We start from the raw sequence: 118,562 nt of genomic DNA on the forward strand, positions 1-118,562 counted from the left end.
CCACCGTGTACCGTGTTTGCTCTTCACGCTGATTTCATTACCCTTTTCAATCATATTGATCTTGTTTATAATACAAAAGAATATATAATGTAAAACAGAGAAGGCAGCGATAACCGCTAGACTGTTGGATAAGTGAACGTGATATCACGCAGCAGACAGTCTCCAATCCCTGGGGGCTGGCTGCACAGCTAAAGAACACACACGTCACAGTCACTGTGGGGCTGGTTGAAAACCCCTGGGATAAGGCCCAAGAAAGTGTGTTGCAGATGAAAATTCCAAGGAGATTTTCATGCAAGGAAGAGGCCCACCCATTAAGCAAACGTCCTAGAAAGGACATTCCAAATACCTGTTGACAACTGAAAGGACTCACCGGGATCAAATCAAGTCCCTTGTTCAACTACCCCCTCTGGACAAATATCTGCTTTTCCACACAGGGTGCTCAGCTCTGCCCAGGCCCATTCTCCTCTGAGGGGCACGACAGAACTAAGCAGTCTTAAGAGGGAAGTTCATTGAGATACAGGCCATCCTCCAAAAACAAGAACAATCTCAAGTAAAGAAGCTAACCTATCACCTCAAAGTATTAGGGAAAGAAGATCACAACCTAAAGTCAGCAGAGAGAAGGAAACAATAAAGACCAGGGAGGAAACAAATAAAAGAGAGAGAAAAAACAGGAAAAGAATCAAGCAAACCAAGAGCTGACGTTTTGAAAGGGTAAACAAAATTGAGAAACTTCTGGCCAGGTTCACCAAGAAGAAAAGAGAACACAAGTAAACAAAATAAGAGAAAGGATAGTGGAGAAATTACAACCAATACTACAGAGATACAAACAAAACAAAAATTAAAAAAAAGAGAGAGAGAGAATACTATCAACAACTATATGGATGCAAACTGGATAGCCACGAGGAAATGGACAAGTTTTCCGGAAACATACGGTTCACCAAGAGTGAATCAAGAAGAAACAGACCACTTGAACAGACTGTTCACTGGAAAGGAGACAGAATTAGCAATAAAAACAACCTCCCTACAAACAAAAACAAAAGTCCAGAAGCAGATGGCTTCACTGGGGAATTTAACCTAACATACAAAGAATTACTCATACCGATCATCTCAAACTCTACTAAAAGACTGAACAGGAGGGAACACTCCCAAACCCATTCTATGAAGGCACCATCACGCTGATACCAAAATCAGATAAAGACACTACCAAAAACTAAAATCAGAGGCCAATATCACTGATGAACATAGATGTATAAATCTTCAACAAAATATTAGCAAACAGAATCCAACAACACATAAAAACACCATACACCATGATCAAGTTGGATTCATCCCAAAGACATAAGAATGGTTCAACATATGCATATCAATCAATGTGATACACGGCATCAACAAAAGAAAGGACAAAAATCACATGATAATCTCAATAGATGCAGAAAAAAGCATTTGATAAAATTCAACACCCATTTATGAGAAAAAAAATACCCTCTCAGCAAAGTAGCTACAGAGGGAACATATTTCAACATAATAAAAGCTATTTATGGCAAAGCCACAGCCAGCGTAAAACCTAATGATGAAACTCAGAAAGCCTTTCCACTAAAATCTGGAACAAGACAAGGATACCCACTCTCACCACTTCTATTCAACACAGTTACGGGAGTCCTAGCCACAGAAATCAGGCAAGAAAAAGCAACTTAAAAATTCAAATTGGTAAAGAAGAGGTAAAACAAATAATCCTAAAATGTATATGGAATCACAAAAGACCCAGAATTGCAATACTAAGGAAGAAGAATGAAGTGGAAGGAATAACCCTCCCAAACTTCAGATACTACTACAGAGCTACAGCAATCAAAACAGCATGGTAGTGGCATAAAAACAGACATACGGATCAACGGAACAGAATAGAGAGACCAGAAATAAACCCACAGACCTACAGCCACTTCATCTTCAACGAAGGACGCAAAATATACAACGGAGAAAAGACAGTCTCTTCAGCAAGCGGTGTTGGGAAAACTGCACAGCTCATGTAAATCAATGAAGTTAGAGCACTCCCTCACACCATACACAAAAATAAACTCCAAAAGGCTTAAAGACATAAATATAAGACAAGACACTATGAACCTCCTGGAAGAAAACATAGGCAAAATCATTCTCTGACATAAATCTTACCAATGTTCTCCTATGGCAGTCTACCCAGGCAACACAAATAAAAGCAAAAATTAACAAATGGGACCTAATTAAACTTACAAGCTTTTGCACAGCCAAGGAAGCCATCAGCAAAGTAAAGCGACAACCTATGGAATGGGAGAAAATACTTGCAAATGATGTGATTGACAAAGGTTTAATTTCCATAATATTTAAATAGCTCATACAACTTAACAAGCAAAGACACAAACAACCCAATCCAAGCACGGGCAGAAGACCAAAACAAGACGTTCTCCAATGAAGACATGCAAGTGGCCAACAGGCACATGAAAAAATGCTCAGTATCACTAATTATCACAGAAACGCAAGTCAAGACTACCATGAGGTATCACCTCATAGCAGTCAGAATGGTCATCATTAAAAGTTCCACAGGTGATAAATTGCTGGAGAGGGTGTGGAGAAAAGGGAACCCGCCTACACTATTGGTGGGCATGTAGTTTGGTGCAGCCATTATGGAAAACAGTACAGGGATTCCTCAAAAAACTGAAAACAGACTTACCATATGATCCAGCAGTCCCACTCCTGGCATATAAACAGAGGGAACTCTAATTTGAAAAGCTATATGGACCCCAACGTTCAAAGCAGCACTATATACAACAGCAAAGACACGGAAGCAACCTACATGTCCATCGACAAATGACTGGATAAAGAAGTCCTGGTACATTTATACAATGGACTACTACTCAGCCATAGAAAAGAATAAAATAGTGCCATTTGCAGAACATGGACGGACCTGGAGATTATCATTCTAAGTGAAGTAAACCAGAAAGAGAAAGAAAAATGCCATATGATGTCACTCATATGTGGAACCTGAAAAAAAGAAGAACAGGAGGACACTAATGAGCTCATCTACAAAACAGAAATAGAGCCACAGACATAGTCAACAGGCTTATGGTTACTGGGGGAAAGGAGGTAGGAAAGGATCAATGTGGGAGTTTGAGATTTGCAAATGTTAGCCACTACATATAAAAATAGATTAAAAGAACAAATTTCTTCTACATAGCACCGGGAAATATGTTCAGTATCTTATAATAACCTTTGATGAAAAAGAATATGAAAACAAATACATGGATGGATATACATATATGGCTGGGACCCTGTGCTGTACACCAGAAACTGATACATTGTAACTGAGTATACTTCAATTTTTAAAAAAAAAAACGAAACTGTAGCAAAGTAAACAAAACAAAACAAAACACCATAGTTCTTACTGATACTCCATCATCTCTTTCAGCGAGAGTGACTTTAAGCTGACTCCTTCGTCCCTTTGATAAGATCACAGCAGTCTTTGAGACCTTTCCTGGTATCACTAGGACAAGGTGTTTCTTTTTCAGCTTGAGTATTCACTACCCCGACCTGGATTCAGTAATTTGTTTAAGAATCTCTGGTTTGTTTCTGTGCAAAACAGTATTCACAGAACAACTTGAATATCCTAGGCATACTTATTGGAACTGGTTTATTTCTAGGCCTTTCCAGTGGACAAATCTAGGAAACACATATTCATAGTTTTGTGTATTTATGTACTCACATACACCCACAAAAACCACAATTCAAATTCAGAACTACAGGCTTTATATTGACTGTCTCTCTTTTATCTCAAGCTTTCTCTGCAAATAAGCATTTTTGTTTTCAAGGACTCTTGGAGTAGTAGAAACAGTGTCTCAGAAAGTCTCCTTGGTTTTTCCCCTATTATATGGACAAAAGAACAAAGATAACAGCAAAAGTACCACTAACCACACAATTGAGCAAAGCCGTTTTTGGTTTTGTTACTGTCGTGGAGTACACATAAATTACTGTTTTTGTTTCTTGGGATAGTTCTTATCCATATGGTGCTTCAACAAAAGGATACACTGGTTCCCTTTTTACTTACATTGTGTTTTCAATACCTAGAGGTGACGTTTAAAAAATTTAATTTAATAATGGTAAAAAAAAAAAAAAAAAAAAAAGACGTGTGGTTTCCAACTTAACTCTAACCAAACAAGGTATGTTCTAGTGTGGTCTAGGCTTGAGTGTAAGACCTGCGAGTGTCTCAAATGCCTGGGGAGAGAAGGATCAGAGAAACGCTGGACCCCATGGTCTGTTCCCTTTCTGGCTGGGCTTTGGATGAAACGACAAGGTTTCAGGAGCGGATTTTCAAATTTTAGCCTAACAGCAGCTTTGTATCCAATGAGGACGTAGGACTAAGAAATTCTGAATAAAATCGGAAGAAGCTGGGATAGAATCAATTAAACTTCGGAATAAAATAGGGCATCTGAATAAAACCCAGGACTTCCAATTCAGGCCTGCAACCATCAAGCCGAAAACTGAGACACAGCCTTCCTCCTGGCTGGTCAGCGACATCACAAACCCCTCACACGGACTATTTACTCACAGGGACAGACGATCGCGCGGTTGCAAGACGTGCGATGTGAAGCCCCTTGCGGTGGACGGTTCAGGGGGGCGCTGCGTCTGCCCTTTACTCTCCCCCCACCCCCGCCCGGAGACCCAGGGTGACCCGACTAGGGGGTGGCACTGGCGCTGCCTCTGCGCCCTCGGCGGCCGGGCCGGGGCCGCCGATGTCCGGCGACGGGCACAGTCGCCCTGGTCCAGCGGGGACGCCCCGGGCTGGGTGCCCCCACCTGCTCGCTGCCTGAACCCCGCAGCCCAGAGAAGCCCGATTCCGGGACTCCGACTCCTGAGGAGGAGCCGGCAAAACGCGGGGGATGCGGCTTTGAGGCGGCGGCGGGAGCCAGAGGGACTGTGGCTCGGGGAGCTCGTAGGCCGCGCAGCTTCCTTCCTGGGACCCAGACCGTAGGTCCGAGAGCAGCAGAAAGCCGGAGACGGGAGCCGGAGAGCACGTCCACTCAGCGCGTATCTGAGGCGCGAGTTCGCTTTCAGGCAGCCGCGGAGTTGGGGCTGCGGGATAAGAGTCGGTTGAGCGCGGCCTAAAGGGAAGGTCCCACCAAGACTCGACCTCGGATGTCTGGATTCAGAGTCCAGAGTGCTCACCAAGACGCCCTGGAACCGCAGGACGGCCCGACGCCCCCCGCGGAGCCAGGCGGCGCGCAGCCCCGCGGGCCCAGGACCCGCCTCCTGCCGGGCGCTCGCTCACGCCGCCCCGAGCCCGCTTCCTCCGCGACGCCAGGGGGCGCCTCGCTCGCCTTCCCTCGGCGCGTCTCTGCGGGTTTGTACGTCGTGAGGGACACGAAGTCCTCTCGGGGATGAGCCACAGGCACGGCGTTTAGACCTGCCCCAAATCCAGCTGCTCTGCCGGGATTGCTAGAGTTTTCTGCCCTGAGGTAAAAATTCTCGCCAGGAGAAACACAATAAACAAAAAGTGTTCCTTTCCTCTTGTATCCTCCTCCCGCCGCCCTGGGAGCTCAGAGGACCATCAGAACAGCCCTCGGGGCTTCCTGGGATTGCCCTGCCCTGGCACCCGACGTGCAAAGGGTGCAAGCCCTGCCGGCTTCCCCTGGGGACAGACTCCTCTCTCTGTTGGGAGTCGTGTTCGAACCCCAGAGGCCCCTACGCGGCGCCCCGCCAGCAGCCTGGCCGCGCCCGCCCCGCGGGGGGACGTCGGGGAAAAGCAGGTGACAGCGTTTCTTCTGGGCTCTTTCCTCCCTGGCTTCTTTCTCCTCTTCAGGTTTCTGGGTCCCCCCTTCACGGCCTCCCGCATCCCCAAGACTCAAGGCCTCGCTCGGTCCCGGGTGGGGAGTTCCGTGCGGTGCCCGACGGGCCTCTGGACGTTTCCACCCTCGGGACGTTTAAGGGACTCAGCTGCCGGTTGGAAAGCTCCCAAGAGCGGCCCGTTTGGAAAGCCTTTCACAGCCTCCCTTTCTGCGGAGGGTGCAGCGCGCCGGCGGAGCGCAGGGGAGGTGGCACATGGGGGACTTCAGCCCGAGAGGCGGGGTCGGCACCTGCGGGGGCTCCGGGGCGGCGGGGAGCAGGCGGCCAGGGCCGTGGGCCCCGGGCCCCGCCATGGGGCGTCCAGTGCCGCTCGCTCGTGTCAGGGCCCCAGTGTGCCCCTGAATGAACTTCCAGCCGAGGAGGCAGGGACGCTGGAGCAGGTTCCCTCCGCAGGCTCTGAGCACAACAGGAGCCTATGAGCCTAGGACTCCTAATTGGAAGACCTGTGCTTGAAGCCCAGCAGGGAACGTTCTGGTCTTACTTCCACTCATTTCCTGCTTCTGAGTCTCCCCCAATTCACCAAGCCTCCCTCCTGAGCTGCTTTTATGCTTCAGGCAGCGACCTCCCCCTGTGGCTCTTAGTTCTTGTCCTCATTTGCTCTTCTCTGTGGGCGCAGGTGGGGCGGCTGTGGCAGCTCCGTTGTCCTGGATCTAGACGGAGTTGGGCCTGGCGCGATGGATTCTGGGGTCTCACCAGATGCCACGGGTCCCTCTGGACCTTCTGGAGCACCGAGGCCACCTTGACCTTCATGGTTGGATATATGGATTCTACAGGACCTGCCATGCTGATGGAGGCTGAAGGAAGGGCGTGGAAATCCCCAGCTGCTCAGACTCCAGGTTGGTGCACCTCCACAGTCAGTAATAACTCGCCGTTACAGGGTGCCACCAACACTTTGATTTGAGGGGGTTGCATCCTTACCTTTCTAAAAAAAATTAACAACCTTGCTCTTTAAGTGTTTTGACTTTTAAGTTGATGTCTAGTCAGTTTACAATGCTGTGTCGATTTCTGGTATACAGCATAATTTTTCAGTTATACATACATATATTCTTTTTCCTTATAGGTTACCACAAGATATTGAATATAGTTCCCTGTGCTATGCAGACTAAACTTGTTGCTTATCTATTTTATATATAGTAATGAGCATCTGCACATCCCCAAATCCCAATTAATCCTTTCCCATCCCCTTTCCCCCTCTGCTGACCAATAGCTGGTTTTCTATGTCTGTGAGACGATTTCTGATTTATAAATAAGTCCTTTTGTGTCTTTCTTTCTTTTAGATTCCACATGTAAGTGATAGCATATGCTACTTTTCTTTCTCTCTCTGGCTTACTCCACTTCGAATGACAGTCTGCTGCTCCATCCACGTTGCTCCAAACGACATTATTTTATTCTTTCTTATGGCCGAGTTGTATGCCATTATATACGTACACCACAATTTCTTTATCCAGGCATCTGTCAATGGACATTTAGGTTTCTCCCATGACATCACGTTCTGCACAGGTTTAGGTTTACGCATCAATTGAGCAGATATTACACAGTCCTCCGTTATGCTCTGTTCTCCCTCACACAACTTCTTCAATTTTAGTATCTTGCATTAGCGTGGTGCGAGGGCGGGTGGACACCATGATCACGAAGGAAGGTAGTTTTCCCAAAGTGAGGCTTATCCATTGCACCCCGAATGTGCTGAAACCTATCATTTCCCTGAATCTGGGATCTCGAGCACACAAATTCTACTATTGGGGAACTGTGTTTGAACTCTTTACTGCCATTTATGGTTAATAAGAGACCATTTTAATATATTTAGTAGTAGGGGTAAACTCTTGGAAGGCATTTCTGGGACACATTTTTCCCAGAGGGCAAAACTTCCTGCTCCCCTTCTAAGTTGCTCTGGGGAAAAACGTGCTGCATTTCTTTCAAGTGCCAGACTGTGTGCATCGACAACCCTCCAGGTGAATGAGGATTAAGGCCCTAATCCGTGAAACAGGAACACTTTATTTGAGACTAGTTCCACTTCCCATTTTCTGTTGGAAAGAGAGTTGGCCAGCTTACCCCTTTACTGCAGAAACACCAGCAGAGATCTTGAACTCAGGGAGCCCTGTGTGGCCAGGTGACGGCCTCTCCCAGCCCAGGGAAGACAGATGTTTCTGATAGCTTAACTGGCTTTCCTCAGTTGTATTTTTGTCTTTTATAACGGACAGGCAATACCCCCAACTCACAAGCAGTAGTATCTAGCACCGTGTCCGGTGCGTAGCAAGTCAGGCACAGGAACGTTTTGTACCCACAAGAGGAGAAGATCTTGTGGGTGGAGTGCTTTCCGGGGTCTCTATTGGAACAACACAGTGAGGTTCCCGAGAGAGAGTCTGGGAACCTTTGCCCCTCCTTGAGTGACTGGTTGCAGCCCAGGGACTTTAAACATCTCGTGTCTCTTCCTGGCTCCCTCGGGAACGTAAGTCAGCCTTGGACCAGTGTTTCCTTAGAGACACCTCATGAAAGTCAACACGTTCCCTTTGGGCAATTTGTAGTCATGTTCATCCTTCGCTGAGGGACCTTTTGGGGAATTAAAGTAACCAAGGCTGACATGCTTCTCAAGGGGCATGTCCACTCACGGAGAACTGGTTTTTAGCACAGACCTCAAAGGAACATCCCCTCAGTCCTTGGGCAGGGGCCTATGGGACTTCTGCATCCTCTAATACAGACGCAGACACTTCTGTCCTTGGATCTGGTAGGGTGCTTTTAAAATGCAAGCTTTAAGAGGTTTCCTAGGTTCACAGTTTCACCCTGGTCATGGCTGTGCTCTTTATTGTGTAAAAGTCACTTCAGAATCTTGAGAGACATTTTCCAGCTTGGATTTGTTAAAAGGGTGCCACGTGAATACAGAGTAACGGAAGCTGGATTTACTCTCCTGAGAGAAACAAACAAAGAAAATGATAACAACAAACTGGATGGGATACAGGAAACAAATATTTTCAAGAGACTGAGCTTCAGGCAATAAAGGTTAGTGAGTGATCCCTGAGAAACGAAAGACAAACAAGTGGGCCCCACAATCGCTCCGGTTTCCCACCTGGAGAGAGTTTCCAGCAAAGTAGAGAGAGGAAACCGAAAAGAAGCCCCATGGATTTTACTGTGCCGAGGACAATGAGCTGAGAGTCATTGTTCCTTCTCATCATCTCCCTCTCACCACGTGGAGCCATTCGGAGTTTGATGTTCTCACCTACGGATAACCCACTGTCCTGGGAAGAGTCACGTTTAAGCTCCGTTCAGAAAGGAATGTGTCCCCTCAGTCTGAATCTCCCAGTAGAATTAACACCATGCTTTACCCACAGGGACCCCATAAATGCTCATAAATAATTAGGTACATGAATTGATGCCTGAATTGAGCTGACGCTACCAGCCAAACTGATTTGTTCTCATGTTAGAAATAAACAATCTCAGGTAAAGAATATTAAACTCAGACAAGATTACTCTGAGACCTTAATAATCAAGCAAAATAAGGCTACCTCCTAATTTTGTCCAGGCACAGACAAACCGATGTCACTGTGCAACCTACAAAACCCCAAACTTCCTCTTTTTTTTAAGGGAATATTTTTTACTTTTTTACTTCAGTCACAGACCTGCCCATGCTGACTCACAGTATTGAGTATGGAACAAACCCTGCTTCCTCCCATCCTCCTTCATATCATCCAAGCAAAGCCCAAATCTGATAGGAGACTCTTTCTGACACCCTTTGGCTCAGACCATAATGTGTCTTTCCAGCTGCAAAGTACTAAAACCCAAGTTGTTTAATCAGAAGGGTGTTCCTGGTGTTTGGCTTAAGTGAATCGACACCAGCTTTCCAAGAACGAGCAGCTGCAAAAACTCCGCTTCAGAAAGAAACGTGGTATTATCCGTGAGATAGCAAGACTACAAAATCCAGAACTTGTTTTTATCCTTAAAAGAAAAGGGAGAGAAAAATTTTCTTTCTAAGAAGTCTTTTCATAACTAATGTGAACCTCAGGAGTTCAGACAGGATTTTCCCATGTCTTATTGAATAGAGAGATTGAGGATAAGGGTCAGAGAGAAGGTTACTAAGGAAGAATATGCAGTACAAACTGAGCTTTAATAGACCTGGGATCTGTCCAAACAAACAAACAAACAACCCTGTTGCACTTGAACCAGCAACCATTGCAGTAACAGGTGAATGAGCTCAAAGATCACTCAGGGAAGGAGAGAGTCACCTTGTAACTCGCATCCTTCCCATGGTTTTGTAGCCTGAAAAGGGGGATGTTCCCATGAGATGGGTCACTGGGACATAGCTGGGATTGGCTGGGCTGGTGGTTTCACAAGGGTGACAATGGCCACAACCTCCACGTGTTCCACTGAGCGTTCATGACTCAGTGATGGAAGGAGAGAGCAGATTACTTTTCAACTCTCGAGACCCACCTCCATCACAACCCAGTTCACACTGAGGGCTGATAGTACTGTGTGAGGAAACTCACAAGTACATTCTGTCCAGTCAAAAATAGTTGTCCAAATTCTTCCTACACAGAGGTGATTGAAAACGAATTCATTACTTCACTGACATGCATAGCGTCCTAGTGCAATATTTGAAGTGCTATGAAAAAGTCATTATCTATATCATTTGTTAAGTAAGTACCAGCTCATTGAAAACCTTCAAAGTCCCAGGAGAGTTTGCTCAGGAAGGAAAGCCCGGATTCAGACTGATGATTTATTTTATAGTTCTTACTGCAATGGGAAGCATTTTCTCACTAAGACTCAATCCAGAAAGCATATGTTCTTTAGAGAAATGTTACCATGGATAGAAAAATCAGGATTCTCTTAATACAATCTGAGATGACTTATGTAGGAGAAAGAGTGCTGCTCAACTCCATTGGTCCACAGAGACACAGGAGTCTCTTCATGCACTTAAACAAGCTGTAGGCCCATCTGTGCCTCTAACGTCTTGTAATAATACAGAGACCTTCAGTTTACAGGTTAAAGTGAATGAAGGTGATGACAATGACCACAGCTTATCAGGAAAATATGACTTTGGGCTTTTGCAGTTGCAAATGGGTATGTATAAAAGGACAGTATGCGATTTTGGAAGATACTTTGGCAATATATTTGATTAAAATGGCTGTTGAATATTTAGTCCATGTGCTGCCAATCGCTTTATAGAGTGACCAGCCTAGTTTGACTCTAGCCAACAGTGACTATTTTGAGAAAAGTCAGGGCCTGAGAGAAGAGCACATCGTACCAGGAGTTGAGCTACTTGTGGCTTCAAGGAAGCCGGGTACCTTTTGTGAGCCTTTGGGTTCATCAGGGTAAAGTGAATGAATTTGACACATTTTTTTTCCCACAGAGAATTTCCGGCCCCACAGACACCACAAAATAGATTTCTGTAAAGCCTCTGCTGGATCTCACACACCAACGGCATTAAGCAGTGTGGTGGGAGGATGGCATGGGGTGGGGAGAAGACAAGCTTTCCTAAGTGGCTGAGGTAGTCCTCCATCTTTAACCTTGACACAAATGCTCAGGGGTACTTGGGAACACCCACTGCACTCTCAATTCAGGTTAGTCCAGCATCTAAAGTGAAGAGAGCGATGCTGCAGAGTGTCTCCTAAGTCTCAGTGTCACCAGACCCAGAAAGGGACAGATGCTGAGCAAGTGAGGACTTCCTTTAGAACCTCACTTTCCCCCGCCTGCCTGCCCCTCTCCTCTCAAGCTAATCTTCTATGTCCCTGAGCACAAGGACACACGAACACTAAGGATCATCAACCCTCCCTGATCCACGACCTTGAACTTACCATGTTTTATTTGTGGAGTGGAGCCCAGGGCAATGGCGTGAGGAAAACTCAAAGAGAGCTATCAAGCAGAGTTCCATGAACACGGCTCTGCATCCCTGTCTGTTCAGTATGTGGGTGAACTGGATGAATATAGAACAACAGCATCATGCTGACAAGTCTTTCCCAAAGACATGGTCTCTATACAACGACATGTGCAGAATTTGTTTTCATCAATTTGACAGCTTGGAAAACGATTACGTGGGACTAGAATGCAATTCATACGTGACAATTATAAAATACACTGTTTAGAGACATTAAGAAAAACAAAACTAGAGTAATCCACACCTGGAGGAGGAGTTTATAACACTGGCATGTCAAACGTGACAGAAATTTATGGAGCCAGCAAGCTGCCCCAGTGAGATAAGGATCTGAAATAACACAGGGATGCAGTGAACAGAATATTGAGTCAGGACTGAGGAGACTTTTATAAATTAATTATTCGTTCACTTAACATTATATTCTGCTCTTTGTCCTACAGTTTTTATGAGTTACACAAAACTGGCAAAGACCCAGAGAACGACGCCATGACATTCTACAAGTCTGACATCTTTCACTTGCGAAAAAGCCATAAGGCCTGTTACCACTTAAAGAGAAGGTGGTGTGACTTCATGACAGCCCTTAAGAAAATAAGACTTTTGAGAAAACAATTTGTCTCTTGGTATTTTTATAGACACAGGAGAAGGAAAATGACAGCAATGCTTGGATAACTTTTGGGAAGAGAGAGGTTGGTGCTATCAGCACAAGTATAGAAAGCCATTAAGAGTGGCTGGAGAGGGGGTGTCCCCATTGTGGCAACCTTCACGAGACCCCAAGCAGTGTGGCCTAGGCAACTAGAACACAGGGGCCCCCAGGATTCCATGGCCACCCCCCACCGTCCAGTTCTGTTATTGCAACTGCAGACGGTTACCTGGCACTCCGGGCCCCGCTCCATCACTCCTGTTAGAGTCTGCGCAGCAGGCAGTGCCTGTGGCCCTGAGCTCTGTGCTCTCGAACGTTGTTTTTGTGGTTCCACATCCTCAAGTGTTGTGAGCTGGTGATCAAGTTGTTCCCAACAGTAAGTTGAATACTCCTGCTTTTCCTCATGCCTCAATCCTGATTAAACTTATGTGGTTTCAATTGTTTTTAATCCATCATATGCTGGGTTTCTTCTCCCCAGTCCCCCGCTCTACCTGTTCTGCCACACGTCATCATGGCAGGATCTCTTGGCGCTTCGTGTGGTCCGAGGGCAGAACTTACAGTGCTGGAGATCAACCAGGAGCTGCACTTAGAGCTGACCAAACAGAAGCAGGACTTCCGAGATCTCACCCAGAAATTCCTTGTATGCCAAGCTACTACATACTGCCTGGCCAACCAGCTGCAGAAATACAGTAAGTCCTGAGGGTCGTGGTCACCACCTGGTGAATGATCACTTTCTTCCCTCTCAGAAACTGAAACTCTCCAGACTTTATCTTGCACCCCTTTGTCAGTATAAGTGTCATGCTGACCACAAACAAGGCAGGAAAGGCAGAAGTAGCTATCTGACCCTCAAGTCACTGAGGATGGCAAACTGAGGCATAAAGCGTTGAGCAAATTGTCCAGGCGTGTGGTGAGCTGTAGTGTGAGACTAGAGTTAACATTCCACTTATTGATGCCTATTGATATCTCTCTAGAACAAGCTAAACCCTGTCAATTGGAATCTTTTCTGAATTGTATTTGGTCCTGCATCACTGTTGGCTAAACATCTGGCACTAATGACTTCCTTCAGTACAAGCATCCCTGAGGTCGCAGTGGCAAAGTACTGTGCCAGTTACACTGGGGTCACGTGGTGACAGCACACTCTGGGGGAAGCAGGTGATAGTACCTGCTTTGAAAGAACTAAAGATGAGTCAGCTCCTCATGGAAACCATGGTCTCCATGAGTGATGCCATCAAGACAGGGGCTCCCTGGTGAGCGGGAGGCTGTGTTTCCTGGGTGCAGGGTCTCCTTCCTGAGTCCCAGGAAGTCATGCGACACCCTGTGGGGAGACTCCGGATGTCCTCTGGGGAAATTAGATAATCTGCATCACCCAATCTGTCTCTTCCTGTGCTGGTGAAACTTCAGTGATGTGTGTCAGCAGGAAATCCAGGTGACCCTGAAAGTTGGATCATGAGACATGTGGCAAAAATGAGAATGAGGGTAAGTGGGAGTGAATACCATTGCTAGGAAAACCCACGCCGGTATGTGGGGCAGGCCATTCGCTCCCACAGTCATCCTGGTATTTCGAAGCACAGTTGCCTGTTCAGTAGGAGGGGTGTGTAGTGACAAAAGGAATCCTGAGGACTCGGGGGAAATACACAACAAGATGATTGGAGGAATCTGGACAACTCTGGGTTTGTGTCATTTGCTTACAATTGATTTTCAGTAAACCAATGGTTAGGGTATACTTAATGAAAAATGACTGAAACAGAGAAACTAAATGTGAAGCCTGCTATTTAAGAAAGTGAAGAGGTGCACTTTGGGGAAAAGATAAACTATGTTTTCTTTACATCTTTCCTTATCATCCTATCATAATTTAAGAACCATGTTGTGAAGGTGAAGAAGGAAAAGGGTATCCCCCAGGACCTTGGTGTCAAGGTCACACAGTGCAGAGATGAAGAACACAGACTCTGGGCCAGGCTCCCTCGGCGCACATCCACGCTGCATGTCTTTCTGTGCCTCGGTTTTCCTCTCTGTCCACCCAGTGCTGCTGCATGTTTGAGATGGAATAAATAGTCAGTAAATTGTTCTAGAACTCTTACAACACTGCCTGGTACATTGTAAACGCAGGTCCTAGTACTACTGCTTCTACTAACACACATCATCCTAGTATTTCGGCTCATGTCTTTCAGGTCCTCACAGTTTAAAGCAACATATTTCACACAAGTGTATCCAGATGAATTTTTTTTTTTTAACCTCTGAGGTACTTCCTCAGTACTGAAATCCCTGCACAAGGGAACCATCAGTCCCTTAGTCCTAGGGTCCACCCCAACCACACAAGAAGCCACCGCCTCATGCCCCTGCTCAGTGTTTCACCTCCGAGGTTGCAAGTCTTGTTAGACTGGCCCATGATTCACGGTCAGTCTCAGGGACTGTGACTTCTGACCTTTCCTAATGGCAGTTAGTCTGTCTAGTTCCCTTCTGTGCCTTGCAGCTTCTCTTTCCCCAGCTCTAAAATGGGGAGTAACTGAATGCCACGCAGTGGGGAGGCTGAGGAATCAGATGTGGAAATCCCTGCCTACAGCCTGCTACCGCAGTTACCTCTGCCCTTGGGATGGACCCTAGCTCCTCCCTTGAAGGCAGTGACCACAGCAGGGGGTGCAGCTTTCCCCTGAGGCAGCATCTCTGTTTCCTCAGAGTGTGAAGAGTACAAGGACATCATTGAATCCGTGCTGGGGGAGAAGCTGCAGTTCCGGGTGGTGAAGTTGGCAGAGCAGCTGGCAGAGAAGCTGGCAGAGAAGCCAGTGCTAGCTGACGAGAGGTTCAGGTAAGGAGGGCTCTGTGCAGGGAGGCTGGTGGAAGGTGTAGGCCTCTCTGAAGTGGGGCCACGAGCAACTTTGGGCCAGGAGAGTGCAGAAATGTTCATCACATTACGTGAAACTCAGCAGATTCAAATCCAGTGAACAACTCAGTGGCCTTTGGAACCTTCACCATGTTGTGCAACCAGTACCTCATTTACCTCTGAATCACAGTCCCTTCCTGGATGACTACACCTTGTCATCCTCCCTTGACCCTCTTATTCTCCTGTTCTTTCCACTTCTCACCAGCTGGGCCTGTCCACCCCATGTATGACTTTGTGACATTCACTGCCCAGTATGCCCCATGTGGATCTTTATATGGAAATGGGCATGGCTCAGTGAGACCCTCAACGGACATCTTGATGAAGGAGGCTTAGGAAAACATTAGATTTAGTTTCCAGAAGAAGATGAATGGGATGTGACGGAATCCTAGAGGAGCATCTCTGATACGGAGGATGCCTCAGTTATACCATTTTTCTCCTCTTTGCCACAGGAAGGTCCCCCATATGTGCCAGAATTCTGCTCTGAGGGCTCGCGCCTCGGGGATGTTCTCACAGAATTGCCTTCGAAACCTCTAATCGTCTATCGTCCAACTATGCATTTTAACATCATTTCTTCTCTCTCATGTTAGGGAATACGATACCCTAATTTGCTCTCAGGCACGAGAGCTGACCCAGTTACGGCAGAAATTATGGGACGGGAGAGAAGACTCTATCCTGCTCATCCAACAACTCAGGGACGTCCTCACCCACAATGACCTTGACAACAACCCGGGCCAGGGCTTCCGAGAGCAGCTGACCGAGGGATGCAGGCTGGCAGAGCGCCTTGCCCGCAAGCTCAGCCCAGGTAAAGTGGCCCCAGGCTCTGATAGCCCTGAGCCTCTCATGCAAAGTTTCTTGGCTCATAAGAGACTCCTCACCTCCACTAGGAATGATTTTAACAAGTGTCTTGTGTCCATGTTTCATTTTGGGGACTCTGACAGGACCAGGACTGGCTGAGTGGGAGGACAGAGGAGAAATGCGCAGGCTGGAGGTCACAGTGTTTCAACTGTCTGCTTCCCCTCTGATGGATGGTAGCCTTCGGGACGAGACAGCATCCCCCAGGGTTAAAGCACAGAAAGGAAGATGTGACTGGGCATAGCTTGTGGGAGCAGAAAGAGCCCTGGGCTTTGCATCAAAGTGGCCTGACCCCAGCCTGAGTGTTGTCTTTCCTGACTGTGAGCGAGTGATTGGATTTTCCTATTTCACTGTCTGTTTCCTCTTCTGTAAAATGGGTCAAATAATCTGTTGATGGTACTGCAGTGACTAATCTGGGAATGTTCATGAATCAGCTCAGAAAAAGGGAAGCCCTGCACTTTGTAGGGTTGGATTGGGCACTTAATGTTGTCGAACTTGTGTTGGGAAATTTGTTTCACTATACCTTTTCCATGGAGAGAATTTCCCTTGGTAACACTCAGAGGCCTTAGGAATGTCCCATGATGTTGTCAGATGGAGGCATGTGGGACACGGTTGTTTCTCTCTTCTTAGACAAAGCAGGGGATGTATGGGAGAGCCGTAAGGGGTGCAGAGCCTGTGTCTAGGGAGAAATTAGTGGCCGGATGGATGAAAGAGTTGTAGACGTTGAGATGGCAGGTGGACACTTGTACAGTGATATAGGGAACAGAAGACCATTTGAATGTTTGCCCCTTGTCAGGCAGAGGGGTCATGATGACCATCCAGCAGTTTGGGGTCACACTGAATGATGGATCAGACATGTGGACCAGGCCAATCATTTAAAGACAGTGCACTAGAACTTTAGCACCGCACTGACACATACATAGTGATTTATGTCCCCGTGGCCATACAACCATTAGGATTGTAGTTGGTGAAGTGGGGAAAAGCTGACTGGATATTTCTGAATTTGTTTGCAGAAATTCATGAAGATGAGGAAGATGAACTAGAAGAAGAAACACTCACCCCCAGGTAATCATGAAGTCTTAGGAGCCGGTAATGGGTAGGTAAAGTATGGAGAGGGTAGAAGAAAGATGAACCCATGAGGGCGAGAGAGTCTCATGTACCAGATGTGAGAAAAGAAAACCTGCAGATTGCATCGATTGACTTCAACCCAACCAACAGGGAAGTGGCCCTTTAACTTGGCTGTCTGTTGTCTCTGTGGCACTTGTAGGTATGGCCCAAGGTAATGTACCACCTTTAGGGTTCCCTGCACACACAGAGAATATGCATACTCTCCTAAATGAACACCAAGATGAGATAAAGAACTGTTTGTACACAGTTCTTAGGTGCTTGTTAGGAAGGAAGATAGCAACGGAATCAGTAAAGAAGTAACTCAAAGAATTAAACACCAGTTGAAGTGTCTAGAAAAACCTGTAGTTGCCACGTGACACTAGTATGAGAAAGGCTTTAGAGGAATTTTATTCGTAAATTGAAGGCAGAATATCTCTGAGGCTCTACAATAACTTAACGCTCATACTCACTTGGCTACATTAACTTAAAGTGCATATGACAGAGGCACATGGCAGTAGCACATGCTGTGGCAGTTCACTTGTGCTTCATGATCACGAAAGGACCACACTGGGATGTTTGGGTGTCATTTCTCATCACATGTCATGTGGGCAGCGCACCGAACAACTACTGCTCTCTCCCTCTCCCACCCCGTGACAGCCAGACTCTGCTTCACATACAGAAGGATAGTTACTTCCCTCTTTATGAGGAATGATAAGTTTGCATTTCATGAATGGTTCCTATGCCCTGCAGCAAAATCAGTAATGACAACAAGGTGACGGATGCTCATGGTTGAATTTTCTGTCATTCCTTTCCCACCTGGAACAGCATTGAGCAAGAGGAGTTGGAGGAGGAGTTGCTCCAAGAGTCCCAGGATGAATGTGTTTTGAATCCCTCAGTTCTCCAAGAAGGATCTGACTGCAACCGGCTAGACAGTGAAGGCAACTTGCCATTTGATGAAGAGAAAGTCAGCCGTGCTCCGGATGTAGCTGGTGCTTGCTCCCATGTTGCAGAAGATCCAATTCCAGCTGACCTCCCAGGTATCCTTTCTAGTTTTGTTCCCCACACACTGTCTAGACTGAAGAAGGTCTTCACTGAAGGTCGACCTTAGTGACACATATTGGTTTAACCCAGAGAAAAGGATGGATTGTGAAACACAGATATCGTATGTACCAGGGAGCCTTGATCCCTTTCTAGGCCCACTTCATGTATCTGTCACCCTGGACGCAAAGTCAGGCCACGTGACCGAAATCAGGGTTGAGAACCTGTCACCCACCTTGGGTGGACATCCACAGGAAGTGTCTGTCAGAGATAGTTTGTGTCAAATTTGTCTTCCAAGCTACAGTGGTCTGATTCTTCTTTTTGAACAATGTCCCTGGCCTTTCTTTGTCTGTCCAAACAGACTGGTAGCCTTGCCTCTGTGTTAGGTGAGGTGGTGTCTCTGGTTTCACTGAACTCAGCCCGAGACTTCATCTTTGTGATGTTGGCTTATCTTACCTAAGTAGCCATCTGAAAACCAGGAAAGAACCAAGTGTCCCTTTGCCTTGCTTGGATGTTTCCATGAAGTATGGGTGAGCTCTGGCAGTCCCTCCAGCCTTGAATGCCCATTGTTTCTGTGTAGCCCCAAATTGTCTCTTTGATATGAATGTCAGTAGCATTCATCTAGTCCCAAGCAGAAATTCCTCCGTAGCATCAGCAACCACATTATCTGATGGGACAAACCAATATTGTAGAGAGAATTCTAGAAGCACCTCAGCTGATTTTTAGGACCTTTTGGGAAAATATACTATTAATTCAACAGACTCAGCAGATGGGATATTAGGAGAGAGCTCAACCAGATCAGCCAGAGAATTTCCCCCAAGCATTCGGAAGCAGTCCTGCCTAATTCTCCTAAGACTTCAGCTTCCTGAAATACCTTTCATAGCATATTCTATTGTTGCCCTGAGAAGATTAACATTTCTATGTTACCTGTGTTCACTGAGTTGGCCTGTGGGAGGGTGAATTGTTTATTGTGACCTGCTGTCTCAAATTTCTTACCAGAAAATCAGAATGAGTGTGACGAAGCAACTGGACAAGAGCCAGTGTCTGCCAGGTAATTCTGAAGATTTCTGGGCTGTTAATGTCAGTGGTGACCCCAGAAGAACTCAGATCCAGGGAAAAGACAACGTGCTGAATATGACTCTTGCATCCATTCACTCAAAAGCCAACTAGGCACTTGAAAAATGTTGTTTCTTTCCATTGTGTCAGTTGTGTGTGTCTGAATTTCTGAATGTCTCAAGTTGAGTCATGGACAGTGATTTGACCGAGGTGAACTAGCAAACTTGGGGGTCCCTTTAGTCAGCTGCTGTCCCCTCTGTGCATAAAAGCAGGGTGAGATGCACATCTGCTTTGTGCCTGTTTGGTGTCAGTATGGTTATGAATATTTGACTGCAAGTGAAGAAAGCAGGAAAAAAATCAAAATTGTATCAAAATATTGAGATAATACTCCTTGAAGTTAGAAGTTATGTGTCTGTAATTTCTCCAAAAGCTCTTTTTGCTTAGACACTGCCTGTATAGTTCAATGCAATGTATGCAAATAGTGGGAGCCAAGATTTTAGTCGAGTGTGATTGCTGGGCATCATACCTGGAGCACACAGAGAGAGTCCAATTGCTTCTTCAACAGCTGCTTGCATGGCCAGTGCTCGGAGCACCTGCCGCTCTCTCCCTGTTCGACCCCGTGGTGGCCACACTCTGCTTGACACATAGGAGGATAGTTATTTCCCTCTTTAAGGGGACTGCCCCTGGATTTCTGTGTCCATTCCCTATGGCCCCCCTATCAGAACCAGCTAGGACAGCTTGGTGTCTGATCCTCTTAGTTAAATTTTCTGTCATCAATTTCCCACCTGGCACAGCATGGAGCTCGAGGCATTTGAGAAGGAGGAACTGCTCCAGGAGTCCCAGGACGAATGTGTTTTGAATGCTTCAGTTCTCCAAGAAGGACCTGACTACAACTGGCTAGACAGTGAAGGCCACTTGGCATTTGATGAAGAGAAAGTCGGCCATGCTCCAGATGTAGCTGGTGCTTGCTCCCATGTTGCAGAAGATGAAATTCCAGCTGACCTACCAGGTAGCCTTTCTATTTTTCTTCCCCACACACTGTCTACAATGAAGAAAGTCTCCCCTGAAGGTCGACCCTAGTGACACATAATGGTTTAACCCAGAGAAAAGGATGGATATGAAAGACAGTCATCATTTTGGCCAGGGAGCCTTGGTCCTTTTCGAGGCTCAGTCCTTGTATCTGACTCGCTGGACCCCAACTTAGGCCATGGGACCCAAATCAGCTGTGAGTACCTGTTCACCCACATTCGCTGATCATCCACAGGAAGTGTCTGTCAGACGTTTGGGTCAAATGTTTCTTGCAAGCTACAACGATCGAATTGTTCTTTTTGGACAATGTCCCTGGCCTTCCTTGGCCTGTCCAAACAGACTGGTAGCCTTGCCTATATGTTAGGTGTAGTGGTGTCTCTGGTGTCAGTGATCTCAGCCCGAGTCTTCGTCTTCTTCATGTTGGCTTCTCTTAGCTAAGTTGGAATCTGAAAACCAGGAAAGAACCAAGTGTCCCTTTACCTTGCTTGGATGTTCCCATGAAGTACGGCTGGGCTCTGGCAGTTCCTCCAGCCTTGATTGCCCATTGTTTCTGTGTAGCCCCAAATTTTCTCTTTAATTTGAAGGTCGGTAGAATTCATCCTCCCTCAGATAGAAATGTCTCCGTAATATCAGCAAGCACATTATCTGATGGGATGAACCATTATTGTAGAAAGAATTGTAGACAGAAACTCAGCTGATTCCTAGGACTTTGAGGGAAAATAAAGTATGAAATCTACAGACTCAGCCGATGGGGTATTGGGAGAAAGCTTAACCAGATCAGCCAGAGAATTTCCCCCAAGCACTTGGAAGCAGTCCTATCTAATTCTCAGAAGACTTCAGTGTCCTGAAATACCATTCGTAAAATATTCTGTTGTTGCCCTGAGAATATTAATGTCCTCGTGGTACCTGTGTTCAGCGAGTTGGTGTGTGTGAGGTATGACTTGTTTATTCTGACCTGCTGTCTCTGAATTTCTTACCAGAAAATCAGAATGAGTGTGACGAAGCAGCTGGACAAGAGGCAGTGTCCCCCAGGTAATTCTGAAGATTTCCGGGCTGTTAATGTCCATGGTGACACCAGAAGACCTCAGATGTGGGAAAAGAGAACGTGCTGAACATGAGTCTTTCATCCATTCACTCAACAGCCAACTAGGCACCTGAGAAATGTTGTTTCTTTCCATTGTGTCAGTTGTGTGTGTCTGAATTTCACAATCTCTCAAGTTGAGTGATGGACAGTGAGTTGACCAAGGAGCAAGGAGCACTAGCCAGACTTGGGGGTCCCTGTAGTCAGCTGTTCTGCCCTCCGTGCATAAAAGCAGGGTGAGATGCACATCTGCTTTTGCCTGTTTGCTGTCAGTATGGTGATGAGTATTTGACGGCAAGTGTAGAAAACAAACAAACAAAAAACATCAAAATCAAAATTATATCAAAATATTGAGATAATACTCCTTGAAGTTAGAAGTTGCATGTCTGTAATTCCTCCAAAAGCTGTATTTGCTTGGGCACTGCCTGTATTGTTTAACGCAAAGTATGCATAAAGTGGGAGCCAAGATTTTAGTCGTCTGTGTTTGCTGGGTGTCATGCCTGGAGCACACAGGGAGAGTGCAAGTGCCCCTTGAACTGCTGGTTGCATGGTCAGTGCTCGGAGCACCTGCTGCTCTCTGCCTCTCCCACCCCATGGTGGCCACACTCTGCATGACCCATAGGAGAATAGTTATTTCCCTCTTTAAGGGGACTGCCCCCTGGCTTTTTGTGAACCGTATCTCCGCTTTACATCAATATACTGACTCTGTGTCTAATCGTCTGAGTTTAATTTTCTGTCATCCCTTTCCCACCTGGCACAGCATGGATCTACTGGAGGTTCAGAATGACGACGTGCTCCAGGAGTCCCGGGATGAATGTGTTTTGGCGCCTTCCATTCACCAGGAAGGTTCTGACTGCTATGAGAAGTGCAGTGATGGAAAATTTGCATTTCCTGAACAGAAAGTGCTATGTGCTCTGGAGGTAGCCTGTGGTTCCTCGCATGTTAAAGCAGATGCAATTGGAACTGACTTCCCAGGTAGTCTGCATGATCTTTGCTCCGCACAATCTGTCTTGTCTCGGAGAATTCGTTGTCATGTGTAGACTATATGCGTACATATTGTTTTGTATCAGGCCCAAAAATTGCCTTTATTTAATTACTTATTTACTTATTTATTTGCAGCATAGTCAGTTTACAATGTGTCAATTTTTGGGTTACAGCATAATATTTCAGTCATACATCTATATACGTTTATTCCTTTTTATATTCTTTTCCATTGTCGGTTACTACAAGATAGTGAATGTAGTTCCTACTCCTATATAGAAGAAATTTGTTGTTTTTCTTTTATATACATAATAGTTAATATTTGCACATCTCAAATTCCCAATTTATCCCTTCCCAACCCCTTTCTCTCCAATAACCATAATTTCTTTCCTATGTCTGTGAGTTTCTCTCTGTTTTGTAGATAACTTCATTAGCGTCTTCTTTCTTTTTTAGATTCCACACATGCGTGATATCATGTGTTCCTTTTCTCTCTCTTTCTGGCTTACTTCACTTAGAATGACCATGTCCAGATTCATCCTTGTTGCTGCAAATGGCACTATTTTATTCTTTTCTATGGCTGAGTAGTATTCCATTGTATAAATACACCAGTTTCTTTATCCAGTCATCTGTGGATGGACATTAAGGTTGTTTCCATGTCTTGGCTATTGTATACAGTGCTGCTATTAACATCGGGGTGCGTGTGTCTTTTCAAATTAGACTTCCCTCTGGATGTATGCCCAGGAGTGAGATTCCTGGATCATATGGTAAGTCTCTTTTTCGTTTTTTGAGGAATATCCATACTGTTGTCTGTAATGTCTGCACCAAACTACATGCCCAGCAAGAGTGTAGGAGGGTTCCCTTTTCTCCACACCCTTTCCAGCATTTAGGGTTTATGAACTTTTAATAAAGCCCGTTCTGACTGATGTGAGTTGATACCTCACTGTACTTTTGATTTGCATTTCTCTGGTAATTAGCAGTATTCAGCAATTTTTCATGTACCTATTGGCCATTTGTATGCCTTCCGTGAAGAGTTTCTTTTTAGTTCGTGTGCCCATGTTTGGTTTTTTGTTGTTTCTGTTATCAAGCTATATGTGCTGTTTCTATAGTGTGGAAATGAAACCTTTGTCAGCTGCATCATTTGCAAATACTTTCTCCCATTCTGTAGGTTGTTGTTTTTTTTCCGCTTATGGTTCCCTTTGCTGTGTAAAAGCTTATAAGTTTAATTACATCCCATTTGTTAATTTTTGCTTTTATTTCTATTGCCTGAGTAGACTGCCCCAGGAGAACATTGCTAAGATTTATGTCAAAAATGTTTCACCTATGTTTTCTTCTCGAAGGTTTATCGTGTCTTGTCATATATCTAAGTGATTAAGCCATTGTGAGTTTATTTTTGTTTATAGTGTGATGGAGTGTCCTCACTTCATTGATGTCTGTGTGGCTGTCCAGGTTCCCCAACACCACTTGCTGAAGAGACTGTCTTTTCTCCATTGTGTGTTCTTGCCTTCTTTGTTGAAGATGAAGTGACTGTAATTCTACGGGTTTACTTCTGGGCTCTCTATTCTGTTCCATACAATTTCCTTTAAAGTAACACATTCCCTGAGTTCGTGAACTTGGCTCAACTCCTAGTCATGTTTGTCGCACTGGCAAATCACTGGATCCGCCACAGTCCTGCCAGACTCCCATATAGCTCTCCAATTTTGTCATAGGAAGTAACTTTCCGGTCTCCTAATTTTGAATGAATCTCTTATCTTGCATTTAATGCTCTAATTTTCATTCCTAAGCAATGTCCCTGAGATTCTATACTTGTCTGAGGCTGTTGGCAGTTTACTTTATGTCTTTGGAGATATTACTCCTTTGGTTGTTTCTGTCAACCCAAGTCTGTCTCCTTCCATTTGTCTTATCTTATGCAGAGGCTTCTGAAACCAGAACAGAAGCACCACTGCCATCGTTGGTGTGTTCTCTGAAGCAAGGCAGGGTCTTGGAACACCCAGCCTTATGAATGCCCACTCTTTCTTGGTGGCACGGAAGAGTGTTTAGACTATGTTTAGATTCTGCTCATCAGTCTAATGTCAATGGAGAATGCATCTACCCCAATAAGAGACAGCATTTCAGACTGAAAAATCCTGAATATTACAGCAGCCTTCTAGGAGGTAGCTCGGCAGTCCCTCAGGATCTGTGGGTAAAAGGATGAGGTTACTGTTTGCCTAGACTCAGGACATAGTGTGGGGACATCCTGTCATATTAAGGAGACATATCTAGGGGCTCAAGAAGCAAATCCAGTGCCTTCTTATGAGGTTCTATCTAGGGCCTCCTGGAAGATTTCTCCCACAGTACCCTGTTACCACATTGCACACATTGCCAAAGTGCTAATTTTGGCATGGTTTTGATCATACGTAAATGAGTTTTGCCCAGTGTAACTGTCCTGTTAATTCATTTACAGAAAACCAAAATGATCAAGATGGGGTGAAAGGAGTAGAGCCAACTATCTGCAGGTAATTTTGAATATTTGTGCGCTGTTGATGAAATGTGACTTCTGCAGTCCCCTAATCCAGGAAACAGCAGGAATACAAGCGTATGATCCACTTTGATAACCAGGAATATTTTTTTTGTAATGTATTCTGCTTTCATTTGGATACATATATTGTTTCCTATTTCTCGTTAACTTCTCAAGTGTATACCCAATTCAGTTGAACAAGTGATCTATGATACAGTGATTTTTGTGCACTCATTTGCTCTCTCTGGTGTCATTTACAGAGTGAGATGCAAATCTGGTTTCGGCCTGTTTTGTGTTAGCTTGTTGGCATGTGTTTCATAGCAAGAAGTGGACACAAACAGTGATATAATTATATCATGCCACAATAAAGAGAGAAAGAGGCCTTAGCGGCATGAGATTTCTGGGGCACTAGGGTGCCCCCAATAGTATACACTTAATCTCCATGTAGCAGTCAGTGGAACTTAAATGAAAGGGTGAAAACCACTCTTACATGAGTCTATGTTATGGGTCATGACTCTATAGAGATAATCATTCTGTTTCTTAATCAGCTTGTTATTTGGCCAGAGCACTGAGCATCACTCTTCTTTCTATCTCCTGCTCCTCAAAAACGCACACTCTGTTGCACGAAAAAAGTCAGTTTTTTCTGCTTAAAGGATCACCCTTTGGCTTCCTTCACCACTCCCTTAAACGGTTCATCTAAACCAGATAGGACTCTAGATTTTTGATTGCTATTATGTTAATCTTCGTTCTCCCTACCCGCCAGGCTCAGCACGGAGCTGCCGCAGATGGTAGAGGATGACATCCCACGGCACTCAGTGGAGGAGTCCTATTTGACTTACTCAGCTCTTCCTGACCTGTCAGACTCCTTCTGGCCTTATAGGAGCACCGCCATCTACTCATTTGAGGGATTGGAACTCTCTTATGCTCGGGATGTCACCCGTGAGTACTCTTATCGATGTGATAAACCTCCAACTGCACTGCCAGGTAGAGCTGGTGTCTTTTGCGCTTCACACCTCTGGCGGTGCTGAGATATGACAGCCATGTGGGCAGACTCTGTATATTTATATCGAGAAGGTTTAGGTCCTAGAATTGAGTTTTAAGCACAGACATCATGCGGGTTAGGGAACGGTGCTCTCTTCCTCATCCCAGGTGAAGCCTATGTCTTGGGTCCCAAGATAGGTCACTGAACCGAAGACAAGTGTGACAATGTCACTCACCTCTGTGCAGTTGTACAGAGGTGTCTTTTTTTTATGATTCCCATCAAATGTCGTTTTTACTTATAAGGTTCTCATGTTCATACCCCTAAAATATCCCTGGAATTTCTTTCCTTCAAAAGATGTTGACAGTGTTAACTACACCTCTGGATTTGTTGTTTCCCTGGGGTCACTGCTGTCATCCCCAGTGTCCGTCTCCTCTAAGTGGAGGAGCCACCTGAACACCAGGACACAAACATCCCTACTATCACCTTGCATGTATCTTTCCATGAAGTGCGGCTGACCCCAGCATTTCCCCACTCCATGAAGGGCTGATGTTTCTGTTTAGCACAAAGCTCATTTTCATGCTAGGGTTTGTAGATTCCAACCATTATGTTGTTTTCAGTGTACAAATTCTGCTAAAGCAGCCAGCATACGGTGAGGGAAGGCTGAATATTACAGTATTCTTTTTAGAATGCAGATGGGCTATTCCACAGACTATGTGGGGAAAAGATACATTTCATTTCTGACTCAGACCTGGAAAAGGTGATTGTGGTGAGGAGATACTGCCCAGGGGTCAAGAAAGCGAACCCAGGCAGGTCCAGAAGGCGCAGCCTGAGGCCTCCTGGAATATTCTTACGTTATCCTCCTGTGCCACTGGTGATATTTTTTTCCCCATGTTAGTATTGGATACCTAACTATTGACATATGTAGGGGGATCTGCTTAATGTTTCTTGCCCTGTCTGAATTAATCCATAGAAAATCATACTGTTCTTGAGGAAGAAGAGGAACAAGACCAAATATGTTCCAGGTAATTCTGAAGCCTCAGGGGTCTTTTGTTTTCTTTCTGCTATCTGTCTGTCTGTCTATCTATCTATCTGTCTGTCTATCTATCATCTCTTTATTTATTTATTTCAAAGTATAGTCAGTTTACAATGTTCTGTCAATTTCTGCTCTACAGCATAATGAAGAATCATGGCTCTTAATTTAATGTTGATGTATGGTGAGGTCAGATCCAGGGAAATGAGAAACTGCTGAATATGCCTAACTCTTCCATTCAGACAACCGCAATGTGTCCCTTTAACAATGCTGTCTATGTTAACTGTACGTTTATAAGCCCCTTTGATAATCTCTCTCAAATGGAGTAAGTGCATTCAGTTGATGCAGGGGTGCTAATCAGTCCAGGATTTCTCGGACTCTCCTTCTCTGTTTTTATTAAAAGCAGCATAAGATGCATTTCTGCCTTTCACTCTTTGTTCTTACCACTGACAAGTATTTCATAACAAGAAAAGTACTTAGAAAACCAAAATTCATATCACATCTCAGTGGTAGAGAAAAGGCATTGGAGACACAGGATTATGCTGCCAGAGTCTTGTTCCCTCAGCTGTTGCATGTAAATTTCAACAAAACTCATGCAAGAGTTGAAGCCTCCCTTGTAGTTTCTGAGTGTGTGTCTTCTGACTACTGTGTACTGAGGTAGTTCAGTCTCCTTCGTCCTGAGCTCTTTTTCTGGTCAGTGCTGGGACCACCTCCTGCTCTGTCTGTCTCCTGTTCCCATTGTAAGCACACTCTGGCCCCAGATGGAGGAGGATTGTTATATCTCGCTTTGTGGAGAATTTCCATTTCTTTTCTGCGACCAGTCCCTTAACACTCCCATCAAACCCAGCTAGGACCCTGTGTTCTCTCATCCGTTTTGTTTAATCCTCAGCGCACCTGACCCCAGAAGCCTCAGTAGTGAGCAGCCGGTGGTAGAAGAGAATGAAGGCCCACAGGACTCACTGGATGAATGTTATTTGACCAGTTCTGTTGGCCATGACCTGTCAGACTCCTGTAGGCCTGACAGAGGTGCCTCATTCCCTTGGGACCAACAGGGAGTCTTCTCAGCGCTTGCTGTACATGGTGAGTACTCCCTCGAATAGAGCACACGGCTCCTAGTGGGTCCCCAGTTATCCTCACAGACTTTGTAGCCAATGACCTGTATACACTACGAGAGTGATTTCTGTAAACAGGCCCTGAGACTTGTGTTCTTTTGAATCAGGCTGTGGGATTTACTTTGCGAAAGGCATCATGTGGGTAAGACAACTTTCCTTTCTCCTCGTCCCAGGACGCCCTACGTCACCTGGACCGCCCGCACCAGTGGAGGCTGTTGGTATTAAGTCAGGCTAGAGAGGGGAAGTGAGATGTGTGGGATGTGGCCCGGCCCTGCCAGGCCATCATTCAGCATGGGCAGGAGAGGCCAACCTCCCCCACACGGATGGGCTGAGGTGAATGAATGGGACACATCAATGATGCTCGGGTCCATCCTATTTGTGGGCTCTGATCATGGCCTGTGAACAGTGTGGACGGCTGTGACTCCGGCAGTGGGGCCGCAGGAGACCTGCTCTTTCGCCCCATCTGCCCTGACCAAGGAGATGTGCTGTAGGCACAGCACAAGCACTTGATCTTTAAGGACAACTTCAGATTTCATTGGAGGCTTTTCCCTACTTTCCTAAGTAATGCTATTGGGCATTCCTTGTGATGTTTGATAAACTATTTTGCCTTTTCCCATGCAAATGCAGAGAATATTGAGCATAGTTTAATAAAAGCCATTAGTTGGGAAAAGAGAGATGAAACTAAATGATGAAATTAAGATGTGATATTTTAAAATAATTTAAGTCTGTCATTCAAAATAGCATTTGAGGGTGGGTTTACTGGTTTTGAGCATTGTTTCACACATTAAAGTTTTTAATTTAAGAGGTGTTACCCTTCAGACCATGTGAATTATCAATAAATCTTATTAGGAATCCTAATGCAGTGAGTAATGATGAAGAAACTCTGCCTGGAGGAAGTGGGAAGGGCACACGAGGCAGAGAGCAGTGCTTAGGGAAAAAGCCCGGGAAGCTCTACAAGGCGCAGGTGCAGGGCTGGTGTCAGGAGGGGCAGCCTGCGTCCAGGGAGGATTTGTTCAAGGGGGTTGTGGGAAGTGATGTGCTGAAGAAAGAGGGGCCGGAGGGAGCAGGAGTGTCAAGGCAAGGTGAGGATTTGAGTTCATGTAGGGAGGTTGAGGAGGACAAGTTTCCCCAAGCTGAGTAAGACTGGTGAGACCGCTGATAGTGTGGAGAGACAGGATCAGAGGAAGCCGTTAGAAGGAGGTCGGATGAATCACTGATGAGACTCAGACAGAGTGCTCTCTGTGGAAGACAACGTGGTAACAGACACAGGAGAGACACGTTTAAGAAACAGTTCAACAAAGCTTGTTGAGCAGGAGGGTCTTCAGGGGTAGTGAGGGGGCAGCCGCACAGCAATGTGCAGCAGGCCCCGTAGGCCGTGACCCCACCTGAGCCTGCCCTGGACTGGATGAGCTACTTGAGCTCTTTGGTTAGCCCACTCTCTGAGAATATGAACTCACTTCACAGTAGAATTGTAAACATGTGTGATTAGGAGCAGTGCCTGGTGCCCCTGGAGGGGGGTGTAATACAAGGAATGTGCACTGTGTCATCTCCCTGAAGAACCAGACGTCCTGATTCTGTAGCACTTCTGGACACTGAGCTTCCAGTAAGGCCCTGAGACCTCAGCTACACTACTTACAGGTGCCAGTACCCACCAGCCCACCCAGGACACATGTAGCCATGGGACGTATCCCTGTGTGGTGGGTGGACGGGTCATCAAAACACACGGGGAATGGAGTTGAAAAGGCTCCAGAAGTGGGAAGAGTTCTCATTACTTGGTCCATGTGCTATAGGCCCCAAGTCCCATTTCTAGTGGAATTTGCAGCCTTTGGGCCCCACTTCTCTTGTTATTTCTTTATTCTAATTAGACATCAACAATTCCTCGTCCTCCCTTCCCTGAGGCCTGGCCAGAATCATGTCTCTAGGCTACAAGGAAGGGTCGCTAATAACTGAGTCATGGTCGTGACCTCAGCTGCCATCCAGTACCCTCTGGACCCAAGTGGGTGATTTTTGATCTCAGCGACGTTCCTGCCAGGCACCTGCCATCTCAGCGTCCCCAGGCACAGCCTTCAAAATGACATCTCCGTCATGTCCATGATGTCTGCCTCTGTTGTCTGGCTGATTGGGTGGTTTCCCTGATAGGCAGGAACAGCAGAAATGGGTGTTGTGTGAGGGGCTGACAAACGGAAAGTTGGATTGGTCCTGCTGAACTGTCCTCTGCTTTCAGGTGACTCCTGGGAGGACCGTCGCCAAGGGCCTTTGAGTTTCCAAGGGTCAGAGATGGAAGCTTCACAAGCACAACTGCAGACAAGCACCCAGGTGACCCATCACCTGCAGCTGCAGCGGGACCAGCAGTTTGACTGTGGTGACGGCAACGCCAGGCTCGGCCTTCCCTCCACCGTGTGGGGCTTCACAGCCAACACTGACCAAGGGCTGCCCCTGCAAGGTAAGTAAGAAAAGGGGTGTAGGGAGCTCTAGTCCATGAGCTGCTCGTGCCAGAGCTGGGGGTGGAGGAGACAGTGAGGCCTCTGCCATGCTCCTTTCAGGTCCACGGAAAATCCCCAACGCTCTAACAGAGGGAAGTGAGCAGGAGCCGCAGATTTAGGGCCAGCTCTGCCCCAGGTCCTGGGTTTGCAAATTCCTGGTTCTTTAACGGGACCAAGTTATTTATCTTGTGAGGTATTCCCTTGTCATTTCCCTTATCTGACCACCGGGAAGTTAAATCTACCTTCCGTGGTCGTTGGGAGTGTTAAGAAACATAGCTCCCAGGGTCCGTGATTCGGTAAAACCTGCGTCAGCACACCTGTGACTGTGTGATGTCTACCCGTGTATCCTGCTGGTGATGTAACACTTACACAATGATTGCACGTGCATTGTCTCAGCTGAAGTGCAGGACTTTTGATGGTCTCCACTTTCTCTAGACTCCGTCTCCCCTTGCTTTCTCAGAATGGCACGTTTGCCAGAGTTCTCTTCTCATCGCCCATCCTCAAGCCAGTTTTCCCCTGTCACGTGCTCTCAGTAACAGTGCATTAGTAATGTTTAGTAGCAATGTGAAAACTGCCCACACACTTCAATCGTCTGTTGACTTTTCACACGGAGGTAATTTTTCTGTTTTTAGCCCTTTATTTAAAATAAAGAACCACCTTCATAGATAAGGTGAGCCACTCAGTTTCTTCTATGATGCTCCATTTAATTTGTCCTCTCCACTCATCTCCATGGCCATGTCCTCGGTTTTCTTATCATGATCCGACTCTTCTCTGATTTTCTTCAATGAGCTTTCATACCCTCACATGCATTTCATCTGGGACGTATTCATCCTTACCCTCTACTCCTCTTAGTATCTCCACCCGGAGACTGGGGCCGCCTGGTGCTCATCTGTCAGGCGGTGGCCTCATCTGAGAAATAGGGAGAGTGGAGGTGAGAGAAGAAGGGGCACCACTGGCCACCGTGCAGAGAGCTCATGGGAAGTGCTCAGCGGGTGTTAGGGATGCGTGGCCCTGACAAGTGCCATTAGCCCTTGTGGGATTTCATTGTCTTGCCTTCCCTCTAGTCTCTTTTTCTTGACCTTGGCTTCCCACATTCTCGGCCAGGACTCAGCCCCACTGGCTCAGTCACTCTCTCTCCTGCACGCTTACCCCAGAGGCCTGAGTTTGAATCCAGGCATCACGACAGATTTTGCTGCAAACGCTACTTTTAATGCCCTTTATTCTCATAATCCCCCGGATCTAATCGTTCATGTTACCACCAGAGATTCCCTCGCTTATTCCTCTGATGTCTATTTTTCCTTTTTCAATTTCAACTCATCGGAGGCTGTTAGAATGATCCATTCAATATCTCAACGCCATCATCCATTGCTTCCCCTGTACACACACACACGTGAGTGTTGTATTTTTATCACAGCTTCCAGGTCTTATTTAGCTTGAGTATGATAAACATTATATATAGTGTATGTACAAATATATGGGAAGCATATACTGATACACATCTGTAAACATTTCCAGTTTCAGACTTCCCCAGTTCTTTCTTTCCTGAAGTTTACTTTCAACATTGACTTTGCTTACTTTCTGCAGTCACTTCTGTCCCAATAGTACAACCTCTGACTGCCCTGATTGCGTTGCCTTGTCTTTTCTACCTAGGAACTTTCCGTTTTCGTCAATTCTATTTTTCTTAAAAAACAGTTTTTTGGCAGTGAGAACATGTTTGCCTCCTGGCAGTCTTACCAGCACTGCACAGTTTGGGGACGGTCAACAAAAGAGAAAAATACCAAGGTGTCTCCACTGGCTTCACCTGGCAGGGACGTTCAGATGGCCTCTCTTGTTCCTGGACACGTTCCTTACTTGATGTTCCTCTTGGCTGGAGGAGGAAGTCATTGTAATATCCTGAATAACAATGCATCCTGTTTTCTGTGGTTTTATCTTCAGAGCTGGGTTTGGATGCTTCCATCGGAATGAAGATCCCTCCCAAGGTGGAGGGCGAGGGCTCAGCTGCCAGCCAGCATGAACGTCAAGTCTCTAGCAACAGTAATGCCTCCAGTGTCCTGAAGCAGAAGATTCTGCGAAGAAAACTGCTGCGCAGCAAGTGGAGAATAGCATGCAGGTTCCCTGGCCTTCAAGCGTAGGGGACAGAGGTAATCACATCTAGGCCTTCCATGCACGTCTTCCCTGTTGCTCCTCATCTAAGATTATACCTCAAACTCCACTAGTTTGTCCTCTTTGTTGTTCGTTCACTTAACAGTTGATCCTCCCTCTGTCTGCTCTTTCCTCTGTTTTCCGTGGGAGTTGCCACCCTGCCAGGCCCTTCCTTCCCCATTTGCTGTTTCTACTGTGAACTCTGCTGTGTTCCTGCCACTGCTGCCCTGGTATTCCTTCTCACCTCTACTCCTAGCTACAGGGAAGCCCGGCCCCGAGGTCCTCCTCATCAGAAGAGCATCATTTAGGCCCCTGAACACGGGGTTCTTTGCCTGAAATCACACACTGTCTTGGTTTCATTGCCTTTCTTTCCCGGCCCTCCCTCCCTCCACTCCACTGCCTCTTCCAGAATCATTGTCTTAACGATTCACATGCACATGGGTTGGCTTCTGCAGAACACACCTAGGACAACATTGACTCCTCGACGTCTCCACGTGAATAAAAAGTGATGTAACTGAGGAATGAGAACCCTGATTACAAAAACTAAATAAGAACCTCAGGCCTAGGTGGGAATGCTGCACTGGCCTGGGGTCAGGTTTCTCACCTCTGGTGCTCAGCTCTGGGTTAATGTCCATGGGGCTTCCAGGGCCTCAGTGGAGCCGGCATTAGGTGGAGGACAATAGATGGCAACCTAAAGGGACATTGACCTAAAGCAGAGACAGAGGCCAAGTGATTGCAGAATGCAAAGACAATGACATGCCTAGGGTTTCAGACCTCTCTTCCTTTTACTCACATGACTCCGTCTACATGTTCAGTAAAGTGCAGAAAAAAATGAACTGAGTTGGAGTCTTAGGCCAAGGAGTCTAGGAAAGCATCATAGTGAATTAACTTGGGGCAGATTTATGAAGACGGAGATATACAGGATACAAGAAGATCAGTGGCTCAGGCAAGGGAATTTCAGAAGGCAAGTGATTAACTCTAGACTATCCGAAGGAAGGTGAGAAAATGTTTATGGCCAGTGGGAAAGGGGTTCATGGTGGAGGTAATGAAGCGACGGAAAGAGAATGGTGTGAGGCAGTGCAGGGCTAGTGGGTGGCTGTAAATTCTGCCGTCACGAATAACCTGGGTGAGCTTGGATCTATGTAACACGAATGGCTTGACCCAACCCCTCGACACTGTGATTCTGAAGTTCTGGGGTGAGGTTTCGGCATCAGTATTTTTCAAAGCTCTGCTGACATGCATGTAGGGGTTAAATGGACTATGGATTTGGTGGGATATCAGGAACCAGGATAGGGGTGTCCCAAGGATCCTTGCTCCAGACAGCAGTCTGTTTCTGAATGTATATGAGGGATGCTCAGCACATCCCTCCTGGGACATGTAAGAAAGGTATCACTTCGGTCCAGATGAAGGGGAATCAAAAGTCAGTTGGCTGCTGGGGAACCAGTGGGGGGATCTGGCTAAGACTCTGCAGCAGCTTTGAGCTGGCGTATCCCCAAGCACAGGTGGGGTGAGGACAGGGGTCCGTAGATTCTGCACCACAGTCTGCACGTTTGCTTCAGGAGGTATTTCTTCTAACTCGTGGATCTCCCTTTTCCCTTCAGCACCAGCCTCGGGCTCCCCCTTCAGCCCCTCCTCTCAAGAGGATCCCAGCCTGCTCCTGACTCTTGTCACCATGTGGTCATCCCTCCAGGCTCAGCCGTCAGCAGAACCCAACGAAGACCCACATTTGATCCCTCTGTCTCTCTCTCTGTCCCTCTCTCTATCTCTCCTATGTCTCTCCATCTCTCCCCTGTCTCTCTTTCACAGTTAACGCATTATTTTCGGTACTCTGAAAAGATTTTGCCAATTTGAAGAAACCACATCATCAAATTTACCTTTCCCACTAGATGTAAACTATCTGCAACAGAAAATCCGGTTAAAGTCCAAACTGAACACTGCAGGGATGCTTTGCTGAGAATCAACATCACAATCACCAGCCACAATCCATGATTTTTACTCCAAAGGACTGATTTGATGGGAGAAATCCCAGGCATCAGTCCCCAAATGTGACCCAGTGCTAAGTAGACCAGTGCTTTGCTGGATGCACAGCTGTGAGAGACTTTAACGCTTGCTTCTGTGAATTGCCATCCTGCACACACTGGCATCTGGAGCAGCTGGAAGAAGGCAACATGTCAGCCTGGACAATCTTTGCCACCAGATGGGCTGTGCTCGGTGCAGGTGGCATTAACCATGCAGTGTCCATGCTGAAAAGGTTTCGCTTGAGTTTCGTCATGAGGTAGTTATCAGACAACTGCAGAATCTAGACCACTGAACAGGACAAGTGGCCTGTGTTTTTCAAACAGGCGATGCCTCCACAAATTAGATGACAGAAAGGAGAAGAGATGTTTTGGGTTCCAAAGAACTAAAGAGATTGTGCTGCTATATTTCTTTAGTCCTTTTGAACCCAAACCCTCTCCTCACCTTTCTGTGGTTGTCTTTAATGGTGGTGACATTGACTTGTGTGCAGAACACAGGTCAGTTGTCTGGCTCAAAGGTCAACATTCTGCAGTTGTCTGACCCCTTCCTCATCATTAAACTCAGGCCAACCCGTTTTCCAATGATGCCACTTACTGAACGCTGTTTGCTTCCTGGCACAGCCCCTCTGGAGAGTAAGCACGTCCACTTTGCGTGTCACCACTCTTGTCCTCTTACCATTGAACACTTCGTCATGGAGGCAGGAGCCAGTGAGATCCGTTCATTGGAACACACGTTTCTCTGTGTAGAATCAGTGATTTGATGAGTAGTTCTCTGAGAGTGAATAAATATCTTATTCTATGATTGTCGTTCTCTAAACTGTTGCCATCCCTGATCGATCCCCGAAGTGTGTCAATTACCATATTTGTGTTTGTGAAGGAGAAATTTTCCAGTGCAGTCATTCTGTTCATTTGTACTGCTGGCGTTGTGCTGTGGAAAAGACAATCCCTACCCCTTCCATTTAATTAAAAGTTCTTTGGAGTTTTACTGTGATGGTGTGTATTTTTTAAATTCAGTGTTAATTTAATTCAGCGACTGATTTAGTAGACACGGATATAAGTTAATAGAAACATTCGTTTTTCTCCTCTTCATTTTTAAATCTTAAACTCTCCCACATCTTTTAAGTTGTATGTACCATTTGTAGTAGAGTGCATTTAATGTGTTTGTTTTCTCTCTGTTATTTGTGCGTGCATGTGTGTGTGTGTGTGTATGTGTCTGTGTTTTGTTTGGTATGTAGGAAGGACTGGATAGCTAGTGTTTAACACTGCACTAAAATATTTGTCATCTTAGTCCCTTAGTATGTTGTCACATAAGTTTAATTTGAAGTATAAATTTTGAATGATACCTCTCAACCTCAACTTTTTACCACTGTCACCATCAAGGACATTATTCTAGTTTTCTCCTTCCTTCTGTCTTTACCTGCCACTTCTGATAGTATTCTAGTAGTATTTCAACCTAGTCAAATGTATACCCTTTACGTACTATTTTTCCCACCTTGTCCCCGCCCCCTCCCCATTTGGTTTTAACTTCAGAAAAAAGGAGGGTATGTGCAAGAGCTGGAGGGGGCGCCCATGGGGCCCTTTAGGGACCCATAGGTTCACAGGAGGGCTGCCCCACCCCAGGAGTGTCAGCGGCCTCCTCGCAGAGGTCCCAGGGCCCAACCAGGCTGCCCTGAAAGCAGGGCCCATGACACACCGGCTTAAATCTTTATAACATATATTCAGTGGTGACCAGGTCTTCATATCTCAGGGTTTCGTTGGTGACTTCTTGACGTGTAAAGTTCATCCGTCAAGTTTCCTAATGGTGGAAATGAGGACTCTTCAACGTTGACATATTTAGTTTTCATTTTCTCTTGCTTTGATACATGGACAGCTTGGCTGAATGTGAAGGACATGCCCACAGTGACTTCTATTTAGATTTAAAGAAACATTTTCCTCCTTGGGATGTTTTGTTGAGACATGGAATATAATTTGATTTTCTCTTTCACTGGGGTAAAGGGAGTTTGAGCGCTTCACAGGAATTTTTTTCTTTAAAAAAATTCTTTCAGCTCTAATACAATGGGACTTAGAATTGAACATTCCAGTCCTATTTCTCCCAGATATCTATGACTTTCTCTCTGACCCTTTCTCATTATCTTTTATCCATTTCCTTTCTGTTCAATGCTTTCATTTTTCAATTCAATGTGTCCTATGATTGTAGACAAATAAGTTCCTTTATACGTTTTCATTTAGACTATTTTCCAAGGAATGTTCTTTTTCTTCAGTGTTTTCCTAGTTTGTATAAATTCTCATTTGGTCTTTGTGTCTAATTTTGTGCTCTGAGTTCGTTTTCTTGTGTACGTGAGCCAGAGTGTTTGTGTGTGTTTGTGTGTGTGTGTGTGTGTGTGTGTGTATGTGTATCTAAAAAGGTTCTGTTTAGAATATTTAAGATATAGATACTATTTTATATGTTTCCTACGTTTTTGATTGATTCTGAGGAGAATCTTTTCATCAGCTGAAATCTCTAAGTCTGTTTTTGTTTTTCTCTAATGTCACCTTAGAATAAATAAATGTCTGCTGTATGATTTTCCTTTCCAGCAGAGTAGGATTTATCTCTGAGAGAAATAGCAGATCTAGGTGGGAAGTGCTGAATCTTTAAGGAGCTTGGTCAATTTCTTTTGTCTAGATCTTTGTCTTGTGCAATTACTGTAGCAGATGTAAGGTTTTGGGGAAAGGCATGGTGTGTCTCCTGGTTCTGAGATTCTATTTCCTTCCAGTAGGACCTTTGACTTCTACCGGTTGCTTCATTCTTTCTCTGCACCACAAACATCCAAAGAACACTACCTTCATCTAGGTCTCACCGTGGCCCCGACAATTGTGCCTCACGAAGTTTGTCATCCTCTGGTCGTCTGCACTGCCGAACCCCTTCCTGGCCATTCCCCAGTCATCAGAGCTGTAGTCCACCAGGTCTCAGGCATGCTCTGAGTTTGTCCACATGCTCTTTTGTAGGGAATTTTACCTGGATTCCCTCCCTGCTGGCCTCTCCTCTTTGTGTGCAGTCTTGTCTGATCCCTCTACTGTTGTGTGGCTCCCAGGCCTGGCTAAATACAAACTACCTGGAGTCCACAGTGTTCTGTGGCCCCTGGTTGTTCGGGGGAGCTGTCCTGTGTGGAGTCATTGACTCTCTAGCTTAATCCCTAGCCCTCTGAAATAGGTGTTGAGAGATTCAGCTGCCGTCATCCAGGTGGGCCTGTAATCTCTCGTCACTCATTTTCAAATGCAGAATTTCAATAGGACTCCAAAATGGACAGAAGTATATAACAGAACATCCCCATCCTTGTAAGTCATCTTCCACAATTATCAGCTTATGGCTGAACTTGTTTTCCTACAGTCCCACCCACTTACCTTTTCCTGCATTATTTAAGTAAATGCCAGACAACTCACTTCATCTGGAATTGTATCACTGTGTTCCCCTCAGTGAGGACTCTTACTGAGTGGTGCGTCATAGTATTACTGTTGTTGGTAAATGGACTTAAAATTTTTAATATCATAAAATAGGCAGTGTTCAAACCTCCCATGGTTGTTTTTAAGTTAGTTTCTTTTATTGGGATCCATAAAAAATCCACAAACTGTAATCAGTAGGATATGTGTTAAGTACCTGTATATATGTTTCTCCTCAGTTCCTTCCTTCCGCCTCCTTCCTTTCTTCTTTCCTTCTCTCTCTCTTGCTGCTCCTGCTCTCACTATGTTGCTTGGTCTCTCGCTCTCCTATGTTAGTTATTCATTTACTGAAGATACAGTCTTGTTTTTCTCTAGTAGCCCTCAACCTGAATTTGGTTCCTAGGTGTACATCAACACAATCTCCTGTCCTCCATATTTCCTCCTTTTTGGTGGTGGAATTCAGAGCAGTGTTATCCTAATAGAGAGAAGGTACAAGCCACATATGTAATTAAAATTTTTCTAGTAACTACACTGAAAACTAATAAGTACAGCATAATTCAGAAATAATCTTATACATAAGACACTTAAGTGTGTATTGCAACATATTAAAGGAACTTTAATTCTAAAGTATTAAAGTTGCATTCAATAGAAAAATCTTTTATACCTTTGGTTTTTAAATTTACATTTAAATGAATTATAACTAAGTACAGTTAAAATCCAGTTCCTCAGTCCTGCCAGCCACATTCTATATATGCAGTAGCCACATGTGTCTTGTGGCCACAGTTTTGGACCTGGCAGATGTAGAAGCTTATCAGTTTCATGTTTCACCTGTTGGCAAGACCACCTGAAAAGTGATGTGTGCTCTCTGATCAGGAGGCACATCAAGTCCTGTGTGTTTCTTCAAGAATATTAGCAGCCCTTTGATTTCAAGGCCTAGATCCATTAACTGATTGTGTGGAGCAAAATGGTGCCATTCCATCATCGTGAATTATTTACCTGGACACTTGTATAAAGAGAACTTTCCCCTAAGTAGTAAATATTGTACACTTAGTGGTACAGCCTGTAGTTTAATGAGCTAATCCCTCAGCATTCTCTGTCATCACCAATTAGTTTCTTTGCTTTTTCTTTCTTTTTTTCCTGTGCTCATATGAAATCAAGGTTTCAATCACACTGAAGTATTTCAATGCATTGCTACAGAGTCCTTCCTGATACTCCAATTGTCCTCTCTTTCAGCAGTGAAAGTGAATTTAAGCTGACCCCTTTCTCCCTTTGGTAAGATCCTCACAGGCTTTAAGACCTTTCCTGATGTTAGTAGGACAAGGTGTTTCTTTTGCATCTTTAATATTTACTGCTCCTGACCTGGACTCAGTCCTTTCTTTAAGACTCTCCGATTTCTTTATGTCCAACACAGTATTCACAGAGCAAATTGAATATCCTTGACATACTCATTGGATTTGGTTTATTTAGGCCTTTCCAGTGAACAGAGCTAGGAAATACATATTCATAGTGTGTGTATTCATGTATTCACCTACAGTCACAAACATTACAAATCAAATTCAGAACTACAGGCTTTATATTGAACCTTCTTTGTCTGAAACCAAGCAATTTAGTTTTAAGGACTCTTTGAATAGTAGAAATAGAATATCCTAGAGAGTCTCATTGCATTTCCCCATATTATATGGACAAAAGATTAAAGATATAGCAAAAATTCTGCTAACACCACAATTGAGGAAAGCAGTTTCTGGTTTGGTTACTGCCATCGGGACACAAATTATTGTGTTTTAGTGTCTTGGCATAGTTCTTATCCATGTTGTAGTTCCACAAAAGGGGTGCACCAGCTCATTTTCAAAGGCTGGAGGTGACATTTACCAATTTAATTTACTGGGGGTGGGAAGGGATAAATTGGGAGTTTCAGATTGCAAATATTAAGTACTATATATAAAATAAACAAGTTACACGGAACTATATTCAATATCTTGTAGTAACCTATAATGAAAAAGAATATGAAAACGAATATACCTATGTATATGTATGACTGAAACATTAGGCTGTACACCAGAAATTGACACAACATTGTAAACTGACTATATGTCAATTAAAACCACAAAACAAAATTTAATTTACTTTTGTAATGATAAAGAAAAGAAATGTGGTTTCCAACTCAAATCTAACCAAACAAGGTATATTCGAGTATGGTCTAGCCGTCACTACAAGATCTGCAAGTGTCTCAAATGCCTGGGGGGGGAGATGGATGAGGAAACCCTGATCTCTACAGACGCTGAAACCCATGGTCTATTCTCTTTCTGGCTGGGCTTTGGATGAAACGACAAGGTTTCAGCAGTGGATTTTCAAATTTTAGCCTAACAGCAGCTTTGTATGCAATGAGGACGCAAGACTAAGAAATTCTGAATAAAATCGGAAGAAGCTGGAATAGAATCAATTAAAATGCGGAATAAAACAGGGCATTTGAATGAAACCCAGGACTTCCAATTCAGGTCTGCAACCATCAAGCCGAAAACTGAGACACAGGCTTCTTCCTGCCTGATCAGGGACATCACAGCCCCTCACACAGACCGTTTACTCACAGGGACGGACAATCGGGCGGTTACAGGACGTGCGGTGTGAAGTCCCTTGCGGTGTAAGGCTCAGGGGGCGCAGCCTCTGCCCTTTACCCCCGAGACCCAGGGTGACCCGACGAGGGGGTGGCACTGGCGCTGTCTCTGCGCCCTCGGCGGCCGGGCCGGGGCCGCCGATGTCCGGCGACGGGCACAGTCGCCCTGGTCCAGCGGGGACACTCCAGGCTGGGTGCCCCCCATCTGCTCGCTGCCGGGACGCCGCAGCCCAGAGAAGCCCGATTCCGGGACCCCGACTCCTGAGGAGGAGCCGGCAAACCGCGGGGGACGCGGCTTTGAGGCGGCGGCGGGAGCCAGAGGGACTCTGGCCGCGCAGCTTCCTTCCTGGGACCGAAACCGTCGCGTCTGAGAGCTGCAGAAAGCGGGAGGCGGGAGCCGGAGAGCACGTCCACTCAGCACGTATCTGAGGCGCGGGTTCGCTTTCCAGCAGCGGCGGAGTTGGGGCTGCGGGATAAAAGACAGTTGGGCGCGGCCTAAAGGGAAGGTTCCACCGAGACTCGAACTCGGATCGCTGGATTCAGAGTCCAGAGTGCTCACCATTACACCATGGAACCGCTGGACGGCCCGACGACCCCCGCGGAGCCAGGCAGCGCGCAGCCCCGCGGGCCCAGGACCCGCCTCCTGCCGGGCGCTCGCTCACGCCGCCCCGAGCTCGCTTCCTCCGCGACGCTAGGGGGCGCCTCGCTCGCCTTCCCTCGGCGCGTCTCTGCGGGTTTGTACGTCGTGGAGGAGACGAAGCCCTCTCGGGGATGAGCCACAGGCACGGCTTTTAGACCTGCCCCAAATCCAGCTGCTCTGCCGGGATTGCTAGAGTTTTCTGCCCTGAGGTAAAATTCTCACCCGGAAAAAAAAAACATAACTAAATACAAAAAGTGTCTCTTTCCTCTTGTTTTCAACTGTCCTCTTCCCGCTGCGCTGAGAGCTCTGACTACCCTCAGAACAGCCCTCGGGGCCTCCTGGGATTGCCCTGCCCTGGCACCCGACGTGCAAAGGGTGCAAGCCCTGCCGGCTTCCCCTGGGGACAGATTCCTCTCTCTGTTGGGAGTCGTGTTCGAACCCCAGAGGCCCCTACGCGGCGCCCCGCCAGCAGCCTGGCCGCGCCCGCCCCGCGGGGGGACGTCGGGGAAAATCAGGTGACAGCGTTTCTTCTGGGCTCTTTCCTCCCTGGATTCTTTCTCCTCTTCAGCTTTCCAGGTCTCCCCTCTCCGGCCTCCCGCGTTCCCAAGACTGAAGGCCTGGCTCGGTACCGGGTGTGGAGCTCCGTGCGGTGCCGGACGGGCCTCTAGACGTTTCCACCCTCGGGACGTTTAAAGGCTTGAGTTGCCAGTTTGAATGTTTCCAAGAGCTGCCCGTTTGGAAAGCCTTTCACAGCCTCCCTTTCTGCGGAGGGTGCAGCGCGCCGGCGGAGCGCAGGGGAGGTGGCACATGGGGGACTTCAGCCCGAGAGGCGGGGTCGGCACCTGCGGGGGCTCCGGCGCGGCGGGGAGCAGGCGGCCAGGGCCGTGGGCCCCGGGCCCCGCCATGGGGCGTCCTGTGCCGCTCGCTCGTGTCAGGGCCCCAATGTGCCCCGTCAAGACCCGGTGTGTTCATGGCCTGCGGGTCCGAAGGAGCTTCCAGCCGAGGAGGCAGGGTTTGGGGAGCAGGTTCCCTCCGCTGGCTCTGAGCGCAACAGGAGCCTATGAGCCTAGGACTGCTGATTGGAAGACTTGTGCTTCAAGCCCAGCAGGGAACGTTCTGGTCTTACTTCCACTCATTTCCTGCTTCTGAGTCTCCCCCAATTCACCAAGCCTCCCTCCTGAGGTGCTTTTTTGCTTCAGGCAGCGACCTCCTCCTGTGGCTCATAGTTCTTGTCCTCACTTGCTTTGCTCCTGTGGTGGTGTGTTTGGTGGCTGTGGAAGCTCAGTTGCCCAGGGTATTGACGGAGTTCGGCCCGGCTCGATGGATTCTCGGGGTCTCACCAGATGCCACTGGTCCCTCTGCACCTTCTGGAGCGAAGAGGGCACCTTGACCTACTTGATCAGACATCTGGATTGTAGGGGAACTGCCAGGCTAGTGGAGGCTGAGAATCACCAACTGGTCAGACTCCCAGGTTGGTGCACCCAAAAACTCAGCATTAACTAGCAATTACAGGATGCCACTGACACCAAGATTTTAGGGTGCTGCATCCTTACTTAAAAAATTAATAAACACGATTTCTTAGAACAGTTTTAGGTTTACAGATAAATTGAGCAGATAGTGCACAGTTTCACATATGCTCTCTTCTCCCTAACAGAATTTCCCCTATTATCAGTGTTTTGTGCTAGTGGGGTACTAATACATGATCAGGACGGCAGTTTTCCCAGCATGAAGCTTATCTGTTGCACTCCAGGTGTGCTGACCCCTGTCACTTCCTCAAATGTGGGAAACACTGCGTAATTTGTGGTAGTTGGGGACGGCGTTCTCAGCCTCCTCTGACAATTAATGGTTAATAACACACTAGGTTAGTATAATCAGGAGTTTAGGTAAGTTCTTGGAGGGCGTTTCTGGGGCATTTTCCTGGAAGATAAACCTCCCTGCTCCCCTTCTAAGTCACTTTGGAAAAAACTGTTGCATTCCTTTCAAGTGCCAGACTGTGAGTTGAGGACCAGCAAGGTTTAATGAGGATTAAGGCCCTAGTCAACCAACTGGGAACATTTTCTTTGAAAACGGTCCCATTCCCTGATTTCCACTTGGACGGGAGTGGACTATGTTAGTCCTTCACTGCAGAAACACCACAGAGATTTTGAATTCAGAGAGACCTGTGTGGCCAGGTGACTGCCTCTCCCAGCCCAGGGATGACAGATGTTTCTGTTATATCACCTGGCTTCCTCTTTTTCTTCTTTCTTTCTTTCTTTTCCTTTCCTTTTCTTTTTTTCTAAATAATGCACCACTAGAGGCTGAAATCTGTCTGAGAAACCAGGGTTTCTGGCCCAGGACAGGTCACCCAGCTTTTGGGAAAAAAAGAAGGGGGACCGGCACCACGAGTGTGATCATCCCTAGGCAGCATCAGCCACTTTCTCCAGTGAAGCCATCACCACTACACTTCTCACCACTTCTGATTACTGGGCTGAGAGCTCTGTGAAAGTTGAGATATTTTGTTCATCCCTGCATTCATGACTCCTGGCACTGAGTCAAGCGCTAAGGAGGTTCTCAGCAATGATAATTCACTGTTTGAATAAAACTGGTTGCAACTTCCCAATTATCTTTACTATATTCCTGTTCCAGTGTCTTGTCAGGGATGCTCCTCTGCTTTTTCCCAGGATGTAGCAATCCCCTTCCTTGGAGGCGAGGCTGCCCTACACTATCCTTGCCCTATGACACTCATCGTGGTGTCTCAGAAGACAGGATTGTCCTCAGGGATTCTTCTCGATGGTTCACTCTGTCACCAGGAAGAAGTGTCCTCAGCCTACCCTCCCATCCTCTTGGCTGCCACAACACCCAACTGCAAAGAGCCACCACATTTTGTTGAAAGTATCCACTTGTGTTCTTCTCACTGCTTTTATTTCCTCAGAGAAATCTTATCGATATTTGAACTCCCAAGTTCAACATAAGAAATTTAACACAGCTTAAGAAAAAAGAAGCACTCAACAAATATTTAAGACATATTGTGTACAAAGCCTTTCAGACTGTAAATGCAGAAGATACCATTACTATCTCTGCTTCAGATCTAAGGTCTTCCTACCCTGGCCCCTTCTGGCCGTAGTGCAGAACTGTTTAAGGCAAAAATGGACATCTCCAACCCTTCTCGAAACATCATTTATCCCTCTAAGCCCACACTTACTTGGAAGGCATCCACTGTGAGGGCAGCTCCAAGCTCGAGGTTGGGGGTCCAGGGCAGAGCCTCATGGCACCTCCTCCTTCTCTTGGAATTGGTGCTTCCCAGCAGTATAAACCATCCCTGGCCCAGCCTGTGGCTTTCCCTGGCAGGTGCACAAGTCACTGTGGAGTACGTTACCCTCCCAGTCCTCCCTGCTCCACTCAGGCTGCTCCTTCAGAGTTGGATGATGCTCTGTGCATCCCTCACTTTCCCTTGACTTTTATGAGCTTAGGTTGTCATTATTCTCACCTCCTCTGGCAACCACCTTCCTCCACCAGTACCTTGCCCTTCTTTGAATTATTCTGTCTCCAAACCTGCTGATTTTCTTCCTTTCATCTCCTCCCCTCAAGTTCTGTGTTTTCAGCGTGTAGGCTCAGCTCAGGCTCCTGTAGGAGATACACAGACAAGGGACCAAGGTCAGGTCTTGCCTGCATTTCTCAGGACACATTTAACATGAATCTCAGTCCCTCATGCACTCTGGAAAAACTGAGCAGGAAGGGACCTTGGAGAATCTGGATAACAACCTTATCTTACTGATGAGAAAACCCATCAGAAGATTTTCCCAAGCTCCTAAACCACTTACTGGCAGCAAAACCACCACAAAAGCCTTGATCAAAGCTTCCCTATCCAAAGCACCCGACATACCCCTTAGAAACTCGCAGCTGAATTTCGGGGGACATTGGATCAAACATCAGTATTTCTACTTTTCAAACAAAAATATCTGAAAGACCTTTTCTGGGGCAATTCTTTTATCACAGTTCCTTAGTCCTATTATTTATACTCCGTCAGTTTTCTATCCTGGCTGACACAATGGGACAAAGGAATATATGAATACAAACAAAGTTTATCACAGATACAGTTAAATAGTATTTATGCCATTCCTTGTCAAATGTCTGGCTCCTGTGCTAGAAGATAGTCCTCCTGAGAGAAGGCACTTGTCTGCCTTGTTCATCCAGTCTCCTTGGTGCCTCCTCAAAAGCGTGCCAGGTTAAAAAAAAAAAAAAAAGATCCTGCCAGATAAAATATTACTAAATGTCAGCTGGATAAATAACAGTTTCCAGGAATAACTAATGTTTTACCAGTCTTCTAGTCCCAACCAGTCTAGTTCCAGTCAGATCCTATCCTGGGTCTGTGCTGAGACAATTAAAGCACAGACAGAGGAAAAGCAGTCCAAGATGCAAATACCAACTCCACCAGGTACCCTTTGCTTTACATGGTGATTTCATTACAGTCGAGCATATTGATCTCATGTGTAACAGAGAAAGACGTATAATGTAATAGAGAAAGTAGCATTAACCTTGGCTGAGTAAATGCAGTATGACGCAGCAGACAGGGTTCCCATCCCTGGGCACTAGCTACCCACCTACATCACAGTCACTGTGGTGCCTGTTAAAAATCTCTGGGGGTAAGGTCCAAGAAACTACTTTTAGGCAAAAATTCCAAGGAGATTCTCATGCAAGGGAAAGGCCTATACATTAAAGAAACAGCCTGGAACAGCAGCATTTGCCGAGCATGAGTGGTAAGTCTGCACTGCGCTTGGCTCAGATGATCTGAAAGAACAAAAGTCCTAGTGGCAATAAGAATGATTCAGTTGAACAGAGCAAGTCCCTTGCCCAAGGTGACCTGTCAGTAGGAAAGGTCCCTTTTTCCAGGAGGAGTGCCTTCCTGAGGTGGGACACAAAGGGACCTGGATCCCCCCATCTGGGCTTTTAGTGCCTCTATTGTCCTTTAGGTTTCCCCCTCTAGGGGATCTCAGCCCTCAGGGGGATCATTTCTCTGTGAAGACCTGTTATTTTTTTTTTTTTCTCCTCTTGGAAAAAGAGGTGGCAGAGATCATTTCTGGGGACCAGAGTTCTGGGCTTTCTCTAAGCTACCTTTCTTTCAGGTGAGCTGAAAGAAATCATGACTGATAGAAGTCAGGATAACAAAGAGGATCCCAGAGGAGCATGAGACCAGCAGGGCAGCACCCCATGAGAGATGATCAGAACCAGGACATGGTCAACATCAGCCCTATTCAGTGGGGAGGACAATCCTGTGAGCAGGGAACCCAGCCACATCCTTCTAGACTTCTATCTACAGAATTGTGAGATATATCCACATTGTTTTAAACCACTGTTCTTGTAATCTGTTAATATGCAGCAGTAAGTAACTACTTCAGAGGCTTATCTCTACTCTCCTAATTTTTAATTACCAGAAACCTGTATGCTAATCGCTGCAAAGCAAAAAACAAATCAAAGAATCACAGTAAAAATCTTATGCTCACCTTTATATGACTGTTTCCAAGCTCTTGTGATGTGAAGGACATCGTAAAGGGCATTTCAGGTATCAGAGGAATGTTTCTTTAATGTCATGAACCTAGCTGCTAAAGAATAAAGAGTGCAATACTTAACTCCACATAACATTATCCAAGAATCCATCATCTATCTCTGTTATCTGTGGCAGATTTTTTTAATGCTCCTTGTTCTCCTGAGCTGACCAGGCAAGGTTTTATGCTGAGCACCAGTTACCAGCATAGATGAAGGAACTCAAGGAGATCAATGGCTCCAGATTCCCCCAAACAAAGTACTCTGAATGCAATTTTTCCTCTTATTTTGGCTAAAATTAAAGATCTATCTTTAAAGTCCTATTCTAATGAAAATTTAAACTTGTATGTCTCTGTTTTCCAATTTTTCTTCTGCTCAAGCCGAGTCTTGGAGACCTCACTCGTCATGGTGAGTGATCTCTCATTTTACTGAAGCCTGGGCTCCCTGTCAAAGGAAGTCAAGTAAATCCAACCTCAAATCTCTTCTGTCAATCAGTCCCTCACCCTCAAAATTCAGAACAATGATCAAACCCAGCAGCCAGCAGCATTTCCCAGCATGAGTGATAGGTCTGCACTGCACTTGGCTCAGATGATCTGAAAGAACAGAGCAGTCATGAACTAGAATAGAGAAAAAGCATATGATTTCACCTTTTCCAGGATGTCAGTTAAGCCAATGATTGTGAACTCACTTGAAGAAATCTCTCAATAAGGAGTTAATTGTTGACAAAAATAAATGGTAGGCGCAGAGGCTATTCAGTGTTGGCAAGAGGGTGGAGAAGATATGCTCATAATTGATTGGGAATATGAATTGGTAAAGCATCTTTTCAAGGAAATAGGACAGGGATTAGCAAAGTTAGATATGTATGTACAAATATATTTCTAAACTGAGCAATTTCCTCTACAGGAATATATACTAGGGAAATACTTACATAAGTGATGATGGAGAAACAGTTGGCCCTCTCTGTGGGTTGCATATCCAAAAATTCAATGAATCATGGATTAAAAATATTCAGATAAAAGTTACCAGAACGTTCCAAAAGCAAAACTTAAATTTGTCGGGTGTATTTGCATAGAATTTACATTGTGTTAGGTATTTGAATAACCTAGAGATGATCTGAAGTATGCAGGAGGACGTGCATAGGTTACATGCAAATACTACATCACTTTATATAAGGGACTTGAGCATCTGCAGATTTTAGTATCAATGTGGTTCCTAGAGCCGATCACCATAGTCTACAGAGATACGATTGCATAAGATACAGAAATATATAGATGTCCCCTGCAGTATTATGTGTATAAATAAATATTGGAGCCAATTTCATGTCCATCGATTGGAGAACATTTATAACAATCCATTCATACCTCTAAAGGGTCTGCAGTTGTTTAAAAGAACAAAGCAGATGATAGAAATGCTGACAGTGATGGACTGATAAAAGCTAATGTGTATTGAGTATTTACTGTGAGCTAAGGACTGGGCTCAATGCCTTATCTGCATATCTCATTTAAAACCTAGGACAACCCATGGAGGAAGAACTAATTGACCCAATTTTAAGTGAGAAATTGAGCTGCAGAAAATTCCAGAAACTTAGTCAAGTCACACTGTTAACCAGTCAGGTTTGCACCTACAGCCTGAGAGACCACAGTGCTCTCTTTTCCCTTCCTCTCTTTAAGGGATTTCCAGTGAGAAAGAAAAATACCAGCCTGCGATGCCCTACAATGACTGACCTGACACTCACACCCTGACTTGTTCTCATGTTGTAAATAAACAATCTCAGATACAGGATATCAACCTCAGAGAAGATTTTTCTGAGGTCTTGATAAAATCAGGTAAAACAGGGCTACCTCATAATTTTGTCAGATCACAGACAAAAGCAAGGTCACTGTGCAACCTACAAAATCTCAAACATCCTCATCTTTTCATAAGGAAATGACCGTTACTTCTTAACTCCAATCACAAAGTTGCCCATGCTAACAGTATTCAACATACAGCAAACCCGGCTTCCTCCCACCTTCCACCAAATCACCCAACCAAAGCCCAAATCCTATAATAGGATTATCATAGGATTACACCCAACCACACCCTGAAACTGAGTTCCCCCTAAAACCGAGTTAATCTGCCGGGTTTATGAGTAACCTCTCTATCTGAAACGTTACTCCCCTTATTGTCCAACACCTGTTCCCTTTAAGATGCGAGAGTATCAAAGAAAAGTGGGGAAGTGAAACCGGGCAGGACCCTGTGGGGCCCTCCCATGTACAAAAGCCTTTTCTGTGTCCCCCATTACTTGTCTGTAGGGGAAAGGTTTCAGCCTCGTAGGCCTTCCCTGAGTTACAAAAGGCAGATTTAAATACTAGTTAGAGGAGTGAGGAAATGCAGAAACACAGAAAAGGCGGTCGGGAATCAATAGTGCCGCAATGAGGCAGGGTCCTGATTCCTCCTCAAGGAATATACTTGACTCTCTGATACAAATTTCTGAGTTCTAGAGGAACTAAGGCCCCCATCCAGCTGGAGGATGGAACTTCAGGCCAAGTAGAAACACGTGGATCCCAGCCTGGCTGGAACAAGAAGGCTAATGACTGAGATCCCTGTTGCCTCACCACCAACCACTAGAGGAGGATTACACATTTCTGAAGACCTCCCCACAAATTTTGCCTATGAAAACTTTGCCCTGAATACCATCAGGGAACACCGGCCTTTTAAGCACCAGCTTCATTTATCCTTGCTGGGTCCCGCAATAAACTTTTCTCTCCTCCAAACGCCAATGATTTGGTTTATCTGGTCTCACTGTGCGTTGAGCAGGCAAACTCCTGTTAGGCAACTACCCACAGGGCGTGAGTGGCCTGGGTTCCAGCGACTTAGGGGCCCCTGCCGCTGCGGTTCGAACCCGATTCCCAACAAGAGGCATCTGTTCCCGACGGAAGCCGGCGGGATTTGTACGCTTTGCACCTCGGGTCCCAGGGCAGGGCAGTCCCAGGAAGTCCCGAGCTCCGAGGCGGGAGCAATGGGCCGGCCTGCGGTTCCGTGGTGTAATGGTGAGCACTCTGGACTCTGAATCCAGCGATCCGAGTTCGAGTCTCGGTGGGACCTTTCTTTTAAGCCGCGCCCAACGGTCTTTTATCCCGCAGCCCGAACTTTTCCCGCTGCTGCGGGAAAGCGAACTCGCGCTGAGTGGACGCGCTGAGGGGACGCGCTCTCCCGCTCCCGCCTCCCTCTCCGTCCTGCTCCTGGACCCGGACCTTCGCCGTCCTCGGAAGGAGGCTGTAAGCGCCAGGTGCTGACCCCGGGCCCGCGTACCCCGTACTCTGCTGTCTCCTCAAGAGTCGGGGTCCTGGAAACTGGCTTCTCAGGAAGGCGGGGTCCACACAGGCGTGGACAGGCGGGGGAGCCCTGTCCGGGGTTTCTCTGCTGGACCCCAGCGGCTCTGCACGTCGCGGGACATCGGAGGGCCTCGCTCGGCCGCCGAGGGCACAGAGACAGCGCCAGTGCCACCCCCTCGTCGGGTCACCCTGCGTCTCGGGGGTAAAGGGCAGAGGCTGCGCCCCCTGAACCCTGCATCACGAGGGGCTTCACACCGCACGTCTTGCAACCGCGCGATCGTCCCTGTAAGTAAATGGTCGGTGTGAGGGGCTGTGATGTCGCTCATCAGCCAGGGGGAAGCCTGTGTCTTGGTTTTCGGCTAGATGGTTGCAGACCTGAGTTGGAAGTCCTGGGTTTTATTCAGATATCCTATTTTATTCCGAATTTTAACTGATTCTATTCCAGCTCATTCCCATTTTATTCAGAATTTTTGGCTCCTAAATCCCCACTGGACACAAAAAGCTGCGGTTAGACTGATTTGAAACCTGACTCCTAGAACTTGTCCTTTCATCCCAAGCTCAGCCAGGAAGAGGCGACCAGGCCATGGGTTTCAGTGTCTGTGGAGACAAGGGGTCCCTGAACCATTACCGCCCAGGCCTCTGAGACATTTGCAGGTCTTATAGTCAAGGCTAGACCATCCTTGAATATACCTTCTTTGGTTGGATTTGAGTTGGAAACCACATTCATTTTTTTTATCATCATAAAAGTAAATTGAATTTTTAAAATGTTGCCTCTAGCCATTGAAAACACATGTGACAAATGAACCTGCGTATCCCTTTTGTGGAACCGCCGTATGGATAAGAACTACCCCAAGAGACTAAAACACAATAATGTATGTGTACCCCATGACTATAACAAAACCAAAAACTGCTTTCCTCAATGGTGTTGTTAGTGGCATTGCTTGTATTTCTTTATTCTTTTGTCCATATGATGTGGGAGTGAAGGGGATACTGTATTTCTATCACTTCTATTGTTCCTAAGAACATAAATGCCATTATTAAAGACATTCAGATGAAAGACATTCAATAAAAAGCCTGAGTTTTGAATTTGAATTGTGAATGTATGAATACATAGAAATCTGAATGTGTTTTTCATAGTTCTGTCCACTGGATAGGCCTAGAAATAAACCAATTCCAATCAATATCGCTGGAATACATAATTTAATCTGGCAATAACATTTTGCACAACCCCTCACCCCCCGAAATTCGTAGAGAAATGACTGAGTCCAGGTCAGAGGCAGTAAATATTCGAGATGAGAACATAAGCACCTTATCATACTGGTATCAGATCAGGCAAGGCCTCAAAGATTATTAGGATCTCATCAAAAGGATGAAAGAGCCATCTTAAAGTCACTTTCACTGCTGAAGGAGAATAACTGGAGTATCAGTAAAGACTACATTGCAATGGATTGAAATACTTCAGTGTGGTTGAAACCTTGATTTCATATTAGCACAGGGGAGAGAAAAGGAATAAACTAATCGGTGACCACAGAGGATGCTACGGGATCTGCTCATTAAGCTAAAGTTTTCTCTACAGACTATACCACTAAGTAACTAAATAGTTTTTAGTTTTTAGGGGAAGTTTCTCTTTCTAAAAGTTTTCCAGGTAAATAATACATGATGATGGAATAGCAGCATTTTTCTCCAATTAGTGGCTCTAGGCCTTGAAGTTAAAGGGCTGCTAATATTATTAGAAGAAACACACAGGACTTGATGTGCCTCCTGGTCAGACAGCACACACCACTTTTGAGGTGGTCTCTCCAAAATCTCAAACATAAATCTGATAAGTGTCTATAGTTGCCAGGTTCAAAGTAGTGGCCACTAGACACACGTGGCTATTGAATACGTAGGATATGGCTAGTAGGACTGAGGAATTTTAATTATAATTATTTAAATTCTTTTTTGTATTTATAATTCATTTAAATGTAACTTTAAAAACTGAAGATACAGAATATTTTCCTATTGAATACAACTTTAAAACTTTGCTGGAATTATGTTTCCTTTAATGTGTAGCATTAGGTAGCCGTGTAGAAGATGGTGTTTGTTTTCTTGTGTGCTTATATTTCTTAGTTTTCAGTGTAGCTACTAGAAAAATTTAAATTGCGTATGTGCCTTGCATTTTCTTTCTGTAAGAGCACTGCTCTAATTTCTACCAACAAAGAGAAAGTATGGAGCTCAGAAGAGTTTGTTAAAGTACAGCCAATTGTACACGTTAGACGGCGGGAATGCTACAGAGCAAGCTATTCAATTCTTCAAATTAATGATTTAGAAAAAAAAAAAAGAGGATGGCAAGAGACCAGGAGAGAGCTACCTTGAGTGTGAGAGAGAGAGAGCGCGCGCGCGCGAGAGAGAGCGGGAGTGAGAGAGAAAGGAAGGAAGCCAGAAACTGAGGGGAAACATATTTGCAAGAGATACAAACGCATATCCTACTGATTAAGTTTGTGGTTTTATTTGGATCCCAAGAAAAGAAACTAACTTAAAAATAGCACGGAGACACTGTTGAGAGATGTTGAGGGTAGGGGATTATATATGTGTGGGTGGAAGGGCATGTGGGAACTCTGTAGTTTCTGCTCAATTCTGCTGTAAACCTGAAAGTGCTCTTAAAAAACTAAAATCGATTAAAAAATAACAATGAGAAATTTGAACACTATTTTATGACATTAAAGATTTTACATTAATTTATGACTAACTGTAATGTTATAATGATAACACTTTCAATAACAGTCCTCATTTAGGGGAACATAAAATTACAGATGAAGAATGATGTCTGAGATTGACTTTAAATAATAGCGGAAAAGATAAGTGGGTAGGATTGTAGAGAAACAAGTTCAGCCACAAGGTGATAATTGTGGAACGTGACTGACAAAGAGGGGGGAATGTTCTGTTATATAATTCTGTCAATTTCTGTGTATTATTAAACTCTGTATTTGAAAAAGGATGATGAGAGAGTACAGGTCCACCTGGATGACAGCAGCTGAATCTCTCAACACCTATTTCAGAGGGCTAGGGATTAAGCTAGAGAGTCAATGACTCCACACAGGACAGCTCCCCCGAACAACCAGGGGCCACAGAACACTGTGGACTCCAGGTAGTTTGTATTTAGCCAGGCCTGGGAGCCACACAACAGTAGAGGGATCAGACAAGACTGCACACAAAGAGGAGAGGCCAGCAGGGAGGGAATCCAGGTAAAATTCCCTACAAAAGAGCATGTGGACAAATTCAGAGCGTGCCTGGGACCTGGTGGACTACAGCTCTGATGACTGGGGAATGGCCAGGAAGGGGTTCGGCAGTGCAGACGACCAGAGGATGACAAACTTCGTGAGGCACAATTGTCGGGGCCACGGTGAGACCTAGATGAAGGTAGTGTTCTTTGGATGTTTGTGGTGCAGAGAAAGAATGAAGCAACCGGTAGAAGTCAAAGGTCCTACTGGAAGGAAATAGAATCTCAGAACCAGGAGACACACCATGCCTTTCCCCAAAACCTTACATCTGCTACAGTAATTGCACAAGACAAAGATCTAGACAAAAGAAATTGACCAAGCTCCTTAAAGATTCAGCACTTCCCACCTAGATCTGCTATTTCTCTCAGAGATAAATCCTACTCTGCTGGAAAGGAAAATCATACAGCAGACATTTATTTATTCTAAGGTGACATTAGGGAAAAACAAAAACAGAGTTAGAGATTTCAGCTGATGAAAAGATTCTCCTCAGAATCAATCAAAAACGTAGGAAACATATAAAATAGTATCTGTATCTTAAATATTCTAAACAGAACCTTTTTAGATACACATACACACACACACACACAAACACACACACACACACACACACACACACACACACACACACAAACACTCTGGCTCACATACACAAGAAAAGGAACTCAGACCACAAAATAAGACACAAAGACCAAATGAGAATTGGTAGAAACTAGGAAAACACTGAAGAAAAAGAACATTCCTTGGAAAATAGTCTAAATGAAAACGTATAAAGGATCTTATTTGTCTACAATCATAGGACACATTGAATTGAAAAATGAAAGCATTGAACAGAAAGGAAATGGATAAAAGATAATGAGAAAGGGTCAGAGAGAAAGTCATAGATATCTGGGAGAAATAGGACTGGAATGTTCAATTCTAAGTCCCATTGTATTAGAGCTAAAAGAATTTTTTTAAAGAAAAAAATTCCTGTGAAGCGCTCAAACTCCCTTTACCCCAGTGAAAGAGAAAATCAAATTATATTCCATGTCTCAACAAAACATCCCAAGGAGGAAAATGTTTCTTTAAATCTCAATAGAAGTCACTGTGGGCATGTCCTTCACATTCAGCCAAGCTGTCCATGTATCAAAGCAAGAGAAAATGAAAACTAAATATGCCAACGTTGAAGAGTCCTCATTTCCACCATTAGGAAACTTGACGGATGAACTTTACACGTCAAGAAGTCACCAACGAAACCCTGAGATATGAAGACCTGGTCACCACTGAATATATGTTATATAGATTTAAGCCGGTGTGTCATGGGCCCTGCTTTCAGGGCAGCCTGGTTGGGCCCTGGGACCTCTGCGAGGAGGCCGCTGACACTCCTGGGGTGGGGCAGCCCTCCTGTGAACCTATGGGTCCCTAAAGGGCCCCATGGGCGCCCCCTCCAGCTCTTGCACATACCCTCCTTTTTTCTGAAGTTAAAACCAAATGGGGAGGGGGCGGGGACAAGGTGGGAAAAATAGTACGTAAAGGGTATACATTTGACTAGGTTGAAATACTACTAGAATACTATCAGAAGTGGCAGGTAAAGACAGAAGGAAAGAGAAAACTAGAATAATGTCCTTGATGGTGACAGTGGTAAAAAGTTGAAGTTGAGAGGTATCATTCAAAATTTATACTTCAAATTAAACTTATGTGACAACATACTAAGGGACTAAGATGACAAATATTTTAGTGCAGTGTTAAACACTAGCTATCCAGTCCTTCCTACATACCAAACAAAACACAGACACATACACACACACACACACATGCACGCACAAATAACAGAGAGAAAACAAACACATTAAATGCACTCTACTACAAATGGTACATACAACTTAAAAGATGTGGGAGAGTTTAAGATATAAAAATGAAGAGGAGAAAAAAGAATGTTTCTATTAACTTATATCCGTGTCTACTAAATCAGTCGCTGAATTAAATTAACACTGAATTTAAAAAATACACACCGTCACAGTAAAACTCCAAAGAACTTTTAATTAAATGGAAGGGGTAGGGATTGTCTTTTCCACAGCACAACGCCAGCAGTATAAATGAACAGAATGACTGCACTGGAAAATTTCTGCTTCACAAACATAAATATGGTAATTGACACACATCGGGGATCGATCAGGGATGGCAACAGTTTAGAGAATGACAATCATAGAATAAGATATTTATTCACTCTCAGAGAACTACTCATCAAATCACTGATTCTACACAGAGAAACGTGTGTTCCAATGAACGGATGTCACTGGCTCCTGCCTCCATGACGAAGTGTTCAATGCTAAGAGGACAAGAGTGGTGACACGCAAAGTGGACGTGCTTACTCTCCAGAGGGGCTGTGCCAGGAAGCAAACAGTGTTCAGTAAGTGGCATCATTGGCAGACGGGTTGGCCTGAGTTTAATGATGAGGAAGGGGTCAGACAACTGCAGAATGTAGACCTTTGAGCCAGACAACTGACCTGTGTTCTGCACACAAGTCAATGTCACCACCATTAAAGACAACCACAGAAAGGTGAGGAGAGGGTTTGGGTTCAAAAGGACTAAAGAAATACAGCAGCACAATCTCTTTAGTTCTTTGGAACCCAAAACATCTCTTCTCCTTTCTGTCATCTAATTTGTGGAGGCATTGCCTGTTTGAAAAACACAGGCCACTTGTCCTGTTCAGTGGTCTAGATTCTGCAGTTGTCTGATAACTACCTCATGACGAAACTCAAGCGAAACCTTTTCAGCACGGACACTGCATGGTTAATGCCACCTGCACCGAGCACAGCCCATCTGGTGGCAAAGATTGTCCAGGCTGACATGTTGCCTTCTTCCAGCTGCTCCAGATGCCAGTGTGTGCAGGATGGCAATTCACAGAAGCAAGCGTTAAAGTCTCTCACAGCTGTGCATCCATCTAAGCACTGGTCTCCTTAGCACTGGGTCACATTTGGGGACTGATGCCTGGGATTTCTCCCATCAAATCAGTCCTTTGGAGTAAAAATCATGGATTGTGGCTGGTGATTGTGATGTTGATTCTCAGCAAAGCATCCCTGCAGTGTTCAGTTTGGACTTTAACCGGATTTTCTGTTGCAGATAGTTTACATCTAGTGGGAAAGGTAAATTTGATGATGTGGTTTCTTCAAATTGGCAAAATCTTTTCAGAGTACCGAAAATAATGCGTTAACTGTGAAAGAGAGACAGGGGAGAGATGGAGAGACATAGGAGAGATAGAGAGAGGGACAGAGAGAGAGACAGAGGGATCAAATGTGGGTCTTCGTTGGGTTCTGCTGACGGCTGAGCCTGGAGGGATGACCACATGGTGACAAGAGTCAGGAGCAGGCTGGGATCCTCTTGAGAGGAGGGGCTGAAGGGGGAGCCCGAGGCTGGTGCTGAAGGGAAAAGGGAGATCCACGAGTTAGAAGAAATACCTCCTGAAGCAAACGTGCAGACTGTGGTGCAGAATCTAGGGACCCCTGTCCTCACCCCACCTGTGCTTGGGGATACGCCAGCTCAAAGCTGCTGCAGAGTCTTAGCCAGATCCCCCCACTGGTTCCCCAGCAGCCAACTGACTTTTGATTCCCCTTCATCTGGACCGAAGTGATACCTTTCTTACATGTCCCAGGAGGGATGTGCTGAGCATCCCTCATATACATTCAGAAACAGACTGCTGTCTGGAGCAAGGATCCTTGGGACACCCCTATCCTGGTTCCTGATATCCCACCAAATCCATAGTCCATTTAACCCCTACATGCATGTCAGCAGAGCTTTGAAAAATACTGATGCCGAAACCTCACCCCAGAACTTCAGAATCACAGTGTCGAGGGGTTGGGTCAAGCCATTCGTGTTACATAGATCCAAGCTCACCCAGGTTATTCGTGACGGCAGAATTTACAGCCACCCACTAGCCCTGCACTGCCTCACACCATTCTCTTTCCGTCGCTTCATTACCTCCACCATGAACCCCTTTCCCACTGGCCATAAACATTTTCTCACCTTCCTTCGGATAGTCTAGAGTTAATCACTTGCCTTCTGAAATTCCCTTGCCTGAGCCACTGATCTTCTTGTATCCTGTATATCTCCGTCTTCATAAATCTGCCCCAAGTTAATTCACTATGATGCTTTCCTAGACTCCTTGGCCTAAGACTCCAACTCAGTTCATTTTTTTCTGCACTTTACTGAACATGTAGACGGAGTCATGTGAGTAAAAGGAAGAGAGGTCTGAAACCCTAGGCATGTCATTGTCTTTGCATTCTGCAATCACTTGGCCTCTGTCTCTGCTTTAGGTCAATGTCCCTTTAGGTTGCCATCTATTGTCCTCCACCTAATGCCGGCTCCACTGAGGCCCTGGAAGCCCCATGGACATTAACCCAGAGCTGAGCACCAGAGGTGAGAAACCTGACCCCAGGCCAGTGCAGCATTCCCACCTAGGCCTGAGGTTCTTATTTAGTTTTTGTAATCAGGGTTCTCATTCCTCAGTTACATCACTTTTTATTCACGTGGAGACGTCGAGGAGTCAATGTTGTCCTAGGTGTGTTCTGCAGAAGCCAACCCATGTGCATGTGAATCGTTAAGACAATGATTCTGGAAGAGGCAGTGGAGTGGAGGGAGGGAGGGCCGGGAAAGAAAGGCAATGAAACCAAGACAGTGTGTGATTTCAGGCAAAGAACCCCGTGTTCAGGGGCCTAAATGATGCTCTTCTGATGAGGAGGACCTCGGGGCCGGGCTTCCCTGTAGCTAGGAGTAGAGGTGAGAAGGAATACCAGGGCAGCAGTGGCAGGAACACAGCAGAGTTCACAGTAGAAACAGCAAATGGGGAAGGAAGGGCCTGGCAGGGTGGCAACTCCCACGGAAAACAGAGGAAAGAGCAGACAGAGGGAGGATCAACTGTTAAGTGAACGAACAACAAAGAGGACAAACTAGTGGAGTTTGAGGTATAATCTTAGATGAGGAGCAACAGGGAAGACGTGCATGGAAGGCCTAGATGTGATTACCTCTGTCCCCTACGCTTGAAGGCCAGGGAACCTGCATGCTATTCTCCACTTGCTGCGCAGCAGTTTTCTTCGCAGAATCTTCTGCTTCAGGACACTGGAGGCATTACTGTTGCTAGAGACTTGACGTTCATGCTGGCTGGCAGCTGAGCCCTCGCCCTCCACCTTGGGAGGGATCTTCATTCCGATGGAAGCATCCAAACCCAGCTCTGAAGATAAAACCACAGAAAACAGGATGCATTGTTATTCAGGATATTACAATGACTTCCTCCTCCAGCCAAGAGGAACATCAAGTAAGGAACGTGTCCAGGAACAAGAGAGGCCATCTGAACGTCCCTGCCAGGTGAAGCCAGTGGAGACACCTTGGTATTTTTCTCTTTTGTTGACCGTCCCCAAACTGTGCAGTGCTGGTAAGACTGCCAGGAGGCAAACATGTTCTCACTGCCAAAAAACTGTTTTTTAAGAAAAATAGAATTGACGAAAACGGAAAGTTCCTAGGTAGAAAAGAGAAGGCAACGCAATCAGGGCAGTCAGAGGTTGTACTATTGGGACAGAAGTGACTGCAGAAAGTAAGCAAAGTCAATGTTGAAAGTAAACTTCAGGAAAGAAAGAACTGGGGAAGCCTGAAACTGGAAATGTTTACAGATGTGTATCAGTATATGCTTCCCATATATTTGTACATACACTATATATAATGTTTATCATACTCAAGCTAAATAAGACCTGGAAGCTGTGATAAAAATACAACACTCACGTGTGTGTGTGTACAGGGGAAGCAATGGATGATGGCGTTGAGATATTGAATGGATCATTCTAACAGCCTCCGATGAGTTGAAATTGAAAAAGGAAAAATAGACATCAGAGGAATAAGCGAGGGAATCTCTGGTGGTAACATGAACGATTAGATCCGGGGGATTATGAGAATAAAGGGCATTAAAAGTAGCGTTTGCAGCAAAATCTGTCGTGATGCCTGGATTCAAACTCAGGCCTCTGGGGTAAGTGTGCAGGAGAGAGAGTGACTGAGCCAGTGGGGCTGAGTCCTGGCCGAGAATGTGGGAAGCCAAGGTCAAGAAAAAGAGACTAGAGGGAAGGCAAGACAATGAAATCCCACAAGGGCTAATGGCACTTGTCAGGGCCACGCATCCCTAACACCCGCTGAGCACTTCCCATGAGCTCTCTGCACGGTGGCCAGTGGTGCCCCTTCTTCTCTCACCTCCACTCTCCCTATTTCTCAGATGAGGTCACCGCCTGACAGATGAGCACCAGGCGGCCCCAGTCTCCGGGTGGAGATACTAAGAGGAGTAGAGGGTAAGGATGAATACGTCCCAGATGAAATGCATGTGAGGGTATGAAAGCTCATTGAAGAAAATCAGAGAAGAGTCGGATCATGATAAGAAAACCGAGGACATGGCCATGGAGATGAGTGGAGAGGACAAATTAAATGGAGCATCATAGAAGAAACTGAGTGGCTCACCTTATCTATGAAGGTGGTTCTTTATTTTAAATAAAGGGCTAAAAACAGAAAAATTACCTCCGTGTGAAAAGTCAACAGACGATTGAAGTGTGTGGGCAGTTTTCACATTGCTACTAAACATTACTAATGCACTGTTACTGAGAGCACGTGACAGGGGAAAACTGGCTTGAGGATGGGCGATGAGAAGAGAACTCTGGCAAACGTGCCATTCTGAGAAAGCAAGGGGAGACGGAGTCTAGAGAAAGTGGAGACCATCAAAAGTCCTGCACTTCAGCTGAGACAATGCACGTGCAATCATTGTGTAAGTGTTACATCACCAGCAGGATACACGGGTAGACATCACACAGTCACAGGTGTGCTGACGCAGGTTTTACCGAATCACGGACCCTGGGAGCTATGTTTCTTAACACTCCCAACGACCACGGAAGGTAGATTTAACTTCCCGGTGGTCAGATAAGGGAAATGACAAGGGAATACCTCACAAGATAAATAACTTGGTCCCGTTAAAGAACCAGGAATTTGCAAACCCAGGACCTGGGGCAGAGCTGGCCCTAAATCTGCGGCTCCTGCTCACTTCCCTCTGTTAGAGCGTTGGGGATTTTCCGTGGACCTGAAAGGAGCATGGCAGAGGCCTCACTGTCTCCTCCACCCCCAGCTCTGGCACGAGCAGCTCATGGACTAGAGCTCCCTACACCCCTTTTCTTACTTACCTTGCAGGGGCAGCCCTTGGTCAGTGTTGGCTGTGAAGCCCCACACGGTGGAGGGAAGGCCGAGCCTGGCGTTGCCGTCACCACAGTCAAACTGCTGGTCCCGCTGCAGCTGCAGGTGATGGGTCACCTGGGTGCTTGTCTGCAGTTGTGCTTGTGAAGCTTCCATCTCTGACCCTTGGAAACTCAAAGGCCCTTGGCGACGGTCCTCCCAGGAGTCACCTGAAAGCAGAGGACAGTTCAGCAGGACCAATCCAACTTTCCGTTTGTCAGCCCCTCACACAACACCCATTTCTGCTGTTCCTGCCTATCAGGGAAACCACCCAATCAGCCAGACAACAGAGGCAGACATCATGGACATGACGGAGATGTCATTTTGAAGGCTGTGCCTGGGGACGCTGAGATGGCAGGTGCCTGGCAGGAACGTCGCTGAGATCAAAAATCACCCACTTGGGTCCAGAGGGTACTGGATGGCAGCTGAGGTCACGACCATGACTCAGTTATTAGCGACCTTTCCTTGTAGCCTAGAGACAAGATTCTGGCCAGGCCTCAGGGAAGGGAGGACGAGGAATTGTTGATGTCTAATTAGAATAAAGAAACAACAGGAGAAGTAGGGCCCAAAGGCTGCAAATTCCACTAGAAATGGGACTTGGGGACTATAGCACATGGACCAAGTAATGAGAACTCTTCCCACTTCTGGAGCCTTTTCAACTCCATTCCCTGTGTGTTTTGACGACTCGTCCACCCACCACACAGGGATACGTCCCATGGCTACATGTGTCCTGGGTGGGCTGGTGGGTACTGGCACCTGTAAGTAGTGTAGCTGAGGTCTGAGGGCCTTACTGGAAGCTCAGTGTCCAGAAGTGCTACAGAATCAGGACGTCTGGTTCTTCAGGGAGATGACACAGTGCACATTCCTTGTATTACACCCCCCTCCAGGGGCACCAGGCACTGCTCCTAATCACACATGTTTACAATTCTACTGTGAAGTGAGTTCATATTCTCAGAGAGTGGGCTAACCAAAGAGCTCAAGTAGCTCATCCAGTCCAGGGCAGGCTCAGGTGGGGTCACGGCCCACGGGGCCTGCTGCACATTGCTGTGGGGCTCCCCTCTCACTACCCCCTGTAGACCCTCCGGCTGAACAAACTTTGTTGAACTGTTTCTTAAACGTGTCTCTCCTGTGTCTTTTACCACGTTGTCTTCCACAGAGAGCACTCTGTCTGAATCTCATCAGTGATTCACCCGACCTCCTTCTAACGGCTTCCTCTGATCCTGTCTCTCCACACTATCAGCGGTCTCACCAGTCTTACTCAGCTTGGGGAAACTTGTCCTCCTCAACCTCCCTACATGAACTCAAATCCTCACCTTGCCTTGACACTCCTGCTTCCTCTGGCCCCTCTTTCTTCAGCACATCACTTCCCACAACCCCCTTGAACAAATCCTCCCTGGACGCAGGCTGCCCTCCTGACACCAGCCCTGCACCTGCGCCTTGTAGAGCTTGCCGGGCTTTTTCCCTAAGCACTGCTCTCTGCCTCGTGTGCCCTTCCCACTTCCTCCAGGCAGAGTTTCTTCATCATTACTCACTGCATTAGGATTCCTAATAAGATTTATTGATAATTCACATGGTCTGAAGGGTAACACCTCTTAAATTAAAAACTTTAATGTGTGAAACAATGCTCAAAACCAGTAAACCCACCCTCAAATGCTATTTTGAATGACAGACTTAAATTATTTTAAAATATCACATCTTAATTTCATCATTTAGTTTCATCTCTCTTTTCCCAACTAATGGCTTTTATTAAACTATGCTCAATATTCTCTGCATTTGCATGGGAAAAGGCAAAATAGTTTATCAAACATCACAAGGAATGCCCAATAGCATTACTTAGGAAAGTAGGGAAAAGCCTCCAATGAAATCTGAATTTGTCCTTAAAGATCAAGTGCTTGTGCTGTGCCTACAGCACTTCTCCCCGGTCAGGGCGGATGGGGCGAAAGAGCAGGTCTCCTGCGGCCCCACTGCCAGAGTCACAGCCGTCCACACTGTTCACAGGCCATGATCAGAGCCCACAAATAGGATGGACCCGAGCATCATTGATGTGTCCCATTCATTCACCTCAGCCCATCCGTGTGGGGGAGGTTGGCCTCTCCTGCCCATGCTGAATGATGGCCTGGCAGGGCCGGGCCACATACCACACATCTCACTTCCCCTCTCTAGCCTGGCTTAATACCAACAGCCTGCACTGGTGCGGGCGGTCCAGGTGACGTAGGGCGTCCTGGGACGAGGAGAAAGGAAAGTTGTCTTACCCACATGATGCCTTTTGCAAAGTAAAGCCCACAGCCTGATTCAAAAGAACACAAGTCTCAGGGCCTGTTTACAGAAATCACTCTCGTAGTGTATACAGGTCATTGGCTACAAAGTCTGTGAGGATAACTGGGGACCCACTAGGAGCCGTGTGCTCTATTCGAGGGAGTACTCACCATGTACAGCAAGCGCTGAGAAGACTCCCTGTTGGTCCCAAGGGAATGAGGCACCTCTGTCAGGCCTACAGGAGTCTGACAGGTCATGGCCAACAGAACTGGTCAAATAACATTCATCCAGTGAGTCCTGTGGGCCTTCATTCTCTTCTACCACCGGCTGCTCACTACTGAGGCTTCTGGGGTCAGGTGCGCTGAGGATTAAACAAAACGGATGAGAGAACACAGGGTCCTAGCTGGGTTTGATGGGAGTGTTAAGGGACTGGTCGCAGAAAACAAATGGAAATTCTCCACAAAGCGAGATATAACAATCCTCCTCCATCTGGGGCCAGAGTGTGCTTACAATGGGAACAGGAGACAGACAGAGCAGGAGGTGGTCCCAGCACTGACCAGAAAAAGAGCTCAGGACGAAGGAGACTGAACTACCTCAGTACACAGTAGTCAGAAGACACACACTCAGAAACTACAAGGGAGGCTTCAACTCTTGCATGAGTTTTGTTGAAATTTACATGCAACAGCTGAGGGAACAAGACTCTGGCAGCATAATCCTGTGTCTCCAATGCCTTTTCTCTACCACTGAGATGTGATATGAATTTTGGTTTTCTAAGTACTTTTCTTGTTATGAAATACTTGTCAGTGGTAAGAACAAAGAGTGAAAGGCAGAAATGCATCTTATGCTGCTTTTAATAAAAACAGAGAAGGAGAGTCCGAGAAATCCTGGACTGATTAGCACCCCTGCATCAACTGAATGCACTTACTCCATTTGAGAGAGATTATCAAAGGGGCTTATAAACGTACAGTTAACATAGACAGCATTGTTAAAGGGACACATTGCGGTTGTCTGAATGGAAGAGTTAGGCATATTCAGCAGTTTCTCATTTCCCTGGATCTGACCTCACCATACATCAACATTAAATTAAGAGCCATGATTCTTCATTATGCTGTAGAGCAGAAATTGACAGAACATTGTAAACTGACTATACTTTGAAATAAATAAATAAAGAGATGATAGATAGATAGACAGACAAATAGATAGATAGATAGATAGACAGACAGATAGATAGCAGAAAGAAAACAATAGACCCCTGAGGCTTCAGAATTACCTGGAACATATTTGGTCTTGTTCCTCTTCTTCCTCAAGAACAGTATGATTTTCTATGGATTAATTCAGACAGGGCAAGAAACATTAAGCAGATCCCCCTACATATGTCAATAGTTAGGTATCCAATACTATCATGGGGAAAAAAATATCACCAGTGGCACAGGAGGATAACGTAAGAATATTCCAGGAGGCCTCAGGCTGCGCCTTCTGGACCTGCCTGGGTTCGCTTTCTTGACCCCTGGGCAGTATCTCCTCACCACAATCACCTTTTCCAGGTCTGAGTCAGAAATGAAATGTATCTTTTCCCCACATAGTCTGTGGAATAGCCCATCTGCATTCTAAAAAGAATACTGTAATATTCAGCCTTCCCTCACCGTATGCTGGCTGCTTTAGCAGAATTTGTACACTGAAAACAACATAATGGTTGGAATCTACAAACCCTAGCATGAAAATGAGCTTTGTGCTAAACAGAAACATCAGCCCTTCATGGAGTGGGGAAATGCTGGGGTCAGCCGCACTTCATGGAAAGATACATGCAAGGTGATAGTAGGGATGTTTGTGTCCTGGTGTTCAGGTGGCTCCTCCACTTAGAGGAGACGGACACTGGGGATGACAGCAGTGACCCCAGGGAAACAACAAATCCAGAGGTGTAGTTAACACTGTCAACATCTTTTGAAGGAAAGAAATTCCAGGGATATTTTAGGGGTATGAACATGAGAACCTTATAAGTAAAAACGACATTTGATGGGAATCATAAAAAAAGACACCTCTGTACAACTGCACAGAGGTGAGTGACATTGTCACACTTGTCTTTGGTTCAGTGACCTATCTTGGGACCCAAGACATAGGCTTCACCTGGGATGAGGAAGAGAGCACCGTTCCCTAACCCGCATGATGTCTGTGCTTAAAACTCAATTCTAGGACCTAAACCTTCTCGATATAAATATACAGAGTCTGCCCACATGGCTGTCATATCTCAGCACCGCCAGAGGTGTGAAGCGCAAAAGACACCAGCTCTACCTGGCAGTGCAGTTGGAGGTTTATCACATCGATAAGAGTACTCACGGGTGACATCCCGAGCATAAGAGAGTTCCAATCCCTCAAATGAGTAGATGGCGGTGCTCCTATAAGGCCAGAAGGAGTCTGACAGGTCAGGAAGAGCTGAGTAAGTCAAATAGGACTCCTCCACTGAGTGCCGTGGGATGTCATCCTCTACCATCTGCGGCAGCTCCGTGCTGAGCCTGGCGGGTAGGGAGACCGAAGATTAACCTAATAGCAATCAGAAATCTAGAGTCCTATCTGCTTTAGATGAACCGTTTAAGGGAGTGGTGAAGGAAGCCAAAGGGTGATCTTTTAAGCAGAAAAAACTGACTGTTTTGGTGAGACAGAGTGTGTGTCTTTGAGGAGCAGGAGACAGAAAGGAGAGGGGGTGCTTAGTGCTCTGGCCAAATAACAGCTGATGAAGAAAGAGACTGATTATCTCTAAACTGCAGAGTCATGACCCATAACATAGACTCATGTAAGAGTGGTTTTCACCCTTTCATTTAAGTTCCACTGACTGCTACATGGAGATTAAGTGTATACTATTGGGGGCACCCTAGTGCCCCAGAAATCTCATGCCGCTAAGGCCTCTTTCTCTCTTTATTGTGGCATGATATAATTATATCACTGTTTGTGTCCACTTCTTGCTATGAAACACATGCCAACAAGCTAACACAAAACAGGCCGAAACCAGATTTGCATCTCACTCTGTAAATGACACCAGAGAGAACAAATGAGTGCACAAAAATCACTGTATCGTAGATCACTTGTTCAACTGAATTGGGTATACACTTGAGAAGTTAATGAGAAATAGGAAACAATATATGTATCCAAATGAAAGCAGAAAACATTACAAAAAAGATAATTCCTGGTTATCAAAGTGGATCATACGCTTGTATTCCTGCTGTTTCCTGGATTAGGGGACTGCAGAAGTCACATTTCATCAACAGCGCACAAATATTCAAAATTACCTGCAGATAGTTGGCTCTACTCCTTTCACCCCATCTTGATCATTTTGGTTTTCTGTAAATGAATTAACAGGACAGTTACACTGGGCAAAACTCATTTACGTATGATCAAAACCATGCCAAAATTAGCACTTTGGCAATGTGTGCAATGTGGTAACAGGGTACTGTGGGAGAAATCTTTCAGGAGGCCCTAGATAGGACCTCATAAGAAGGCACTGGATTTGCTTCTTGAGCCCCTAGATATGTCTCCTTAATATGACAGGATGTCCCCACACTATGTCCTGAGTCTAGGCAAACAGTAACCTCATCCTTTTACCCACAGATCCTGAGGGACTGCCGAGCTACCTCCTAGAAGGCTGCTGTAATATTCAGGATTTTTCAATCTGAAATGCTGTCTCTTATTGGGGTAGATGCATTCTCCATTGACATTAGACAGATGAGCAGAATCTAAACATAGTCTAAACACTCTTCCGTGCCACCAAGAAAGAGTGGGCATTTATAAGGCTGGGTGTTCCAGGACCCTACCTTGCTTCAGAGAACACACCAAAGATGGCAGTGGTGCTTCTGTTCTGGTTTCAGAAGCCTCTGCATAAGATAAGACAAATGGAAGGGACAGACTTGGGTTGACAGAAACAACCAAAGGAGTAATATCTCCAAAGACATAAAGTAAACTGCCAACAGCCTCAGACAAGTATAGAATCTCAGGGACATTGCTTAGGAATGAAAATTAGAGCATTAAATGCAAGATAAGAGATTCATTCAAAATTAGGAGACCGGAAAGTTACTTCCTATGACACAATTGGAGAGCTATATGGGAGTCTGGCAGGACTGTGATGGATCCAGTGATTTGCCAGTGCGACATACATGACTAGGAGTTGAGCCAAGTTCACGAACTCAGGGAATGTGTTACTTTAAAGGAAATTGTATGGAACAGAATAGAGAGCCCAGAAGTAAACCCGTAGAATTACAGTCACTTCATCTTCAACAAAGAAGGCAAGAACACACAATGGAGAAAAGACAGTCTCTTCAGCAAGTGGTGTTGGGGAACCTGGACAGCCACACAGACATCAATGAAGTGAGGACACTCCATCACACTATAAACAAAAATAAACTCACAATGGCTTAATCACTTAGATATATGACAAGACACGATAAACCTCCAAAAAGAAAACATAGGTGAAATATTTTTGACATAAATCTTAGCAATGTTTTCCTGGGGCAGCCTACTCAGGCAATAGAAATAAAAGCAAAAATTAACAAATGGGATGTAGTTAAACTTATAAGCTTTTACACAGCAAAGGGAACCATAAGTGGAAAAAAAACAACAACCTACAGAATGGGAGAAAGTATTTGCAAATGATGCAGCTGACAAAGGTTTCATTTCCACACTATAGAAACAGCACATATAGCTTGATAACAGAAACAACAAAAAACCAAACATGGGCACACGAACTAAAAAGGAACTCTTCACGGAAGGCATACAAATGGCCAATAGGTACATGAAAAAATGCTGAATACTGCTAATTACCAGAGAAATGCAAATCAAAAGTACAGTGAGGTATCACCTCACATCAGTCAGAACGGGCTTTATTAAAAGTTCATAAACCCTAAATGCTGGAAAGGGTGTGGAGAAAAGGGAACCCTCCTACACTCTTGCTGGGCATGTAGTTTGGTGCAGACATTACAGACAACAGTATGGATATTCCTCAAAAAACGAAAAAGAGACTTACCATATGATCCAGGAATCTCACTCCTGGGCATACATCCAGAGGGAAGTCTAATTTGAAAAGACACACGCACCCCGATGTTAATAGCAGCACTGTACACAATAGCCAAGACATGGAAACAACCTTAATGTCCATCCACAGATGACTGGATAAAGAAACTGGTGTATTTATACAATGGAATACTACTCAGCCACAGAAAAGAATAAAATAGTGCCATTTGCAGCAACAAGAATGAATCTGGACATGGTCATTCTAAGTGAAGTAAGCCAGAAAGAGAGAGAAAAGGAACACATGATATCACGCATGTGTGGAATCTAAAAAAGAAAGAAGACACTAATGAAGTTATCTACAAAACAAAGAGAAACTCACAGACATAGGAAAGAAATTATGGTTATTTTAGAGAAAGGGGTTGGGAAGGGATAAATTGGGAATTTGAGATGTGCAAATATTAACTATTATGTATATAAATGAAAACAACAAATTTCTTCTATATAGGACTGGGAACTACATTCAGTATCTTGTAGTAACCGACAATGGAAAAGAATATAAAAAGGAATAAACGTATATAGATGTATGACTGAAATATTATGCTGTAACCCAAAAATTGACACATTGTAAACTGACTATGCTGCAAATAAATAAGTAAATAAGTAATTAAATAAAGGCAATTTTTGGGCCTGATTCAAAACGATATGTACGCATATAGTCTACACATGACAACGAATTCTCCGAGACAAGACAGATTGTGCGGAGCAAAGATCATGCAGACTACCTGGGAAGTCAGTTCCAATTGCATCTGCTTTAACATGCGAGGAACCACAGGCTACCTCCAGAGCACATAGCACTTTCTGTTCAGGAAATGCAAATTTTCCATCACTGCACTTCTCATAGCAGTCAGAACCTTCCTGGTGAATGGAAGGCGCCAAAACACATTCATCCCGGGACTCCTGGAGCACGTCGTCATTCTGAACCTCCAGTAGATCCATGCTGTGCCAGGTGGGAAAGGGATGACAGAAAATTAAACTCAGACGATTAGACACAGAGTCAGTATATTGATGTAAAGCGGAGATACGGTTCACAAAAAGCCAGGGGGCAGTCCCCTTAAAGAGGGAAATAACTATTCTCCTATGGGTCATGCAGAGTGTGGCCACCATGGGGTGGGAGAGGCAGAGAGCAGCAGGTGCTCCGAGCACTGACCATGCAACCAGCAGTTCAAGGGGCACTTGCACTCTCCCTGTGTGCTCCAGGCATGACACCCAGCAAACACAGACGACTAAAATCTTGGCTCCCACTTTATGCATACTTTGCGTTAAACAATACAGGCAGTGCCCAAGCAAATACAGCTTTTGGAGGAATTACAGACATGCAACTTCTAACTTCAAGGAGTATTATCTCAATATTTTGATATAATTTTGATTTTGATGTTTTTTGTTTGTTTGTTTTCTACACTTGCCGTCAAATACTCATCACCATACTGACAGCAAACAGGCAAAAGCAGATGTGCATCTCACCCTGCTTTTATGCACGGAGGGCAGAACAGCTGACTACAGGGACCCCCAAGTCTGGCTAGTGCTCCTTGGTCAACTCACTGTCCATCACTCAACTTGAGAGATTGTGAAATTCAGACACACACAACTGACACAATGGAAAGAAACAACATTTCTCAGGTGCCTAGTTGGCTGTTGAGTGAATGGATGAAAGACTCATGTTCAGCACGTTCTCTTTTCCCACATCTGAGGTCTTCTGGTGTCACCATGGACATTAACAGCCCGGAAATCTTCAGAATTACCTGGGGGACACTGCCTCTTGTCCAGCTGCTTCGTCACACTCATTCTGATTTTCTGGTAAGAAATTCAGAGACAGCAGGTCAGAATAAACAAGTCATACCTCACACACACCAACTCGCTGAACACAGGTACCACGAGGACATTAATATTCTCAGGGCAACAACAGAATATTTTACGAACGGTATTTCAGGACACTGAAGTCTTCTGAGAATTAGACAGGACTGCTTCCAAGTGCTTGGGGGAAATTCTCTGGCTGATCTGGTTAAGCTTTCTCCCAATACCCCATCGGCTGAGTCTGTAGGTTTCATACTTTATTTTCCCTCAAAGTCCTAGGAATCAGCTGAGTTTCTGTCTACAATTCTTTCTACAATAATGGTTCATCCCATCAGATAATGTGCTTGCTGATATTACGGAGACATTTCTATCTGAGGGAGGATGAATTCTACCGACCTTCAAATTAAAGAGAAAATTTGGGGCTACACAGAAACAATGGGCAATCAAGGCTGGAGGAACTGCCAGAGCCCAGCCGTACTTCATGGGAACATCCAAGCAAGGTAAAGGGACACTTGGTTCTTTCCTGATTATCAGATTCCAACTTAGCTAAGAGAAGCCAACATGAAGAAGATGAAGACTCGGGCTGAGATCACTGACACCAGAGACACCACTACACCTAACATATAGGCAAGGCTACCAGTCTGTTTGGACAGGCCAAGGAAGGCCAGGGACACTGTCCAAAAAGAACAATTCGATCGTTGTAGCTTGCAAGAAACATTTGACCCAAATGTGTGACAGACACTACCTGTGGATGATCAGCGAAGGTGGGTGACAGGTACTCACAGCTGATTTGGGTCCCATGGCCTAAGTTGGGGTCCAGCGAGTCAGATACAAGGACTGAGCCTTGAAAAGGACCAAGGCTCCCTGGCCAAAATGATGACTGTCTTTCATATCCATCCTTTTCTCTGGGTTAAACCATTATGTGTCACTAGGGTTGACCTTCAGGGGATACTTTCTTCATTGTAGACAGTGTGTGGGGAAGAAAAATAGAAAGGCTACCTAGGAGGTCAGCTGGAATTTCATCTTCTACAACATGGGAGCAAGCACCAGCTACATCTGGAGCATGGCCGACTTTCTCTTCATCAAATGCCAAGTGGCCTTCACTGTCTAGCCGGTTGTAGTCAGGTCCTTCTTGGAGAACTGAAGCATTCAAAACACATTCGTCCTGGGACTCCTGGAGCAGTTCCTCCTTCTCAAATGCCTCGAGCTCCATGCTGTGCCAGGTGGGAAATTGATGACAGAAAATTTAACTAAGAGGATCAGACACCAACCTGTCCTAGCTGGTTCTGATAGGGGGGCCATAGGGAATGGACACAGAAATCCAGGGGCAGTCCCCTTAAAGAGGGAAATAACTATCCTCCTATGTGTCAAGCAGAGTGTGGCCACCACGGGGTGGAACAAGGAGAGAGCGGCAGGTTCTCCGAGCACTGGCCATGCAAGCAGCTGTTGAAGAAGCAATTGGACTCTCTCTGTGTGCTCCAGGTATGATGCCCAGCAATCACACTGGACTAAAATCTTGGCTCCCACTATTTGCATACATTGCATTGAACTATATAGGCAGTGTCTAAGCAAAAAGAGCTTTTGGAGAAATTACAGACACATAACTTCTAACTTCAAGGAGTATTATCTCAATATTTTGATATAATTTTGATTTTTTTCCTGCTTTCTTCACTTGCAGTCAAATATTCATAACCATACTGACACCAAACAGGCACAAAGCAGATGTGCATCTCACCCTGCTTTTATACACAGAGGGGACAGCAGCTGACTAGAGGGACCCCCAAGTTTGCTAGTTCACCTCGGTCAAATCACTGTCCATGACTCAACTTGAGACATTCAGAAATTCAGACACACACAACTAACACAATGGAAAGAAACAACATTTTTCAAGTGCCTAGTTGGCTGTTGAGTGAATGGATGCAAGAGTCATATTCAGCACGTTGTCTTTCCCTTGGATCTGAGTTCTTCTGGGGTCACCACTGACATTAACAGCCCAGAAATCTTCAGAATTACCTGGCTGACACTGGCTCTTGTCCAGTTGCTTCGTCACACTCATTCTGATTTTCTGGTAAGAAATTTGAGACAGCAGGTCACAATAAACAATTCACCCTCCCACAGGCCAACTCAGTGAACACAGGTAACATAGAAATGTTAATCTTCTCAGGGCAACAATAGAATATGCTATGAAAGGTATTTCAGGAAGCTGAAGTCTTAGGAGAATTAGGCAGGACTGCTTCCGAATGCTTGGGGGAAATTCTCTGGCTGATCTGGTTGAGCTCTCTCCTAATATCCCATCTGCTGAGTCTTCGAGTTAATAGTATATTTTCCCAAAAGGTCCTAAAAATCAGCTGAGGTGCTTGTAGAAGTCTTTCTACAATATTGATTCGTCCCATCAGATAATGTCGTTGCTGATGCTATGGAGGAATTTCTGCTTGAGACTAGATGAACGCTACCGACATTCATATCGAGGAGACGATTTGGGGCTACACAAAAACAATGGGCATTCAAGGCTGGAGGGATTGCCAGAGCTCACCCTTACTTCATGGGAACATCCAAGCTAGGTAAAGGGACACTTGGTTCTTTCCTGGTTTTCAGATTCCAACTTAGCTAAGAGAAGGCAACATGAAGAAGATGAAGACTCGGGCTGAGATCACTGACACCAGAGACACCACTTCACCTAACATATAGGCAAGGCTACCAGTCTGTTTGGACAGGCCAAGGAAGGCCAGGGACATTGTCCAAAAAAACAATTCGATCGTTGTAGCCTGCAAGAAACATTTGACCCAAACGTCTGACAGACACTTCCTGTGGATGATCAGCGAAAGTGGGTGACAGTTAGTCACAGCTGATTTGAGTCCCATGGCCTAACTTTGGGTCTAGCGAGTCAGATACAAGGACTGAGCCTCGAAAAGGACCAAGGCTCCCTGGCCAAAATGATGACTGTCTTTCATATCCATCCTTTCTTCTGGGTTAAACCATTATGTGTCACTAGGGTCAACCTTCAGGGGAGACTTTCTTCATTGTAGACAGTGTGTGGGGAAGAAAAATAGAAAGGCTACCTGGTAGGTCAGCTGGAATTTCATCTTCTGCAACATGGGAGCAAGCACCAGCTATTAGCGGAGCATGGCCGACTTTCTCTTCATCAAATGCCAAGTGGCCTTCACTGTCTAGCCGGTTGCAGTCAGATCCCTCTTGGAGAACTGAAGGATTCAAAACACATTCATCCTGGGACTCCTGGAGCACTTCCTCCTTCTCAAACGCCTCGAGCTCCATGCTGTGCCAAGTTGGAAAGGGATGACAGAAAATTAAACTAAGTGGATCAGAGACCAAGCTGTCCTAGGTGGTTCTGAGAGGGGAGGCAAAGGGAATGGACACAGAAAGCCAGGGGGCAGTCCCCTTAAAGCGGGAAATAACTATCCTCCTATGTGTCAAGCAGAGTGTGGCCACCATGGGGTAGGAGTGGGAGAGAGCAGCAGGTGCTCCGAGCACTGCCCATGCAAGAAGCTGTTCAAGAAGCACTTCGATTCTCCCTGTGTGCTCCAGGCATGATGCCCAGCAAACAAACAGGACTAAAATCTTGGCTCCCAATTTTGCATACATTGCATTGAACTATACAGGCGGTGCCCAAGCAAGTAGAGCTCTTGGAGGATTTACAGGCATGTAACTTCTAACTTCAAGGAGTATTATCTCAATATTTTGAAATAATTTTGATTTTTTTTTTATGTTTTCTTCACTCGCAGCCAAATACTCATCACCATACTGAGGTCAAACTGGCACAAAACATATGTGCATCTCACCCTGTATTATCCACAGAGGGGACAGCAGCTGACTACAGGGACCCACAAGTCTGGCTAGTGCACCTTGGTCAAATCACTCCATGACTCAACTTGAGACATTCAGAAATTCAGACACACACAACTAACACAATGGAAAGAAACAACATTTTTCAAGTGCCTAGTTGGCTGTTGAGTGAATGGATGCAAGAGTCATATTCAGCACATTGTCTTTCCCTTGGATCTGAGTTCTTCTGGGGTCACCACTGACATTAACAGCCCGGAAATCTTCAGAATTACCTGGCGGACACTGGCTCTTGTCCAGTTGCTTCGTCACACTCATTCTGATTTTCTGGTAAGAAATTTGAGACAGCAGGTCACAATAAACAATTCACCCTCCCACAGGCCAACTCAGTGAACACAGGTAACATAGAAATGTTAATCTTCTCAGGGCAACAATAGAATATGCTATGAAAGGTATTTCAGGAAGCTGAAGTCTTAGGAGAATTAGGCAGGACTGCTTCCGAATGCTTGGGGCAAATTCTCTGGCTGATCTGGTTGAGCTCTCTCCTAATATCCCATCTGCTGAGTCTGTCGAATTAATAGTATATTTTCCCAAAAGGTCCTAAAAATCAGCTGAGGTGCTTCTAGAAGTCTTTCTACAATATTGGTTTGTCCCATCAGATGATGTGGTTGCTGATGCTACGGAGGAATTTCTGCTTGAGACTAGATGAATGCTACTGACATTCATATCAAGTGGACAATTTGGGGCCTCACAGAAACAATGGGCATTCAAGGCTGGAGGGATTGCCAAAGCTCACCCTTACTTCATGGAAACATCCAAGCAAGGCAAAGGGACACTTGGTTCTTTCCTGGTTTTCAGATGGCTACTTAGCTAAGATAAGCCAACATCACAAAGATGAAGTCTCGGGCTGAGTTCAGTGAAACCAGAGACACTACCTCACCTAACACAGAGGCAAGGCTACCAGTCTGTTTGGACAGACAAAGAAAGGCCAGGGACATTGTTCAAAAAGAAGAATCAGACCACTGTAGCTTGGAAGACAAATTTGACACAAACTATCTCTGACAGACACTTCCTGTGGATGTCCACCCAAGGTGGGTGACAGGTTCTCAACCCTGATTTCGGTCACGTGGCCTGACTTTGCGTCCAGGGTGACAGATACATGAAGTGGGCCTAGAAAGGGATCAAGGCTCCCTGGTACATACGATATCTGTGTTTCACAATCCATCCTTTTCTCTGGGTTAAACCAGGATGTGTCACTAAGGTCGACCTTCGGTGAAGACCTTCTTCAGTCTAGACAGTGTGTGGGGAACAAAACTAGAAAGGATACCTGGGAGGTCAGCTGGAATTGGATCTTCTGCAACATGGGAGCAAGCACCAGCTACATCCGGAGCACGGCTGACTTTCTCTTCATCAAATGGCAAGTTGCCTTCACTGTCTAGCCGGTTGCAGTCAGATCCTTCTTGGAGAACTGAGGGATTCAAAACACATTCATCCTGGGACTCTTGGAGCAACTCCTCCTCCAACTCCTCTTGCTCAATGCTGTTCCAGGTGGGAAAGGAATGACAGAAAATTCAACTATGAGCATCCGTCACCTTGTTGTCATTACTGATTTTGCTGCAGGGCATAGGAACTATTCATGAAATGCAAACTTATCATTCCTCATAAAGAGGGAAGTAACTATCCTTCTGTATGTGAAGCAGAGTCTGGCTGTCACGGGGTGGGAGAGGGAGAGAGCAGTAGTTGTTCGGTGCACTGCCCACATGACATGTGATGAGAAATGACACCCAAACATCCCAGTGTGGTCCTTTCGTGATCATGAAGCACAAGTGAACTGCCACAGCATGTGCTACTGCCATGTGCCTCTGTCATATGCACTTTAAGTTAATGTAGCCAAGTGAGTATGAGCGTTAAGGTATTGTAGAGCCTCAGAGATATTCTGCCTTCAATTTACGAATAAAATTCCTCTAAAGCCTTTCTCATACTAGTGTCACGTGGCAACTACAGGTTTTTCTAGACACTTCTACTGGTGTTTAATTCTTTGAGTTACTTCTTTACTGATTCCGTTGCTATCTTCCTTCCTAACAAGCACCTAAGAACTGTGTACAAACAGTTCTTTATCTCATCTTGGTGTTCATTTAGGAGAGTATGCATATTCTCTGTGTGTGCAGGGAACCCTAAAGGTGGTACATTACCTTGGGCCATACCTACAAGTGCCACAGAGACAACAGACAGCCAAGTTAAAGGGCCACTTCCCTGTTGGTTGGGTTGAAGTCAATCGATGCAATCTGCAGGTTTTCTTTTCTCACATCTGGTACATGAGACTCTCTCGCCCTCATGGGTTCATCTTTCTTCTACCCTCTCCATACTTTACCTACCCATTACCGGCTCCTAAGACTTCATGATTACCTGGGGGTGAGTGTTTCTTCTTCTAGTTCATCTTCCTCATCTTCATGAATTTCTGCAAACAAATTCAGAAATATCCAGTCAGCTTTTCCCCACTTCACCAACTACAATCCTAATGGTTGTATGGCCACGGGGACATAAATCACTATGTATGTGTCAGTGCGGTGCTAAAGTTCTAGTGCACTGTCTTTAAATGATTGGCCTGGTCCACATGTCTGATCCATCATTCAGTGTGACCCCAAACTGCTGGATGGTCATCATGACCCCTCTGCCTGACAAGGGGCAAACATTCAAATGGTCTTCTGTTCTCTATATCACTGTACAAGTGTCCACCTGCCATCTCAACGTCTACAACTCTTTCATCCATCCGGCCACTAATTTCTCCCTAGACACAGGCTCTGCACCCCTTACGGCTCTCCCATACATCCCCTGCTTTGTCTAAGAAGAGAGAAACAACCGTGTCCCACATGCCTCCATCTGACAACATCATGGGACATTCCTAAGGCCTCTGAGTGTTACCAAGGGAAATTCTCTCCATGGAAAAGGTATAGTGAAACAAATTTCCCAACACAAGTTCGACAACATTAAGTGCCCAATCCAACCCTACAAAGTGCAGGGCTTCCCTTTTTCTGAGCTGATTCATGAACATTCCCAGATTAGTCACTGCAGTACCATCAACAGATTATTTGACCCATTTTACAGAAGAGGAAACAGACAGTGAAATAGGAAAAGCCAATCACTCGCTCACAGTCAGGAAAGACAACACTCAGGCTGGGGTCAGGCCACTTTGATGCAAAGCCCAGGGCTCTTTCTGCTCCCACAAGCTATGCCCAGTCACATCTTCCTTTCTGTGCTTTAACCCTGGGGGATGCTGTCTCGCCCCGAAGGCTACCATCCATCAGAGGGGAAGCAGACAGTTGAAACACTGTGACCTCCAGCCTGCGCATTTCTCCTCTGTCCTCCCACTCAGCCAGTCCTGGTCCTGTCAGAGTCCCCAAAATGAAACATGGACACAAGACACTTGTTAAAATCATTCCTAGTGGAGGTGAGGAGTCTCTTATGAGCCAAGAAACTTTGCATGAGAGGCTCAGGGCTATCAGAGCCTGGGGCCACTTTACCTGGGCTGAGCTTGCGGGCAAGGCGCTCTGCCAGCCTGCATCCCTCGGTCAGCTGCTCTCGGAAGCCCTGGCCCGGGTTGTTGTCAAGGTTATTGTGGATGAGGATGTCCCTGAGTTGTTGAATGAGCAGGATAGAGTCTTCTCTCCCGTCCCATAATTTCTGCCGTAACTGGGTCAGCTCTCGTGCCTGAGAGCAAATTAGGGTATCGTATTCCCTAACATGAGAGAGAAGAAATGATGTTAAAATGCATAGTTCGACGATAGACGATTAGAGGTTTCGAAGGCAATTCTGTGAGAACATCCCCGAGGCGCGAGCCCTCAGAGCAGAATTCTGGCACATATGGGGGACCTTCCTGTGGCAAAGAGGAGAAAAATGGTATAACTGAGGCATCCTCCGTATCAGAGATGCTCCTCTAGGATTCCGTCACATCCCATTCATCTTCTTCTGGAAACTAAATCTAATGTTTTCCTAAGCCTGCTTCATCAAGATGTCCGTTGAGGGTCTCACTGAGCCATGCCCATTTCCATATAAAGATCCACATGGGGCATACTGGGCAGTGAATGTCACAAAGTCATACATGGGGTGGACAGGCCCAGCTGGTGAGAAGTGGAAAGAACAGGAGAATAAGAGGGTCAAGGGAGGATGACAAGGTGTAGTCATCCAGGAAGGGACTGTGATTCAGAGGTAAATGAGGTACTGGTTGCACAACATGGTGAAGGTTCCAAAGGCCACTGAGTTGTTCACTGGATTTGAATCTGCTGAGTTTCACGTAATGTGATGAACATTTCTGCACTCTCCTGGCCCAAAGTTGCTCGTGGCCCCACTTCAGAGAGGCCTACACCTTCCACCAGCCTCCCTGCACAGAGCCCTCCTTACCTGAACCTCTCGTCAGCTAGCACTGGCTTCTCTGCCAGCTTCTCTGCCAGCTGCTCTGCCAACTTCACCACCCGGAACTGCAGCTTCTCCCCCAGCACGGATTCAATGATGTCCTTGTACTCTTCACACTCTGAGGAAACAGAGATGCTGCCTCAGGGGAAAGCTGCACCCCCTGCTGTGGTCACTGCCTTCAAGGGAGGAGCTAGGGTCCATCCCAAGGGCAGAGGTAACTGCGGTAGCAGGCTGTAGGCAGGGATTTCCACATCTGATTCCTCAGCCTCCCCACTGCGTGGCATTCAGTTACTCCCCATTTTAGAGCTGGGGAAAGAGAAGCTGCAAGGCACAGAAGGGAACTAGACAGACTAACTGCCATTAGGAAAGGTCAGAAGTCACAGTCCCTGAGACTGACCGTGAATCATGGGCCAGTCTAACAAGACTTGCAACGTCGGAGGTGAAACACTGAGCAGGGGCATGAGGCGGTGGCTTCTTGTGTGGTTGGGGTGGACCCTAGGACTAAGGGACTGATGGTTCCCTTGTGCAGGGATTTCAGTACTGAGGAAGTACCTCAGAGGTTAAAAAAAAAAAATTCATCTGGATACACTTGTGTGAAATATGTTGCTTTAAACTGTGAGGACCTGAAAGACATGAGCCGAAATACTAGGATGATGTGTGTTAGTAGAAGCAGTAGTACTAGGACCTGCGTTTACAATGTACCAGGCAGTGTTGTAAGAGTTCTAGAACAATTTACTGACTATTTATTCCATCTCAAACATGCAGCAGCACTGGGTGGACAGAGAGGAAAACCGAGGCACAGAAAGACATGCAGCGTGGATGTGCGCCGAGGGAGCCTGGCCCAGAGTCTGTGTTCTTCATCTCTGCACTGTGTGACCTTGACACCAAGGTCCTGGGGGATACCCTTTTCCTTCTTCACCTTCACAACATGGTTCTTAAATTATGATAGGATGATAAGGAAAGATGTAAAGAAAACATAGTTTATCTTTTCCCCAAAGTGCACCTCTTCACTTTCTTAAATAGCAGGCTTCACATTTAGTTTCTCTGTTTCAGTCATTTTTCATTAAGTATACCCTAACCATTGGTTTACTGAAAATCAATTGTAAGCAAATGACACAAACCCAGAGTTGTCCAGATTCCTCCAATCATCTTGTTGTGTGTTTCCCCCGAGTCCTCAGGATTCCTTTTGTCACTACACACCCCTCCTACTGAACAGGCAACTGTGCTTCGAAATACCAGGATGACTGTGGGAGCGAATGGCCTGCCCCACATACCGGCGTGGGTTTTCCTAGCAATGGTATTCACTCCCACTTACCCTCATTCTCATTTTCGCCACATGTCTCATGATCCAACTTTCAGGGTCACCTGGATTTCCTGCTGACACACATCACTGAAGTTTCACCAGCACAGGAAGAGACAGATTGGGTGATGCAGATTATCTAATTTCCCCAGAGGACATCCGGAGTCTCCCCACAGGGTGTCGCATGACTTCCTGGGACTCAGGAAGGAGACCCTGCACCCAGGAAACACAGCCTCCCGCTCACCAGGGAGCCCCTGTCTTGATGGCATCACTCATGGAGACCATGGTTTCCATGAGGAGCTGACTCATCTTTAGTTCTTTCAAAGCAGGTACTATCACCTGCTTCCCCCAGAGTGTGCTGTCACCACGTGACCCCAGTGTAACTGGCACAGTACTTTGCCACTGCGACCTCAGGGATGCTTGTACTGAAGGAAGTCATTAGTGCCAGATGTTTAGCCAACAGTGATGCAGGACCAAATACAATTCAGAAAAGATTCCAATTGACAGGGTTTAGCTTGTTCTAGAGAGATATCAATAGGCATCAATAAGTGGAATGTTAACTCTAGTCTCACACTACAGCTCACCACACGCCTGGACAATTTGCTCAACGCTTTATGCCTCAGTTTGCCATCCTCAGTGACTTGAGGGTCAGATAGCTACTTCTGCCTTTCCTGCCTTGTTTGTGGTCAGCATGACACTTATACTGACAAAGGGGTGCAAGATAAAGTCTGGAGAGTTTCAGTTTCTGAGAGGGAAGAAAGTGATCATTCACCAGGTGGTGACCACGACCCTCAGGACTTACTGTATTTCTGCAGCTGGTTGGCCAGGCAGTATGTAGTAGCTTGGCATACAAGGAATTTCTGGGTGAGATCTCGGAAGTCCTGCTTCTGTTTGGTCAGCTCTAAGTGCAGCTCCTGGTTGATCTCCAGCACTGTAAGTTCTGCCCTCGGACCACACGAAGCGCCAAGAGATCCTGCCATGATGACGTGTGGCAGAACAGGTAGAGCGGGGGACTGGGGAGAAGAAACCCAGCATATGATGGATTAAAAACAATTGAAACCACATAAGTTTAATCAGGATTGAGGCATGAGGAAAAGCAGGAGTATTCAACTTACTGTTGGGAACAACTTGATCACCAGCTCACAACACTTGAGGATGTGGAACCACAAAAACAACGTTCGAGAGCACAGAGCTCAGGGCCACAGGCACTGCCTGCTGCGCAGACTCTAACAGGAGTGATGGAGCGGGGCCCGGAGTGCCAGGTAACCGTCTGCAGTTGCAATAACAGAACTGGACGGTGGGGGGTGGCCATGGAATCCTGGGGGCCCCTGTGTTCTAGTTGCCTAGGCCACACTGCTTGGGGTCTCGTGAAGGTTGCCACAATGGGGACACCCCCTCTCCAGCCACTCTTAATGGCTTTCTATACTTGTGCTGATAGCACCAACCTATCTCTTCCCAAAAGTTATCCAAGCATTGCTGTCATTTTCCTTCTCCTGTGTCTATAAAAATACCAAGAGACAAATTGTTTTCTCAAAAGTCTTATTTTCTTAAGGGCTGTCATGAAGTCACACCACCTTCTCTTTAAGTGGTAACAGGCCTTATGGCTTTTTCGCAAGTGAAAGATGTCAGACTTGTAGAATGTCATGGCGTCGTTCTCTGGGTCTTTGCCAGTTTTGTGTAACTCATAAAAACTGTAGGACAAAGAGCAGAATATAATGTTAAGTGAACGAATAATTAATTTATTAAAGTCTTCTCAGTCCTGACTCAATATTCTGTTCACTGCATCCCTGTGTTATTTCAGATCCTTATCTCACTGGGGCAGCTTGCTGGCTCCATAAATTTCTGTCACGTTTGACATGCCAGTGTTATAAACTCCTCCTCCAGGTGTGGATTACTCTAGTTTTGTTTTTCTTAATGTCTCTAAACAGTGTATTTTATAATTGTCACGTATGAATTGCATTCTAGTCCCACGTAATCGTTTTCCAAGCTGTCAAATTGATGAAAACAAATTCTGCACATGTCGTTGTATAGAGACCATGTCTTTGGGAAAGACTTGTCAGCATGATGCTGTTGTTCTATATTCATCCAGTTCACCCACATACTGAACAGACAGGGATGCAGAGCCGTGTTCATGGAACTCTGCTTGATAGCTCTCTTTGAGTTTTCCTCACGCCATTGCCCTGGGCTCCACTCCACAAATAAAACATGGTAAGTTCAAGGTCGTGGATCAGGGAGGGTTGATGATCCTTAGTGTTCGTGTGTCCTTGTGCTCAGGGACATAGAAGATTAGCTTGAGAGGAGAGGGGCAGGCAGGCGGGGGAAAGTGAGGTTCTAAAGGAAGTCCTCACTTGCTCAGCATCTGTCCCTTCCTGGGTCTGGTGACACTGAGACTTAGGAGACACTCTGCAGCATCGCTCTCTTCACTTTAGATGCTGGACTAACCTGAATTGAGAGTGCAGTGGGTGTTCCCAAGTACCCCTGAGCATTTGTGTCAAGGTTAAAGATGGAGGACTACCTCAGCCACTTAGGAAAGCTTGTCTTCTCCCCACCCCATGCCATCCTCCCACCACACTGCTTAATGCCGTTGGTGTGTGAGATCCAGCAGAGGCTTTACAGAAATCTATTTTGTGGTGTCTGTGGGGCCGGAAATTCTCTGTGGGAAAAAAAATGTGTCAAATTCATTCACTTTACCCTGATGAACCCAAAGGCTCACAAAAGGTACCCGGCTTCCTTGAAGCCACAAGTAGCTCAACTCCTGGTACGATGTGCTCTTCTCTCAGGCCCTGACTTTTCTCAAAATAGTCACTGTTGGCTAGAGTCAAACTAGGCTGGTCACTCTATAAAGCGATTGGCAGCACATGGACTAAATATTCAACAGCCATTTTAATCAAATATATTGCCAAAGTATCTTCCAAAATCGCATACTGTCCTTTTATACATACCCATTTGCAACTGCAAAAGCCCAAAGTCATATTTTCCTGATAAGCTGTGGTCATTGTCATCACCTTCATTCACTTTAACCTGTAAACTGAAGGTCTCTGTATTATTACAAGACGTTAGAGGCACAGATGGGCCTACAGCTTGTTTAAGTGCATGAAGAGACTCCTGTGTCTCTGTGGACCAATGGAGTTGAGCAGCACTCTTTCTCCTACATAAGTCATCTCAGATTGTATTAAGAGAATCCTGATTTTTCTATCCATGGTAACATTTCTCTAAAGAACATATGCTTTCTGGATTGAGTCTTAGTGAGAAAATGCTTCCCATTGCAGTAAGAACTATAAAATAAATCATCAGTCTGAATCCGGGCTTTCCTTCCTGAGCAAACTCTCCTGGGACTTTGAAGGTTTTCAATGAGCTGGTACTTACTTAACAAATGATATAGATAATGACTTTTTCATAGCACTTCAAATATTGCACTAGGACGCTATGCATGTCAGTGAAGTAATGAATTCGTTTTCAATCACCTCTGTGTAGGAAGAATTTGGACAACTATTTTTGACTGGACAGAATGTACTTGTGAGTTTCCTCACACAGTACTATCAGCCCTCAGTGTGAACTGGGTTGTGATGGAGGTGGGTCTCGAGAGTTGAAAAGTAATCTGCTCTCTCCTTCCATCACTGAGTCATGAACGCTCAGTGGAACACGTGGAGGTTGTGGCCATTGTCACCCTTGTGAAACCACCAGCCCAGCCAATCCCAGCTATGTCCCAGTGACCCATCTCATGGGAACATCCCCCTTTTCAGGCTACAAAACCATGGGAAGGATGCGAGTTACAAGGTGACTCTCTCCTTCCCTGAGTGATCTTTGAGCTCATTCACCTGTTACTGCAATGGTTGCTGGTTCAAGTGCAACAGGGTTGTTTGTTTGTTTGTTTGGACAGATCCCAGGTCTATTAAAGCTCAGTTTGTACTGCATATTCTTCCTTAGTAACCTTCTCTCTGACCCTTATCCTCAATCTCTCTATTCAATAAGACATGGGAAAATCCTGTCTGAACTCCTGAGGTTCACATTAGTTATGAAAAGACTTCTTAGAAAGAAAATTTTTCTCTCTCTTTTCTTTTAAGGATAAAAACAAGTTCTGGATTTTGTAGTCTTGCTATCTCACGGATAATACCACGTTTCTTTCTGAAGCGGAGTTTTTGCAGCTGCTCGTTCTTGGAAAGCTGGTGTCGATTCACTTAAGCCAAACACCAGGAACACCCTTCTGATTAAACAACTTGGGTTTTAGTACTTTGCAGCTGGAAAGACACATTATGGTCTGAGCCAAAGGGTGTCAGAAAGAGTCTCCTATCAGATTTGGGCTTTGCTTGGATGATATGAAGGAGGATGGGAGGAAGCAGGGTTTGTTCCATACTCAATACTGTGAGTCAGCATGGGCAGGTCTGTGACTGAAGTAAAAAAGTAAAAAATATTCCCTTAAAAAAAAGAGGAAGTTTGGGGTTTTGTAGGTTGCACAGTGACATCGGTTTGTCTGTGCCTGGACAAAATTAGGAGGTAGCCTTATTTTGCTTGATTATTAAGGTCTCAGAGTAATCTTGTCTGAGTTTAATATTCTTTACCTGAGATTGTTTATTTCTAACATGAGAACAAATCAGTTTGGCTGGTAGCGTCAGCTCAATTCAGGCATCAATTCATGTACCTAATTATTTATGAGCATTTATGGGGTCCCTGTGGGTAAAGCATGGTGTTAATTCTACTGGGAGATTCAGACTGAGGGGACACATTCCTTTCTGAACGGAGCTTAAACGTGACTCTTCCCAGGACAGTGGGTTATCCGTAGGTGAGAACATCAAACTCCGAATGGCTCCACGTGGTGAGAGGGAGATGATGAGAAGGAACAATGACTCTCAGCTCATTGTCCTCGGCACAGTAAAATCCATGGGGCTTCTTTTCGGTTTCCTCTCTCTACTTTGCTGGAAACTCTCTCCAGGTGGGAAACCGGAGCGATTGTGGGGCCCACTTGTTTGTCTTTCGTTTCTCAGGGATCACTCACTAACCTTTATTGCCTGAAGCTCAGTCTCTTGAAAATATTTGTTTCCTGTATCCCATCCAGTTTGTTGTTATCATTTTCTTTGTTTGTTTCTCTCAGGAGAGTAAATCCAGCTTCCGTTACTCTGTATTCACGTGGCACCCTTTTAACAAATCCAAGCTGGAAAATGTCTCTCAAGATTCTGAAGTGACTTTTACACAATAAAGAGCACAGCCATGACCAGGGTGAAACTGTGAACCTAGGAAACCTCTTAAAGCTTGCATTTTAAAAGCACCCTACCAGATCCAAGGACAGAAGTGTCTGAGTCTGTATTAGAGGATGCAGAAGTCCCATAGGCCCCTGCCCAAGGACTGAGGGGATGTTCCTTTGAGGTCTGTGCTAAAAACCAGTTCTCCGTGAGTGGACATGCCCCTTGAGAAGCATGTCAGCCTTGGTTACTTTAATTCCCCAAAAGGTCCCTCAGCGAAGGATGAACATGACTACAAATTGCCCAAAGGGAACATGTTCACTTTCATGAGGTGTCTCTAAGGAAACACTGGTCCAAGGCTGACTTACGTTCCCGAGGGAGCCAGGAAGAGACACGAGATGTTTAAAGTCCCTGGGCTGCAACCAGTCACTCAAGGAGGGGCAAAGGTTCCCAGACTCTCTCTCGGGAACCTCACTGTGTTGTTCCAATAGAGACCCCGGAAAGCACTCCACCCACAAGATCTTCTCCTCTTGTGGGTACAAAACGTTCCTGTGCCTGACTTGCTACGCACCGGACACGGTGCTAGATACTACTGCTTGTGAGTTGGGGGTATTGCCTGTCCGTTATAAAAGACAAAAATACAACTGAGGAAAGCCAGTTAAGCTATCAGAAACATCTGTCTTCCCTGGGCTGGGAGAGGCCGTCACCTGGCCACACAGGGCTCCCTGAGTTCAAGATCTCTGCTGGTGTTTCTGCAGTAAAGGGGTAAGCTGGCCAACTCTCTTTCCAACAGAAAATGGGAAGTGGAACTAGTCTCAAATAAAGTGTTCCTGTTTCACGGATTAGGGCCTTAATCCTCATTCACCTGGAGGGTTGTCGATGCACACAGTCTGGCACTTGAAAGAAATGCAGCACGTTTTTCCCCAGAGCAACTTAGAAGGGGAGCAGGAAGTTTTGCCCTCTGGGAAAAATGTGTCCCAGAAATGCCTTCCAAGAGTTTACCCCTACTACTAAATATATTAAAATGGTCTCTTATTAACCATAAATGGCAGTAAAGAGTTCAAACACAGTTCCCCAATAGTAGAATTTGTGTGCTCGAGATCCCAGATTCAGGGAAATGATAGGTTTCAGCACATTCGGGGTGCAATGGATAAGCCTCACTTTGGGAAAACTACCTTCCTTCGTGATCATGGTGTCCACCCGCCCTCGCACCACGCTAATGCAAGATACTAAAATTGAAGAAGTTGTGTGAGGGAGAACAGAGCATAACGGAGGACTGTGTAATATCTGCTCAATTGATGCGTAAACCTAAACCTGTGCAGAACGTGATGTCATGGGAGAAACCTAAATGTCCATTGACAGATGCCTGGATAAAGAAATTGTGGTGTACGTATATAATGGCATACAACTCGGCCATAAGAAAGAATAAAATAATGTCGTTTGGAGCAACGTGGATGGAGCAGGAGACTGTCATTCGAAGTGGAGTAAGCCAGAGAGAGAAAGAAAAGTAGCATATGCTATCACTTACATGTGGAATCTAAAAGAAAGAAAGACACAAAAGGACTTATTTATAAATCAGAAATCGTCTCACAGACATAGAAAACCAGCTATTGGTCAGCAGAGGGGGAAAGGGGATGGGAAAGGATTAATTGGGATTTGGGGATGTGCAGATGCTCATTACTATATATAAAATAGATAAGCAACAAGTTTAGTCTGCATAGCACAGGGAACTATATTCAATATCTTGTGGTAACCTATAAGGAAAAAGAATATATGTATGTATAACTGAAAAATTATGCTGTATACCAGAAATTGACACAGCATTGTAAACTGACTAGACATCAACTTAAAAGTCAAAACACTTAAAGAGCAAGGTTGTTAATTTTTTTTAGAAAGGTAAGGATGCAACCCCCTCAAATCAAAGTGTTGGTGGCACCCTGTAACGGCGAGTTATTACTGACTGTGGAGGTGCACCAACCTGGAGTCTGAGCAGCTGGGGATTTCCACGCCCTTCCTTCAGCCTCCATCAGCATGGCAGGTCCTGTAGAATCCATATATCCAACCATGAAGGTCAAGGTGGCCTCGGTGCTCCAGAAGGTCCAGAGGGAACCGTGGCATCTGGTGAGACCCCAGAATCCATCGCGCCAGGCCCAACTCCGTCTAGATCCAGGACAACGGAGCTGCCACAGCCGCCCCACCTGCGCCCACAGAGAAGAGCAAATGAGGACAAGAACTAAGAGCCACAGGGGGAGGTCGCTGGCTGAAGCATAAAAGCAGCTCAGGAGGGAGGCTTGGTGAATTGGGAGACTCAGAAGCAGGAGAATGAGTGGAAGTAAGACCAGAACGTTCCCTGCTGGGCTTCAAGCACAGGTCTTCCAATTAGGAGTCCTAGGCTCATAGGCTCCTGTTGTGCTCAGAGCCTGCGGAGGGAACCTGCTCCAGCGTCCCTGCCTCCTCGGCTGGAAGTTCATTCAGGGGCACACTGGGGCCCTGACACGAGCGAGCGGCACTGGACGCCCCATGGCGGGGCCCGGGGCCCGGGGCCCACGGCCCTGGCCGCCTGCTCCCCGCCGCCCCGGAGCCCCCGCAGGTGCCGACCCCGCCTCTCGGGCTGAAGTCCCCCATGTGCCACCTCCCCTGCGCTCCGCCGGCGCGCTGCACCCTCCGCAGAAAGGGAGGCTGTGAAAGGCTTTCCAAACGGGCCGCTCTTGGGAGCTTTCCAACCGGCAGCTGAGTCCCTTAAACGTCCCGAGGGTGGAAACGTCCAGAGGCCCGTCGGGCACCGCACGGAACTCCCCACCCGGGACCGAGCGAGGCCTTGAGTCTTGGGGATGCGGGAGGCCGTGAAGGGGGGACCCAGAAACCTGAAGAGGAGAAAGAAGCCAGGGAGGAAAGAGCCCAGAAGAAACGCTGTCACCTGCTTTTCCCCGACGTCCCCCCGCGGGGCGGGTGCGGCCAGGCTGCTGGCGGGGCGCGACGTAGGGGCCTCTGGGGTTCGAACACGACTCCCAACAGAGAGAGGAGTCTGTCCCCAGGGGAAGCCGGCAGGGCTTGCACCCTTTGCACGTCGGGTGCCAGGGCAGGGCAATCCCAGGAAGCCCCGAGGGCTGTTCTGATGGTCCTCTGAGCTCCCAGGGCGGCGGGAGGAGGATACAAGAGGAAAGGAACACTTTTTGTTTATTGTGTTTCTCCTGGCGAGAATTTTTACCTCAGGGCAGAAAACTCTAGCAATCCCGGCAGAGCAGCTGGATTTGGGGCAGGTCTAAACGCCGTGCCTGTGGCTCATCCCCGAGAGGACTTCGTGTCCCTCACGACGTACAAACCCGCAGAGACGCGCCGAGGGAAGGCGAGCGAGGCGCCCCCTGGCGTCGCGGAGGAAGCGGGCTCGGGGCGGCGTGAGCGAGCGCCCGGCAGGAGGCGGGTCCTGGGCCCGCGGGGCTGCGCGCCGCCTGGCTCCGCGGGGGGCGTCGGGCCGTCCTGCGGTTCCAGGGCGTCTTGGTGAGCACTCTGGACTCTGAATCCAGACATCCGAGGTCGAGTCTTGGTGGGACCTTCCCTTTAGGCCGCGCTCAACCGACTCTTATCCCGCAGCCCCAACTCCGCGGCTGCCTGAAAGCGAACTCGCGCCTCAGATACGCGCTGAGTGGACGTGCTCTCCGGCTCCCGTCTCCGGCTTTCTGCTGCTCTCGGACCTACGGTCTGGGTCCCAGGAAGGAAGCTGCGCGGCCTACGAGCTCCCCGAGCCACAGTCCCTCTGGCTCCCGCCGCCGCCTCAAAGCCGCATCCCCCGCGTTTTGCCGGCTCCTCCTCAGGAGTCGGAGTCCCGGAATCGGGCTTCTCTGGGCTGCGGGGTTCAGGCAGCGAGCAGGTGGGGGCACCCAGCCCGGGGCGTCCCCGCTGGACCAGGGCGACTGTGCCCGTCGCCGGACATCGGCGGCCCCGGCCCGGCCGCCGAGGGCGCAGAGGCAGCGCCAGTGCCACCCCCTAGTCGGGTCACCCTGGGTCTCCGGGCGGGGGTGGGGGGAGAGTAAAGGGCAGACGCAGCGCCCCCCTGAACCGTCCACCGCAAGGGGCTTCACATCGCACGTCTTGCAACCGCGCGATCGTCTGTCCCTGTGAGTAAATAGTCCGTGTGAGGGGTTTGTGATGTCGCTGACCAGCCAGGAGGAAGGCTGTGTCTCAGTTTTCGGCTTGATGGTTGCAGGCCTGAATTGGAAGTCCTGGGTTTTATTCAGATGCCCTATTTTATTCCGAAGTTTAATTGATTCTATCCCAGCTTCTTCCGATTTTATTCAGAATTTCTTAGTCCTACGTCCTCATTGGATACAAAGCTGCTGTTAGGCTAAAATTTGAAAATCCGCTCCTGAAACCTTGTCGTTTCATCCAAAGCCCAGCCAGAAAGGGAACAGACCATGGGGTCCAGCGTTTCTCTGATCCTTCTCTCCCCAGGCATTTGAGACACTCGCAGGTCTTACACTCAAGCCTAGACCACACTAGAACATACCTTGTTTGGTTAGAGTTAAGTTGGAAACCACACGTCTTTTTTTTTTTTTTTATTACCATTATTAAATTAAATTTTTTAAACGTCACCTCTAGGTATTGAAAACACAATGTAAGTAAAAAGGGAACCAGTGTATCCTTTTGTTGAAGCACCAAATGGATAAGAACTATCCCAAGAAACAAAAACAATAATTTATGTGTACTCCACGACAGTAACAAAACCAAAAACGGCTTTGCTCAATTGTGTGGTTAGTGGTACTTTTGCTGTTATCTTTGTTCTTTTGTCCATATAATAGGGGAAAAACCAAGGAGACTTTCTGAGACACTGTTTCTACTACTCCAAGAGTGCTTGAAAACAAAAATGCTTATTTGCAGAGAAAGCTTGAGATAAAAGAGAGACAGTCAATATAAAGCCTGTAGTTCTGAATTTGAATTGTGGTTTTTGTGGGTGTATGTGAGTACATAAATACACAAAACTATGAATATGTGTTTCCTAGATTTGTCCACTGGAAAGGCCTAGAAATAAACCAGTTCCAATAAGTATGCCTAGGATATTCAAGTTGTTCTGTGAATACTGTTTTGCACAGAAACAAACCAGAGATTCTTAAAGAAATTACTGAATCCAGGTCGGGGTAGTGAATACTCAAGCTGAAAAAGAAACACCTTGTCCTAGTGATACCAGGAAAGGTCTCAAAGACTGCTGTGATCTTATCAAAGGGACGAAGGAGTCAGCTTAAAGTCACTCTCGCTGAAAGAGATGATGGAGTATCAGTAAGAACTATGGTGTTTTGTTTTGTTTTGTTTACTTTGCTACAGTTTCGTTCTTTTTTTTAAAATTGAAGTATACTCAGTTACAATGTATCAGTTTCTGGTGTACAGCACAGGGTCCCAGCCATATATGTATATCCATCCATGTATTTGTTTTCATATTCTTTTTCATCAAAGGTTATTATAAGATACTGAACATATTTCCCGGTGCTATATAGAAGAAATTTGTTCTTTTAATCTATTTTTATATGTAGTGGCTAACATTTGCAAATCTCAAACTCCCACATTGATCCTTTCCTACCTCCTTTCCCCCAGTAACCATAAGTCTGTTGACTATGTCTGTGGCTCTATTTCTGTTTTGTAGATGAGCTCATTAGTGTCCTCCTGTTTTTCTTTTTCTCAGATTCCACATATTAGTGACATCATATGGCATTTTTCTTTCTCTTTCTGGTTTACTTCACTTAGAATGATAATCTCCAGGTCCGTCCATGTTCTGCAAATGGCACTATTTTATTCTTTTCTATGGCTGAGTAGTAGTCCATTGTATAAATGTACCAGGACTTCTTTATCCAGTCATTTGTCGATGGACATGTAGGTTGCTTCCGTGTCTTTGCTGTTGTATATAGTGCTGCTTTGAACGTTGGGGTCCATATAGCTTTTCAAATTAGAGTTCCCTCTGTTTATATGCCAGGAGTGGGACTGCTGGATCATATGGTAAGTCTGTTTTTAGTTTTTTGAGGAATCCCTGTACTGTTTTCCATAATGGCTGCACCAAACTACATGCCCACCAATAGTGTAGGCGGGTTCCCTTTTCTCCACACCCTCTCCAGCAATTTATCACCTGTGGAACTTTTAATGATGACCATTCTGACTGCTATGAGGTGATACCTCATGGTAGTCTTGACTTGCGTTTCTGTGATAATTAGTGATACTGAGCATTTTTTCATGTGCCTGTTGGCCACTTGCATGTCTTCATTGGAGAACGTCTTGTTTTGGTCTTCTGCCCGTGCTTGGATTGGGTTGTTTGTGTCTTTGCTTGTTAAGTTGTATGAGCTATTTAAATATTATGGAAATTAAACCTTTGTCAATCACATCATTTGCAAGTATTTTCTCCCATTCCATAGGTTGTCGTTTTACTTTGCTGATGGCTTCCTTGGCTGTGCAAAAGCTTGTAAGTTTAATTAGGTCCCATTTGTTAATTTTTGCTTTTATTTGTGTTGCCTGGGTAGACTGCCATAGGAGAACATTGGTAAGATTTATGTCAGAGAATGTTTTTGCCTATGTTTTCTTCCAGGAGGTTCATAGTGTCTTGTCTTATATTTATGTCTTTAAGCCTTTTGGAGTTTATTTTTGTGTATGGTGTGAGGGAGTGCTCTAACTTCATTGATTTACATGAGCTGTGCAGTTTTCCCAACACCGCTTGCTGAAGAGACTGTCTTTTCTCCGTTGTATATTTTGCGTCCTTCGTTGAAGATGAAGTGGCTGTAGGTCTGTGGGTTTATTTCTGGTCTCTCTATTCTGTTCCTTTGATCCGTATGTCTGTTTTTATGCCACTACCATGCTGTTTTGATTGCTGTAGCTCTGTAGTAGTATCTGAAGTTTGGGAGGGTTATTCCTTCCACTTCATTCTTCTTCCTTAGTATTGCAATTCTGGGTCTTTTGTGATTCCATATACATTTTAGGATTATTTGTTTTACCTCTTCTTTACCAATTTGAATTTTTAAGTTGCTTTTTCTTGCCTGATTTCTGTGGCTAGGACTCCCGTAACTGTGTTGAATAGAAGTGGTGAGAGTGGGTATCCTTGTCTTGTTCCAGATTTTAGTGGAAAGGCTTTCTGAGTTTCATCATTAGGTTTTACGCTGGCTGTGGCTTTGCCATAAATAGCTTTTATTATGTTGAAATATGTTCCCTCTGTAGCTACTTTGCTGAGAGGGTATTTTTTTTCTCATAAATGGGTGTTGAATTTTATCAAATGCTTTTTTCTGCATCTATTGAGATTATCATGTGATTTTTGTCCTTTCTTTTGTTGATGCCGTGTATCACATTGATTGATATGCATATGTTGAACCATTCTTATGTCCTTGGGATGAATCCAACTTGATCATGGTGTATGGTGTTTTTATGTGTTGTTGGATTCTGTTTGCTAATATTTTGTTGAAGATTTATACATCTATGTTCATCAGTGATATTGGCCTCTGATTTTAGTTTTTGGTAGTGTCTTTATCTGATTTTGGTATCAGCGTGATGGTGCCTTCATAGAATGGGTTTGGGAGTGTTCCCTCCTGTTCAGTCTTTTAGTAGAGTTTGAGATGATCGGTATGAGTAATTCTTTGTATGTTAGGTTAAATTCCCCAGTGAAGCCATCTGCTTCTGGACTTTTGTTTTTGTTTGTAGGGAGGTTGTTTTTATTGCTAATTCTGTCTCCTTTCCAGTGAACAGTCTGTTCAAGTGGTCTGTTTCTTCTTGATTCACTCTTGGTGAACCGTATGTTTCCAGAAAACTTGTCCATTTCCTCGTGGCTATCCAGTTTGCATCCATATAGTTGTTGATAGTATTCTCTCTCTCTCTTTTTTTTAATTTTTGTTTTGTTTGTATCTCTGTAGTATTGGTTGTAATTTCTCCACTTTCCTTTCTCTTATTTTGTTTACTTGTGTTCTCTTTTCTTCTTGGTGAACCTGGCCAGAAGTTTCTCAATTTTGTTTACCCTTTCAAAACGTCAGCTCTTGGTTTGCTTGATTCTTTTCCTGTTTTTTCTCTCTCTTTTATTTGTTTCCTCCCTGGTCTTTATTGTTTCCTTCTCTCTGCTGACTTTAGGTTGTGATCTTCTTTCCCTAATACATTGAGGTGATAGGTTAGCTTCTTTACTTGAGACTGTTCTTGTTTTTGGAGGATGGCCTGTATCTCAATGAACTTCCCTCTTAAGACTGCTTAGTTCTGTCGTGCCCCTCAGAGGAGAATGGGCCTGGGCAGAGCTGAGCACCCTGTGTGGAAAAGCAGATATTTGTCCAGAGGGGGTAGTTGAACAAGGGACTTGATTTGATCCCGGTGAGTCCTTTCAGTTGTCAACAGGTATTTGGAATGTCCTTTCTAGGACGTTTGCTTAATGGGTGGGCCTCTTCCTTGCATGAAAATCTCCTTGGAATTTTCATCTGAAACACACTTCCTTGGGCCTTATCCCAGGGGTTTTCAACCAGCCCCACAGTGACTGTGACGTGTGTGTTCTTTAGCTGCGCAGCCAGCCCCCAGGGATTGGAGACTGTCTGCTGCGTGATATCACGTTCACTTATCCAACAGTCTAGCGGTTATCGCTGCCTTCTCTGTTTTACATTATATATTCTTTTGTATTATAAACAAGATCAATATGATTGAAAAGGGTAATGAAATCAGCGTGAAGAGCAAACACGGTACACGGTGGGGTTGGTATCTGCATCTTGGGCTGCTTTTCCTAGGGCTGTGCTTTCATTGCTTTAGCACAGACCTGGGATAGGATCTGATTGGAAATGTGACAGAGACTGGAAGACACTGGTCAAATTTAGTGACTCCTGCTAACTGCTATTTTTCTTGCTTGACGAGTATTTATTGACTGTTCTATCTGGCAGGCTCTTGAGGAGACACTGGGGAGAAGGGGCGAACAAGGCAGACAGAGTACCTGCTCTCAGGAAGGTGATCGTGTGGCAGAGGAGCCAGATGTTTTACAGAGAATCGCATGGATATGTATTTCAGTAGTGTCTGTGACATATTTAATACTTATGTGTTCCTTGGTCCCATTGTGTCAGCCAGATTTGAGAACTGACTGAGTATAAATACTGGACTATTGAACAGTGGTAAAAGTTTTCCTCAGGAGAGGTCCTTCAGGTATTTTTGTTTTGACACTGGAAATCCATTTGTTTGATCCAATGTGCCCTGAAATGCAGCTGTGGGTTCCCAGACTGTTTGGGCAGAAACGCTTGTGGCCAAGGGTTTTGTGTTGGCTCTGCTGCCACCACATGGTGTGGAAACTTAGGAAAGTCTCCTTATCTCTCCAGGCTTCAGTTTCCTTATCAGTAAGAGAAGTTTATTCAAATTCTCCAAATTCCCTTCCTGCTGAGGCTTTTTTTTTTTTGTCTGAATGCATGATGGACTGAGACACATGTTAAATGCCCCCTGGGAACTGCAGCCAAGACCTGCCCTTGGTCCCTTGTCTGTGTATCTCCTGTGTGTCCGCGTGTCTCCTAGGAGCCTGAGCCGAGCCCACATGCTGAAGACATAGAACTGAGGGGAGGAGCTGGAAGAAAGAAAATCACTAGGCTTGGAGGATGTGAATAACACAAAGAAGGAAAAGGTAATGGTGGAGGAAGGTGGTTGCCAGAGGACCTGAGAATATGGACAAGTTGAGTTCAGGCAAGTGAAGGGAAACTGAAGAATGCACACAGCACCGTCTAGTTCTTCAAGTAGCAGCCTGAGCTAATCACGGAAGACCAGGAGGGTAACTTACTCCACAGTGAACTTGGGCACCTGCCAAGGAGATCCACAGGCTGAATCAGGGCTGGTTTATACTGCTGGGAAGCACCAGTTCCAAGAGGAAGAAATGTACATGATGCTCTGCTCCAGACCCCAGCCTTGACCTTGAAGCTGGCCTCACAGTGGATGCCATCCAAGTAAGTGTGAGCTTAGAGGCATAAATGCTGTTTGGAAAAACATTAGAGGTGTCCATCTTTACCTTAAACAGTTCTGCCCTATGGCCAGAAGGGGCCAGGGTAGGGAGACCTTCATCTGAAGCAGAGATAGTCATGGTATTCTGCATTTACAGCTTGGAAGGCTTTATACAAAACAACCTCGCAAATATACATTGAGTGCTTACTTTCCCTTATGCAGTGCCAAGAATGTGGATTTCAAATATCAGGAAGATTTTCGAGATGAAATCAAAGCACTGAGAGGAAAATCCAAGTGGATAATTTCAACAAAACGTGGTTGTTCTCTCCGTTGGGGTGTTGCGGCAGCCCAGAGGATCGGGGGGTACACCAAGGACATCTCCTCCTAATGACAGAGTGAAGCATTGGGAGGAATCCCTGAGGATAGGCAAGACTTCATCAGAGTCACCACAGGTGAGTGTCATAGGGCAAGAGAAGTACAGGACATGTTCCTCTCTAAGAAAGGGGATTTGCTACATCCTGGGAGAAGGCAGAGCATCCCTGAAAGGACAGTTGCACAGGAATGTAGTTGAGATGATGGGAGACTTGCAACCATTTTTATTCAATCAGTGAACGAATGTAGCTGAGAACATCCTCAGTGGTTGACTTGGTGCCAGGAGTCACGAACACAGAGGTGAGTAAAATATTACCCCAAATCTCACAGAGCTCTCCGTCTAGTAACAATGAAATCACGAGAGTGTAGTGGTAGTTGGTTCAATGGAGGAAGTGGCCAGCGCTGGCTAGGCATGACCTCAGGGGTGGTGCTGGCCCCTCTTCTGTTTTTTGCCAACAGCTATATGACCTGTCCTGGCTCAACAACCCTGCTTATCAGCCAGATTTCAGATTTCAGCAACTCACGATACAATAACACATGGGCTCCATCTTGGCTCAACGTAGTCAACACCGCCAAGGTCTCCAGAGAACGCTGCTAGCACCGGTAGCTACTGCTGTGCCCTGGCCAGCTGGAGAAGTCAGGAGGTAATTTTAATGCGGCTTATAGATTCGTCCTTGCTGTAACGATTAGCGGTTAGCGGTTTTCTCTCTGATAAGTTAATTATTTCCCAGACTTCAAGATTCTCTCTCCATATCAAAAATAACTTAAATAGCAGTCATATTCCTAGGTTCGAAAAACTTGGTATTTTATCCTCAGTTTTAGATCAGTTTGACACAACACTGTAAAATGACTATAATTCAATTTAAAAAATGTTAAAAAAAAAACTAAAAAAAATTTAGATCAAATAACTAAAGTAAAAAAAGGAGATTCCAAGTTTACAGTGAGACTGTCGGGTGGTCTGGGACTAAACTCCCGACTTTTGATATTACAGTGGTTGATAAACCCAATGACTATTGTTTCCTTAAAAACAGAACAACACTCTGTAATCCCATCCTCTGCTTATCTTGTCATGTTCCATAAAATATAAGATTTCTCCTCATGTGGAAAACCTGGATTCTAAAACAGTTGAGCTCCATGAAAGCACTGAGTGAGCCCTTGTCGGTAAATCACTGCGCTAATTGCACTGAGAGATACAGAAGGAGGGTGTATAAATGTTCACTGAAAAGAGTTTTAAAACGACAGTTCTCAGCCCTGGTTCGGCGTCGGTAGGTGAGAACAACAGCAGACATGAATAGGCTCATCCTAGTGAAAGCAAGACACGAAGATTAATGACAGCCCCTGGTACTTACGAGCTGAAGAGTCAGGGCAGAAAGCAGCCAGAGGATCTGCTCCAGAAGGTGTGCAGGGTGCCAACTATCACCGTTCACATCACAGATACTTGTCATGGGCTCCCTCCTGGTGTTCCATTTCTGCTCCTGTTTAAACTGCAGCAAATTCAAGAGAAAAGGCAGAGGGATGTACTTGAAAAGACTGAACCGTGTGGTTGGGCAATGAATCTCAACATTTTTAAGATCCCACTCACAGAGTTCACTTTTAGGGAAATTAGAGCATGGGTGAGGTTTAGTGTCGTATAGTGGGAGAAAAATTATTGCATTTAACAGCATGTAATGATTTGTGAAGGCAGTATGTACCTAGAGGGACCCCAATAATGGCCCTACCGACCTAGTAACTAAAATACCCTCCTCACTTCCATTTGGTTTTACGGAAACAGGAGGCTCTTAATGCACTTCCATTAAAGAAGCTGGAAAATGGCTCTTCCTCTAAGGCCATGGAATAAAACAGATCCCACGGTAGGTGACCTAAGGGAAGGCAGAGAAGATTTTATGACAATGGCCACAAGGCGGTGGAGGAAAATGGCTTGAAGCTTTTGTAGCTGCAAATGAGTTGGCTCCGAAAAACATCACATCTAGGAAAAACATGTTTAGCCAAATCTTGGACCTCATGGACACGAGACATTTAGCCCATGATCTGCGGTCATTCTGTACTCAATTAATCTGTATCGTCTTGGACCGACAACAACTTTTTGGAGGAGGTCAGGAATCTGCATATGAGCACACACACCTGAAATGGAAACAGTATTTTTTTTTAAAGGTGAAAATAATAAAGAAGTTATTTCTCATTTTCAAATGTTAGTCTTTCACCTTACTGAAGACTCGAATACCAAGATATTAACTATTAATGATGCTCGCCAATATGCAGATTTAAACACAGCCTAAGATGACTTTGGTAAACAACAACGTAAAGCAATTCTTCATACCGATAGCAACAATGCCATTCGAGAATGTCAATGGAAGTAGTGAGTGAAATTCGACCACGTGTCAGACACCTAACAGGAAACAGGTAAAAGAAGGAAAGGAACCGTCAGCCCGCTGTATACAGTGATATGTAACGTACTTAACTATCAAGTTCGTTGATCCCAGTTAATAAGAATAAATCTATGCTTCTACTGACTTTTGGGTCTAATCAAAAGGGCAGAGCATTAGGAAACAAGTATTTGAAGTATAAAAGGAATGGAAGCAAATTCTTTGTTCTTGGCTCAGAAGGCTCACTGTTTTTGAGATGTCAATATTCCCCAGCTTGATTCAATGCAATGCAACTAAAACTTGCAGTCCGTAGCTTTGATAGAAACTGATTGGCTGATTCTAAAATCAACGAATACGGAAATAAAAAGACCAAGCGTAGTCAAAACATTTTCTGTAAAATGAGGAGCAAAGTTGGATGGCTAGCTCTACCTGATTTCAAGAACTATTATAAAGGTGTAGTATCAAATCAGTGTGATATAACTGTAATGACAGGTCAGTAGATACAGAACAGAATAAAGAGTCCAAAAGTAAATCCATATGTATAAAGTGACTGATTTCTGGCCAATGCACAAAGGAAACCCAGTGAGGATGTTCTCAGCTACATTCGTTCACTGATTGAATAAAAATGGTTGCAAGTCTCCCATCATCTCAACTACATTCCTGTGCAACTGTCCTTTCAGGGATGCTCTGCCTTCTCCCAGGATGTAGCAAATCCCCTTTCTTAGAGAGGAACATGTCCTGTACTTCTCTTGCCCTATGACACTCACCTGTGGTGACTCTGATGAAGTCTTGCCTATCCTCAGGGATTCCTCCCAATGCTTCACTCTGTCATTAGGAGGAGATGTCCTTGGTGTACCCCCGATCCTCTGGGCTGCCGCAACACCCCAACGGAGAGAACAACCACGTTTTGTTGAAATTATCCACTTGGATTTTCCTCTCAGTGCTTTGATTTCATCTCGAAAATCTTCCTGATATTTGAAATCCACATTCTTGGCACTGCATAAGGGAAAGTAAGCACTCAATGTATATTTGCGAGGTTGTTTTGTATAAAGCCTTCCAAGCTGTAAATGCAGAATACCATGACTATCTCTGCTTCAGATGAAGGTCTCCCTACCCTGGCCCCTTCTGGCCATAGGGCAGAACTGTTTAAGGTAAAGATGGACACCTCTAATGTTTTTCCAAACAGCATTTATGCCTCTAAGCTCACACTTACTTGGATGGCATCCACTGTGAGGCCAGCTTCAAGGCCAAGGCTGGGGTCTGGAGCAGAGCATCATGTACATTTCTTCCTCTTGGAACTGGTGCTTCCCAGCAGTATAAACCAGCCCTGATTCAGCCTGTGGATCTCCTTGGCAGGTGCCCAAGTTCACTGTGGAGTAAGTTACCCTCCTGGTCTTCCGTGATTAGCTCAGGCTGCTACTTGAAGAACTAGATGGTGCTGTGTGCATTCTTCAGTTTCCCTTCACTTGCCTGAACTCAACTTGTCCATATTCTCAGGTCCTCTGGCAACCACCTTCCTCCACCATTACCTTTTCCTTCTTTGTGTTATTCACATCCTCCAAGCCTAGTGATTTTCTTTCTTCCAGCTCCTCCCCTCAGTTCTATGTCTTCAGCATGTGGGCTCGGCTCAGGCTCCTAGGAGACACGCGGACACACAGGAGATACACAGACAAGGGACCAAGGGCAGGTCTTGGCTGCAGTTCCCAGGGGGCATTTAACATGTGTCTCAGTCCATCATGCATTCAGACAAAAAAAAAAAAAGCCTCAGCAGGAAGGGAATTTGGAGAATTTGAATAACCTTCTCTTACTGATAAGGAAACTGAAGCCTGGAGAGATAAGGAGACTTTCCTAAGTTTCCACACCATGTGGTGGCAGCAGAGCCAACACAAAACCCTTGGCCACAAGCGTTTCTGCCCAAACAGTCTGGGAACCCACAGCTGCATTTCAGGGCACATTGGATCAAACAAATGGATTTCCAGTGTCAAAACAAAAATACCTGAAGGACCTCTCCTGAGGAAAACTTTTACCACTGTTCAATAGTCCAGTATTTATACTCAGTCAGTTCTCAAATCTGGCTGACACAATGGGACCAAGGAACACATAAGTATTAAATATGACACAGACACTACTGAAATACATATCCATGCGATTCTCTGTAAAACATCTGGCTCCTCTGCCACACGATCACCTTCCTGAGAGCAGGTACTCTGTCTGCCTTGTTCGCCCCTTCTCCCCAGTGTCTCCTCAAGAGCCTGCCAGATAGAACAGTCAATAAATACTCGTCAAGCAAGAAAAATAGCAGTTAGCAGGAGTCACTAGATTTGACCAGTGTCTTCCAGTCTCTGTCACATTTCCAATCAGATCCTATCCCAGGTCTGTGCTAAAGCAATGAAAGCACAGCCCTAGGAAAAGCAGCCCAAGATGCAGATACCAACCCCACCGTGTACCGTGTTTGCTCTTCACGCTGATTTCATTACCCTTTTCAATCATATTGATCTTGTTTATAATACAAAAGAATATATAATGTAAAACAGAGAAGGCAGCGATAACCGCTAGACTGTTGGATAAGTGAACGTGATATCACGCAGCAGACAGTCTCCAATCCCTGGGGGCTGGCTGCACAGCTAAAGAACACACACGTCACAGTCACTGTGGGGCTGGTTGAAAACCCCTGGGATAAGGCCCAAGAAAGTGTGTTGCAGATGAAAATTCCAAGGAGATTTTCATGCAAGGAAGAGGCCCACCCATTAAGCAAACGTCCTAGAAAGGACATTCCAAATACCTGTTGACAACTGAAAGGACTCACCGGGATCAAATCAAGTCCCTTGTTCAACTACCCCCTCTGGACAAATATCTGCTTTTCCACACAGGGTGCTCAGCTCTGCCCAGGCCCATTCTCCTCTGAGGGGCACGACAGAACTAAGCAGTCTTAAGAGGGAAGTTCATTGAGATACAGGCCATCCTCCAAAAACAAGAACAATCTCAAGTAAAGAAGCTAACCTATCACCTCAATGTATTAGGGAAAGAAGATCACAACCTAAAGTCAGCAGAGAGAAGGAAACAATAAAGACCAGGGAGGAAACAAATAAAAGAGAGAGAAAAAACAGGAAAAGAATCAAGCAAACCAAGAGCTGACGTTTTGAAAGGGTAAACAAAATTGAGAAACTTCTGGCCAGGTTCACCAAGAAGAAAAGAGAACACAAGTAAACAAAATAAGAGAAAGGAAAGTGGAGAAATTACAACCAATACTACAGAGATACAAACAAAACAAAAATTAAAAAAAAGAGAGAGAGAGAATACTATCAACAACTATATGGATGCAAACTGGATAGCCACGAGGAAATGGACAAGTTTTCTGGAAACATACGGTTCACCAAGAGTGAATCAAGAAGAAACAGACCACTTGAACAGACTGTTCACTGGAAAGGAGACAGAATTAGCAATAAAAACAACCTCCCTACAAACAAAAACAAAAGTCCAGAAGCAGATGGCTTCACTGGGGAATTTAACCTAACATACAAAGAATTACTCATACCGATCATCTCAAACTCTACTAAAAGACTGAACAGGAGGGAACACTCCCAAACCCATTCTATGAAGGCACCATCACGCTGATACCAAAATCAGATAAAGACACTACCAAAAACTAAAATCAGAGGCCAATATCACTGATGAACATAGATGTATAAATCTTCAACAAAATATTAGCAAACAGAATCCAACAACACATAAAAACACCATACACCATGATCAAGTTGGATTCATCCCAAGGACATAAGAATGGTTCAACATATGCATATCAATCAATGTGATACACGGCATCAACAAAAGAAAGGACAAAAATCACATGATAATCTCAATAGATGCAGAAAAAAGCATTTGATAAAATTCAACACCCATTTATGAGAAAAAAAATACCCTCTCAGCAAAGTAGCTACAGAGGGAACATATTTCAACATAATAAAAGCTATTTATGGCAAAGCCACAGCCAGCGTAAAACCTAATGATGAAACTCAGAAAGCCTTTCCACTAAAATCTGGAACAAGACAAGGATACCCACTCTCACCACTTCTATTCAACACAGTTACGGGAGTCCTAGCCACAGAAATCAGGCAAGAAAAAGCAACTTAAAAATTCAAATTGGTAAAGAAGAGGTAAAACAAATAATCCTAAAATGTATATGGAATCACAAAAGACCCAGAATTGCAATACTAAGGAAGAAGAATGAAGTGGAAGGAATAACCCTCCCAAACTTCAGATACTACTACAGAGCTACAGCAATCAAAACAGCATGGTAGTGGCATAAAAACAGACATACGGATCAAAGGAACAGAATAGAGAGACCAGAAATAAACCCACAGACCTACAGCCACTTCATCTTCAACGAAGGACGCAAAATATACAACGGAGAAAAGACAGTCTCTTCAGCAAGTGGTGTTGGGAAAACTGCACAGCTCATGTAAATCAATGAAGTTAGAGCACTCCCTCACACCATACACAAAAATAAACTCCAAAAGGCTTAAAGACATAAATATAAGACAAGACACTATGAACCTCCTGGAAGAAAACATAGGCAAAATCATTCTCTGACATAAATCTTACCAATGTTCTCCTATGGCAGTCTACCCAGGCAACACAAATAAAAGCAAAAATTAACAAATGGGACCTAATTAAACTTACAAGCTTTTGCACAGCCAAGGAAGCCATCAGCAAAGTAAAGCGACAACCTATGGAATGGGAGAAAATACTTGCAAATGATGTGATTGACAAAGGTTTAATTTCCATAATATTTAAATAGCTCATACAACTTAACAAGCAAAGACACAAACAACCCAATCCAAGCACGGGCAGAAGACCAAAACAAGACGTTCTCCAATGAAGACATGCAAGTGGCCAACAGGCACATGAAAAAATGCTCAGTATCACTAATTATCACAGAAACGCAAGTCAAGACTACCATGAGGTATCACCTCATAGCAGTCAGAATGGTCATCATTAAAAGTTCCACAGGTGATAAATTGCTGGAGAGGGTGTGGAGAAAAGGGAACCCGCCTACACTATTGGTGGGCATGTAGTTTGGTGCAGCCATTATGGAAAACAGTACAGGGATTCCTCAAAAAACTGAAAACAGACTTACCATATGATCCAGCAGTCCCACTCCTGGCATATAAACAGAGGGAACTCTAATTTGAAAAGGTATATGGACCCCAACGTTCAAAGCAGCACTATATACAACAGCAAAGACACGGAAGCAACCTACATGTCCATCGACAAATGACTGGATAAAGAAGTCCTGGTACATTTATACAATGGACTACTACTCAGCCATAGAAAAGAATAAAATAGTGCCATTTGCAGAACATGGACGGACCTGGAGATTATCATTCTAAGTGAAGTAAACCAGAAAGAGAAAGAAAAATGCCATATGATGTCACTCATATGTGGAACCTGAAAAGAAGAAGAACAGGAGGACACTAATGAGCTCATCTACAAAACAGAAATAGAGCCACAGACATAGTCAACAGGCTTATGGTTACTGGGGGAAAGGAGGTAGGATAGGATCAATGTGGGAGTTTGAGATTTGCAAATGTTAGCCACTACATATAAAAATAGATTAAAAGAACAAATTTCTTCTACATAGCACCGGGAAATATGTTCAGTATCTTATAATAACCTTTGATGAAAAAGAATATGAAAACAAATACATGGATGGATATACATATATGGCTGGGACCCTGTGCTGTACACCAGAAACTGATACATTGTAACTGAGTATACTTCAATTTAAAAAAAAAAAAACGAAACTGTAGCAAAGTAAACAAAACAAAACAAAACACCATAGTTCTTACTGATACTCCATCATCTCTTTCAGCGAGAGTGACTTTAAGCTGACTCCTTCGTCCCTTTGATAAGATCACAGCAGTCTTTGAGACCTTTCCTGGTATCACTAGGACAAGGTGTTTCTTTTTCAGCTTGAGTATTCACTACCCCGACCTGGATTCAGTAATTTGTTTAAGAATCTCTGGTTTGTTTCTGTGCAAAACAGTATTCACAGAACAACTTGAATATCCTAGGCATACTTATTGGAACTGGTTTATTTCTAGGCCTTTCCAGTGGACAAATCTAGGAAACACATATTCATAGTTTTGTGTATTTATGTACTCACATACACCCACAAAAACCACAATTCAAATTCAGAACTACAGGCTTTATATTGACTGTCTCTCTTTTATCTCAAGCTTTCTCTGCAAATAAGCATTTTTGTTTTCAAGCACTCTTGGAGTAGTAGAAACAGTGTCTCAGAAAGTCTCCTTGGTTTTTCCCCTATTATATGGACAAAAGAACAAAGATAACAGCAAAAGTACCACTAACCACACAATTGAGCAAAGCCGTTTTTGGTTTTGTTACTGTCGTGGAGTACACATAAATTATTGTTTTTGTTTCTTGGGATAGTTCTTATCCATATGGTGCTTCAACAAAAGGATACACTGGTTCCCTTTTTACTTACATTGTGTTTTCAATACCTAGAGGTGACGTTTAAAAAATTTAATTTAATAATGGTAAAAAAAAAAAAAAAAGACGTGTGGTTTCCAACTTAACTCTAACCAAACAAGGTATGTTCTAGTGTGGTCTAGGCTTGAGTGTAAGACCTGCGAGTGTCTCAAATGCCTGGGGAGAGAAGGATCAGAGAAACGCTGGACCCCATGGTCTGTTCCCTTTCTGGCTGGGCTTTGGATGAAACGACAAGGTTTCAGGAGCGGATTTTCAAATTTTAGCCTAACAGCAGCTTTGTATCCAATGAGGACGTAGGACTAAGAAATTCTGAATAAAATCGGAAGAAGCTGGGATAGAATCAATTAAACTTCGGAATAAAATAGGGCATCTGAATAAAACCCAGGACTTCCAATTCAGGCCTGCAACCATCAAGCCGAAAACTGAGACACAGCCTTCCTCCTGGCTGGTCAGCGACATCACAAACCCCTCACACGGACTATTTACTCACAGGGACAGACGATCGCGCGGTTGCAAGACGTGCGATGTGAAGCCCCTTGCGGTGGACGGTTCAGGGGGGCGCTGCGTCTGCCCTTTACTCTCCCCCCACCCCCGCCCGGAGACCCAGGGTGACCCGACTAGGGGGTGGCACTGGCGCTGCCTCTGCGCCCTCGGCGGCCGGGCCGGGGCCGCCGATGTCCGGCGACGGGCACAGTCGCCCTGGTCCAGCGGGGACGCCCCGGGCTGGGTGCCCCCACCTGCTCGCTGCCTGAACCCCGCAGCCCAGAGAAGCCCGATTCCGGGACTCCGACTCCTGAGGAGGAGCCGGCAAAACGCGGGGGATGCGGCTTTGAGGCGGCGGCGGGAGCCAGAGGGACTGTGGCTCGGGGAGCTCGTAGGCCGCGCAGCTTCCTTCCTGGGACCCAGACCGTAGGTCCGAGAGCAGCAGAAAGCCGGAGACGGGAGCCGGAGAGCACGTCCACTCAGCGCGTATCTGAGGCGCGAGTTCGCTTTCAGGCAGCCGCGGAGTTGGGGCTGCGGGATAAGAGTCGGTTGAGCGCGGCCTAAAGGGAAGGTCCCACCAAGACTCGACCTCGGATGTCTGGATTCAGAGTCCAGAGTGCTCACCAAGACGCCCTGGAACCGCAGGACGGCCCGACGCCCCCCGCGGAGCCAGGCGGCGCGCAGCCCCGCGGGCCCAGGACCCGCCTCCTGCCGGGCGCTCGCTCACGCCGCCCCGAGCCCGCTTCCTCCGCGACGCCAGGGGGCGCCTCGCTCGCCTTCCCTCGGCGCGTCTCTGCGGGTTTGTACGTCGTGAGGGACACGAAGTCCTCTCGGGGATGAGCCACAGGCACGGCGTTTAGACCTGCCCCAAATCCAGCTGCTCTGCCGGGATTGCTAGAGTTTTCTGCCCTGAGGTAAAAATTCTCGCCAGGAGAAACACAATAAACAAAAAGTGTTCCTTTCCTCTTGTATCCTCCTCCCGCCGCCCTGGGAGCTCAGAGGACCATCAGAACAGCCCTCGGGGCTTCCTGGGATTGCCCTGCCCTGGCACCCGACGTGCAAAGGGTGCAAGCCCTGCCGGCTTCCCCTGGGGACAGACTCCTCTCTCTGTTGGGAGTCGTGTTCGAACCCCAGAGGCCCCTACGCGGCGCCCCGCCAGCAGCCTGGCCGCGCCCGCCCCGCGGGGGGACGTCGGGGAAAAGCAGGTGACAGCGTTTCTTCTGGGCTCTTTCCTCCCTGGCTTCTTTCTCCTCTTCAGGTTTCTGGGTCCCCCCTTCACGGCCTCCCGCATCCCCAAGACTCAAGGCCTCGCTCGGTCCCGGGTGGGGAGTTCCGTGCGGTGCCCGACGGGCCTCTGGACGTTTCCACCCTCGGGACGTTTAAGGGACTCAGCTGCCGGTTGGAAAGCTCCCAAGAGCGGCCCGTTTGGAAAGCCTTTCACAGCCTCCCTTTCTGCGGAGGGTGCAGCGCGCCGGCGGAGCGCAGGGGAGGTGGCACATGGGGGACTTCAGCCCGAGAGGCGGGGTCGGCACCTGCGGGGGCTCCGGGGCGGCGGGGAGCAGGCGGCCAGGGCCGTGGGCCCCGGGCCCCGCCATGGGGCGTCCAGTGCCGCTCGCTCGTGTCAGGGCCCCAGTGTGCCCCTGAATGAACTTCCAGCCGAGGAGGCAGGGACGCTGGAGCAGGTTCCCTCCGCAGGCTCTGAGCACAACAGGAGCCTATGAGCCTAGGACTCCTAATTGGAAGACCTGTGCTTGAAGCCCAGCAGGGAACGTTCTGGTCTTACTTCCACTCATTCTCCTGCTTCTGAGTCTCCCAATTCACCAAGCCTCCCTCCTGAGCTGCTTTTATGCTTCAGCCAGCGACCTCCCCCTGTGGCTCTTAGTTCTTGTCCTCATTTGCTCTTCTCTGTGGGCGCAGGTGGGGCGGCTGTGGCAGCTCCGTTGTCCTGGATCTAGACGGAGTTGGGCCTGGCGCGATGGATTCTGGGGTCTCACCAGATGCCACGGGTCCCTCTGGACCTTCTGGAGCACCGAGGCCACCTTGACCTTCATGGTTGGATATATGGATTCTACAGGACCTGCCATGCTGATGGAGGCTGAAGGAAGGGCGTGGAAATCCCCAGCTGCTCAGACTCCAGGTTGGTGCACCTCCACAGTCAGTAATAACTCGCCGTTACAGGGTGCCACCAACACTTTGATTTGAGGGGGTTGCATCCTTACCTTTCTAAAAAAAATTAACAACCTTGCTCTTTAAGTGTTTTGACTTTTAAGTTGATGTCTAGTCAGTTTACAATGCTGTGTCAATTTCTGGTATACAGCATAATTTTTCAGTTATACATACATATATTCTTTTTCCTTATAGGTTACCACAAGATATTGAATATAGTTCCCTGTGCTATGCAGACTAAACTTGTTGCTTATCTATTTTATATATAGTAATGAGCATCTGCACATCCCCAAATCCCAATTAATCCTTTCCCATCCCCTTTCCCCCTCTGCTGACCAATAGCTGGTTTTCTATGTCTGTGAGACGATTTCTGATTTATAAATAAGTCCTTTTGTGTCTTTCTTTCTTTTAGATTCCACATGTAAGTGATAGCATATGCTACTTTTCTTTCTCTCTCTGGCTTACTCCACTTCGAATGACAGTCTCCTGCTCCATCCACGTTGCTCCAAACGACATTATTTTATTCTTTCTTATGGCCGAGTTGTATGCCATTATATACGTACACCACAATTTCTTTATCCAGGCATCTGTCAATGGACATTTAGGTTTCTCCCATGACATCACGTTCTGCACAGGTTTAGGTTTACGCATCAATTGAGCAGATATTACACAGTCCTCCGTTATGCTCTGTTCTCCCTCACACAACTTCTTCAATTTTAGTATCTTGCATTAGCGTGGTGCGAGGGCGGGTGGACACCATGATCACGAAGGAAGGTAGTTTTCCCAAAGTGAGGCTTATCCATTGCACCCCGAATGTGCTGAAACCTATCATTTCCCTGAATCTGGGATCTCGAGCACACAAATTCTACTATTGGGGAACTGTGTTTGAACTCTTTACTGCCATTTATGGTTAATAAGAGACCATTTTAATATATTTAGTAGTAGGGGTAAACTCTTGGAAGGCATTTCTGGGACACATTTTTCCCAGAGGGCAAAACTTCCTGCTCCCCTTCTAAGTTGCTCTGGGGAAAAACGTGCTGCATTTCTTTCAAGTGCCAGACTGTGTGCATCGACAACCCTCCAGGTGAATGAGGATCAAGGCCCTAATCCGTGAAACAGGAACACTTTATTTGAGACTAGTTCCACTTCCCATTTTCTGTTGGAAAGAGAGTTGGCCAGCTTACCCCTTTACTGCAGAAACACCAGCAGAGATCTTGAACTCAGGGAGCCCTGTGTGGCCAGGTGACGGCCTCTCCCAGCCCAGGGAAGACAGATGTTTCTGATAGCTTAACTGGCTTTCCTCAGTTGTATTTTTGTCTTTTATAACGGACAGGCAATACCCCCAACTCACAAGCAGTAGTATCTAGCACCGTGTCCGGTGCGTAGCAAGTCAGGCACAGGAACGTTTTGTACCCACAAGAGGAGAAGATCTTGTGGGTGGAGTGCTTTCCGGGGTCTCTATTGGAACAACACAGTGAGGTTCCCGAGAGAGAGTCTGGGAACCTTTGCCCCTCCTTGAGTGACTGGTTGCAGCCCAGGGACTTTAAACATCCGGTGTCTCTTCCTGGCTCCCTCGGGAACGTAAGTCAGCCTTGGACCAGTGTTTCCTTAGAGACACCTCATGAAAGTCAACACGTTCCCTTTGGGCAATTTGTAGTCATGTTCATCCTTCGCTGAGGGACCTTTTGGGGAATTAAAGTAACCAAGGCTGACATGCTTCTCAAGGGGCATGTCCACTCACGGAGAACTGGTTTTTAGCACAGACCTCAAAGGAACATCCCCTCAGTCCTTGGGCAGGGGCCTATGGGACTTCTGCATCCTCTAATACAGACTCAGACACTTCTGTCCTTGGATCTGGTAGGGTGCTTTTAAAATGCAAGCTTTAAGAGGTTTCCTAGGTTCACAGTTTCACCCTGGTCATGGCTGTGCTCTTTATTGTGTAAAAGTCACTTCAGAATCTTGAGAGACATTTTCCAGCTTGGATTTGTTAAAAGGGTGCCACGTGAATACAGAGTAACGGAAGCTGGATTTACTCTCCTGAGAGAAACAAACAAAGAAAATGATAACAACAAACTGGATGGGATACAGGAAACAAATATTTTCAAGAGACTGAGCTTCAGGCAATAAAGGTTAGTGAGTGATCCCTGAGAAACGAAAGACAAACAAGTGGGCCCCACAATCGCTCCGGTTTCCCACCTGGAGAGAGTTTCCAGCAAAGTAGAGAGAGGAAACCGAAAAGAAGCCCCATGGATTTTACTGTGCCGAGGACAATGAGCTGAGAGTCATTGTTCCTTCTCATCATCTCCCTCTCACCACGTGGAGCCATTCGGAGTTTGATGTTCTCACCTACGGATAACCCACTGTCCTGGGAAGAGTCACGTTTAAGCTCCGTTCAGAAAGGAATGTGTCCCCTCAGTCTGAATCTCCCAGTAGAATTAACACCATGCTTTACCCACAGGGACCCCATAAATGCTCATAAATAATTAGGTACATGAATTGATGCCTGAATTGAGCTGACGCTACCAGCCAAACTGATTTGTTCTCATGTTAGAAATAAACAATCTCAGGTAAAGAATATTAAACTCAGACAAGATTACTCTGAGACCTTAATAATCAAGCAAAATAAGGCTACCTCCTAATTTTGTCCAGGCACAGACAAACCGATGTCACTGTGCAACCTACAAAACCCCAAACTTCCTCTTTTTTTTAAGGGAATATTTTTTACTTTTTTACTTCAGTCACAGACCTGCCCATGCTGACTCACAGTATTGAGTATGGAACAAACCCTGCTTCCTCCCATCCTCCTTCATATCATCCAAGCAAAGCCCAAATCTGATAGGAGACTCTTTCTGACACCCTTTGGCTCAGACCATAATGTGTCTTTCCAGCTGCAAAGTACTAAAACCCAAGTTGTTTAATCAGAAGGGTGTTCCTGGTGTTTGGCTTAAGTGAATCGACACCAGCTTTCCAAGAACGAGCAGCTGCAAAAACTCCGCTTCAGAAAGAAACGTGGTATTATCCGTGAGATAGCAAGACTACAAAATCCAGAACTTGTTTTTATCCTTAAAAGAAAAGAGAGAGAAAAATTTTCTTTCTAAGAAGTCTTTTCATAACTAATGTGAACCTCAGGAGTTCAGACAGGATTTTCCCATGTCTTATTGAATAGAGAGATTGAGGATAAGGGTCAGAGAGAAGGTTACTAAGGAAGAATATGCAGTACAAACTGAGCTTTAATAGACCTGGGATCTGTCCAAACAAACAAACAAACAACCCTGTTGCACTTGAACCAGCAACCATTGCAGTAACAGGTGAATGAGCTCAAAGATCACTCAGGGAAGGAGAGAGTCACCTTGTAACTCGCATCCTTCCCATGGTTTTGTAGCCTGAAAAGGGGGATGTTCCCATGAGATGGGTCACTGGGACATAGCTGGGATTGGCTGGGCTGGTGGTTTCACAAGGGTGACAATGGCCACAACCTCCACGTGTTCCACTGAGCGTTCATGACTCAGTGATGGAAGGAGAGAGCAGATTACTTTTCAACTCTCGAGACCCACCTCCATCACAACCCAGTTCACACTGAGGGCTGATAGTACTGTGTGAGGAAACTCACAAGTACATTCTGTCCAGTCAAAAATAGTTGTCCAAATTCTTCCTACACAGAGGTGATTGAAAACGAATTCATTACTTCACTGACATGCATAGCGTCCTAGTGCAATATTTGAAGTGCTATGAAAAAGTCATTATCTATATCATTTGTTAAGTAAGTACCAGCTCATTGAAAACCTTCAAAGTCCCAGGAGAGTTTGCTCAGGAAGGAAAGCCCGGATTCAGACTGATGATTTATTTTATAGTTCTTACTGCAATGGGAAGCATTTTCTCACTAAGACTCAATCCAGAAAGCATATGTTCTTTAGAGAAATGTTACCATGGATAGAAAAATCAGGATTCTCTTAATACAATCTGAGATGACTTATGTAGGAGAAAGAGTGCTGCTCAACTCCATTGGTCCACAGAGACACAGGAGTCTCTTCATGCACTTAAACAAGCTGTAGGCCCATCTGTGCCTCTAACGTCTTGTAATAATACAGAGACCTTCAGTTTACAGGTTAAAGTGAATGAAGGTGATGACAATGACCACAGCTTATCAGGAAAATATGACTTTGGGCTTTTGCAGTTGCAAATGGGTATGTATAAAAGGACAGTATGCGATTTTGGAAGATACTTTGGCAATATATTTGATTAAAATGGCTGTTGAATATTTAGTCCATGTGCTGCCAATCGCTTTATAGAGTGACCAGCCTAGTTTGACTCTAGCCAACAGTGACTATTTGGAGAAAAGTCAGGGCCTGAGAGAAGAGCACATCGTACCAGGAGTGGAGCTACTTGTGGCTTCAAGGAAGCCGGGTACCTTTTGTGAGCCTTTGGGTTCATCAGGGTAAAGTGAATGAATTTGACACATTTTTTTTCCCACAGAGAATTTCCGGCCCCACAGACACCACAAAATAGATTTCTGTAAAGCCTCTGCTGGATCTCACACACCAACGGCATTAAGCATTGTGGCGGGAGGATGGCATGGGGCGGGGAGAAGACAAGCTTTCCTAAGTGGCTGAGGTAGTCCTCCATCTTTAACCTTGACACAAATGCTCAGGGGTACTTGGGAACACCCACTGCACTCTCAATTCAGGTTAGTCCAGCATCTAAAGTGAAGAGAGCGATGCTGCAGAGTGTCTCCTAAGTCTCAGTGTCACCAGACCCAGGAAGGGACAGATGCTGAGCAAGTGAGGACTTCCTTTAGAACCTCACTTTCCCCCGCCTGCCTGCCCCTCTCCTCTCAAGCTAATCTTCTATGTCCCTGAGCACAAGGACACACGAACACTAAGGATCATCAACCCTCCCTGATCCACGACCTTGAACTTACCATGTTTTATTTGTGGAGTGGAGCCCAGGGCAATGGCGTGAGGAAAACTCAAAGAGAGCTATCAAGCAGAGTTCCATGAACACGGCTCTGCATCCCTGTCTGTTCAGTATGTGGGTGAACTGGATGAATATAGAACAACAGCATCATGCTGACAAGTCTTTCCCAAAGACATGGTCTCTATACAACGACATGTGCAGAATTTGTTTTCATCAATTTGACAGCTTGGAAAACGATTACGTGGGACTAGAATGCAATTCATACGTGACAATTATAAAATACACTGTTTAGAGACATTAAGAAAAACAAAACTAGAGTAATCCACACCTGGAGGAGGAGTTTATAACACTGGCATGTCAAACGTGACAGAAATTTATGGAGCCAGCAAGCTGCCCCAGTGAGATAAGGATCTGAACTAACACAGGGATGCAGTGAACAGAATTTTGAGTCAGGACTGAGAAGACTTTTATAAATTAATTATTCGTTCACTTAACATTATATTCTGCTCTTTGTCCTACAGTTTTTATGAGTTACACAAAACTGGCAAAGACCCAGAGAACGACGCCATGACATTCTACAAGTCTGACATCTTTCACTTGCGAAAAAGCCATAAGGCCTGTTACCACTTAAAGAGAAGGTGGTGTGACTTCATGACAGCCCTTAAGAAAATAAGACTTTTGAGAAAACAATTTGTCTCTTGGTATTTTTATAGACACAGGAGAAGGAAAATGACAGCAATGCTTGGATAACTTTTGGGAAGAGAGAGGTTGGTGCTATCAGCACAAGTATAGAAAGCCATTAAGAGTGGCTGGAGAGGGGGTGTCCCCATTGTGGCAACCTTCACGAGACCCCAAGCAGTGTGGCCTAGGCAACTAGAACACAGGGGCCCCCAGGATTCCATGGCCACCCCCCACCGTCCAGTTCTGTTATTGCAACTGCAGACGGTTACCTGGCACTCCGGGCCCCGCTCCATCACTCCTGTTAGAGTCTGTGCAGCAGGCAGTGCCTGTGGCCCTGAGCTCTGTGCTCTCGAACGTTGTTTTTGTGGTTCCACATCCTCAAGTGTTGTGAGCTGGTGATCAAGTTGTTCCCAACAGTAAGTTGAGTACTCCTGCTTTTCCTCATGCCTCAATCCTGATTAAACTTATGTGGTTTCAATTGTTTTTAATCCATCATATGCTGGGTTTCTTCTCCCCAGTCCCCCGCTCTACCTGTTCTGCCACACGTCATCATGGCAGGATCTCTTGGCGCTTCGTGTGGTCCGAGGGCAGAACTTACAGTGCTGGAGATCAACCAGGAGCTGCACTTAGAGCTGACCAAACAGAAGCAGGACTTCCGAGATCTCACCCAGAAATTCCTTGTATGCCAAGCTACTACCTACTGCCTGGCCAACCAGCTGCAGAAATACAGTAAGTCCTGAGGGTCGTGGTCACCACCTGGTGATTGATCACTTCCTTTCCTCTCAGAAACTGAAACTCTCCAGACTTTATCTTGCACCCCTTTGTCAGTATAAGTGTCATGCTGACCACAAACAAGGCAGGAAAGGCAGAAGTAGCTATTTGACACTCAAGTCACTGAGGATGGGCAAACTGAGGCATAAAGCATTGAGCAAATTGTCCAGGCGTGTGGTGAGCTGTAGTGTGAGACTAGAGCTAACATTCCACTTATTGATGCCTATTGATATCTCTCTAGAACAAGCTAAACCCTGTCAATTGGAATCTTTTCTGAATTGTATTTGGTCCTGCATCACTGTTGGCTAAACGTCTGGGACTAATGACTTCCTTCAGTACAAGCTTCCCTGAGGTCGCAGTGGCAAAGTACTGTGCCAGTTACACTGGGGTCACGTGGTGACAGCACACTCTGGGGGAAGCAGGTGATAGTACCTGCTTTGAAAGAACTAAAGATGAGTCAGCTCCTCATGGAAACCATGGTCTCCATGAGTGATGCCATCAAGACAGGGGCTCCCTGGTGAGCGGGAGGCTGTGTTTCCTGGGTGCAGGGTCTCCTTCCTGAGTCCCAGGAAGTCATGCGACACCCTGTGGGGAGACTCCGGATGTCCTCTGGGGAAATTAGATAATCTGCATCACCCAATCTGTCTCTTCCTGTGCTGGTGAAACTTCAGTGATGTGTGTCAGCAGGAAATCCAGGTGACCCTGAAAGTTGGATCATGAGACATGTGGCGAAAATGAGAATGAGGGTAAGTGGGAGTGAATACCATTGCTAGGAAAACCCACGCCGGTATGTGGGGCAGGCCATTCGCTCCCACAGTCATCCTGGTATTTCGAAGCACAGTTGCCTGTTCAGTAGGAGGGGTGTGTAGTGACAAAAGGAATCCTGAGGACTCGGGGGAAACACACAACAAGATGATTGGAGGAATCTGGACAACTCTGGGTTTGTGTCATTTGCTTACAATTGATTTTCAGTAAACCAATGGTTAGGGTATACTTAATGAAAAATGACTGAAACAGAGAAACTAAATGTGAAGCCTGCTATTTAAGAAAGTGAAGAGGTGCACTTTGGGGAAAAGATAAACTATGTTTTCTTTACATCTTTCCTTATCATCCTATCATAATTTAAGAACCATGTTGTGAAGGTGAAGAAGGAAAAGGGTATCCCCCAGGACCTTGGTGTCAAGGTCACACAGTGCAGAGATGAAGAACACAGACTCTGGGCCAGGCTCCCTCGGCGCACATCCACGCTGCATGTCTTTCTGTGCCTCGGTTTTCCTCTCTGTCCACCCAGTGCTGCTGCATGTTTGAGATGGAATAAATAGTCAGTAAATTGTTCTAGAACTCTTACAACACTGCCTGGTACATTGTAAACGCAGGTCCTAGTACTACTGCTTCTACTAACACACATCATCCTAGTATTTCGGCTCATGTCTTTCAGGTCCTCACAGTTTAAAGCAACATATTTCACACAAGTGTATCCAGATGAATTTTTTTTTTTTAACCTCTGAGGTACTTCCTCAGTACTGAAATCCCTGCACAAGGGAACCATCAGTCCCTTAGTCCTAGGGTCCACCCCAACCACACAAGAAGCCACCGCCTCATGCCCCTGCTCAGTGTTTCACCTCCGACGTTGCAAGTCTTGTTAGACTGGCCCATGATTCACGGTCAGTCTCAGGGACTGTGACTTCTGACCTTTCCTAATGGCAGTTAGTCTGTCTAGTTCCCTTCTGTGCCTTGCAGCTTCTCTTTCCCCAGCTCTAAAATGGGGAGTAACTGAATGCCACGCAGTGGGGAGGCTGAGGAATCAGATGTGGAAATCCCTGCCTACAGCCTGCTACCGCAGTTACCTCTGCCCTTGGGATGGACCCTAGCTCCTCCCTTGAAGGCAGTGACCACAGCAGGGGGTGCAGCTTTCCCCTGAGGCAGCATCTCTGTTTCCTCAGAGTGTGAAGAGTACAAGGACATCATTGAATCCGTGCTGGGGGAGAAGCTGCAGTTCCGGGTGGTGAAGTTGGCAGAGCAGCTGGCAGAGAAGCTGGCAGAGAAGCCAGTGCTAGCTGACGAGAGGTTCAGGTAAGGAGGGCTCTGTGCAGGGAGGCTGGTGGAAGGTGTAGGCCTCTCTGAAGTGGGGCCACGAGCAACTTTGGGCCAGGAGAGTGCAGAAATGTTCATCACATTACGTGAAACTCAGCAGATTCAAATCCAGTGAACAACTCAGTGGCCTTTGGAACCTTCACCATGTTGTGCAACCAGTACCTCATTTACCTCTGAATCACAGTCCCTTCCTGGATGACTACACCTTGTCATCCTCCCTTGACCCTCTTATTCTCCTGTTCTTTCCACTTCTCACCAGCTGGGCCTGTCCACCCCATGTATGACTTTGTGACATTCACTGCCCAGTATGCCCCATGTGGATCTTTATATGGAAATGGGCATGGCTCAGTGAGACCCTCAACGGACATCTTGATGAAGCAGGCTTAGGAAAACATTAGATTTAGTTTCCAGAAGAAGATGAATGGGATGTGACGGAATCCTAGAGGAGCATCTCTGATACGGAGGATGCCTCAGTTATACCATTTTTCTCCTCTTTGCCACAGGAAGGTCCCCCATATGTGCCAGAATTCTGCTCTGAGGGCTCGCGCCTCGGGGATGTTCTCACAGAATTGCCTTCGAAACCTCTAATCGTCTATCGTCGAACTATGCATTTTAACATCATTTCTTCTCTCTCATGTTAGGGAATACGATACCCTAATTTGCTCTCAGGCACGAGAGCTGACCCAGTTACGGCAGAAATTATGGGACGGGAGAGAAGACTCTATCCTGCTCATTCAACAACTCAGGGACATCCTCATCCACAATAACCTTGACAACAACCCGGGCCAGGGCTTCCGAGAGCAGCTGACCGAGGGATGCAGGCTGGCAGAGCGCCTTGCCCGCAAGCTCAGCCCAGGTAAAGTGGCCCCAGGCTCTGATAGCCCTGAGCCTCTCATGCAAAGTTTCTTGGCTCATAAGAGACTCCTCACCTCCACTAGGAATGATTTTAACAAGTGTCTTGTGTCCATGTTTCATTTTGGGGACTCTGACAGGACCAGGACTGGCTGAGTGGGAGGACAGAGGAGAAATGCGCAGGCTGGAGGTCACAGTGTTTCAACTGTCTGCTTCCCCTCTGATGGATGGTAGCCTTCGGGGCGAGACAGCATCCCCCAGGGTTAAAGCACAGAAAGGAAGATGTGACTGGGCATAGCTTGTGGGAGCAGAAAGAGCCCTGGGCTTTGCATCAAAGTGGCCTGACCCCAGCCTGAGTGTTGTCTTTCCTGACTGTGAGCGAGTGATTGGATTTTCCTATTTCACTGTCTGTTTCCTCTTCTGTAAAATGGGTCAAATAATCTGTTGATGGTACTGCAGTGACTAATCTGGGAATGTTCATGAATCAGCTCAGAAAAAGGGAAGCCCTGCACTTTGTAGGGTTGGATTGGGCACTTAATGTTGTCGAACTTGTGTTGGGAAATTTGTTTCACTATACCTTTTCCATGGAGAGAATTTCCCTTGGTAACACTCAGAGGCCTTAGGAATGTCCCATGATGTTGTCAGATGGAGGCATGTGGGACACGGTTGTTTCTCTCTTCTTAGACAAAGCAGGGGATGTATGGGAGAGCCGTAAGGGGTGCAGAGCCTGTGTCTAGGGAGAAATTAGTGGCCGGATGGATGAAAGAGTTGTAGACGTTGAGATGGCAGGTGGACACTTGTACAGTGATATAGGGAACAGAAGACCATTTGAATGTTTGCCCCTTGTCAGGCGGAGGGGTCATGATGACCATCCAGCAGTTTGGGGTCACACTGAATGATGGATCAGACATGTGGACCAGGCCAATCATTTAAAGACAGTGCACTAGAACTTTAGCACCGCACTGACACATACATAGTGATTTATGTCCCCGTGGCCATACAACCATTAGGATTGTAGTTGGTGAAGTGGGGAAAAGCTGACTGGATATTTCTGAATTTGTTTGCAGAAATTCATGAAGATGAGGAAGATGAACTAGAAGAAGAAACACTCACCCCCAGGTAATCATGAAGTCTTAGGAGCCGGTAATGGGTAGGTAAAGTATGGAGAGGGTAGAAGAAAGATGAACCCATGAGGGCGAGAGAGTCTCATGTACCAGATGTGAGAAAAGAAAACCTGCAGATTGCATCGATTGACTTCAACCCAACCAACAGGGAAGTGGCCCTTTAACTTGGCTGTCTGTTGTCTCTGTGGCACTTGTAGGTATGGCCCAAGGTAATGTACCACCTTTAGGGTTCCCTGCACACACAGAGAATATGCATACTCTCCTAAATGAACACCAAGATGAGATAAAGAACTGTTTGTACACAGTTCTTAGGTGCTTGTTAGGAAGGAAGATAGCAACGGAATCAGTAAAGAAGTAACTCAAAGAATTAAACACCAGTAGAAGTGTCTAGAAAAACCTGTAGTTGCCACGTGACACTAGTATGAGAAAGGCTTTAGAGGAATTTTATTCGTAAATTGAAGGCAGAATATCTCTGAGGCTCTACAATACCTTAACGCTCATACTCACTTGGCTACATTAACTTAAAGTGCATATGACAGAGGCACATGGCAGTAGCACATGCTGTGGCAGTTCACTTGTGCTTCATGATCACGAATGGACCACACTGGGATGTTTGGGTGTCATTTCTCATCACATGTCATGTGGGCAGTGCACCGAACAACTACTGCTCTCTCCCTCTCCCACCCCGTGACAGCCAGACTCTGCTTCACATACAGAAGGATAGTTACTTCCCTCTTTATGAGGAATGATAAGTTTGCATTTCATGAATAGTTCCTATGCCCTGCAGCAAAATCAGTAATGACAACAAGGTGACGGATGCTCATAGTTGAATTTTCTGTCATTCCTTTCCCACCTGGAACAGCATTGAGCAAGAGGAGTTGGAGGAGGAGTTGCTCCAAGAGTCCCAGGATGAATGTGTTTTGAATCCCTCAGTTCTCCAAGAAGGATCTGACTGCAACCGGCTAGACAGTGAAGGCAACTTGCCATTTGATGAAGAGAAAGTCAGCCGTGCTCCGGATGTAGCTGGTGCTTGCTCCCATGTTGCAGAAGATCCAATTCCAGCTGACCTCCCAGGTATCCTTTCTAGTTTTGTTCCCCACACACTGTCTAGACTGAAGAAGGTCTTCACCGAAGGTCGACCTTAGTGACACATCCTGGTTTAACCCAGAGAAAAGGATGGATTGTGAAACACAGATATCGTATGTACCAGGGAGCCTTGATCCCTTTCTAGGCCCACTTCATGTATCTGTCACCCTGGACGCAAAGTCAGGCCACGTGACCGAAATCAGGGTTGAGAACCTGTCACCCACCTTGGGTGGACATCCACAGGAAGTGTCTGTCAGAGATAGTTTGTGTCAAATTTGTCTTCCAAGCTACAGTGGTCTGATTCTTCTTTTTGAACAATGTCCCTGGCCTTTCTTTGTCTGTCCAAACAGACTGGTAGCCTTGCCTCTGTGTTAGGTGAGGTAGTGTCTCTGGTTTCACTGAACTCAGCCCGAGACTTCATCTTTGTGATGTTGGCTTATCTTAGCTAAGTAGCCATCTGAAAACCAGGAAAGAACCAAGTGTCCCTTTGCCTTGCTTGGATGTTTCCATGAAGTAAGGGTGAGCTTTGGCAATCCCTCCAGCCTTGAATGCCCATTGTTTCTGTGAGGCCCCAAATTGTCCACTTGATATGAATGTCAGTAGCATTCATCTAGTCTCAAGCAGAAATTCCTCCGTAGCATCAGCAACCACATCATCTGATGGGACAAACCAATATTGTAGAAAGACTTCTAGAAGCACCTCAGCTGATTTTTAGGACCTTTTGGGAAAATATACTATTAATTCGACAGACTCAGCAGATGGGATATTAGGAGAGAGCTCAACCAGATCAGCCAGAGAATTTGCCCCAAGCATTCGGAA

At 45.7% G+C, this 118,562-nt stretch overlaps 3 protein-coding genes and 2 non-coding genes across 5 annotated transcripts; 2 read left to right on the forward strand and 3 right to left on the reverse strand.

The window, feature by feature from the left end:
* Positions 1-12,785: 12,785 nt before the first annotated feature.
* LOC135322177 (neuroblastoma breakpoint family member 4-like) lies at positions 12,786-35,133 on the forward strand. Its single transcript, XM_064489986.1, has 15 exons — positions 12,786-13,057; positions 15,042-15,171; positions 15,834-16,048; positions 17,112-17,163; positions 18,031-18,242; positions 21,309-21,360; positions 22,170-22,329; positions 23,043-23,154; positions 24,831-24,882; positions 25,648-25,823; positions 26,837-26,888; positions 27,786-27,976; positions 30,233-30,451; positions 32,427-32,632; positions 34,235-35,133. Exons 1-14 carry the CDS (start codon positions 12,880-12,882, stop codon positions 32,621-32,623), a joined length of 1,998 nt encoding a protein of 665 aa, XP_064346056.1. The 5' UTR covers positions 12,786-12,879; the 3' UTR covers positions 32,624-32,632; positions 34,235-35,133.
* Positions 35,134-41,180: 6,047 nt separating this feature from the next.
* Positions 41,181-41,252, reverse strand: TRNAQ-CUG (transfer RNA glutamine (anticodon CUG)). The gene has a single exon. It is a non-coding gene; the product is annotated as a tRNA-Gln (tRNA).
* Positions 41,253-49,848: 8,596 nt separating this feature from the next.
* Positions 49,849-49,920, forward strand: TRNAQ-CUG (transfer RNA glutamine (anticodon CUG)). Its single transcript has one exon. It is a non-coding gene; the product is annotated as a tRNA-Gln (tRNA).
* Positions 49,921-55,407: 5,487 nt separating this feature from the next.
* On the reverse strand, positions 55,408-68,764 carry LOC116154789 (neuroblastoma breakpoint family member 4-like). Its single transcript, XM_064488840.1, has 9 exons — positions 68,671-68,764; positions 67,902-67,948; positions 66,175-66,226; positions 65,228-65,403; positions 64,164-64,215; positions 63,064-63,254; positions 60,589-60,807; positions 58,408-58,613; positions 55,408-56,805 (listed from the first exon to the last, which is right to left on the reverse strand). The coding sequence occupies exons 2-8, from the start codon at positions 67,930-67,932 to the stop codon at positions 58,417-58,419; spliced, it is 918 nt and encodes a 305-aa protein (XP_064344910.1). The 5' UTR covers positions 67,933-67,948; positions 68,671-68,764; the 3' UTR covers positions 55,408-56,805; positions 58,408-58,416.
* LOC135322178 (neuroblastoma breakpoint family member 6-like protein) lies at positions 68,606-80,330 on the reverse strand. The gene is made up of 7 exons (XM_064489987.1): positions 80,050-80,330; positions 77,936-78,065; positions 77,059-77,273; positions 75,944-75,995; positions 74,865-75,076; positions 69,688-69,739; positions 68,606-68,885 (listed from the first exon to the last, which is right to left on the reverse strand). Exons 1-7 carry the CDS (start codon positions 80,225-80,227, stop codon positions 68,606-68,608), a joined length of 1,119 nt encoding a protein of 372 aa, XP_064346057.1. The 5' UTR covers positions 80,228-80,330.
* Between the last annotated feature and the right edge of the window lie 38,232 nt (positions 80,331-118,562).

This window comes from Camelus dromedarius, chromosome 9 (assembly GCF_036321535.1).
Source record: "Camelus dromedarius isolate mCamDro1 chromosome 9, mCamDro1.pat, whole genome shotgun sequence".
Classification (NCBI taxonomy): domain Eukaryota; kingdom Metazoa; phylum Chordata; class Mammalia; order Artiodactyla; family Camelidae; genus Camelus; species Camelus dromedarius.

What these genes read in the sequence shown, in the direction of transcription:
- LOC135322178 (XM_064489987.1), bottom strand. Translation starts at nt 80,227, where the DNA reads ATGGCAGGATCTCTTGGCGCTTCGTGTGGTCCGAGGGCAGAACTTACA. An exon ending in CAACCAGCTGCAGAAATACA is followed by an intron (nt 78,066 to 80,049) that starts GTAAGTCCTGAG and finishes CTGTTTCCTCAG; the next exon opens with AGTGTGAAGAGTACAAGGAC. An exon ending in AATTCCAGCTGACCTCCCAG is followed by an intron (nt 69,740 to 74,864) that starts GTATCCTTTCTA and finishes ATTTCTTACCAG; the next exon opens with AAAATCAGAATGAGTGTGAC.
- LOC116154789 (XM_064488840.1), bottom strand. Translation starts at nt 67,932, where the DNA reads ATGCCCAGGAGTGAGATTCCTGGATCATATG. An exon ending in TTATGCTCGGGATGTCACCC is followed by an intron (nt 64,216 to 65,227) that starts GTGAGTACTCTT and finishes ATTAATCCATAG; the next exon opens with AAAATCATACTGTTCTTGAG. An exon ending in CTCAGCGCTTGCTGTACATG is followed by an intron (nt 60,808 to 63,063) that starts GTGAGTACTCCC and finishes CTCTGCTTTCAG; the next exon opens with GTGACTCCTGGGAGGACCGT.
- LOC135322177 (XM_064489986.1), top strand. Translation starts at nt 12,880, where the DNA reads ATGGCAGGATCTCTTGGCGCTTCGTGTGGTCCGAGGGCAGAACTTACA. An exon ending in GAAGAAACACTCACCCCCAG is followed by an intron (nt 17,164 to 18,030) that starts GTAATCATGAAG and finishes CACCTGGAACAG; the next exon opens with CATTGAGCAAGAGGAGTTGG. An exon ending in CTCAGCGCTTGCTGTACATG is followed by an intron (nt 27,977 to 30,232) that starts GTGAGTACTCCC and finishes CTCTGCTTTCAG; the next exon opens with GTGACTCCTGGGAGGACCGT.